We start from the raw sequence: 127,933 nt of genomic DNA on the forward strand, positions 1-127,933 counted from the left end.
GAATGTGGGACAGGTAGGTGGGATGGTGACAGGTGGAGGCAGGTAGAGGGTTATTATGATTCCTCAATGGGAAGCATGGAACGGATAGGTGCGAAGGAAGATGGACAGGTTATATCAGGTCAAGGACTTGGGGAGGAGAGGGTGGGGATGGGGAGATTTTGAAGCACGGATTGTGCAGTGGTCATTCTTACCTATACTATCATGGACAGACGCATTTGTGGCAGGTAGATTTTTGAGGATGAGACCAAGTTTTTAATTTCCTTCTTGTTGGTTCCTCCATCATCTGCTACGGACTCAATCTAACAGTTTTGCCCTGATATGACTCAACCAGCACAGTCAGTAATGGTGCTGCCGAGAAGCTCTTGGTGATAGACATTGTAGTCCACACCTTGAGAACATTCTGCTTCCTTGCAACCCTCATGTTTCTAATAGTGGTGTATAAAATTCATCAGCCCAGAAGGGTGTGGGGGCATGTGATAATCTGCAGTACATTTTCTGGCATTTTTTTCATGCTTGATCTGATACAAAATGAGGACTGCAGATGCTGGAGATTAGAGTCGAGTGTGGTGCTGGAAAAGCACAGCAGTTCAGGCAGCATCTGAGAAGCAGGAGATTCAGTGTTTCAGGCAAAAGCCCTTCATTAGGCTTTTGCCTGAAATGTCAATTCTCCTGCTTCTCGGTTGCTGCCTGACCTGCTGTGTTTTTCTAGCGCTACACTCTCAACCTGGGTCATTGGGTGCAGGGTCAATGTTGATGGCTTGAAGGGCAACTGCCTCCTAAATGTATAACATTGTGCCACCATCTCTGCTGGTTATGGTACCATATCCAGGGATGGTAGTAGTGTTATCTGGTACATTGTCTGAAACGTATGGTTCCATGAGTATGACTATGCTTGGTGAGTGTCAGTTCACTTCACCTTTGACACGAGGGGAGGAGGATTTTTGCAGGGTCGTTTCTGGTGCCTCAGTGAATGCCAATTGGCCATTTGGTTTCATTCTTTTTGTTTTCATCGAACAGTTGATACAACTGAATGGTTTTCTTGGCCATTTCAAAGGGCAGTTAAGTCAACGACAGTGCAGTCGGTCTGGAGTCACATACAGACCAAACCAGGTAAGAACAGCAATTTTCTTTCCTAAAGGACATTAGTCAACCAGATGGGCTTTTACAGGTTCATCATCAAACTTTTAATTTATTAGACTCAAATTCCACCATCACCGTGAATATTACCCGGGCCTCTGGATTACTGTGTCAATACCATGAGGCTATTCCTCCCCTTTCTGACCTAGATCCGAGGTTGGCCAACAAGAACCCAAGTGACAAGGTACCCAGCACATTCAATAGAAATATGATCAGAGTGAGGGAAATGCATTGAGATTGGAAGCAAAAACAGAAGTTGCTGGAAAGGTTCAGCAGGTCTGGCAGCATCTGTGCAGAGAAATCAGATTTATTGTTTCAGGTCCGGTGACCCTTCCTCAGAACTGGTGGTAGCCAGTTGGTTTTTTTTTTCTTTTTTTCTTTCTTTTTTTTGTTTAACCCTCACATTACCGTCTAACTGCGCTAGTGCTTATTTTTTCCCCAGCACCCATGGTGTGTGTGTGCAGGTGTGAGCCACAGTGAGGGACACAAATTGCACAAATCTTTATTTAATTTCCACCACCAGGAAGATAGGAAAACACCCGGGTGGCCAGTGACAAGCAGTGCCCTTCACATCAAAGGGCAATGCTGTGTGATCAAAGCCAGTTGGTTTATATGCAGAATATAGAGTGGGGGAGGGGATAAGGATTAAACGATAGGTGGGGAAGGAGCTCAAAGAGAGAGAAGAAGAATTGGACAGACAAAGGAGTGGATAACGATCTGGCTAGGAGGGTGAACAGCTGTTAATAAAGACTGTTAGCGGCTAACAATAGGGAGTGTTTAATGGCAGACTGTGTGATAACAAGACCTGGTGTGTGGGTTTGGGGGCTAGGTCATGGCAGAGTTCAGGCCTGAAATTATTGAACTCAGTATTGAGTCCGAAAGGCTGCAGGGTGATCAAGCAGAAAATTAGGTGTTGGTCTTCCAGCTTGTGCTTTGCTGGACCACTGCAACAAGCCTGACACAGAGATGTTGGCCAAGGAACTTGGATGGTGTGTTAAAGTGGCAGGCAACTGGAAGCTCAGAGTCATTTTTACAGGCAGATGTAGGAGTTCAGTTAAACGATCACCCAGTCTACACTTCATTTCCCCAATGCAGAAGAGACCACATTGTGAGCAGCAAATGCAGTAGACTCGATTGTGCGAAGTACACGTAGAGTGCTAATTCATGTTAAAGGTATGTTTGGGCCCTTGGATACTGAGGAGGGAGGAGGTGTGTGGGCTGGTGTTACATCTTCAGTGATTGCAGTGGGGCTGTGGGGGAATGTTGGGATTGAAGCAAGAGTGGTCCAGGGTGTCTGGAGGGAACAGTTCCTGTGGAAGGGAGGGAGTAGATTGGAAACAAAACGGACTCTTTGAATATCTGGCAGGCCACTCAATAAAGAGTTCCAGGCATTCCCTGAAAACCTCCTCTTCATCAGTAAACAATTGGTAAGGGAAACATATAGACTCATAGAGATGTACAGCATGGAAACAGACCCTTTGGTCCAATTCGCCCACGCCGACCAGATATCCTAATCTAATCTAGTCCCATTTGCCAGCATTTGACCCATATCCCTCTCAACCCTTCCTATTCATATACCCATCCAGATGCATTTCAAATGCTGTAATTGTACCAGCCTCCATCCCCTCCTCTGGCAGCTTATTCCATACACGCAACACCCTCTACATGAAAAAGTTGCCCCTGACGTGCCTTTTAAATTTTTCCCCCCTTACCCTAAATCTATGCCGTCTAGTTTTGGACTCTCCCACCCCAGGGAAAAGGCCTTGTCTATTTACCCCATCCATGCCTCTCATGATTTTATAAACCTTGATAAAGTCATCCCCCAAATGTTCCAGGGAAAACAGCCCCAGCCTATTTAGCCTTTTTCTGTAGCTCAAATCCTCTCACCCTGGCAACATCCTTGTAAATCTTTCCTGAACCATTTCAAGTTTCACAACATCCTTCCGATAGGAGGGAGACCAAATTGCACATAATATTCCAAAAGTGGCCTAACCAATGTCCTGTATGGGTGCAACATGACCTCCCAACTCCAATATTCAATGCTCAGAAAGGAAAGCATACCAAATGCCTTCTTCACGATACTATCTACCTGCAACTCCACTTTCAAGGAACAATGAACCTGTACTCCAAGGTCTCTTTGTTCAGCAGCACTCGCCAGGACCTTACCATTAGATGGAAAGTCCTGCCCTGATTAGCCTTTCCAAAATGCAGCACCTTATATTTATCTAAATTAAACTCTGTGTGCCACTCCTCAGCCCATTGGCCATCTGATCAAGTTGTACTCTGAGGTAACCTTCGCTGTCCACTACACCTTCAATTTTGGTATCATCTGCAAGCTTACTAACTATACCTCCTATGTTCACATCCAAGTCATTTATATAAATACCAAAATGTAGTGGACCCAACACCGATCCTTGTGGCACTCCATTGGCCACAGGCCTCCAGTCTGAAAATCAACCCTCCACCACCACCCTCTGTCTTCTACCTTCAAGCCAGTTCTGTATCCAAATGGCTAGTTCTCCCTGTATTCCATGAGATCTAACCTCACTAACCAGTCTACCATAAGGAACCTTGTCGAATGCCTACCGAAGTCCATATAAATCACGTCCACCACTCTGCCCTCCTCAATCCTTTTCGTTACCTCTTCAAAAAACTCAATTAAGTTTATATGCTCCATTGCAACATTCTTTTTGAACGAGCAAAGTTTTTGAAGTGTTAACCTCTGTTGATAAGAATTGTCTGCTGCAACTTGTGTTCTCAGATGGCCTTGCAACCAAATGCTAATCTACCCTGACCCTTGTTTATCACTAGCAGAGAACTTGTCTTTTCCTCATTTTTCAATGGTGAACAAAGAAAGAAGAGCAGCCACCTGGTGCTTGAGTGTGATTGCCAGGGGGAGGAATTAGAGCCTCAGACAAATGTTACATTTCATAAGCAAGATTTGCGATTTTCCACAACATGGAATAGTTGATCACCAACGCAAAAGTGTTTATTTGAAGGTTTATGAAATAGAAATTTCAGTTAACCAATATATTACAGCTGCCATTTATGGTTTACTTGCACAGTCTTCCTTTCAATTCTGAATTCATTTATGAATTGTAATTTGTTGTCAGAAGTAAACTGTATACTGGCTTGAAAAGCTTGATATGTTGATAATGAATCATGCTGATTGCGCCATTAAACATAAACAATAACATTAAATGACAAAATCAGTGTCTGGACCATGATTTATTTAATCAATTTTTATAGTGGTAGGATTTCCAAATTTTCTCCCCTCTTCAGGGTGTGGTAAATTAACTTGCAGTAACTCGTCTTTAGCCCTGGGGGTTATATTTGACAACCAGTGCAACTCTCTTCAGGTGGAACAACTGACAGATCTGGAAGGTATCCTGTTGCAAACGTCAAGGAGTCTTTGTCTGCTGAGCTCTGTTTCCTTAAGGAGAACTTTGAGACGTCAGCCAGTTGTAGAAGCTTCTTTTCTGTGCCCTGCTGTGATGTTTGACTATAGTCTAATGATAGACGAGGATTAATGGAGATGTGTAATCAAATTAGCTGATAATCAACAAGGAGGCCAAGTAAAGCTGTTTATTGCTCAAACCCAAGTCCTTTGCTGCTGTGTTCAGTCAGAACTGGCATTTTAAAAGCTGCACTTTAACTGTGAAACAGCCAAATACACACCAGTTATTTTGGACAAGATTTTCACCAATGCTGCAACGTGTATCTAAATTAGATGTCTCTGAGAAAGTCTCAGGTAAATATACACCTGATCATCGACAAGAAGAAATTTACCTCATTGAAAATTGCTTCAACTGTCTGCCTGGAAATATTCTCCTGGCTGTCTCACTGGACACTCTGTGCAGTTAAATCTGGTGCTTCCCAGAAATACTTGTAAGCTATTTCAAAACGGCCTACTTAATTGAAAAGGAACTTATTTTTCTGTTCAGCAAGCTCTGTCTCCTCACATATGAACTGAACAATAGTGCATTGGCTGAAGCCTTCACAACTGATTTCTCAAATTATTTACCTGCTGGTGACCCATTTTTGAAACCTCACAAACGAAATGTAAGTAAATAGAGTTAGGTCATTATTCACATTACATTATGTTTCCTCAATTTCAACTCTGTGATATAAGTTTTGGCTTTACATTGGATATAGACAGGATGAGTGCCGTCAATCTTTCCTGTAAGCAAATGCCATCTCCTTATGATTAGGAATTTATCTTTCCTGCCCAGTACATATTTATTTGTGCCTGATCCAATAGTTGTGCTATGTAACATGTTCCATGAACTTTTTTTCCGCAATCGTCCATACATCTTTACGTACCTATCTTGGCAAGGTTGACTCTTCGAATACATGTCCACCAGTACCTTTGAGTCTTTCTGCAATGGGTGGGCACCAAAGACACTGGAGTAATATTGTCGATATTGAAGATAATTAATCTTAGTTAATTTCATAGTTTCCTTTGAATAAGTTGGGTCTTAATTATTTTTAAAAGGAACACATTTCATTCTTTCAATTTGTGTAACTAGTTCCCATCACATCTAAGACATTAAATATTGCCAGATGGCATGCTATTTTAAGATTTTGGTGATTTTTGTTTTCACACTTTCTCCTTTGAGGTTTACAAACTGAATTGCCACACTCCACTCTTCTTTTCCATGGCACATCATTTTCCCCTCGAGCTCGTTCTATTTCTGAAATGTAATTTACCAAAACAATTCACACTGCTTTTTCTAATATTCAATCTCTCTGTCTTGAAAAGATCTGATAAGATCTCACCAACAATCCTGACTATACCTTCAACTTTTCATTCATGCATTTTCCTACCAACTTGTCAAGATAATGAATGAATCAATATTTTCCTCTGGTCTGTGTTTCCTTGTACTGAATATGGCCCCTTCAAAAATTAAATTTTGATGCACACGGAAGTGATTGTTGAAATACCAAAATATCAATTCATACAATGTTTCTTGCCCATCATTGCTCTGTCTTGTTAATACATTGTTAATAAGGGTTCCCACAGCATGTGTAGTAATGTACTTACAGGTCCTTACTTGTCCTTTCTTATCGAATGCTGAAGCAGTTTTGCACCTGGTGAACACCTACTTACCATTCTGTCATTTCTGGGCCTGATGTTGTCCCTTTGCCTGGATTGTCTCCAAAAGTGAATGGTTGACTTCCATGTTTTTCTGAATTCGGAGTTGTTCCTGTGCTTGCTATTGTGGATGTCCCACTGCCTTTCTGTGTCTGCTTGACGGCCTTCTTGTGGTGATTGGAAGCAGGACCAGATGGATCTCATTGGCTATGACAAGGAGTCGTTAACCTGGGACATTCAGAGGGCACTGGCTGACAGATATAAACAGGAGATTCAGTAGGTCTCCTCTGTCTAGGGACCAGCTTTGATCTGGCTGGTCAGAGTCCATGTCGTATGCACATATATATGAGGGGTAATGGGATACTGCCCACTGAGCAATTATTTCACTTCTGCTATTCCCTTGATGTCCTAACATCATAATAGTTCTCTGAAAAAACTTCTTCTGTTCTTCTTGATCCAAGGTTCATTTAAGTTGCTGACTTTAATATTTCTGTTTGCCTTTTCTGCCTCTGTGTTTTGCTGTGTTCATGGTCCAACCCTGTTTTGTCTCCCAAAGTAACGCTGTTAGAGTCCATGGAACTATCTGCAAAAATTCTTTATTTTCAGAGTTGTATAACAAGCACTGTAATTGTATTATATTTGTATTTGTGTTTGTATAACTCGGACTGTGGATCTATGCACAGATTATCTTCACAAAAGGTTAGAGCTTCTGTTCCTTTCTGGTACACTGAATCATGTGATTCTTTTGATGTTAACCTCATTGGACTGCAGATGCATTTACATTCACACAGGGTAGAATGAGGGTAATTAGCCAGGATTGCATTGGAATAGTGCTGTCTGGAAATAACAAAGGCACAAATTAGGTTGGCAGCTGTAGATGAGCTAAACCAGGAACAAAGTTGGGTGATATTACCAAAGTAGAAATCAGTAGCCAATGATAGCAGCATTATAAAGTCAGGAACTCATTTCATATTCAAATGTGACACTAAGTTTGCGAACACACTGGCTTCATTTCAAACAGCTGCCACAATAATTCTTCAGTTGGAAGGTGATGTTGCACTGAGTTATTCTGTTGAAAGAAAAACTTGCTACTGGCTTCATGAGTACTGAAATCTTCCTCAAAATCCTTGCAGTGCTATTTACGAAATGATACAGATTGGCTCATTGCACCTTGTGCTATGTCTCGAGAAAAAGCTGTCTAATTAGTTTTCATTTCCCTGCATTCTCAACACAGTCCTGTGAAAAACAAATCCCTTGCAAATATTTTTCAACTTCCAGTCCTGCCAGTCAAAAGAGTTTTCCCTTATGACTTTTATCCATAATTTTGAACACCTTATTAAATCTCCCCTTAATACAGCAATAGTCTAACTGAGTTCCAAGCAGTATTTTATATTCTTTGACTTGGTTTTGGAATTTATATCTGACAACACCAGTTATAATTCAACAGGTTTATTTGAGACTTTTGGAGTGCTCCTCCTCATCAAGTAGCTAGTGTAGCTGGACATTGGACACAGAATTCAAAGTAAAAGATCAAAGTGTCATATAACTGATGCAATGTATTAAACAAACCTCAATTGTTGTTTCGTCACTTAGAAAGGGGATGCAGGTTTTGATTGATTAATATGTGTGATTTTTAACTTTGTCCACCCCAGTCCAACAATGGCACCTCTATTTCTGTTCAGAAAGGCAAGGATGTCGTGTTTTGTTTGAAACAATCTTCTTAACTTGCCCAAACACCTTGAAAGTCTCGTGTGTACACACATCCATGACACCTGTTCCCACATCCACTTTATATTTGTACCATTTAGTATTTAAAAAACAGAAAACGTTGTGAACAGTCAACGGGGCTTGCAGCATTTGTGGAGAGAGAGAGAGAGACGCAGATTTGATAATTGAGGGTAGTGACTGATAAAATGTTCATTCTGTTTTTCTCTCTTTGTCAGACCTACTGTGTCTTTCCAGCATCCTCTGCTTTTATTTTGACTGCCAGTATACACAATATTTTGCTTTCTTGGCTTTAGACTTTATAGTGCTCACTGATGAGTGACAAATGGGTGGCACAGTGGTTAGCACTGCTGCCTCACAGTGCCAGAGACCGAGGTTCAATTCCTGCCTCAGGCAACTGTCTGTGTGGAGTTTGCACATTCTCCCCGTGTCTGCGTGGGTTTCCTCTGGGTGCTCTGGTTTCCTCCCACAGTCCAAAAATGTGCAGGTTAGGTGAATTGGCCAGGCTAAATTGCCCATAGTGTTAGGTGAAGAGGGGAATGGGTCTGGGTGGATTGCTCTTTGGAGGGTCGGTCTGGACTTGTTGGGCTGAAGGGCCTGTTTCCACACTGGAAGTAATCTAATCTATTCTGTTGGAATAAGCTCCACTTGAACTGTGCCAGGACCATTGTTTTGGCCAGTTGTATAACTAGAGATGTGGATAGGGTTTTAAATTAATGTTTTGGGGGATGAGGGGATTTGCAAACGGTGGGGAATGAGGTTTCATATGAAGGGAGGTTTCAGAATCCAAAGAGAAACTAGCTTGAAGAACTGGTGCAATCTAGCATTGTGAAGAAGGAGGTGGCATGAGACATGAAAAGAGAAAGAATTCACCAAAACTTGTGCAAACCTTTTAACAGAAGTACATGATCGGTTTTGAGAAGATTTGTAGCTCAGGTTGAGGTTCTGGATGTAGGTTTCCTCGCTGAGCTGAAAACGTTTCGTCACCATACTAGGCAACATCATCAGTGAGCCTCCGGATGAAGCACTAGTTGTATGACCTGCTTTTTATTTATGTGTTTAGGTTTCCTTGGGTTGGTGATGTCATTTCCTGTTCTTTTTCTCAGGGGATGGTAAATGGGATTCAAGTCAATGTGTTTGTTGATAGAGTTCCGGTTGGAATGCCATGCTTCTGGGAATTCTCATGCATGTCTCCGCTTGGCTTGTCCTAGGATGGATGTGTTGTCCCAGTCAAAGTGGTGTCCTCCCTCATCTGTGTGTAAAGTTACTCGTGAGAGTGGGTCATGTCATTTTGCTGGCTAGTTGATGTTCATGTATCCTGATGGCTAGTTTTCTGCCTGTTTGTCCAATGTATGGTTTGTTATAGTTCTTGCAAGGTATTTTGTAAATTACATTAGTTTTGCTTGTTGCCTGTACAGGGTCCTTCAAGTTCATTAGGTGCCATTTTAGTGTGTTAGTGGGTTTGTGGGCTACCATGATGCCAACAGGTCTGAGTAGTCTGGCAGTCATTTCCAAGATGTCTTTGATGTAGGGGAGAGTGGTTACGGTTTCTGGATGCATTTTGTCTGCTTGTTTAGGTTTGTTGCTGAGAAACTGGCAGACTATGTTCATTGGGTACCAGTTTTTTTTTAATGCACTGTAAAGGTGATTTTCCTCTGCTCTTCATACTTCCTCAGTGCTGCAATATGTGATGGCTCATTGAAATAATGCAGCTTCATTTGTGGACATTGGGATGATTGCTTCTGGAGTTCAGTATTGGTCTGTATGTGTTGGTTTTCTGGAGATGCTGGTTTGAAGTTCCCCATTGCCTGTTCGCTCTACTGTGACATCTAGGAATGGCAGTTTGATGTTGTTTTCCTCCTCTTTAGTTAATTTTATTGAGGGTCTTGAAGGTTTCCTCTAATTTGTTTTGTTTAGTGATGACAAAGTGTCATCAACGTAGCGGACCCAAAGTTTGGGTTGGATGGTTGGCAGGCTGTTTGTTCAAGTCTCTGCGTTACTGCCTCTGCTAAGAGCCCTGATATTGGAGAATCCACGGGTGGTCCATTGGTTTGTCTGTAGGTTTTGTTGTTGAAGGTGAAGTGGGTGGTAAGGCATAGGTCCACTAGCTTGACGATACTGTCCTTGATGAAGTTGGTGGTGTTTGGTGTATGTGTCTTTAGCTCTTCCAATAGTGTAGTCAGTGTTTCTTTGACTAGGTTGATGTTGATGGATGTGAACAGGGCTGTTATGTCAAAGGAGACCATTATTTCATCCTCTTCTATCTTGGTGTCATTGATGGTCTTCAGGAATTCTTGGGTGGAGTGGATGGAGTGGTGTGAGTTTTCTATGAAGTCTTTTAGTCTTTGGTGTAGTTCCTTGGTCAGTCTGTAAGTTGGTGTTCCAGATAGCGAGAGTATGGGTCTGAGGGGCCTCCTGGTTTGTGAATTTTGGGTAATCCTGTTGGATCCATCTGGTTTCATTTTTTGGAAGTCAATCTGTTTTATTTCTCCAGATTTCTGAAGTTTTTGGAGTAGGGATGTGATTTGGCTTTCTCTCGTTGTAGGGCTGGGTCTATCGCCATTTGTTGGTACATGTTGGTATCTGCATGTGTTGATGTTGGCACATATAAATGAGGAAGGACACCACTTCGACTGGGACAACACATCCATCCTAGGACAAGCCAAACAGAGACACCCACTCTACCCAAGAATTCCTGAAGATCATCAATGACACCAAGATAGAAGAGGATGAAATAATGGTCTCCTTTGACATGTCTTTTTGTGGCTAGTTGGTGCTAGTTTTAAATCAAAGAGACAACATTGAGAAAGTGAATGCACTGCTTGCAAATGACCAACACTTACTAACAAGTGGCAATAGACCCAACACCACAATGAGAGAACCGAATCACATTCCTACTCAAAAGACTTAAGGAACCTGGAGAAATAAATAAGACTGACTTCCAAAAAATGAAACCAGAAGCATGGCATTCCAACTGGAACTCTATCAACAAACAAATTGACTTGAATCCCATTTACCATCCCCTGAGAAAAGACCAGGAAATGACATCACCACAGGAAATGGCATCACCAACCCAAAGAAACCTAAATACATAAATAAAAAGCAGTCCATACCACCAGTGCTTTATTCGAAGGCTCACTGATGACGTTACCTCGTATGGTGACGCAACGTCTGAAACCGAACCTTCCAGTTCATCAAGCAAATGTACATCCAGAAGTACATTAAATTAGCAAGAAAGACTCATCTGTGGCTCATTCAGGAAGTTAAAAAGTGTATTAGATTAAACAAAAAGGCTGACCGAATTTACCGAAGGAAATCCTGTCTGATAAATTCATTGGAGTTTTTTACGGACATAACCAATGTGGTAAATAGAAGGGAAAGTAGGTACAGGATACCTGCATTTTGAAAAGGTATTCACTGAAGTAGTGCACAAAAGGTTCATCGGCAAGATATAAACTCATGGAGTTGAGGGTAACATACTAGTAGTGACAGATGATTGTTTAAAGGACAGGGAGCAGAGAGTGGACATAAATGGGCACCCTCAATTTAGTAGGTAATGAATTGTGGAGTTCTCCAGGAATCTGTTTTTTGTTATTTGCAATCTATGCTCTTACAGTCCGTGCTGTTTGCAATCTGCATACAAGTCTTCAATGAAGAGATAAAAAGAAGAGACTTATAATATTGTGAAGGACAGCCGGGGATTGTGCTTGTTTTTAAGACCGGCTGCCTAAAAACTGTCAAAAAGGAAAAGAATAAAATATGACAATACACTGGCCAGAAATTAAAATAGCAGGTTGAAAGAAATTTTATAAGTATAGAAAGTGTAAGAGAATAGCTGAAGTAAATACTAATCCCTTTGCAACAGAGACTGGAGAAATAATCGTGGGACTGAGGAAATGGCAGAAGAATTGAATGAATGTTTTATGTCTGACTTTGCAGCAGAAGATATGTTTAATTTGATAAATATAGAAGAATCAAGGGGGCCAAAAAACCAGACAACAGTACAGCACAGTACAGGCCCTTTGGCCCTCGATGTTGTGCTGACCTTTTATCCTACTCTAAGATCAAATTAACCGACATACCCTTCATTTTACTATCATCCATGTGCCTATCCAAAAAGAGTGAGGAAATTAAGTACAGAAGAAGTAGCCAAGAAAATACACTGGAGAAATTTAATCCCTGTGATTTTAACACTCCATAAGATGTCACTGCAGATGGAGTGAATATACGAGATAGGCATTTCCAAAGTTTCTTAGACTCAGGACTGGCCCAATTGTTTGGCAAAGTTACCTTGTTTTTCAAAAAAAAAGCAAGAGAGAAAACAGGGAAAAACAAACCAATTAACCAAACATTGATGCTGGTATCTATCACAGTAGCATGGTATGATTTGAACAAGGTTTTTTTTAATTCACCCATAGGATGTGGGCATCAGTGGCTGGACCAGCATTTATTGCTCAGAGGACAGGTTAAGAATCAACCACATTGCTGTTGGTCTTGAGTCACATGTAGGCTAAACCTGGTAAGGATGGCAAATTTCTTTCCCTAAAGGACATCAGATGGGGCTTTCCCTGACAATCAACAATGGTTTCATGGTTGTCATTCAACTCTTACTTCCAGGTCATTGTTGAATTCAAATTCCACCATCTGTCGTGATGTGATTTGAACCCAGGTCCCCAAAACATTACCTGGATCTCCAGATTATTAGGTTATTGACAATGCCACTCGGCCGAAACCTAACCAAAGGAAATTTGATAAATTAATTGGGGATTTTTGAGGACATAGCTAGTAGGGTAAATAAAGTACATATTGGATACCTGGATTTCAAAAAGGCATTCACTGATATAGTGCACAAAAGGATGTTAGGTAAGATGCAGCCTCATGGAGTTGAGGTTAACATATCAGCGGGGATAAAAGATTGCTTAAAGGACAGGAAGCAGGGAGTGAGCATAAATGGGCATCCTCACTTTAGTTTATAATGAATCATGGAGTTCCCCAAGAATCTGTTTTTTGCTATTTACAACCTATGTTCCTGCAATGAGTGCTATTTACAATCTCGCGATGAAGAGACAGAGTAATGTGTTGAAGTTTGCTGATGAGTGGAAAATAAGATGTGGAGAGGATATAAATTAGCTGCAGTTTAAGAGAGTGGCCAAAAAGATGACAGATTATAATGTAGACAAGTGCTCACCAATGTCATCAGAATTGAAAAGCAGAATTTTTTTTTGAAAAGGTGAACAATTTGTAAATGTTGATGTTCAAAGAAAGTGAGGTATGCTTGTGGAAAGTAGGCAGAAGGTTAGCATCCAGGTAATAGCAGGCAATTGGCAATGGTATGTTAGTCTTTCTTGGGATTGGAGTCGAGGAATAAAGGAATTTCACAGAGTTTTAGTGAGATCATATCTGAAGTATTGTGTGCAGTTCTAGTCTCCACGTTTAAGAAAAGATATACTAGCTTGAAGGTGAATATTCACTAAATTTTCAACAAATATTTACTAAATTATTCCTGGATTGAGGAGATTGTTCTAAGATAAGAGGGTGATCAGATTGGGTGTATATTTTCTGGAGTTTAGAAAAATGAGTGGTGATCTCATTGCAACAAGTGAGATTCTGAAGAGATTCTTGACAGACTGGAATCGGAGAGCTTGTTCCTCTTCATCGGGGTACCTCAAATGTAGGGATATAGTCTGATGATATGAGACTGAAATTTTTGGACTGAAATGGAGAGAGATTTCTTCCCTCTGGATAACCATTCTTGAGGAGACTTTGAGCACCAAAAACCACTTTATGAGCATCACACCTGGGCAGATTTCTTACAGTCCCCACATATTTCTACCTGAGAGATGGCGACAACCTGTTTACTATCCTCCCAAAATCTTGGTGTTTGTGGGGTGATCACCTCTTAAAATATGTGATCCAGTGAACTTTGAGCCTGCTGTATCCTCTGCAGTAATTCCAACAGCATCTGAAACTCAGACTCAATTTACATAGACCGTAGCATCATTTTACCTGAATTATTTGTCCCAAATTTTTATTTAAACTAATTGTTGAATATAAATGTTGTCTACTTATTTATTTTATCCTCTTAGATTTAAATAATTATGTTGAATATTTATATATTTATTTTACTGTTATCCCTTGGCTTAAATTGCTACACACCACCTCCCCCTTGTGCACCTAATTCCCATCCTCATCAAATTCCCATTTTAAATTTTAACATTAGGTAAACTTCAAAACCAGCAGATGATAACTAAAATAAAATGAGGAGGGACAAGATGAAGTATGAGAATAAGCTAGCTTGTAATATAAAAGAAGATTGCAAGATGTTTTTCAGATATCTAAAAGTAAGAGAGACGTAAGAATGGGCATTAGTCCACTGGAAATTGAGGATGGAGAAGTAGTAATTGGGAACAAAGAAATAGTGGAGGAGCTGAACAGATACTTTGCATCAGTTTTCACAGTGGATGACACAAGCAACGGGCCATTCAAGAGAGTCAGGGACAAAGGTGAGGGTAGTGGTCATCACTAAAGAGAAAATGCTGGGAAAGTTGAAAAGGTTGAATGTAGATAAATCACCCAGACCAGATGGGCTACACCCTAGAATTCTGAAGGAGATAGCTGAGAGATTGTAGAGGTGTTAGTAATGACTTTCAGGAATTGCTGGAGGGAGAGAACATCCCAGAGGATGGGAAAATGGTGAAAGTAACACCCTTTTTAAGAAGGAAAGGAGACAAAAGCTTGGAAACTATCGGCCAGTTAGCCTGACCTTGGTTGTTGGTAAGATTTTAGAGTCCATTATTAAGGATGAGATTGCTAAGTATTTGGAAGTACATGTTAAAATAGAGCTGATTCAGCATACCTTCGTCATGAGAGCCAGTGGACGTGATCTGTTTGGATTTCCAGAATGCCTTTGACAAGGTGTCACATGAGCCGATAGTGTTAGGGACCTAAGGTACTGGCCTCGACTGATTGACCAGCAGAAAGCAGAGAGTAGAGATAAAGTGGGGTTTTTTTCTGGATGGCAGCTGGTGACAATTGGAGTTCCACAGGTGTCCGTGTTGGGAGCTTAACAATTTCCGTTACATATTAATGATCTGAACAGAAGAACAGAGGATATTATTGTTAAGTTTGCAGTTGGCACAAAGATAGGTGGGGGGACAGGCAAGGGGGGAGGCTGCAGAAGGACTTGAACATGGTAGGTGATTGGGCAAAGTGACAGATGGAATACAATGTGGGAAGGTGTGACATTATGCACTTTGGTAGGAAGAATAGAGGCTCAGACTATTTTATAAACAAGCCAAGGCCTCAGAAATCTGAAGCACAAAGGGACTTGGGAATCTTAGTTCAGGATTCCCTTCAGGTTGACATGCAAATTCAGTTGACAGTTAGGAAGGCAACTGCAATATTGGCATTCATTTCAAGAGTGCTAAAATACCAGAGCAGATATTAACTACTGAGGTTTCATAAGGTCTGGTCAGACCCTATTTGTAATATTGTGAGCAGTTTTGAGCCACGTATTTGGGAAGGACGTCCTGGCATTGGAAGGGGTTGACAAGAATGATCCTGGGGATGGCGCGCTAGTCTTATAAGGAGCGGTTGAGGACTCTGGATCTGTACTTGATAGAGTTTAGAAGAATGAGGGGGGATCTAATTGAAACTCACAGAATACTTGGTTAGAGGAGATGTGGAGAAGATGTTTTAATTAATAGGAGAGATTAGAACCCAAGGGTGCAGCCTCAGAGTTAAGGTACACCCCTTTAGAACAAAGATGAGGAGGAATTTATTCAGCCATAGGGTGGTTAATCTGTGGAACTCATTGCCACAGAAGGCTGTGGAGGACAAGTAATTGAGTGTATTTAAGACAGAGGTAGAAAGGCTCTAGATTACTCAGGAGATCAAAGGTTTTATGAGGCATATAGGGTTGAGAAACATATCATCCATACTTGAATAGCAGCACAGACTTAATGGGCTGAATGGCCTAATTCTGCTCTGATATCTTATGGATTAGTGGTGCTGGAAGAGCACAGCAGTTCAGGCAGCATCCGAGGAGCAGTAAAATCGACGTTTAGGGGAAAAGCCCCTCATGGTCTAAAATTCTCACTGTTCTGCAATTTATTTCATCAAGGTGTTCAGTCTCTCCCTTTTCTGAGGAATTTTTAAACCATTCTCCTGAAAAATGAAGTTCAGTATTTTTTTTATCAGTTGCCTGTTCCTTTCACAATGTGATTCTTATGATTGCATAACCACTGGGTAGCCAAGACCCACTCTCACGCTCCAGAAAAACATGTGGCTGGGATTGACTAAATTTTTTTTTCTCCCCTATATTATGTTCAATATTTATCCCTCAACAAACATTATTACAACAAATTGTCTAGTCATTCCATTGTTACTGTTTAATGGACTTTGTTATTGTGCATGAATTGGCTGCCATGTTTCTTTCCTGCATTACAACAATTGTTCCATGTTAAAAAATATTCAATTCACTACAAAGCTCTTTTGAACAAGTGATTGTGAAAGGTGCAATTGAATTGTTGTTTTTTTCTCTATGCACAGGTTAACTGCTTAACTGCCATGAGATTCATCCAATAAAATATTAGTCTGCTTCTGAAATTATGTAATATTTTGCATGCTAAAGTTCAGTAATCAAGAAAGTGCTTCCTGTGGTATCCATAAGGTGGCAGCATTACACGCAGCAAATGCATTAGACTCATATCATTACGAATAACTGATAAAGTGAATTCAGATGGTCACAGCGTACAGTAATTCCAGGATTGTGGTTGATCTGACAGCACCCTCTAGTGAATTATTATTAGAAATACTTAGAATCTGTGACAATTATCAGAAGTATCACAGAAAGGTTAGTAAAAGGATATAAAATCTGCCATTCAGGATTGTATTTGGGAAGGATGTCCTGGCATTGTTGACGCACAGAATGCTGAGCCTGTGGAATTCACTGACACAGAAAGAGATTCACATCAAAACATTGAGAGAGTCTCCAGGAAGGTGTTAGCTGTAGTTCTTAGGACTAAAGGGAAGAAAGGGTTTGGGGCGAAACAGAAAAAGGGTACTGAGTTGGATGATTAGTCATAGAGATGTACAGAAACAGACCCTTCGGTCCAACTCGTCCAAGCTAAGATATCCCAACCCAATCTGGTTCCACCTGCCAGCCCCTGGCCCATATCGCTCCAAACCCTTCCTATTCATATACCCCAGATGCCTTTTAAATGTTGCAATTGTACTAGCCTCCACCACTTCCTCTGGCAGCTCATTCCATACACGCACCATCCTCTGTGTGAAAAAGTTGCCCTTTAGGTCTCTTTTATATCTTTCCCCTCTCACCCTAAACCTATGCCCTCTAGTTCTGGACTCCCCCACCCCAGGGAAAAAAAATTGTCTATTTATCTTATCCATGCCCCTCATGATTTTATAAACCTCTGTTAGGTCACTCCTCACCTCCAGGAATACAGCCCTGGCCTTTTCAACCTCTCCCTATAGCTCAAATCCTCCAACTCTGGCAACATCCTTGTAAATCTTTTCTGAACCCTTTCAAGTTTCACAACTACTTTCTGATAGGAAGGAGACCAGAATTTCATGCAATATTCCAACAGTGGTCTAACCAATGTCCTGTACAGCTGCAACATGACCTCCCAACCCCTGTACTCAATACTCTGCCATGATCATATTGAACTGCAAAATGGCTTGAAGGGCTGAATGGCCAACTCCTGCTCCTAATTTCTATGTTTAACGAAGGTGGACAAACAACCACTGAATCTGGAAGCAGAAACAACAGAGAAATTGGTGGAGAAACTCAGTAGGTCTGGCAGCATCTCAGGAAAGAAAACAGAGTCAACAATTTGGGTCCACTGACCCTTCATTAGAATCTGGAAGCAGACCTACTCAGTCTTACATTTACAACAATGAACTAACAGAAACATTGGAGGAATTTTACCTGGAAGACAACATCGGATTGGGTTTAGGCAGCTTAATTGTGGGAAGAAAGAGCATGTTAGGGAGCTGACTGCAACCCACCAATTCCAGCACATTATATTGGGATAGCCTACTCCCCTCAGGAGCAGTTGTCAATTTCAGCATGTCAGTTACTCCATTACAGCAATATTGACACAGAATTTCTACTTTAACTTTGGGTCTCCAGATTTCCCAAGCTTCCTGGAATAAGCCAATGAAAACAAGGTGAGAATGCAGCAACAGATTAGGGTGTCAAACCATAATGGGGGAAACTGGTAACATTGCTCAGAATTAACTTTGCTAAATGGGTTTGTTCAGCTTGTCAACTAAAGAAACCTTGTAGGTGGATGGTTGACCCTGCCTGAACTGAAAATAAATTGAGAAGAATAAGTAGGGATGGTGCATCACAGTCACAATCAAGGATCATGTCATTTGTGTTGTTGATCTAGGCCTTTTTGATGCTTTATGAGGTAGGGGTGAAATTTGATTGGAGAGTTTCAAATACGGAGTGCAAGATAAAATGGGTATTAGATGTGAAAGGCAGCGACACTGCATTCAGTGACTTAAAATGGAAGAAAGATTGAATATTGGCATGAAGCGGGGGCAGTATTTGAGGAGAGATTTGAAGGGTAGGTAATTTTTAGAAGTGCAGAGAAATTGGTTTTGCTGAATATTGGGATTGACATAAATTTGATACAAATCTGCAAGAGTCCTGATGTCAGATTGGGTAGATTTTTCTAGTGTTCGGTTGCAATTACTGTTAAAAGATCCCTTTCAAAGGAATATGAACAAATGTTATTGTGAATCACAGCGTGGTCTGTTTTATGGTGAGAGAAGCACTGTACCATTTAATAAAAAATACCACAATGTAGCTAATCTCCTGTGAGAAAAATTAAGTACATTTTTGGGAAGTCTTTCTGTAGGTACTTAAGAGATGCTAAAGAAAAGCATTTACAGTACTATAATTTTAAATTTGCTTATCTCTGCTCCTCCTGATTTGTTTGGAGATATATAAACTGTAGTTCACAGTAGAAAAAGATGCCTTAAAGCTGACTTTTCTTTTGCCTTCCTCACAAATATCCATTCTTGTTGATAAATATTAAAATCCAGCTGATTCAAATGAGCTCATCCAAAAAAATCTTCTCTCGACTCTTCTGGTTAAAAATACTGATTAAACGCAAAAAGGTCACAATCGCTTGTACTCATTCCGTTTACCTTTGCTACCTTTACTTGCTGTGGCTCAGCTGATCACACTCTCACCTTAGAGTTACAAGGCTCATGGTTCAAGTCATACTTGAGAGGTTGAGCAAAAAATTCAAGTTTGGCATTACTGAAGGAGTACTTCCACTGTTGGAGGTCAAATCTCTCAGGCCAGTACTGAAACTGAGATCCATTTTTCAGAGGAAGGGTCACCGGATTTCTCTTCACAGATTCTACCAGCAACTTCTGTTTTTGTTTCCACTTTTCTGCTTGCATAGAAGTAAATGATCCTTTGGTACCACAGTACTTGGAAGAAGACCAGGAATGTTACTCGTGATATCTTGGCCAATAAACTTTGATCAGTCAACATCATGATATCAGGTTACTGTGTCGTTATCACTGCTGGTTGGAGAAGTTTGCTCTGTACAACACAATGCCACATTTCCAACATTACAATGGGACAAATACTTTAAAAAGTACTTAATTGATTATGAAGTGTTTACAGTAGCCTGTGGTTGTGAAAAGCACAGTATAAATGTGATCTCAAAATCTTCTAATTCTCAGTCACTCTTGATTTTCTTTGTTCAGTTTCACTGCCCTGCTTCAACTCTCAGATAACCACAAACACATGAGGAGGAAAAGCAGGCGGACAAAAGTGCACAAGCGGAAAGGTTCGGAACTTGACCAAGAGTTTGGCAATTTATTTGAGTAATTCCCCTTGCATGTTTCTGTGAATTGTTTGTTCAGAGATTATATTCTTTTGAGAAAAAATATAGAACTTATCATTGTCTAGTGATTAAATCTAATGATATTTCAAAGTTGTGGAGTTGACACAAGCTTCATTTTAGCCAATCACAATTTTTTTTCTGGCCTCCTCAGCCATATAGGTCACACTTTGGAAATCACACTTTCAGGTGCTTTTTAAATGTACGTTGCAGTACCAAATCTTTGGACACAAGACTTCACTATCGTTTCTTTCTTCTTCCATGGGATATGGATTTCACTGGTAAGGCCAGCATTTGTAGCTCATTCATAATTACCCTTGAACTGAATGGCATGCTGGGCTATTTCCAAGTGAAATAACTCTACAGAGGCCGACATCCCGTCTCCAGGTCACCCTTTATTTCCACGTGGAAAGTACTTGAAACTGATTCAGCTCCCTTTATCTTCAGAGTAAACTGAACCTCTGACATTTCTGTTTATATCTGTCAGCCAGGGCTCCCTGTTTGGGGCTGTTAATCTGGTCCAGTCAGGAAACCCATATTCTATGATGTCAACATGGTTGACCTCATTACAATCACTATACCTTCCCTTCTTAGAAACGCTATGCTGCTTCAGGAGCAGCTTTTCTCTCGTTGCCATTGTAATAACTCCATAGAGGCTGATGACCCGCCACAAACTCACCATTTATTGACACGTGTAAAGTCCTTGACACTGATCCAGCTTCCTCAGAGCCAGCTCTCAGAGTGAACAGAATCTCTGACACTCCTGTTTATATCTGTCAGCTAGGGCTCCCTGGTGGGGCTGTTAATCTGGTCCAATCAGGGAACTCATATTGTGGACCTCATTAAAACCATTACACCAAGGGGAGAGTTAAAAATCAACCACATTACTGTGGATCATGACCACAACCCAGAACAAGTAAGGTCATTTGTGGCCAGGTGGGATAGCCAGACAATTGATGACAGTTGCCATGGTCACCATTGGTGAAACTAGATTTCATTTCCACCTTTATGAACTGAATGGAATTTCTGCAGCTGTCATTGTGAAATTTAAACCCAGAGCACTTCTGGACTACACCACTTCCTTCCTAGTTTTATGGATGTATCCAAACATCCCATGGAAATAGAACTTATAGTGTCGGTAATTAAACTAAATAGGATCAGTTTTTATTCAATATAATAACTTGTATTTTCTTTCAACCAATCTACCTTCTTCCCCATTCGTATCCAAACAGCATCTCAAAAAAGTGCACGTTCCAAGCATTAGAAAACCAACTTTCATTTTAAATTGTGCCATGCTAACTTTTATATGAGATTAAATTATTACAAAAGCAGGTGAATTGAGATTCACCTGCAGGATTTGGTATCAGTTCTCCATTTCTGAAAAGTTGCATTTGCTTTCGGAAATTGGTATCCTAGGAAGGGATGTTGTGTGTCTCTGTTCATAGAATAATTATCTTTTGAATTCAGTGATTAACATAAATATCTTTTGAGTTTGCCATGTTCCCACAATGCTTAATTTGGAAAACCCTTGAGATCTTCCAGAATTGGCTAACTTTGTTATAAAGTTTAAAGTATTCCATTTTAATTTTTATTTACTCCACAAAGGAATATATCTTGCATATGGTGATATTATTTCTTATTCTTTCACAGGATATGTGTATCACTGGCTCAGCCAGAATTTAGAGCCCATGTCTATGCAATGGAAGTAGATCCTCAGTGCTGTTAATATAGAGTTCCAGGATTTAGACCCAGTGATAGTGAAGAAGCAGTGATATAATTCCAACTCAGAATGGTGTGAAGCTGAAGATATTCGTGTTGCGGTGCTGCCCTGCTCTTCTAGTTGGTAAAGGTTGTGGGTTCAGAAGTTTCTGGTGAAGGAGCCTGAGTGAGTTGCCACTGCATCTTATTTCTAGTGCACATTCTATCTGCTGTGCTTCAGTAGTGGAGAGAGTGAATGTTGAAGATGCTGGAATGGTGCCAGTCAGGCAAGCTGCTTTGTCCTGGATATGGTGTGGCACATCTTGAGTGTCGTTGAAGTCACAATAATACAAGCCAGTGAAGAATATTCCATCATATTCACGACTTGTGTCTTTTAGCTGCTGGACATGCTTTGTGGTGGTAGCACGTGAATTTGTCATCACACAATTTTTAGACAGCTCTTGTAGCCAGTTTTACATGGCTAGTACAGTTCAGTGTCACACCCACAGTGTTGACAATGGGGGAGTTCAGCAATAGTAATGCTATTGCTTATCAAGGGGAGATATTTGGATTCTCTCTTGTTAGAGACAGTAAATGCCAAGCACTTTGGTGGCACAAATGGAATTGAATAATGAGAGACTTTTTAAAAAATTTAAATTGCTATTCTTTCAACAGTACACAGTTGGGTAATGCTTAACTCTTCCTTATTATAAAAAGAAGTGGAAAAAAAAATTCTTGCAGCTCTCACACTGACCATCTCTCCGCATTATTGAAACGTTCCTGTCAGTTGCTTTCTGTGAAGAAATAGAGATCTCACCCCTGAGAGGATGCAAATCTACAAATAATTGTGATTCTTTCTTTTCCAATGTGAATTCATTTTTCTGTTGGATCTAAACTGCATTCTGACCTGACCTTATTTCTCTTTTGCAGTTAAACAAGAATTAGCTCTGATTGTGTTCTATTTTCATCACACTCCCAGTAGTTGATTTAATTAGGTTTCTGAAATGAATTATTTGACTTCTTCATTGCAGTACACTCATTAAGACTTGTTAATCTCAAACTGTCTTCTTAACATGCCACTTCTTTAGCTGATGGTTGCATTGTAATCCTCTCTCAAACAGCAGGATATGAGTCTACAATTTGTGCCTGGAACACACAAGGCTCTTTTGATCCAAAGTACAACCAATGTAGCCATAAACAGAAATGTTAAAATGTACTCATACACGAATCAAATTCCTCTTACAGTGATGCTACTTAAAGACTAAGCTAACTTTTCCCACCAGGAGGTCTGTTGTTTGAAAGCACCATTTGTCTGGAATGTTTTTGAGCAGACCCAAGCATTATTTTGGTACAATATTTGAAGTAGAAACAAGATAATATTTGAAGAAGTAAAACCATTTCTGTTTTCTATTATCTAATCACTGTTTCAGAAATCACTATTACCATTGCATTCGTAAATACTTTTATCTGCATTGCTGTCTGGCAGAGCTTTGTGATGTCATTCTATGATCTAAAAATGTTGAAATCCATAAATGACTGGTCCTAAGTATTCCAAACCAAAGAGATGACAGTCTACTCCTTCATGTGGTCAGTATTAGGAAACATTTGAAATCTTTTTTTAGCCGGTAAGAATATTCTACTTGATAGAGAATTATTGTGGACTATACCTCAAACATTTGTTTCAGAACAAAAATAACGGACTACAGATTTTATATTTTTGTCCCCCATGCTTTCTACAAAACACAGCTACTTTTGAGGCTCCAATTTCTGATCATTCTTTTCAATAAAGAATTGTCACGAGATGGTCGACTTCAAATAGAATATCTCCATGTTTCTTTCCAAAGGTAAAAACATCCCCAACAGTCAGAGGGAAATTGAGAAACAAATTTGTAAGCTATCTGTAAGAATAAATAGGGTAGTTATGGTAGGGGATTTTAACTTTCCAAACATCGACGGGGACTGCCATAGTGTTAAAGGTTCAGATGGAGAGGAATTTCTTAAGTGTGTACAAGATAATTTTCTGATCCAGTATGTGGATGTACCTACTAGAGAAGGTGTAAAACTTGACCTACTCTTGGGAAATAAGGCAGGGCAGGTGACTGAGGTGTCAGTGGGGGAGCACTTTGGGGCCAGCGACCATAATTCCATTAGATTTAAAATAATGATGGAAAAGGATAAACCAGATCTAAAAGTTGAAGTTCTAAATTGGAGAAAGACCAATTTTGACGGTTTTAGGCAAGAACTTTCAAAAGCTGATTGGAAGCAGATGTTCGCAGGTAAAGGAATGGCTGGAAAATGGGAAGCCTTCAGAAATGAGATAGCAAGAATCCAGAGAAAGTATATTCCTGTTAGGGTGAAAGGGAAGGCGGGTAGGTATAGGGAATGCTGGATGACTAAAGAAATTGAGGGTTTGGTTAAGAAAAAGAAGGAAGCATATGTAAGGTATAGACAGGATAGATCGAGTGAATCCTTAGAAGAGTGTGAAGGAAGTAGGAGTATACTTAAGAGGGAAATCAGGAGGGCAAAACGGGGACATGTGATAGCTTTGGGAAATAGAATTAAGGAGAATCCCAAGGGTTTTTACAAATATTTAAAGAAAAAAGGGTAACTAGGGAGAGAATAGGGCCCCTCAAAGATCAGCAAGGTGGCCTTTGTGTGGAGCCACAGAAAATGGGGGAGATTGTAAATGAATATTTTGCATCAGTATTTACTGTGGAAAAGGATATGGAAGATATAGACTGTAGGGAAATAGATGGTGACATCTTGCAAAATGTCCAGATTACAGAGGAGGAAGTGCTGGGTGTCTTGAAACGGTTAAAGGTGGATAAATCCCCAGGACCTGTTCAGGTGTACCCGAGAACTCTGTGGGAAGCTAGAGAAGTGATTGCTGGGCCTCTTGCTGAGATATTTGTATCATTGATAGTCACAGGTGAGGTGCCGGAAGACTGGAGGTTAGCAAACGTGGTGCCACTGTTCAAGAAGGGTGGTAAAGACAAGCCAGGGAACTATAGACCAGTGAGCCTGTACTCAGTGGTGGGCAAGTTGTTGGAGGGAATCCTGAGGGACAGGATGTACATGTATTTGGAAAGGCAAGGACTGATTCTGGATAGTCAACTTGTGCATGGGAAGTCATGTCTCACAAACTTGATTGAGTTTTTTGAAGAAATAACAAAGAAGATTGATGAGGGCAGAGCAGTAGATGTGATCTACATGGACTTCAGTAAGGCATTCGATAAGGTTCCCCATGGGAGACTGATTAGCAAGGTTAGATCTCATGGAATACAGGGAGAAGTAGCCACTTGGATACAGAACTGGCTCAATGGTAGAAGACAGAGGGTGGTGGTGGAGGGTTGTTTTTCAGACTGGAGGCCTGTGACCAGTGGAGTGCCACAAGGATCAGTGCTGGGCCCACTACTTTTTGTCATTTACATAAATGACTTGGATGCGAGCATAAGAGGTACAGTTAGTAAGTTTGCAGATGACACCAAAATTGGAGGTGTAGTGGACAGCAAAGAGGGTTACCTCAGATTACGACAGGATCCAGACCAGATGGGCCAATGGGCTGAGAAGGGGCAGATGGAGTTTAATTCAGATAAATGCAAGGTTCTGCATTTTTGGAAAGCAAATCTTAGCAGGACTTATACGCTTAATGGTAAGGTCCTATGGAGTGTTGCTGAACAAAGAGACCTTGGAGTGCAGGTTCATAGCTCCTTGAAAGTGGAGTCGCAGGTAGATAGGATAGTGAAGAAGGCATTTGGTATGCTTTCCTTTATTGATCAGAGTATTGAGTACAGGAGTTAGGAGGTCATGTTGTAGCTGTACAGGACATTAGTTAGGCCACTGTTGGAATATTGCGTGCAATTCTGGTCTCCTTCCTATCAGAAAGATGTTGTGAAACATGGAAGGGTTCAGAAAAGATTTGCAAGGATGTTGCCAGGGTTAGAGAACTTGAGCTTCAGGGAGAGGCTGAACAGGCTGGAACTGTTTTCCCTGGAGCAGTGGCGGCTGAGGCGAGACCTTATAGAGGTTTACAAAATTATGAGGGGCATGGATAGGATAAATAGACAAAGTCTTTTCCCTGGGGTCAGGGAGTCCAGAACTAGAGGGCATAGGTTTAGGGTGAGAGGGGAAAGATATAGAAGAGACCTAAGGGGCAACTTTTTCACGCAGAGGGTGGTACGTGTATGGAATGAGCTGCCAGAGGATGTGGTGGAGGCTGGTACATTTGCAACATTTAAGAGGCATTTGGATGGGTATATGAATAGGTTTGGAGGGATATGGGCCGGGTGCTGGCAGGTTGGACTAGATTGGGTTGGGATATCTGGTCAGCATGGACGGTTTGGACCGAAGGGTCTGTTGCCATGCTGTACATCTCTATGACTCTATCTCTTTTCCATTGCTCTTACGAAATTTAGAAATCTGCATTGGGTTCTGTGTTTACAGAATTATTTCTTAGTTCTGTTTCAAATCAATAAACATTGAAAATAGCACCAGAAAAGATGGCAATCAATTACAATTTTTTTTAATTCAGGACAAAACTGAGTTACAATCTATTAACATCTTTTGTTTTCCTTCAAAAAATTAGTTCATTTTATAAAGACAAAATATTTTTATCACTATGATACATTAAACAAAAATTTTAAAGCTGGCAATGATTCATTCAATAACAAAATTAAGTTCTCAAAGCTCTTGCCATTTTTCATACTGTTTTTTGACTAGTTTCTCTGTGACTGTAAATCTCCAAACCTCTCTACTATGGTTATTATTTCTCAGTCCTTCGCAACAGTATCTCATTCACACTGGCAAATATCACATTGTCTTAACGAGTCTCTCCTTTCGTTGACTGCATCATAGTCCACTCACAAACAAGCAGGGTATGAGTCCACAATTTGTGCATGGAATAAAGCTTAATATGCTGAGCAAAAGGTGCAATGTTTACTTGCCCAATGGCATACTGAAAACTTCTATTTAGCACATTTTAGATAAAATATTCAATTTCAGTCACAGTTAGAGTTTATCCAATTTTCAGTGCAGATGCTGAAATGTTAAATTTATCAATTACAATGGAATCTGTTCTTCAATATCTTGAGAATTACCTTCAACAGAAGTGGTGGAAAAGCAATGTTTCTATTTTTTCCAATCCCTTTTCGGGAAGATTCAGTTTACCTTATTTCTGGAGATTTCCATGATCGAGAGCAGTCACTTTATGGTCACAACACTCAATGTGGTCAGCAAATAGTCAGTTTTTTTTTCTCAAGTGTTAAGTTTGGCAGAGACTTTTATTATAATTCACTTTCAAGAATTCACTTTCAGTACTTGCCTCTGCCAAATGCAAAACAGTTTACCTTTTCAGCAATTCAAAGAATGGCTGCCACCATTTTCATAAATGGCTAGAAGAAAACTTGAGGAACTGCAACAAAACATTTGCTTGTCACGCAGGAGCACTATAACTTTCAGTTATATTTGTGTACCTTTAACATGGAAACACGTCAAGGTCCATACAAAACCATGAGGGGAAAAAGAAATGAAAATCCAAAGGGTTAGGAAATATTGCCAAATAAGGATCTTGGAAAAGAGGCAGTAGCAAAAGTACTTCAGGAGTTTAATCTAGCTGGTTGAAGTCATAGCCACCAAAGATGTGGAGAATGAAGTGGGGAATTTACCTGAAGTTGGAATTGAGAAGAATGGTGAGTTTGGACTACTCCAATAAGAAGTTGAAGAGATGGGAGAAATGGTATTAATCAGAGGATAATCATTTTATATTTCAGGTTTTTTGGTACTGGAATCTCCGAGACCATAAAACATAAGATCCATCAAGTCAACTCAAACGTTCAAGAGTTTACAGTTGATCTAACCAACCGCAATTCCACTTTCCTGCTTTGATCCCGAGATTCCCTCAGTGATTAGAAATTAAAGTACTTTAGCTTTGAATATACTTAATGACCCAGTCTCAACAGTCCTCTGCTCTAACAAACTCTACAGTATCAGAAAACATTTATCCTTATCTCTGTCCCAAATGGGTAACCTTATGCTCTGGGAGAGTTGATTGGATTAGAGGAAAAGAGCTGCATAATTTTGTTTGGGAAAAGAAAACAGCAGCAACGTTTTAGATAAACTTTAATTTATGAAGTGTGAAGGGTCATAAGGACAATATGGTATAATAGGGGAGGAGAGGTATTTGATTGTCCATCAAGCAAACAAACTAAAATCATGATATGGAGGCTGAAGCAGGATATTTTTCCATCAGAGGAGTCAGATATATACTGGAATTGAATAAGACACCATACTGTCAAAAGTGTGATTAAGCCTGTGCCAGTATGAAGTCAATGGATATAGTCAGTGATGATTGAATGGGGATTTTCTTTTCTGTTCTGAACCTCTTCTAGCAGTTAATGCATCAAGGAAGGGAGCAGAGGAAGCATGCCTCGGTTAACATGTTTAAACAGGGCTGTCTCTGCTATGAATTCTGTACAACAGTCATCAGGAGAAATTTTATATAATCCAATACTCACACACATGCTTCTGTACAAAAGTGCAATTGTAAACTTCCCAATGGATAGGCTAAATTACTACATCTACTCATCATGTATCCAATTTCTGCACTGATTACATGTCAACATCAACTCATACAATTCTGAGGACTTGCCTCATATAATATCTCAATTTCATAATTTAAAACTTTGATCCAGATTACCTTGAGTGGATCTACTTAGCTGAGAATCTCTTAAAACATTTGCAACCAATAAATTGCTCCTGAACTCCTGAAAGTTGAACAGCAGTTGTTTTGAAACCAAGAGTTGCATTGTCTCTTCGACACTTATGCATTGGATTGCAAGTTGCATTTCTGAGTGCAAGTTTTGTACCATATTCTGAATTGTACCAATGGAAGCAGTTTTATGGCACTGACAACTGATCACTTCCTGCACTTAATCTGCAACTGTTTGCATGCAAATGTTAATCTTAAAAGAAAAGTAAAAAGAAATGAAATAAAATTGCTGTCACCTGTGTAAAGGTGCACTTGATGATATACATGAACTGAGACAGTTGTATTTCTGTGGTTGATGAAACTCTTCAAAAAAAATCAGACTGAATACTTTATGATTTGAACACAAATAATAGTCACTCTAATTGTCACTACTAATATTAACAAAACCAAGGTGAGTTGTTAATTCACTCACCAGGGAGATATTTTGATAATGAAAAGGACCATAGATGGAACTACCAGACAAGAGATAGAAATCTTTGAAGCCCTTATTTTTCATGAATCTACTTAATGATGTATATCAGGACTGTTATTTTTCAACCATCTTCATTTGATTGATTTATAATTTATCATAAAATATCCATCAAGCTATGAGAAAATAATAAAATTTTCATAAAATTTCCAGTTTCCAACATAGCAATGACAATGTTAAAAATAAGCTCTCAAGCAATTACTCAGACATTTGAATCAGTCACAAGCAGCTAAACGGGGAATGGAAAGCTGGCATTGGCATTTGAGACAGATATTGATGCTTTGAAACTGAGTACTTACGTATTGGTATTAGCAACTGATACAAATGCTGTCAATTTACAATTCATGTCTGGTAATCAATACTTACACATATGGTATTGGCACAAACATTAATAGTTATCAATCAAAAATCGAGTGCTAGCCTGGGTTTCAAATTGAATAGTAATTTTAATTGTTTGAACTTTGCTCTAATTTTTTATATTAAGCCTCCTCCCTTCAACCTGTTACTACAGGCTGAAAATGGCAATAATGAACCAACCATCATACAGTGCACCTTCAGAAGAACAGTTTTCATCGACTGTTCAGATTTATTGGATTGGCTATTAATTTGGTGGCAGGGAAAATGCAGGAATGTTCTTGGTTTGAAATCAGCAATCAAAGAAGGAACACATTTTCTGAAGGTTCTGCTGAAATTAATGACAATTACTTTTCATCTCCATATCTTGGCCACAGCTGGCAAGATTGAGAGACTGGCCACCTGTGGGCCATCAGCACCATACTGCAACCCTGAAGAAAAGCCAAAAAAGTTAAGGGAGGCCAGGAATTGAGAGAGAAAAATTAGAGTGGAGAATCCGGGAAAAGTTTGAGGGTTGAAACCCCTTCCATTGCTTCTTCTGCTGAGTTATGAATTATAATCAAATGACCTTCACAGTTTGCAAAGAATACATAAAATAAGCAGGAAAATTAGTTCTCTTAAAACACGGACTTTGTTGAAGCAAAACCCATGAAATCATTTCTTGCTCCATTCAAATCTTCAGTCTTCATTGAAGTTGGGATTCAAAACAGTGGTGGTTGCCTTCTTAAACAATGGATTGTCAGCCTAGTAGGGACACACAACATAGCAAAAATCAAGTTTTGAAATGTGGCTTAACTAACATGACTTCGAACTACAGATTTGGAGGACACAAACAAGCCATTTCACCCAAGCATATGCAGCATTTGAAGTCTATTATCAGACCCAGCAAACTAATTTGGGAAACCAAGACAAAGCTAATCTGGCATTTTCATCCAACCCTTGTCTCTACTGGATCAGTAGAGATCCTAGGTCTGGAAAAGTTGTTCCATCCACCTTTCCGTTCATTTTGGACCAACCTGACTCCCTTCTAATTGATCATGAAGACGTATTTTGCTTTCAAAACTAGGAATTTCCCATAGAATCCAATAAGATAGATGGATAATGTTCTAGGAGAAAATGAGCACTGCAGATGCTGGAGAACAGAGTCGAAGAGTGTGGTACTGGAAAAGCACAGATGGTCACTCTAATGAAGATTCCTGATGAAGAGCTTATGCTCAAAACATTGATTTTCCTGCTCCACCGATGCTGCATGACCATCTGTGCTTTTCCATCATCACACTCGTATTATATTCTATATACATCTATTCAGCCCTCACTTTAAAGTCCATATACTTTCAGAATATTAACCATCAAACAGCAAGATGAGTTTAAAATTTGAATGTCTTGTGGTGCTCCCTCCTTTTGTGCTGAATCATTCCAAGAAATCATGATCTTATGATGCTTATTGCCTGAATGAGTAGAAGTTCAGTCAATGGGATTTTATTGAAGCCCACAGTTTCAATTGCCCAGGCCTCATTTCCAGTGCACCAGGTGGATTCCTAATTCATACTGCTGCCATCGGCCAAACATTAGCTTGGAGTTCAAATCAAAGCCCTCAATATGTGCTCACTTGATTAAAAGTGAACAGAAACTTCGACATTTTAGTCTGAAAAATATAGCTGCTTTCACAGCAAACAAAAACAACAGGATGAGAAAATTTAAATTGTTGTCCAAGTTCTGCCATTCGGAAGATCACTACTCATGTTAATTCCAATAAGCTCCCAGGTTCCATATCCTTATTCAACAAAAGCACATAATTCGACTAATTATGAAATAGAATAAGTCTCTTTTTTTTGATGGAAGAGAGCTCCACATTTCCACAATCCTTTCGTTGATGATGTCTTTTCTAACTTCCCTTCTGAAGTTTAAAATTTTGTTTATACATGCACATAGCCATCAACAACACAGAAAAGCTTAAATTCTCAATCTCTATTTTTAGGGAACACAAGACCTCTCTTTATGCAACCTCTCTTAAAAATCTAAACCGAGAAGCCTTTTCTTACATTCTGGTGAGGATGTGCAATACTCCTTCAAAAGGCCATTTTTTTCCCCCATTTTAAGGTTCAGTGCCCAAAACTGTATCCTGCACTCCAGATAAATTGAAATTTATGCAGCTGCAACAAAGGCTGTTTTTTTAATCTTCTGGTCTTCCAGTTAAAATGTTGAAAAATCCATGAACCTCAGTTTTTTTTTTCTGGACCTGACGATGACGTTTTAAGAGGTCTTCTATGTGAACCCTGAAATCTCATAGATCCTTCCCTATTTAAGTATGACTCAGCCTGAAACCTTTTCGTCAAAATTGGCAATCTCTGCACTGCCATTCCTCTGTAACTCCATTTTATCAATATTCCTCTAATGTTATGCCCTGCCTGAACTTATGGCCATGCCACCAATCTTTATGTTATCAGCAAACTTGAATACATATTCTCTATTGTATTGTATAAAATTAATAAATCATTTGAATAACTGAACTCTGAGCCTGATTTTTCTTGTGGAGCATCATCTGTCAATTCATTCCAATTTCAGTAGATACCTATTTTCACTCTCCTCGTGTGCTGAGCTAATTTGACTTTGATTCCTTGCACTCTAATTTTAGTAATAAGTCTCTTAGCTGGAGCCTGTTGAAAGTTTTCTGAAAATAAAACTGACATCAAAATTACCTATGATACTATTTTAGTGACTTAAGCAAAAACATGCTATTTTATTAATCAGACATGATTCACCCACCACAAATTCATGTTGGTTCTCTATCACTCAAAAGGAATCCAACTGTTCATTCATTCAATATAAATTCAAATAACTTGCCCATAACTGATAAACTAACAGGTCTGTTGCTTCCCTTTCCCATTTAATTAAACTATTTTCAACAATAAATGTAGGTCTAAAATTTGTGGAACCAGCATGGAACACAATAGTCCAACCAGAGCGAGGGCCTAATGAGCATGTGTTGATCAATCTGCTGTTTTGGAACCAATTGGGAATCAGCCAGTAGAGTGAAAGGTGCACGGTTGTTCAGAAGGGTCTTGTGCAGTGTCTCTACCTTTGGGGCAGAAGACCCAGGTTCAAATCTCACCTGTTTGAGGTGTGTCATAACATGTCTGAACAGGATGATTGAAAAATATCAGAGTGGCTCGTTGGTCACACTTTTGGCTATGAGCTAGAAACCTGTGGGTTCACTTCTCCCAGTGAAAACTTCAGCACAATCTAGATTGGCAATTGGAGTGTTGAATGGTTGGAGGTGCTGTGTCTTGCATTAAATGTTAAACCAAGGTGTTATCTGTGCCCTCAGTTGGATCTATGAAAGATCCCCCAACAATATTCCAAAGTGAAGCATGGGTGCCCTCTCCAATTACACTGGACAATAATCTCTCAAATGACATGGCGAAAACAGGCAACTAGGGACTGGCAATAAATACTCACCAGCCAGCAATATCTACATCCCACAAATGAGTTACAAAAAAACATGATTTGGTAAGGAAAACGTGGCTCTGTAGGATGTTGCTTTGCAAAAACTGTCTTTCAGTTACAACAAGCAATTCATTGTCTATAAAAGCTAGTTCAAAATCCTGCAGTCTTTTTATTATGTGAAAAAGTATGTTTCTGTTAAATCCGTCGTATATTTATAGTTCTTTTCAGACAAATTAAAAGTATTCCAAATTTATTGCAGTTTTCAAAATACTTGTGGCTGGTTGAAGTGAGAAGTGAGATGAGAAGAAAGGATCATAGAATTTGAGTGTATGAAACTATTTGACTCTACCTGCATCAGCACAATACTTGATACCATTCTCTTGCCTTCCCCTCATAAATCTGTGCCCTATTCCTTGTCAAATAACAGTCAATCCTTTTAGAGTGCATTGATTGAACCTGCCTCTCCCACACGTTCAGGCAATGCATTCCATAGCTACTCACGTTGTGAAGCAGCTTTTTCCTCACATTGCATTTGCTTCTTTTATCAGTTGCTTTATATTTGTGGTCTCTTGTTCTTCATCCTTCCATGAGGGAGAACAGTTTCTCCCTATCAACACTATCCAGACCCCTCATGATCTTGAATAGCTGTATCAGATCTCCTCTCAGCCTTCCTTTCTCCAAGGAAAACTGTTCTAATTTCTCCAATCCATCTTCATAACCCTGGCACGACACTTGGAATTTTTTTCCACCCTTCCCAAAACCTTCAAATCGTGGTGCCCAGAATTAATTGGAATATTCCAGAGTCAAACTAGTTTCTAATATGAATTCAGCATCATCTCCTTGTCCTTTGACCCCACGCCACTTCTCAATGTTTATATTTTCCCTTGACACCAAGAACTCAGTCATTACTGTACTATATATCAGGAAAAGCAAGGGTCCTCACATTGACCTCTGATCTTCTCCAACTGAAGGCCATCCAATAACCACTCGTGTTTCCTGCCACACATCCATTTCCATACCCATGTTGCTTATTCCTTTTTTAATGAGATATAAATTTGCTGTCAGGTCTGTCATGTGGCACATCAGTAGTCCATGTGCATCAACAGCATTGCCCTCACTGACACTCACTCAAACTCGAGCAACTCAGTTAAACATGATGTTTCCTGAAGACCAACATGCTGATTTTCCTGAATTAACCAACACTTACCAATGTAGCTATTAATTCTATTCCAGCATATTGTTTCTGTAAATTGTCCCACCAGTGAGTTTGATTTGACTGATATGTAATTGCTGAGTTTACATTTACACTCCTCACACTCACAAAATCTGCATTGTCCATAAGTAGCATGACTAAACAAATATTTTTATGCAGGCTTTACACTCAAGCAGTTGTTCTCATGCATTCTGCAGTCACATGATCTGAGATCTCCAAAGAAATGAGATATGTGTTGCAGAAAAAAAATTACCTACAAATACAATGCCTTAAAAGGTGTGGAGACGTTTAACAGGCAAAAGTCCAAACATAATGTTGATATAGGATGGTTTCAATGGAAGATTGGTATTGCAGTTTCAACAATGTATTGATTTATCATAAAGAACAAAAAAATCATTTCTACGTACGTCATTCCACTTTGATTTTGCTCGCTCCTTTTCAAACTTTCTATATTCTCTTCTGTCATAGAGTTCAGTCACCAGCTTCCAGGTCAAGAGAATCAACAGTCCAATCAAAAGCACACCAGCCACTCCACCAGCAACAATAGCAATAACATTTGGAGGCTCAGGACATTCTGAAATTATGAAGTCAAAATAGATGGGTCAAATGTTTGGGGCATCATTTGTATATGCCAATGGAATCTATGATTGATCACAATTCCATCCAGTGCAGTTCTTCCAAGTGCCTACCTAAGAAACCCATGAGTGCACTGGTGAAACAAGTGAGCACCTTATAATTTCTGCAGTATCAGTAAATCAAATGGTTACAACAGTAGGTGGCCATTCAACTGACTGAGTCTGTGCTGGCTCTCTGAAGAAGCAATTTGCATCATGCAACTTCCAAGTCTGTCTCCTGTTCCCAGTGGAGCTTGGATTGACATGGCGGTCTTTGCTAACACATGACACACAATTCAACCTCATTGAGGGCATGGGACGCCATTGGGATGAATGTGGGATCATGTTTTGGCATGGATGGGCATGGGAAGTAGGTGGAAGGAATTTGAAAGGGTGTAAAGAGTGAGAGTCAGGGCCTAATGGTTACGAAAATAAGTGGGCTAAAAGTTGGACAGAACTAAGGCAGGCCTTTAAATGCTAGTCTGCATCTCAAGACAGCAGGCCAGGTTGCAAACCACTTACCAGCCCACAAAATGAAAATCAAGTCATTCAGGGACTTTCCTGAGGCATGGATGCAAAGCCAGGTAACTTCCCGACTTGTGCTAGTCCCCTCACAAGTGAAAAATCCATCCCAATAAATGAGACAAGGAAAAAAAATTAATGGTTTTGGTATTGCGAAAGTTAATTCCATTTTCAAATTTATGCATTTGGAATTTCAAAGACAATGTTACAATTGTTGGGGAAAGCACAGATTTATGTAAGAATTTCCACTCATGAAAAGGATGATGCACATTTGTCTTCCACTGCCATTATTGTTATTTGCTCAGATTGTAACAAAAGGAGCAATAAAAGCAGAAACTCAATGAGCCTTACATAATTTCAGAGAAAACAAAATGGAATACTCACGAGCGTTTAACCTAAGGTTGGTTTTTTATATATAGAATCCCTACAGACCCTTCAGCCCAACAAGTCCACACCAACCCTCTGAAGAGTTACCCACCCAGACCCATTCCCCCACCCTTTTACTCTGCACTTACCCCAGACTAATGCACCTAACCTATACACACTTGCACACCATGGGTAATATAGCATGGCCAGTTCACCTAACCTGTACATCTTGGGACTGTGGGAGGAAACTGGAGCACCCGGAGGAAACCCACACAGACACGGGGAGAATGTGCAGATTCCACACAGACAGTCACCCAAGGCTGGAAACAAATCCAGGTCCCTGGCACTGTGAGGCAGCAGTGCTAACCACCGTCACTGTTCCACCCCTCATTGTATTCCGATCCACTGACATCAACCACATGGATATATTCACCGATCCAATAGAGATCAAGATTCCTTCATGGCCCAGTGAAGTATTGGTTTAACAAAAGAACAAAAACTGCTACATTGAGCATATGTCTGTCCATTTGTGCGCTTGTTACCCTTAAGGTTTACAAGGAAGGACAGTTACACGAACCTGTTTTCTTCTTGATAAGCACGTGATACTGTGATACCCCATCTAACTCTACCATCACAAAATTCATCCAGCAGTTCTTGGAGTCCTTCTCTTTACATGCATTCTTGTCGTCCAGTTCTTCCTTTAAGTTATGTTTTATGTTTTTACATGCTAAAGAGCAATTTTCCTTGAATGGACCACTCGAAAATCCAAGACACTCAATGCAATGTCTGTCTCAAATAAAAAGAGAAATGCTGAGGTCACAAACTGTACTCTCATTACTCCATTACAGTCTAAGATAGGTCATTGATCTGTATCTGTAAACAAATAGGTTTTAATGAATTTCATTATTTTGGTTTCAGCAAATATCATAACAGCAAGGCTGTGATAGGGTCAGAAAATCCAAAAATATGGAACTGTAATGTTGCGATTTACAAAACTGTCAATTCCTATTATGTTCTATCACTAAGAAGTGATTGGAGGAATGAGCTGTTGATTCAGTTGCACAGAAACAGCCTGCTATCTTCCACCTTTTTAAAAAAAAGTTTCTCTCTGCTGCCCACATTATTATGAACAAGTCCCACCTATCACTCTGTACTTAGTCATCTACATTGGAGAACAGTCCAGCCATGCCTCAATTTTATAATTCTATATCTTCATCTTCAAATCCATCCATGGCATCATATCTTTCCTCCCTCTACATTCTCCTACATATCTAATTGTAGCTTTTTGAGCAGCCCTGATTAAGTTGATGGTGATGCCATAACAGTGCAGACCCCAAGCTCCAGAATTCCCTCCAACTGCTTTGCATCTTTAGCTCTCTCTTCTCCTTTAAGACACCCCTTAAAACCAACCTGTTTGATCCAGTTTTTGTCCACCTCCCCTAATGTCCCCTTCAAATAAGAAACAGAATCAAGAGTAGGCCAGTTGGCACCTTGAGATAGTTCAATAAAACTATCTGGTTGTGGCCTTAACTCCACTTACTTGATATTCAGAAGGAATCAAGGGTTAAAATATCTATCTAGTCCTTGTACATAGTCAGTGACCTGGCTTCTAACTGCACTTTTGTGGAAGAGAATTCCAAAGATTAATGACCACTCGAGAGTAGAAATTCCTCTCCATCTGTCTTAAATTAGAGAGATTCCTTATTTTGAAGCAATGGCTCTGAGAGCACCATCTTCCCAATTTTAGAATAAAAGAATGAAAGCAGGAGAAATTAGAGCAGGGAAACTCACAGCTTATGAAGATGCAAAACTCTACTGGATCTTGGAGCAAACAGACAGCTGATTGCCTGTTGGAATTAAGATTCAGGACGATGAATTTACCAAAAGCTGTCAAGAAATTAGAGCTGCCTCCATAACTCAGCAGAGGCTTTGGCTACATTTAGGACGTGACAATCCAGACTTCCAAAATGAGGGGACAGCCACAACAGCAGCCTTAGTTCTGAGTGGTCTTGCCTTTTCCCTGGATCCATTGTCAGAACTGTATACAGATTAGTTGAGTCTACTTGACTATATTAAGATTTTCTACGTGTCTTTCTACAACACCCTTTATAATGAATTCCACTATTTTCCCAAAGACAAATGTTAAGCTACTGAACCTATCATTTCCTGCTTACAGTCTCCCTTCTTTCTTGCTTACGGAAGTGACCTTAGGAGTTTGTCAACTCATTAGCATCTTTACTGATTCAATGGATTTTGGAAGATTACATGAATATTTGGAATATAACAAGCCATGAATCCACAAGTTTTCCACCACATTCTTTGAAGATGCAGGCCATCAAGTCCAGCTTATATGTTTGTTGAAGCTCTTAAGCTGCCTTTTTTCATGTTTCCTCCTAATTTACTATCAATCAAATTTCTCTTTTCTTTGGTCATCCTTGGCTGGTTCCTGAAATTTTCTTCAAATACTGCTAATTTTCACCACATCACAGACTATTTTTTTTCAATTTGACACCATCCGTAACTTCCTTAACCATGGCTGATGCAACCTTCTCCTTTATTAGTGCAATATTTTATTCAGAGTTTTGAAACATCTCCTGAAATCTATTACTCTCTTTGCCTTATCTTCCCTTATAATCTATTTTAACAACCCACCAAGATTATGAATTAAATATGTATGAGTGTCAGACCAAGGTTGCTCATCCTCAGCCTAAACAGTGGAATTTTATTGTTTTATGACTTTCCTTGCCAAAGAATCCCTCACTATAAGATAATGAATTAGTTCTGTCTCATTCTGTTTGACAGTTCTTTAGAACAATGTGCTCTGGAACCAAACTAGAAAGCAATGATTTATCAAATCATGTAGAAGCTGGATCAGATAAAAATGGCAGATTATTTCCTCCCCTAAAGGGCAAGAGAGTGTACTAAGGTGAATTTTTAACAACCATGACAGCTAATGGCACCTTTACTGAGACTGAGACTATTTATTAACTGAATTCAAATTTCTGTCCAAAAAGCTATCATGTGGGATTTGAACCCATACCCTGCAGCATTAGCCCGGTCTCTGTCTTACTTATTGAAAGATATCACCTCGACTGTACTGTCTCACAGCCTCCATTATTTCTTGATTTATACTCTATTCTAATGACTTCCTTCCATTGCTATTTTTAGCTGCATCGAAATGCTTTTCCGTCTTGCTCCTCTGAACAAGGATAATTTTTTTACGATTGTCCTGATCTTCTCATTTATTTCCCACCTCTGCATTGTTTCTTCCCATTCTTCCAGTTACACCCTGTGACATGCCTGCAATGTTTTATTGCATTAAAGTAGTGTCTTTTTTTTAAATTGCAAATAGAGCAAAGGGCAATGGATACTAGAGATCAGAACTAAAGACAAAAAATGATACTGAAGTTGAGCAAATCTGGCATGTGAAGAAAGAAAGAAATCTTCCTGGGAATTGAAGGGGGCTGGGCAAGTGTTTGTTTTACATTGGAGAAAAAGGGGTAATGAGGAACAAGTGAAAATGATTGGGAATGTGACTCAGAGCAAAAACGCGTTGTGTTAATAACAGGAATTAAGTCAGCTCTATCTGTAAGTGCATGAAAAAAGATAGAGTCAGCGAGGGGTGTAATCAAAATGAAGGTTAAAGTTCATGGTTTGAAATGCTTGAACTTAATGCTGAATCCTCAAGGCTGGAAGTGTGGTGGCAATATGTAATGAGAGATTTAAAATTGCTCCTTGTGCCTGTGTTCAGCTTTGCTAGATTACCACAAGCAGGCCTAGGATTGAAATGTTCGCATGTGAGCAAGATGCTTTATTCAAATCGTAAGTAACAAGCAGTTCAGGGTCATTCTTGTGACCAGAGCAGAGGTGTTCCATAAAGCAGTCATCCAGTCTGCACTCAGCCTCAAGGTAACAGGAGGCCATGTTGTGAGCAGTGAATACATTAGATTAGATTGAAAGGAGGACAAGTAAATCAATGCTTCATCTGCAAGGTGTGTTTGTGCCTTTGACGAGTGAGAAAGGAGGTAAAAGGGCAAATGTTACCTGCAATTGTGTGCAATGATGCCATGGCGGACGAAAAGGTATTTGGAGAGGACGAATGTGGTGCAGATGGAACACGCGATCAGGAGTGCGAATGAAGGGGAAGATCTATTTGACTATGGCATCTTGCTTAAAGTTGCAGAAATGATAGGAGGATGATCCTTTGAATGTGGAGTCTGGTGGGGTGACAAGTGAGGACAAGGAGAACCCCCATCATTTTTAGAAGGAGGGGAAGGGTGAGGATAAGAATTGTATGAAATGGCTAAAGGCCCTGTCAACTATGGTGGGGATATCCTTGCCTGAGGAAAAAGACAGACATATTGGGAGCATCCCAGGAGAAAAGGGTAACACTAAAACAGATGCAATTGCAACAGAAACTGGGAGCATGGAATGGAGTCCTTACAGGAAGCAGGATGTGAACAAGTGTAGTGGTGTTAACTGTGGGAGTCAGTGGATATTGGAAATGGAAACAGTAAAGTCAGTGAAGGGGAGAGAAGAGTCTGAGATGGATCAGATGAAGGTGAGTGAATGATCGAAACTGGAAGCAAAACTGATTAACTTTTCCAATTCCAGATGAGTGCAGGAGGCAGCACCAATGGCATAAATCGGTGCATTGGAGAAAGAGTTGCGGGACAAAGTTCAAAGAAATTAGACCACGCTTTCATTTACTTGACTCAGCATCAATATTAGAGACAGCTTCAGTGTTTGTCCTGGACTGAAGATTTATGCTATAGCCTCACTGAACTATCTTCAGCTGGTTGTTTAATTTTGGTTTGAAATGCTAAAAATGCATCTTCCCAAAATGGATGCAGATAAGCCAAATACATTTTCATTTGGAGTTTGCAAAACAATGTCAGATTTACCCCAAGTTAGTGACATACAGCAGGATTTCATGCCTTGAATTAAAACTTTGATCAGCTGTTTGGTATTTCTTCTTCAGTAAGTATTTTTGTATTGCTCCAATTTAAAAAAAAGCACTTAAAGTAGAAATGCTCTGAGTGCACCAAAGTCGCCTCATAAAATGTTCTCAATGAAAGACAAGTAAAATCTTCACCTCCAAAAAGGGTTTCAATCTGAAAGATTAACATTTTCTTTCAAATCTGCAGTAAAGTGACACGATTTTTCAGGTTATTTTTAAGCTGTCAAACATTTGCAGAAGCAGTGAATATTTTTTTCAGAAATTCCCCAGTTCTGAGATTTAATGCAAAGTAAATTGTAGCTTCTTGTTTTAAAAACTTGGCTTCTGACCAGAGTCAGTTAAAACCTCCAGGATCAGCAACTGCCAACTCATTTTTTTTTCAACTGCCTTCATCTCCATGCTGGAGGCTGTACGATTAAAGTAAACTTTGCTTTCTCACAGACCATGTCTTCACTGACCCATTTGGTTGAGTACTTACACATAGGCCGGACATGGAGATGGACAGCCAGGGCATTCTTTGCAATATGGGGGCTGATAACCTGCAGAACATTTACACTCATTACATATGCATTGTCCTCTTCCACTGCAGGTACTACTGTTTCTGCTCTGCTTGCATTGATCATCAGCATCTGCACACTCACAGGCAGTTCCGCCAAAGCCTTTATCACAGAGACATTTCCCACAATCACATTTACCATGACCTGGAGGATAATGTAAGAGATAAAAATGAATAGTCACTTCAGCCTCCTTCACAACTGTATCCATTTCATTTACGGTGACAGCACATTCTTTTCCACGCTGCACAAGCACCAGCCACTGGTAAACATAACCCACAAAGTGCGCCATCACATCCCGATGATGCTCCAGGTAACAATCACTGTTTCCAAACAGTCCCTGCATTATCTGTCAGTCAAATGCAGAATTGCACTAACATTTCTTTCACCAGTGACTAAACATTCTCTGTGCCTTAGTACCCCCATTCAGCAGATCTGAGAAAGAAAAGGCAGAAAAGGCATGGTCCATATCGTGACACTAGCTGCATGTTAGCACCACAAAAGAAAATTTAAATGTTTTTGTATTTTTGTAAAAAAAGTCGATACATCAGTGAATTAGACAAGATGAGACCATCCCGTCGTCTGAAAAAGTAGAAAATTAAAATTGCAGAAACATTAAAGAATAAAAATCAATAGGTTCATTAAAATAAGAAACTAAAATATATTTCTAAGAGAATACCCACCAGCACACAATTTACCCAGGTTTCGCTCACAGTTCTGGTCATCACACTGACAGTACTGGCCATATATTTTCTTATTGGGGTTAGTATGGCAAATGCAAGTACCACATACACAGTCTCCCTGGTTACTGCAGGTTGCTGAGGAGTTGTCCTTACGGCAAGCTGCGTCCAGTTCTTGAGTGGAACGCTTACCAGGGTCACACTCACAAAACTTGCCAATTCGATCTTCTGTGCAGCTATAAGGAGAAACTGGAATTAGGCTCACTTCTCCCAATGAGATATATAATTGGCAAAGTGCGAACATAACAATCAAGTTAAGAAAAAGAAAAAAACGTTCAAGTCCTCACACCTGTTCCTTCATTGCCTATGTAACAGAAGTGACAAGGTTTCAAAAGCAAAAGACTGCAGATGCTGAAATAACAAACAAAGGCTGGAAACCCTTGTGAGTCATGCATATCGAGAGATAAATCGCTTCAGGTAAAGGAGACCTTGCCTCAGAAATGAAGAAGGATAGAAATGTAATTGGTTCTGAGTCAGAGGAAGAATAAAAGAGAAAATATATAACAGGAAAGATTAAATGGCAAAACTGGTACAAAAGCCTTAAAGGTTACTATAGTTAATGGATGTAATAAAGACACAAGTTGGGCCAAATGAGGGGTGAATGTCTACATAGCAGCCATCTGAATACATAATGAAGGGATAAAGAAAGAAATAAAAGACTGGTCCTGCAAAAAAAAGAACAAGATGGAAGCAAAGTTGTTGAACTCCAAAGAGATACTACAAATACATTGAGGATCAGGGAGAGAATAGGGCCTCTTAAAGATCACCCAGGAGTTGAACCAGAGGGGAGGGGGGAGATACTAAACAAGTATTTTGTATCAGCATTCACCGTGGAGAAGGATATGGAGAATAGAGAATGTGGGGAAATAAATAGCAACATCTTGAAAAATGTCCATATTTTAGAGGAGATGGTGCTGGATGTCTTAAACACAAAGGTGGATAAATCCCCAAGACCTGATCAGGTGTACCCTAGATTTCTGTGGGAAGCTGGGCAAGTGATTGCTGGGCCCCTTGCTGAGCTATTTGCATCATCAGTAGTCACGGGTAATGTGCCAGAAGACTGCAGGTTGGCTGACAATGGTGCCACCAGTTAAGAAAGGTGATAAGGAAAAACCATGGAACTATAGACTGGTGAGCCTGGCATCAGTGGTGGGCAAGTTGTTGGATAGAATCCTGAAGGACAGGATTTGCATGTATATGGAAAGACAAGGACTGATTAGGGATTGTCAACATGGCTTTGTGCATGGGAATTGTGTCTCATGAACTTGACTGAGTTTTTTTGAAGAAGTAACAAAAAGGATTGATGAGGGCAGAGCGGTCGATGTGATCTATGGACTTCAGTAAGGCATTCAACAAGGTTCCTCATAGTAGATTGGTTAAATCACGCAGAATACAGAGAGAACTAGCTATGTGGATAGAGAACTGGCTCAAGGGTAAAATCAGATGGTGGTGATAGAGAGTTGCTCTTCAGAGGCCTGGGACCAGCAGTGTGCCACAAGCATTGGTATGGTGGAAAATTAAGACGACAAGTGTTGGGAAGCTCAGGGTCACTGTCAGCAGAATGAGGCATTTTCCACAGCTACGAATGAAATACTTGAAGGGAACATGGATTGTAGGACGGTGCCTGATCTTGGGATAAACTTCATGACTCATTTTGGTCTTGCATAATAGATAGGTAGATAGGCAATGGCAGACAGTAAATGCTGGCCAGCCAGCAGGGCCCACATCCGAGAGTGAATCAAAAGTAGTCTTTGCCACCATCAAGACAGACAGGGAGAGGGGTGCAAAACAAGATGGCATAGGGGTTTAAGGAGAGAGAGGGGAAAGACTTAATGGGAACTTAAACAGGCAACCTGTCATGCGGAGTGGTGCAACACATAACATTGCCACAAAAAGGATGTATAGAAAAGAAGAAAATATCAATGTATTTTGGACTTGAGAGTGAGATACAGAGGAGCAAAACTATGGCAGAACAATGCAACAAGAAGAGAAAGATTGCAAAGAAAAATTGGAGTCATGAAGTGACAGAGACTTTGAGACATCAAACATTTGCTTGTTCTGAGTTATTCAGGACCTGAAAGGATATGAAGTATTCCTTGAGAGTTGAAACAGACTTAAGGAGCTTGGGTAGTATTAATTTACCTGCAGACACCACACTTGACTCGACCCTTGTTGCTGCAATGATCAGACAAGTCAGGTTTGTCATCACATTTACAGTCACACCGCATTTGCAGTGAAACTTCCAACTTCTCAGTGAAGCCCAAAGGTCGAATCTCAAAGGACTGTTTTTTGGTCAGGCATTTTTTTGCAGTAACTGTAATTGTGAAACTTATCTGAAAAGAAAAACATCAGTTGTCAAGTGACATAAAGGTTTTTTCTATACTACATTTCTTCCATGCAAAAATCCATACATAGGTTTTTCCAACTATCACTTGCATCTCCATAGCGTGCCGGTTAAATAATTCTCCCCCATCCAGTAAGTTGACTATCTCTGTTTCATTTCATATTGGTTGTTTGTTCATTGCAGCTTCTTTTCTCTTCTGAATGAAGAACACATTTTTTAACAAATTGGTATTGCTGTCCTGCCAATGAACAAGGACTGCCAAGGTCAGTTAATCCCCAGCCTTACAATACAATAGTGACAATGAGCTGAGGTTCGGACTTCACCCCTCAATCGGGAGGAGTTCCAGTGCCAAATAACTGATGGCTAGCCTGAGCAGTAGCCAATGCTCAGTCTGGACTTAGACCCATGAGTTAAAGTGACGAAGGACAAAGCAATTTACTGGTGGCATGGTCACACAAGGGGGATACAGCAGAGATGGGGAGGGGACGGGCTGGTGGTGGAACAGTGAGTTGGGTGGAGGCCATATGGAAGGTTCTTGCAACGGGGCTGCTCTGATCAGGAAAATGGACCATGGATGGATGTGTTCATCTTTTCCACCAGAGTTTGACTTGACCTATATGCTGGGCGTCCAACCATTATTGATTGAAAATATTCTTAAATAGATAATAATTGGTCACTTAAGGAGCTCAACTGGATAGTACCAGACAGGTTTCTCTTCACAAACCCCTCCCCAAATAAAATTCCTCCCCTAATCAGGAGTGAACAGGTTAGCAGTGGAAAAGCCATCTTGTTGAATTTTCCAAGCTTCCCTTCCCTGCCATAGCCAGTTGAGGGACAGAGTGTGCTGTTCCTATTTTGGCTTCGACATCTAGAATTTGTTTTTCTGGTGGTGAAATTCAATGCGGTCTTACAAAGGTCTGATCACTGCATTGGAGAGCAGTCCCACAGTATTTTACATGAAAAATGTACAATTCTTCACCCTCCGTGTCAATTGAGGTCATTAATTACAGATTCCTCCAATAGCCATGTGGATATAGACCCCAGCCAATCCTAAAACATATGAGTTATTTGGTTGTATTTACAATCTTGGATTGAGACTAGATTCCCTCCAGTGTGGAAACTAGCCCTTCAGCCCAACAAGTCCACACCGACCCTCTGAAGAGCAACCCACCCAGACCCATTTCCCTCTGACTAATGCACCTAACACTATGGGCGATTTAGCACAGCCAATCCACCTAACCTGCACATCTTTGGACTGTGGGAGGAAACCGGAGCACCCGGAGGAAACCCATGCAGACACGGGGAGAATGTGCAAACTCCACACAGACAGTCGCCTGAGGCCGAAATCGAACCTGGGTCACTGGCGCTGTGAGGCTGCAGTGCTAACCACCGAACAACCGTGCCACTGTGAATTGATGATCTGTGTTGCATCACCTCTTCCAACCTGGAATTCAATAAGACTCTCGCTGTGCAGGCAACCGTGAGAATCTCAATGTGAACTCACCTCCTCATTAATCTTCACATTTGAACAAGTTCCCTCTTTTTCACTCTTAGTATCTCCATCACTACAATGTGATACATAGGAGATGTGGACTCCATCTGGCAGGGTTTTGTGTGCTAATATCACCGTCGAAGACAGATTCTGAAAAAGATCAATAAACTGTGAATATGGTAGGAAGGCCAATTGACATAATTCACTGGTTTATTAATATGCTCACGAACAGTCTATTAGAATATTGGTTCTCTCCCATCCTTTTCCCAGGAGCAAGCAAAACTGAAATGGATTGAACTCATTCCTGAGCAGCACCTACATTATAGGCAGCTGTGATCAGCTGAACCACATTACTGGAATCCTCCTTCAGTTCACCGACTGCAGACTTTGGAATCATTTTGCTCAGCTCCTGGAATGAAACAGAAAAAGCTAATCTTTATTCCTTCAATAGTGTCACAACATAACTGAACAAAAGCTCAGCAATAACAGGACGAATGATGCTTTATGTGGGAAGCTGAAATATTTAAATTCAACAGGTGTGCTTTGAATAGCATTTGAAGATAGTAAAATCCAATTAGTCACTCATACCCAATGTGTGAAATTCAATCGTTCACTAATCACAGTAAAGGACAAACGCCTGGGAGTTGCACAGATTGAAGTTCAGGAGTTTGGTTTGACATTGCCCTGGCCCCATCATTAATACTGGGGTCTTTTACAAGCTAGTGACCAGAGTTACATAGGGCTGGGTTTAGCACAGCTCACCGTGCAAGAACCATTGTGTGTGGGCCAAGTTAATCAAGGGAGGCGCCCCATGTCAGTCTCCTAACAGCAGGAGAACCGCCTTGATAAAACTGGGGGCTTGAAGGGCTGTTAGCAAGTCATACAGCATGGAAACAGACCCTTCGGTCCAAATTAAACTAGTCCCACCTGCCTGTGCTTGGTCCATATCCCTTCAGACCTTTTCTATTCATGCACTTGTCTGACTGCCTTTTAAACACTGCAACTATGGCCATATCCATCACTTACTCTGAAAATTCATTCTACACATGAACCATTGTGTAAAAAAGTTGCCCATCGTATCTTTTTTAAATCTCTCTCCTCTCACCTTAAAAATATGCCCCTAGCCTTGGGATTCCCCCACCCTTGGGAAAAGACGCCTGTCATTCACCTTATCTATAACCCCTCATTATTTTAGAAGCCTCTATAAGGTCACCTCTCAATCTCCTACACTCAGTGCCTGCATATCCAGCTGTTATGGGATTCCCAGCCAGCAGAGGTGGAGTTGATTTTTTTCTCCCCCATTTATTTGTTTTATTAAACTTTGCAAAAAGTACAAAGTCAACAGTAGACAAGAAACAGCAGTTCACAATAAACAGCAATTTAGAGGAAAGGACCAGCAAGGCCAAACTCCAAACCCCACCATACAACCAATTCACAGGGAAAGGCAGGCAAACCCCCAAATCCCACCTTAAATTATCAAAGAGGAAACAGTAGACACAAAGACATACAAAACAGTCTAAACAATAAAAGCTTTTATTTCACAGGCACCCCGATAAACCAGCAAACAGCCTGCCCCTTCCATCTTCCAGCCATTGACAAAGACAGCTCACCCCTTCCAGCTCTTCGTCCACCCTGACATACCTCACATGTGGATTTTATTGGGCTGATTCATGAATTAAGCAGCCTCCTGAAATGGGAGTGGTGTGATAGGGGGCCACGATCAGGTACTCTGTGCCCGATCAAAGGTCTAAGAACAGGAAAGGCTGCTGAAAGCCAACTCATGGCCTTGCCTTCAATTCTGCCCTTCCCCAGTGATCCCCAACCCATCCTCCCATCCTCACTCGCCTCTGGTTTGAAGTTCCATAATGGCCAACTCTGGTGGGTGCAATGCTAGTTTACCATGGCAAATGATAAGTAGTGAATAAGTAGCTGCCGGCTCCTGATTGGCTAACTATTATTGGTGGGCAGGATTTCTGCAGCTGGGTCTTCAATGGCAGAAGAGGCCTGGCAGTGACCACCTAAGTATCTGATGAACACTTGATTTGGTTGGACCCCCAATGTGGAACTAAAAGGGGTTGCCTGATGGCCCTGTGACCAATGAGTATGACTCTCTATCTCCAAAAGATACAGACCTGAAACTATGCAGCTCAGAAGCAATGTGCTCCATTTATTGTATGCTGATGTTTGTGTTCTACACAAGCCCCGTCCATTCTCTTTACCTAGCCCCGTCAACGTTTATGTTTGTTCTCCTTCATATGTTTATCCAGCTTCCCCTTAAATGCATCAATGTTATTCACCATGCAAAGTGTCGGAAGACTGAATTGGCCTTAAATTTCTCTGTACGCCTGTAAATCCCCTCAAAAAGGACAAATTATCTTTTCGACTGGAATATTACACATTTAAGTGTAAAGCACAATATAAATAAGATAATCTCAGACAAAAGCATGATAATGAACTTTAACAAGAAGTCAATTCAGTTTTGGATATGAACTGGGCAGAAGAATTAAATTAAAATTAGGATTTTCTGCAATAAAGGTATAACTTAAAGCAGATCGAAATAAGTTAGTTTTCAAAGAATTGTGATGACCTGGCAAAGGATATCAGATCTCGTCATGCTCTGAATGAAATCATGGAATGCATGATGTCATAAGTACCAAACCTTTACAATCATATTGTGCCTGTAAACTCAGAGTGTTTGTGCCTTAATATCTCATGTTAACATGCCTTCCCTTATTAGAAATGCAATGCTGCTTCAGCTCACATCACAGATAAAGTTCAAATGTAAAAATTGTGGCCAATTTTAAAATATTGCTTCATGTTTTTCTCACCTACAATTCTGCAAATAACTTGCTGGCCAATTGGCATTATTTTATGAATGATGAACAGAGAGTTACGGTTTTATAAATGATTGGCATGTTGTCTCGCTTCTGCGAAATGGTGAAGCAAAGGTAAAACCTCCATATTCCCAGAGGACCACGGGGCTGCTCTTTCATCAGACTGGTGGAGGTTTGATCTGAGGATCATCACGCCTTAGGCAAGAGGAGGGGTTGAGAAGCAGAGTCTTTCATGGTAACCTCAGCCAGTGCAGGAATTCAATCCCTTGTATTGGCATCACTCTGCATTGCAAAGCAGCCATCCAGCCAACTGAACTAACCAACCCCATGTGAAATGGTATAATTTAGTGCACAGCGAGATAGTTCTGTGAATATGTAGTTGGCTGATTCTTTGACTAGTTTCTGGCACACTGGCCTCATTTCGAGAATAGTTATTAGACATATTGACATTAGCCATAATAATTACCTGGTACACCGGCATTATTTTTCTCGTGACTGCAAAAATTGGTTGAATGTTATTTTCAGCCAACTTCAAAGCTAACTCAGCAACAGAGGGATAGTCCTGAAAAAGAGACAACAGAAAAAGTAAGCAAAATGTTACATCTAATAAGGACAAATTAACATCAATTCCTCCAGCACTCTCATGAGTGATACTGCTACCGAAATAAATCATGGAACTTTTCACTGTTACCAAATGAATCCACGCTGAAGTCGTTTTTCAACTTGCCATTCAGCTATAAAACCAGTATTGGGGAACATCAGATTTTTATCACCATCGATTTCAAGTTGAAAACTTAAGTTTTAAATATCAGGACCCTCCAGCAAAGATGCTGCAACGGCACTAGACACTGATTAACTGATTCACAGCTCAACACGACTGTCCATCATTCTAACTACCTTGAATCACGTGGACAACAAATATACTGCCAGGAACATTGTTTTCCTCCCTGTCTAATGGAAGTGTAAAATAAAAGTCATGAAAATTCACCCCCCACAATCCTATCAGCAACATCAATTTCTTCGTTGGTGAGAAAAAAAATGCTTTAAAATTAATGATATGTCACTGACACAAGAACAAATTTTAACCTGATTTTAAAAACTTCAGCTCCATTCGGACCAGAAATAGAAAGGTCTTTGCTGTGATTATAGAAATAAAGCATGGTTTTCTCTGACATGTAGTCCCTGAGCGTATTGAGCGCATCTTTGTCCCACTTTCTCATGTTTGTGGCTGCACCAGCTGCTTGAATCATGGGAAATGTTGATTGATTCCCCAGCATCAGTAGCCATTTCTGGTTTTCCATATTTTGGCTCAAAAGCCCTCGTGTTGACATAACTGCATTTACTGAGGGTTCCAATCTTACTTCCTAATCGGAGAAGGCAAACCATATAACTTCTCTTCCTGCTCCCGCACCATCATCTCTGGTATTCCCAAAGGATTAATGTTTGTTCTCTCCTCGTTCTAATCCAAATGCTGCCCTTCAGCAACATCACCTGAAGGCACAGTGTATGTTTTCACATGAATGTTGATGACCCAGCAGGACATCACAACCACTTCTCTTGCCTCCTCCATTCTTTCTAAGTTATCTGTCTCTTTCCTGACATTCACTACTGGATGAACAGAATTTTCCTCCATTTAATCATTAGGAAGAGTGAAGCCATTGTTTCTAGTCTCTGCTCCGAATTCCATTTTCTAGATACCAATTCCATTCTACTTTTTGGCTGTGAGACTAAGTCAGTCTTTTCATAAGCTCTGGGTCGCACTTGGCCTTGAGATTCGAGACATTGCTAAAATGACCCAGTTGCATCTTTAAAACATCACCTGACTTCTGCCCTGTCCCTGTCTTAGCTCATCTGCTGCTGAAACTCTCAGTGGTGACGTTGATGCTACCTTGAGGCTTGTTTATTCCAATATACTGTTGGCTGGTCGCAAACATTTTACCCCCTGTATACTAAAAGTCATCCAAAACCCAGCTCCTGTGACTTAACTCAAAGCAAGTTCTGTTCTCTTATCACTCCTGTGTTTGTTGACCTACACTGGCTCTCACTTATGCAAAATGTTGAGTTTAAAATTATCATCTTTGTTTTCAACTCCTTCCATGACCTCAACCCTCCCTCTCTGTAATATCACCCCTCAACCCACAAACCATATCTCCCATCTAGCTAACTCTGGTCTCCCCAGTGGGGGCTCTGTCTTCAGTTGCTTAGGTCCTAAGGTGTGGAATTTCCATACTACATTTTTCTAGCTCATTTTGCCTTGATAAGACTCCTTAAAACTTACCTATTTGGTCAAGCTTTTCATGTAATTGATTTGGCCTGATTCTCCTGCTGTGGCCCAGTGACATACTTTATTTTATAATGCTTTTGTTTACTGTGAAATCCTTCCTCTGTCAGTATATTCCTGGTATCCAGTGTGGCCCAAGCAATGGAGGGGATCATTATGAATTGGAAAAGACCACATTATTTATACCCGTATGTACCCAGCATAGCAGCAGGTTTGGAAAAAAGGTATAGTTCTTTAACTGGAACCATTGTTTATGCTGCTGTGTAGTGGGATCAAGGCTATTTTTGCTCCTTGCCCTGTTCTACCCCCCGCTCTGATGCATAATTGGGTTGGCCAAAGCATCGACCGTAGAAATACAAACAAAAACCAGACAGCAGCTTCTTGATGAACCCTTCCTCTCAAAAAGTCCACGTGAAGCAAACAGAAACGGAGCAGTACGGATCTCACTCTGCTGTCAATCTGGTAAAAATATTTACGCCACAGTTCTGTTGAGTTAGGAGATTTTGTTTATGCAAGCAACAAATAGGACAGTTATACTCACGTATTTAGTGTTATCTGCATAAAAGCCCTGACTATCAAGGTGACATTTGCCATCATTAGGGGTCAGAATTGCTCCAAGTTTCCCATCTCCAGCAAAATGAAATCCATCATCTGAAGTATATACAAGAAGGCGTGTAACGTTGCGCCATCCTATCTCGTCCTGTGAGAAACAACATCCCTACTTTTAAGTAGTTGCACGTGAAATATATAAAGCTGTAACGTCATCAAAGTCTTTCAAAGATTTGTAAGTTCTATTAAATTGTATGCACATTTTCACAATCTATGTTTCAAGTAAGGTTTTCTTCAAATGCACAACATTTAGCTCAAACTGTCAGATAAGTAGAGGAAGAGTGGCCAGGGACAGAATAAGAGATGTTCCTTTTGTAAGTATTTCAGTGAATAGACAGCCAGTGAAGTAAAACATTCCTACTGACAAGTCCACTTTCACCAAACTCTCCTTCCCATTTTCCAGTGATGCACCCAGTGGCCTAAATAAATATCTCTGCCAACATCTCACCCAATAATGTTTGGCTTAGCGGTTACCACTGCTGCCTCGAAGTGAGAGGAACCTGGGTTCGATTCCAGCTGTGGGTGACTGTCTGTGCAGAGTTTGCACGTTCTTCCCTTGTCTGCATGGATTTTGTCCAGGTGTTTGAGTTTTCTCCCACTGTTCAAAGATGCGCAAGTTAGGTGGATTGGCTATGCTACATTGTCCTGATATGTGCAAGCTAGGTGGGTTAGCCATAGTTAGTGAGGAGTCATTGGGATAGGATGGGGCGGAGCTGAGTCTGTGTGGAATGCTGTTTGGAAGGTTGGTGCTGACTTGACAGGCTGAATAAACTCTTTCTGCACAGTAGGGATTCCATGATTCTAATGTGACTGCAACACGAGAACTGCACTTTTTTACAGACTGAGAATGGATACAGAAGTCATCTTCTAAGCCCAGATTCTAAAGGAGTCATACTGGACTCAAAACATTAACGCTGTTTTTGTCTCCACTGATGCTACCAGACCTGCTGAGTTTCTCCAGCAATTTCTGTTCTCATTGCAGATTTCCAGCCTGTGCAGTATCTTACTTTTAATCAAGCTTTTTACATCTTATAAAGGTGTCTTGGGAGTCATTTCCAAGAGGGACTTGTTCGTGGACCACCACGCAGGAAGAAAGTGAGGACTGCAGATGCTGGAGATCAGAGTTGAAAATTGTAGCACTGGAAAAGCACAGCAGGTCAGGCAGCATCCAAGGAGCAGGTGAGTTGACATTTTGGGCATAAGCCCATCATCAGGAATACACTCTATTTTGCATGTTGTATTTTTGTAGTATGTGCATTTTTGCGCAGAAACAGTGGATGGAAATTCCAATTACTAGCAAAAAGAATATTGTTTTGTCTTTAAAGCCCAGTCTCTGAAAGAAGCAGTCATTATTTCAAGTGAGAGAAAGGGATTGGTCCAGTATGTTTGCTCGTGGTGTTGCCAATAAGAGAGACAGGGACTATTGTAGGAAAACTGACTGGAGACGCTGATGCATGTGGAAACCTTTGCACATTCTACGATCCACATAAATCATAATTCTGTCAAATACAACCTCACCACACACACTGCTGCCTGCATCATGGCATCCAGTCCAGCCTCGGGAGGATCCAGGTTTCCGGAAATAGACTGCTTCCCAACTTCGGAAGTGAATACATTCGAATTATCTGTTAACTTCAGGACATGCCTAAAATTAAAGGGTCGCTGACACGCCTCAGTTTTAGAAGGACATGGATTTTTCATTTTCTCTGGATGCGTGTTAACAAATGGTAGGACTGTCTTGTCCACAAATGAACCAAATCCTGCAAGGAAAATAAATATAGTTTGAGTGATTTACTATTTGCAATGAGTTGGATAGTGATTGTTAGTCAATGATTCCACTGGGCAAGTAACTAGAAGCAGTCACTCTAGACTTTTCTTCGCTAATACAGGAATGCTGAAATTAGATATTAAGAATTTTGCAGCACAGAATAGGCCATTTGGCTGATCTGGGCTAAGCCAATAAATCTGCTTCAGGCAATTCTCCTCCCATCACACTTCATTTAATCCTATCAAATTATTCTTTGATTCCTTTCTCCCTCATGTACTCACATAAAAATACAAGTAAATAGAAACAGGATAAGGCCATTTTGCCCCTTGAACCTGCTCCACCAGCCAATAAGGTAATTTAATGTGGTCTAAACTCCACTCTCCTGCCTGTTCCCCAGACTCCTTTACTCACTTTTCAACCAAAAACCTTCTAACTCAGTGACCCAGCTTCCACTACTCTCTGGAGGAGAAAATACCCAGCACTGACTCCCCTCTGAGAGATGAAATTCCTCATCACCATCTGAAAAGAGAGAACCCTTATCTTGAAAATGTGCCCCCACCCCATTCCAGAGGAATCCTGTCCAGCTTCCTGACAAATGTATCTGTGCTATTTGCTTCAACTACTCCCAGCAAAAGCAAATTCCACATCCTCATTGCTATTCTCCATAACTACCAAGTGCTATTGAACGCCTCAAGTGAATCTTTCTCCACCACATTTTCAGGCAGTGCAGTTCAAAGTTATTTGCTGCATAAAAATCTTTTTCATTTTGTCGCTGCTGATGCTGCTTTTGACAAGCATCATGGTTCTGGTTCCTCTGGTTTTTCAATGTACCACCAACCAGAATAATTTCTTCTCTTTGTCCTTTCTCTACACCTCCCGTGATTGTGAGTTGCTCCTCAAATCTCCTCGTAATCTTCTCAGCAAAGAACAACCTGTTTCTTCAATCTATCTACCTAACTCATGCTTCTCATTCCGAGGACCATTCTCACGCATCTTTTCTTCATCCTTTCTAACGTCTTAAAGAAAATGTTGAGTCCAGAACTGGACCCAGTATTCCAGATGAGAACAATTAACTGGTGTGTTGCACAGATTTATCATGATTTCCTAGCTTTTGTACTCCATGTCACCACTTTATAAAATCTCAAGTCATATAACATTTGTTAACCAACTTCTCAATCTACTCGCCACCTGTACACACATATACCACCAGGTACCTCAGCTTCTCCCCTCCTTTAGATTTGTATTGTCTAACAATCATAGGCTGACATTGAACTACATTTTACCTTCAAGCTCCTCGATTGCTTTCTTGAGTATTGAGTAATATTGCATGTAAAAGCTGTGTTTTATGTTTGAGTCCACTGTTGCTATCATTGTCTCTTCTTTTCTTACACTAAGCACTAATCTCCTTTCTAAACATAGGAGAAGGCACACTTATTATGTGTCAAGAAGCTGATCTTGCGTGTGCTAAGTTTCAAGGTCAGAATGTCAATATATATTTAAGAAATATGGTATATCAGTATACCTTCAAGTAACTTGCTCATGACATCATCACTGTGTCATAGCTTGTGCCCTAAGGGTGTAAAGATCTCATACTCTCTTATCGCAGTCCACCTGAAACATGACACTCGACAGGACATATATTCTTCTATTGAACTTAAAATTCACCAGACACTTATGTGTCTGAGAGGTGTAATGTTGTTACATAATAGTTTTGGAGTCATAGAGATGTTAAGACGGAAACAGACCCTTCGGTCTAACTCACCCATTCCAAACAGATATCCTAACCTAATCTAGTCCCACTTGCCAGCACATGGCCCACATCCCTCCAAACCCTTCCTATTCATATACCCATCCAGATGCCTTTTAAATGTTGCATTTATACCAGCCTCCTCCACTTCCTCTGGCAGCTCATTCCATACACGTACCATGTTAGTTGTTATAATTTCAGTTAGATTCCTTAATAGCATGATATCCAGGCCCAGTATCTTATATTACTCTAACTAACAGAAGTATTCCAGTATCAGTTAAGATAACCTACTGGATACAAACTCACACCATTATTATACCTGAAAACAGGTCTCAATGGACATTTACTCTTCTTTTACAATTGCAGCTCTCCCCTATGTCCTCAGGGAGTAAACCACAATTTTTCACTACTATAGTAAACTGACTGACTACATCTAGATTATGAGAAAAAATTTCCAGATGTTGAAGTTACGTGTTTGCACAAGTCGCGAGCCTTGTTCATCGACCTTATAGAAAACAGTTGGCTCACCAATTTTACTAGACTTTGTGATACTCTTCAGTGCTTGCAGAAGTTTTCCTCCCAGGTTCTTCACATTCTCCAGATCATCTTTCATGGAGTAGGACAGGTCCATGAGGTAGTATAAGTCTACAGGGTAACCTTCAGCACGCTTAAACTTCACTTCGATTTTCTGTGGACTGTCTAAATTGCAAGGCAATCAGTTATTAAGGAATCAAAAACAAATAACTACAACTTAATAATTCCATTCAAATATTTTCCCTCCACTTCATGTCCAAAGGTTTTCACTCTATTTCAATACCATAGTTAATAGTGACACTTTTAAAAAAGAATATATGCGTTATTCACTTTATTGATCATGATAAACTGAACTCTACCCCATAGGGAAGATCAACTGCTCATTAGCAAAAACATCCTTCTTGTGACATTGGAGCAAATTACTGCAAATGCTGGAATCTGTACTGAAAACAAAAAATGCTGGCGATCACAAGGGACAGGCAGCATCCATGGGCAGAAAGCAAGCTCCTTGTTAGGTTGCTGGCAGTTATTTTTTTGTAATACGATGCTTTGCAACTTTGCAGTCAACTCTGTGTTAAATATCACCTCGAGACAAACAATAGGCTGAAAAGGTTCAGGATTCACGAGGCTCTGTTTACCCTGGGCTCTCTTCTCAGTCAGTTGAGGTTCCTTGTCTCTTCCAGTGCCCTGCCAAACGATCAGCCTCGGAAGCCATTGGTATTTGTCTCACAGTTGTCTGCGCTGTTTGCCATCCTCATACCTCATTTGCTTGTGTCCTTGCAACAGATGAGTGGATGTCCAACAGGTTGTGACCCAGTGGCCAGTCAGCATCCAGAAAATCTTTGGATTTGTGGCCATCACTTTTTTTTCATTTGTTCATGGGATGTAGCTGCTTCTGACGAGGCCACCATTTCTTATCTACCTTGAATTGTCTTTGAGAAGGTGGTGAGCCACCTTTTTGAACTGCTGCAATTCTTAGGGCAGAATTTCCCAAAGTGGGTGGAGGAGCGGGTGGGCGTGCTTTGGGACACCAACTGGAGTTGCTCCCTGAGATTTTGAGGTTTTGAGCTCAGGTGCACCAATAGCTGGTCACTACTGCCTGCCCTCTTCGGTCTTCTACTCCACCCTACAGCACCTCCATTGCTTAACAAGGGATCACAGCAGTTTTCAAGCTTCAAAATGGGATAGGAGTGGCGAAAAAGTTTGGAATACACTGGCTTATGGTGTTGGCACATCCACAGAACTATTAGAGAGGGAGATCCAAGGTGTTATCCTGTACGAGGGTGACTGTAGTGATTGCAAGAGCTATCAAGACATCCAAACACGAAGCACCAAAAGAAAAACATTTGCTCGTAATGTGTTTGGCAAACTGCAGATCTTAGCTGAATGTATCTATTCCAAATCTCAGTGTAGTCTTTGAATGGAACATCTACAATTGACATGATCTTCTCAGTCCAGTAGCTTCAAGAGAAATACCAAGTACAAAGAAGGCCATGACATATTACATTCATTGATCTAATTGAAAGCATTCAACCATTTGAGCACAGCAAGTCCATATAAGCTTCTGGAGAAAAGGGCAGCCTGCTGAAGCTGTTCATTATGACCTCTTTCTGTGACACCATGATAGGTAAGGTCAGCAATGATGCAACATCAAAGGCTTCAAAATACCCACTGGGATCAAACAGACTTGTACCCTAGCACCAATACCCTGAAGTATTCTTCTATGATCTTGCAGTTCATCAACATGCCCTTGTATATCCAAACTGATAGAAGGCTGATCCTCCCCTCAAGTAGAATCTATTTAATTTTGGTATGGTTGGTTTGACCACTTCCCATGGGAATTTGTTGAGCTGGATTAAGTGCAGTTCTGATGCAGCAAAGAGCTTCAGTGTATGTTCCAGATCTTGATTTTTGAGGATCTAGAGGAAATTAGTTAGTCTCTTATACTTCTCCCCATCTATTTACTGACCGGAGAGTAGGCAGGCTTGAGAAATAAGTGTATGATCTATACGCAATGTAAATATGATGAATTCATAATAGAAATTCTAGTAGCAGAATCATGTGTGCATAATACCAGGAGAAGCTATTCTGATCAAAGATAAATATGGTTATCCAGATTAAATAAATGGATTCTTTACTCAGGCTGACTGCAAGTTTGCACATTAATTAATTAACACAATTGCGAGCGGTGAGTAAGCTTAATCATGACAGCAAGACATATTATGTGCAATGAGAAACAGCAAACTCAATTCAATGCAGTCTGAAGTAAAGCAAGCTGATACAGGAAAATACAAATATGTCTACTTTATTAATTTATTAGTTTAATTAAGTTCAGCTTGATCTATTTTCCTTTTCGGCTTCCTCATCAATATAACACAAGCGATTCAAATTTCCTTGTCAAAAAGTATGGGTCCAATTTTTATTCTGAGTATGTGAATGCATTCTGAGCAAATTAAAGTTTCGCTCCTTTTTTACAAATATTACAAAAAAGCAAAGAACTGAGAACCAGCCATTGTTCTCTATTTTTCTTTGTATTTCTTAGTGTTACCCAGAGTGCACAGAATTATTGAAGAATACTGAATTGCAATACGTTTCCTTGAACTGTTGGGCAATGTAATTTTCATTGCATACATATATATGATAACCATAACATATATGTTAAATATAAACATTTGCAAGTTATTGGTAACTCTCAGGACTATGATGTTCCAAGTATCTTGAGATTTTACCTCGTCGCAGAAAGAGTTTAACTTTCTGTGGTTTTATCTGTATCACATTACTTCCAGAATTTACAAGTTCTTTGTTCAATTGCAATTCTATGTCATTTTGTGGGTTGATAATCTCTGCTTTTTTGCAACCTCTGTTCTCAAGGGACTTCACAGAATCACAACGTGCAGAATTTGGTTCTCCAGCCTTGGTGAAATTCTGGATGGAAGTAAAGTTGGAAAACAACAATTAAGTATAGTTTGACAACGTTTTCTACCAATGTTTGAACATTGGAAGGCAGTTCAATTGTACATGTACAAAAGAGTGCACATGATGAATATGTGAGATTGAAAGATTGGTGAGAATTTTAGCATTGCTCAAACTTCATATGTTTTCAAAGACTAGCATGTGGTGCCATGCTTTAGCTGAAATGCTCTGTTCTGTAAAATTAACTGACATGACCATTGTGCAAACTCCAACAACATATTTCAGCAATAGTTACATCCCAACATAAACAGATTGGAGAAGGAGAATCCTCAATTTAATAAAATGGGACACATGTCTTGTTTTTTTTAAATACAAAAAATAACTTAAACTGCTTTTGATTTTCATTTTTATTTCAAACTAATGACCTCATTATGCAAACAGTCCAGCTCCATACTGTATGAAAGATTCTTACCTAATTTCTGGATTACTTTTCCTTGTAGGTACAGTGGCCAAATCTCCCCCATGCAAGGAATAATGTGAAGGAATTTAAAATTAATGAATGCCTCCCTTAATGGGAATTATCCTTGTAAAATTGGTCTGTGGGAGTTGCATTGAAGAAAATTAGGCAAAGCTCCACAAAATGAATTTGTGATGGATCATCTAGGTGGAAATGGGGAGATCCTGGAATCCTAGTTCTTATGAAGTTTTATTTACCCAGAACTGACTCACACTCTGCAATATCACTGGATAACTGTTTGGCTGCAAATTCTCAACTAATATGCTGTAATTGAGAAATCTTCACCATTATTTACTTAGATTTCGCAGTATCAAAATAGCATGACTTTCAAAAAAAAGCCAATCCTCAAAAATTTCTGAAATGGCTCAAACTTCTGGTTAGCAGTGAACAAACAGTACCACACTTAGCTTGATCTTTTGCACCAAGATTTTCTGTGATTACAGGCCATTTGTGACTGATATGTTGAGGATGACCAACTGTGGATCTCCTTGACCAATTGGGTTAAAGATTCTTCAGCAGTCTGAACCAGGAAATGTCAATTGGAATAGTCAATTCAATGTAAAATCATGTACAGAAAGCAAAATAAGGAGACAGAAAGAAAGGGAGGTGAAAGAGGCTCAAATAATTTTAAAATGAAATCTCCAACAATAGTTAAAAGAGGAAAGAATGAGATTCCACAATTATAAACGTTACTTTTCTCAGTGCCAGTGAAGTTGCTCCAGGCAAAGGACTCCACCATTGGTTTGGGTTCCACAGACTGCCAATTCCATTGCTTACTGGCCAGAGATATTGTCATGAGGTGGAGGTGCTGTTGTTGAACTCGGGTGGGCAAAGTTAAAAATCACACAACACTAGGTTGCAGTCCAACAGATTTATTTGGAAGTACAAGCTTTTGGAGCGCTGCTCCTTCATCAGGTAGCTAGTGGGACAGGATCATAGACATAAGATTTATAGTAAAAGATCAACGTGTCATACAATTGAAGCGATGTTTTGAACAACCTTTAATCACTCGGAATGGCGATGCAGGTTTCGATCGATTAGTATGTAAATCCCAGAACCTCTTTTAGGGTGGCACAGTGGTTAGCACCGCTGCCTCACAGCGCCAGAGACCCGGGTTCAATTCCCGCTTCGGGCAACTACCTGTGTGGAGTTTGCTCATTCACCCTTTGACTGTGTGGGTTTCCTCCGGGTGCTCCAGTTTCCTCCCACAGTCCAAAGATGTGTAGGTTAGGTGAATTAGCCATGTTAAATTGCCCGTAGTGTTAGGTGTAGGGGAATGGGGCTGGGTGGGTTGCTCTTCGGAGGGTTGGTGTGGACTTGTGGGCTGAAGGGCCTGTTTCCACACTGTAAATAATCTAATCTAATCTAAAAAAAGTCACAGTCTGAGCTAAGGTTTTATAAAAGAAAGATGATATCTTAGCTCAGACCACGCATTAAAAGTGTGAGGTTAGAGTCTATGTCTATATCAAACTGGAATCTATTTCCAAAGTTGGAATTTACAAAATGTCACATGACTAATTGCCTGCAGATTGTGTGCTTTTTGAACAAAATAGAATGTATCTGCAAATGCAAACCTGTAAATGCAAATTCACCCGGGCGGCACGGTGGCACAGTGGTTAGCACTGCTGCCTCACAGCACCAGAGACCTGGGTTCAATTCCTGCCTCAGGCGACTGACTGTGTGGAGTTTGCACATTCTCCCCGTGTCTGCGTGGGTTTCCTCCGGGTGCTCCGGTTTCCTCCCACAGTCCAAAAATGTGCAGGTCAGGTGAATTGGCCACACTAAATTGCCCGTAGTGTTAGGTGCAAGGGTAAATGTAGGGCAATGGGTCTGGGTGGGTTGCGCTTTGGCGGGTAGGTGTGGACTTGTTGGGCTGAAGGGCCTGTTTCCACACTGTAAGTAATCTAATCTAATCACCCCATAGACTGTTGTGTGTCCATGTGTTTGTGTGTGTGTGGGGGGGGGGGGAGCGCGGAGAGGGGGAGGGGGGGGAGGGAGAATGTGTGTGTGTGTGTGTGTGTGTGTGTGTGTGTGTGTGTGTGTGATGGAGTACATGCTTTTGAGAGGGTGTGCGCGTGTGTGTGTGTCTGAGAGAATGTGTATATGAGAGAGGGTCTGTGTGAGTGTATGAGTGTATAAGAGTATGTGTGCTTGTGTGTGAGTGTATAGTGTAGTGGGGTCACCTGTAGTGTGACATGAACCCAAGATCCTGATTGAGGCTGTCCTCATGGGTGTCGAACTTGGCTATCAGCCTCTGTATGGTCACTCAGCGTTGTTGCGTATCCTGAAGTCCATCTTCGAGGATGGTCACCCGAAGATCCAATACTGAATGTCCATGACAGATGAAGTGTTCCCCTGGGAGGGAACATCCCTGTCTTACGATTGTTGTGTGGTATTCATTCATTCGTTACTGTAGCGTCTGCTTTGTCTCACCAATGTACCATGCCTCAGGCATCCTTGCCTGCAATGTATGAGATAAGCAACGCTGGCCGAGTCACATGAGGACCTGCCTCACGAGTGATGGGTGGTGTCCCCATGTGTAATGCTGGTATCCATGTCCACTCTGATATGTCTTACTGTGGTTGCCATGACAGAGTTGTACAGTGTTGTGGTCCATGTTCTCCTGAAGGCTGGGCAGTATGCTGTGAACAATGGTCTGTTTAAGGTTCGGCAGTTGTTTAAAGTCAAGAAGTGGAGGTGTAGGGAAGATCTTGATGATGTGCTCATCCCTTTCAACAATGTGTTGCAGGCTGCAAGTGATATTGTCATTTTAGTCTAAAATCTGAGGATAGCTTCCAAATTATAGGGTTCTTGGAACTTTCAATGCTTATAACAATCTCAGTTAATATTAAAAGTTAATAATTTAAATGCAGATCAGCCAATAATAGCCATGAATAAAACATACTACAGTCATATAATCCAACATAACAGCTTGTGTCCTCTGAAATTATTTACTTAATCACATGTATAATGTTACACATCACTCGGGTAGCAAGCTGGAAATTAAGCCCCAAAAATTCCCAGTGTCATCCGAGGAGTTAAAAATTTGAAGTCTGCAAAATTCCCCAACTTGCCTGTCTTTTCGACCCAGGTTGACTGAAAGCACGGGCTATGTTTCTGTACTTACTTCTTACAAATGAATGGATGCGAGCTGGAGAGAAATGGCAATGAACCATTGCCGTACAGTTTTCCTACTTCAAACTCAACTCCTCCTTCCAAACTCCCCCTACAGACACATACAGACAGACAAAAAGCATTCTTGGTTTGGGTGGAGGGCAAAACTGGGGAAGGCAGTTTCTGTAAACAGTCTCTGCATGTGGTTCACTGAGATGCTCCTTTTCACTTGCCTGTACTTGCAGCTTCTCAAGCTGTCTTCTTGAGGTATTTCACATCGTTTGCAGAATACACAGACTGACTTTCAAGTGTCTGACATAGTGATTAAAATTGACAGTCTACAGCAACTGGTGAGGGAAAATAAACAGGCTCCCTTTTGGCTTCAGGTATTTTTTTACAGCAAAGACAACACCACTACGTCCCTTTCCAGAGGTCTCAAGACTTCTGGATGCACTGTTCACTCACACTGGGATCTAGTCACATAGTTGTTGCCAGACAGAAGGTCTTTGTCATCATCAGTGGGTCACTAGCACACAAGTAATCAACTACTTGTTGCTGGCCAAATCTCCTCACTTTGTGCATACCCTGGTGCTCATTAACATTCCCCCATTGGTTGAACAAACAACATGTCAACAGCACAAGGTTGCTTTTTAAAAAGTGCAAGAATCCCTTGCACATCCTTAACTTTCAAAATAGTACTTTCCCCATTTAGCCCACAATCAAAATAGAGAAAAACAAAAAGATATGGTCTTTACAATAGAATCCCTACAGTGTGGAAACAGACCCTTCGGCCCAACAAGTCCAGACCAACTCTTTGAAGAGAAACCCACCCAGATCTATTCCTCCTACCCAATATTTACCCCTGACTAACGCACCTAACCTACACATCCCTGAACACCATGGGCAATTTAGCGTGGCCAATTCACCCTGACCTGCTGATCTTTGGACTGTGGGAGGAAACCGGAGGAAGCCAACGCAGACATAGGGAGAATGTGCAGACTTCACACAGACAATCATCAGAGGGTGGAATTGGACCTGGTGTTTGTGGTACTGTGAGGCAGCAGTGTTAACCACTGAGCCACCATGCTGCCCCAAATAGTTAGTCCATCTCAGACGATTTCACTTTAAATTAGTGACCAATTAATCACTAATGTAGTCGAAATAATTTTTAAACCCTGGCTCCCTCAGTTCTGATATAAGCAAAATAATCTCAAATATTTGGTTTCCTTGCTGGTAAAGCATATCCTACTTTAGATGTGGGTACTGTACCGAACAATGAGAATATGCACCATTTACCCAATTAGGCTTACCAGTGCCTTACACCAGGCACAACCTGGTCCTAAGTTGATGCATTCCTGGCAAGTTGATCCCGCATTTGTAGGATTGCAGGTAGAATCTGAAAGATAAAATAAAAATAATTCTCTGTTATTCCAGTTACATTTACAAGAGGTGACATGGAAAATTACGGAACTGTCATTCCAAAGCTACATAGTGCCCATAAATACAATTCTGCAGTGGACAATAACGATCAAAAGGCAGAGGTGGGTACTGCGGATGCTGGAGCTTAGAGTCAAGGTTAGAGTGGTGCTGGAAAAGCACAGCAGGTCAGGCAGCATCCGAGGAGCAGGAAACTCTTCCTGTCTATCTTCCTTCCCACCTATCCGCTCCACCCTCTTCTCTGCCTTAGCACCTTTACCCCCACCTCCATCCACCTATTGGACTCTCAGCTACCTTCTCCCCAGCCCCACCTCCTTCAATTTATCTCTCCACCCCCTGTGGCTCCCAGCCTCATTCCCGATGAAGAGTTTTTTCCTGAAATGCCGATTTTCCTGCTCCTCGGATGCTGCCCGACCTGCTGTGCTTTTCCAGCACCACACTAGACATAACAACCAAAAGAACAAGAAAGTGTCTATTTGTCTTTATTGAGGTTGACACTTCTGCACTAACAATATCTGGTCCAATGCCAGGCTGACTGAAAAAACATTCAAATTTTCTGGGATCAAAGCAAGTGACACTATAACAAGTATAAGGGGGGGGGGGCCTTGTGGTCTTATGTCTAACACACCTCTGCCTCTGAGTCAGAAGCTTTAGGTTTCAGCCATGATCTCATTCAGTGGCAAAGAAAACTCAAGAGACTCAACAATCCATTTCCGATCCTATTTCGTCTGTTTGTATTTCCAGTGGAATAAGGAAGGAGCATCACATTATGAGTTTCAAATAGAATTGCATGGATTTAATTAGAGTTGATAAGCAAACATAACTGCCTTTGCAGGATGGCGATTGTGTGACAGTAATAGTAGATGTATTGATTGGTTGACCAGAGGATGTGGCAGTGGTTGAAGCAACTGGAATAAACACAAGCACAGTGAAGCACATGACAAGATAAAAATATGTGTAGTCTGAATCATCAGGGAATGGTAATACTACAGTTTTTCTGACTTACAAAAGAAAGAAGGCAATGTGCGCTGTTTATTCCATCAAATCTGAGAAACATATTCATGACATCTGAATTCTGCAACTCACTTTAAGGCATTTTTTGAAAGTTACTGAGGCCTCTCATTTGTTTCATTCTCAGGATGTGAGGATGACTGGCAAGATCCTACTCTCCTTTGAGGAGGTGATGCTTAGCCTTCTTAAACTGCTGCAGTTCGACTCCAACAGTGATATTAGATAAGGATTTTATGCATCCTAACCAAGCAAGTGTGAAGTAACATCAATACATGTTCAGCCAGAAGGAAAAAAATAAGTAAAACTTGGAAATATTTTGCACTGTTGTGATCTGATCTTGTATACCTTAAAATAGAACACCAATTCAGACCAGCCATTTCCAGGTTTCACCAACTTTTCCTTTTTGTCAAAATGGTGTAATACTGAATTGTGGTATTTTCATGCACAGGGCTGTCCTTGTCCTTCTCAGTGTCAGAGGTTTAAGAGGTGCTGCTTGGTGATTTTTCACAGTGGATTCTATAAATAGGTCACACTCAGCCACAGTAACTTTGGAGGGAGCAGCTTTTTAAGGTAATAGTTTGTGAGACTTTTCAGTGTTATTGGATACACACTTACTCAAGGTTAATCCATCACATTCCTGATGTGTCTTGCATGTTGTGGAGAGGTTTTAGCAAATCAGGAGAAATTTTACATAACCATGACTTCTTAAAATTTCTTACAACCAGAATCAAAATGGTTTAATGAAAAGGGAATCATGTTTGGCAAATGCTGTTTGAGTGCTCTAAGAATGCAACAAGCAAGGTCAATAAAAGGGAACTGGCAGATGTTGGGTCTTTGGACTTCCAAAATGCATTTCATAAGATGTCACATAACCTTTAAATTTGCTCAGGAGATATGAACATTGCTGGTTAGGACAACATTTATTACTCATCCCTAATTGTCAAGAAGACAGTTAAGACACATTGCTGTGTGTCTGGAGTCACATGTAATCCAGAGTGGGTAAGGATGGCAAATTTTCTTCTCTAAAGGACATTAGTGAACCAATGGTTTGTGTGAAAGGTTACGACACAGGATGAGATTTCATCGTATTGGAGTGACATATTAACATAGATAGAGTATTAGCTAATGAACAGGAAACAGATTTGAGATAACTGCGGAATTTTCAACTTCGCAAATTGTAACCATTAGTGTGGCCTGAATTATTTTCAATTTATATTAATGACTTGAATGAAGTTTTTTTCTTATAAATTCGCTGACAATGCAAAAACATGTCAGGAAGCAAAGTTGACAATGGTCTGAAGAGTCTAGAATCTATAGATAGGTGAAATAAGTCAGCAAAAAATATGGAGGATAATGTCAGAAAATTAGAGGTTGGTATTTGAGTGGAGGCAGATTGAAGTATGCTGCAGTTCAGAGGGAGCTAGTCATCCTTGTTCATGAATCACAAGAAGTTAGGAGATTGGTGCAACAAGTCATCAGGAAGGCAAATGAAGTGTTGACTTTGATTTCAAGGTGAATGGAATATACAAGTTGGAAACTTGGTAAGAAAGCAAGGTATGTGACCACATCTAAATTGCAGAAGTTTTGGTTCCCTCATGCAAGGAAGAATGTACTTACATTGAAATTGGTTCAGAGAGATTTCTGATTTGAAGATGTTGTCTCATAAGGCAAGGAGACTGGATCTGTAGTATAATATATATTATTTAAAATATTATGTATCACATTAATATGATTTTTGGGAAGAGAATTTTATCAAAGAAGTAGATGAAGCTTTTCTTTAAAATAAAATCACAGTCTGTTCAGCATCGTTCAGAAAGCAAGTGGCTGTGAATGTCTGGGGTGTGTTTATGAGGAATTGTTTCAACTGTTGTGGTTTACAACAAGAAGACTAAACATCAGAGGTTATTGATTTGTTTTCAGTTCAGAATAAACAGGGATTGATTTTAGTTTAGAAAAGCCAGAAATCTGAAACTTTTTGAGACAGTTCAGAGGAGACCTGACTGGGGTCAGGGCTCAACTTAACAAAGTTGAGGACCGTTCATTGAAAACACAGTCACCGCAAAAGAAAAGTTTAATTTCTCCAGCTTCAAATGGTCAGAATTTGCAAGTTATCATAAGCTGACAATGTTTAAGTTTTCAGTTTTATGTGAGAAGACTTCATGGTTCATAGAAAAGAAAATGGAGCGAATCAGTTAAGTAGAACTTAAAGATTTGATCTCGAAGGGTAATTTCTCTGGACTTACATTTCTGTAAATAGGTAGTTTTGTGAAGTAGGTTGAGAACCTTGTGCTGCTGTGTGTTTTAAGATTTTTTTTAAAATCTGTCTTATATCTAAACAATTTATTTTTTGATTTTTGTGTAATAAACCTCTGTTTTATTATTGAAGTAACTTCACATTCTCGTGAAACTATGTTTCAGTATCTGACCTCCATGTTCACCGAAATTTAAAAGAAATGATCCATCAAAATAGATTTCATTCTGGGATCTGACTTGTTCATCAACTGGGAATATAACAGAGTCAAATAGGGATTTTTCTACATGAGACTGAGATCAGTGGAAATTCATTCTGTCAGAGAGTCATAAGTCTTTGGTATTTTACTGCACAGGAAGTAGCAGAGGCAGGGTCATTGAAGATATTTAAGGCTGAGTTAGAGAGATGTTTAATTTACAGTAGTGTTAAGGGCTTTGGGCAAAAGTCACAAAAGTGGAGTTAAGGGTGTAGGTTTGCTCGCTGAGCTGTTGGTTTGATATCCAGATGTTTCATTACCTGGCTAGGTAACATCATCAGTGGTGACCTCCAAGTGAAGCGAAGCTGTTGTCTCCTGCTTTCTATTTATATCCTCCTCCTGGATGGGGTTCCTGGGGTTTGTGGTGATGTCATTTCCTGTTCGTTTTTCACCACAAACCCCAGGAACCCCATCCAGGAGAAAGATATAAATAGAAAGCAGGAGACAACAGCTTCGCTTCACTTGGAGGTCGCCACTGATGATGTTCCCTAGCCAGGTAATGAAATGTCTGGATATCAAACCTACAGCTCAGCGAGCAAACCTACACCCTATACCTCAACCTGAGCTACAAACCTTCACAAACCTTGCGAGTGGAGTTAAGGCCAGAATCAAATCAGTCAGCCATGATTTTACTGAATGGCATAGCAAGCTAGAGAAGCTGAATGGCTTACACCTGCTGCTGTTTCTTATGTTCCTCAGTTATGAAAGTATGGACAAAACAATCAAGATTGCATATTGTGCTTGTTCTCAGTTACCCTGAAAAGGTGCTGCTGGCTCGCTATCTCACTGAATCACTGCCATTCTAGTGGTGATGCTGTTTGAATAATTGTGCTAAGCAATGTTCCCTGTAAGTGCTTTCACGGCTGGTGACGATTTATGACTCCTGAAGAGGGGCCCCTTGGTTCGAGATCAATCAAAAGAATCAACGGAATGCGGTGTGTACAAGAGCAAGGGTCATTAGTTTATTGAATTAAGGTACCTTGACACAATTCTATCCAGCAACACAGAGGTTAAAGCTTCAGTGTTCCGTGGTGAAGTTGCGCAATTACATTTGATAATTACACATTGTTTATATGTTTTTTAAGAGATAGTACAGACTTAATTACGAGAAAGACCAATCACATCTAAGAAGGTGACATGACTTACAGCAAGTTAATCCAATGATATATCCTTGGAAAGGGTTCTTATTTACATAAATCATCACGCCATTGTAGCGGTTTAAGGTTAGTTCGAATTGTCAATTAATGTGTCAGTATTCATTTGATGAAAACTCTATTGTCCTCTTGTCTTTGGATTTCAGCTTAATTTTGCAAAACAGCATTTCAGGTTCACAGGGTTCAATCACTATTCTCAGCCATTTTCTTGTATTATTTTAAATTGAAAAGCCATTTTGTGGTTAGTAAAAATCTACATATACTTGTTGCTTCTAATAATAACCGAAATTCAATATTCCGATCCTCAATGGGAGGTTCCACATACACACCAGCCTGACTCACTGACTTCCACTTTTGGGAAGCTGCTGCCCTGCATGGACCTTGGAGGTCCACCCAGTCGAAAAATAAATTGGAAGGAATATTAGTACTGGATGGAAAATTCAGGAATCAACTGGTAGACTGTGACTTTGCAGAGGATTATCACAGAGAATTGAATGTCCTTGAAGCTAACTCGATATAAAATATATCTATTCTTTCTCCCGATTTCTTTCTCCGAAAACCAGTTCTGTCTTCTGCGTTGTCACTGACCTGATTTCTCGCAGTTAATTTGATCAAGCATTTGAGATGCTACTGACGCAGCGAAACAAAAGCCCTATCAACGTCTTTGTGCTCCAAATACAGATCCTAACTTTGAATATTGTTAAATAAAGAAATGCTTTGTCAAAGCTTTTCATTATGCATCAATCTGGGCAATTCACAGGAAATACTAAAATAAAGGGAAAGCAACTTTATGTTCCTCAGTTACCAATTTCTTTATTGGTGGGGAAGTGAACACTTTCACAATTAAATGTGAACACTTACTGTATTCCTTTTGGCTTTCTGTGCTCCAACCAATACAATCTTGATTTCAAACCCCTTTATTAGAACTACATCTTCTCGTTGTTCATATCATTTCTGTAATTCCAGCGCACTTTTGAGTGGGTCCAATGCCCTCATTAATAAATGAGGTGTCCAGATACAGACAGGAATGAATTAGCATTTCTCCAACTTTCACAGCAATTACCTTTCACAGCCTCAGGATGCCCTACTTAATCCAGCCAATTAAATACTTTTTTGGAGTATAGTCACTGTTAGAAACATGCAACCAATTTCCACCCTACATAGTACCTCAAATGAGATAATTATCAAGTAATCAGCTTCTGTGATTTTGAATGACGGCAAGACACCAGCAGGGACACTCAAAAGAGCTCCCTTTCCTTCCAAAATCCTGCCATGGCTTATTTTATGTTTAACTCTAATGTGTAACCAAATTGATGTTTTAATAAAACCAATTAGAATATTGACAGAAATCATTGGAATCTTACTGTAAAAGTGAACTCTAAAAATGACTCATGGACAGCATATTATGAAATGGTAGTTATAATTTTGGGATTCCTCAATTTTACACAGTATGTAGTACAAAACCTGTATAACGAAAAACGCATTGGAAAATGTGCAAATGAATTTTACAAGATTATTTACAAGTAATTGTACCAAAATTGAGGACACAACTATCAGGAGAAACTAAACAGGTTAGTTTTTTTGCTCGAAAAGGGAAGACAAAGGGGTGACCTGAAACAAATTTCAGAATGATTAAATTTTAGGAGGGTTATCTGAGAGAAAATATTTCCCCTTAACTGGAAAACTGAAGACTGTAAAACTAAAGTCATGATTAATCAAAATGAACTTGGGAAAAAAAAAGTTCCCCCAAGAGTGGTTAAAACGTCAACTCCAGATGGAATAGTTGAGATGAACAGTTTAGATGAGTATCTAAGAGGAAGCGAACTAAGAATGAGGAAGGAAGGATTAGAAAGTCATCTTAAGAAGTTTACCCATGAGGTTTGGGGGAGGTTCTTGTGCAACATAATCACCAGCATTGACACATTGTCGTAAATGGCCAGTTTCTCTGTAGTATGTTTGCTGTTTGTAACATGCAGCACATTGTAAAGCGCAGCAGAAACAAAGAACAAAGAAAGTGATTGCCCAGTAGCTGAAAGAGAGCAAGTACAAAATAGTAATCGTTCCATCAGAAGACAATGAGTAAAGCACTCAAAGAGACAGATGTTGGGAAAAAAAAAGTTAGTAACGGGAGGAAGCTGAGGAAATAGAAGAGAGAAAAAGCAAGACAAAACGGAAGAGAACAGAGAATAGTCATATGACCAAATACAAATTACATTGGAAGAACCACAGATGATAAAGTGTGAACCAAGTGATGAGGCAAGAGATTGTACAATGTGATCTCGAGGCAGTGGGATAGTGATCATGTCTCTGGTCTAATTATCCAAAGGCCTAGGTTAATGTTTTGACCACTGTAGTGAGACACAGATTTAAATCCACAACGTGAGTTGGTGGAATTTAAATTCAGTTAATGTATCTGGAATTATTCTCAAAAAAGAAGCCATCACTAATTCTCATTAAAATCTAGCTGGTTCATGAATTTTTGGGAAGTAAACCAGCCATTCTTACCTGGTCACAGAGTCATAGAGTCCCACAGCACGGCGACAGGCCCTTTGGGCCCAAACTGCTCTATGCTGACCAAAATGTCCGTTCATGCTAACCTCTGCACTTGGCCCATATCCTTCTAAACCTTTCTCATCCATGTATTTGTCCAAATGTCTTTTAAATGTTGTTAATGTACCCGCCTCAACCACTTCCACCAGAAGCTCATTCTATATGTATATTACCCTCTATGTCAAAAAGTTGCCCCTCAGGTTCCCTTTTATTCTTTCCTCTCTAACCTTAAACTGATGTCCTCTAGTCCTCGAAAAAAGTCCTACCTTGTTCAACCTCTCCCTCTAACTCAGACGTTTGAGTCCGGCAATATGTTTGTAACTTTATACAATTTCTTGTAAACTTTTTCCAGTTGAATAACATCCTTCCTTTCATAAGGTGACCAAAACTGAACACAATACTTCAAGTGTGGCCTCACCAAGTTCCTGTATAACTGCAATATAACTTCCTAATCTCTATACTTAATGCTCTGATTGATGAAGGCCAGTGTGCCAAAAGCCTTCTTCACTGCCCTGTCTACCTGTGACTCCACTTTCAGAGAACCATGCACCTGAACTCCAAGGTCCCTCTGTTCCACAACACTCCTTAAGGCCCTACCATTTACCATGAAACTCCGACTTTGAATTGACTTTCCAAAATGCAAGACCTCACACTTATCTATATTAAACTCCATTTGCCATTTCTCAGCCAACTCCCCCAGCTGATCAAAGTCCTGCTGCAATTTCTGATAACCTTCCACAGTGTCCACGATATCATCTATTTTAGTGTCATCTGCGAACTTACTAATCATTCCTTGGACATTCTCATCCAAATCATTGACATAGGTAACAAACAGTAGCGGGCCCAACACTGACCCTGTTGAGGCACTCCACTGGTCACAGGTCTCCAGTCTGATAAGCATCCTTCCAATATTACCCTCTGCTTCCTCTCATCAAGCCAATTTTGTATCCACTTTGCCAGCTCCCCATGAATTCCAAGTGATTGAACCTTCCGGAGCAGCTCACCACGTGGAACCTTATCAAAGCCCTTACTGAAATCCATATAGACTATGCCTACTGCCCTGCCCTCATCAACCTTCCGGGACAGTTCATCAAAGAACTCGAACAAATTTGTGAGGCATGATCTCCCACTCGCAAAGTCATGCTATTTCTCATCAAACCCTGTCTTTCCAAATGCATGTATATCTTATCCCTCAGAATCTTCTCAAGTAATTACCTATTACAGATATTAAGCTTACTGGTCTATAGTTCCCAGGCTTTTTTTTTTGCTGTGCTTCTTGAATAATGGCACAACAATCACTGCCCTCCATTCTTCCGGGACCTCACCTGTGGCTAACAATGATGCAAAAATATCAGCCTGGGCCCCTACAATTTCTTTTCTAGCCTCTTGTTGTGTTCTTGGATATACCTGGTCAGGACCAGGAGATTTATCCACCTTCATACATTCTAATACATTCAGCACCTCCTCAACAGTGATATGGATTGTCCCCAACACATGACCACTAACTTCCCCAAGTTCTCAAGTCTTCATGTCTTTCTCCATGGTAAACACAGGAGAAATATTCATTGATGAGCTTGCCCATTTCCTGAGATTCTACACATACACGTCCACTTTGGTCCTTGAGGGGTCTTATTCTCTCTCTAGTTATTCTTTTTCCTTCAATATACTGAAGGAACCTCTTTGGATTCACCCTAATCTTCTCAGCCAAGCCTATCTCGTGCCCCCTTTTCGCTCTCCTGATTTCCTTCTTCAGTAAACTCCTGTACTCCCTGTATACCTCCAGCGAGTCCCTTGATCCCAGTTGCCTGTACCTGAGATATGCCTCCTTTTTTCGGGTCAAAGCCTCACTATCTCTTGTTATCCAGGGCTGCCTATTCCTGCCAATCTTGCCCTTCACCCTCACAGGAACATATAGACCTTGAACTCTAGCTATCTCACTTTTAAAGCCCTCCCACACGCCAGAGGTCCCTTTCCCTGCAAACAAACTACTCCAACCTACTCCTGCAAGCTCCTGTCTAATTCCATCAAAATTTGCCATGCCCCAGTTTAGAACTTGTGGACTAGTTTTTTTCCCCCCTCCATAACTATTTTAAAATTAATGGAACTATGGTCACTGGTCCCAAAGTGCTCCCCCACTGTCACCTCAGTGACCTGTCCTGCCCTAATTCCCAAGAGCAGGTCACGTTTGGCCCCTCCCCAAGTAGGACCCCCCCATATACTGCTTGAGGAAACTTTCCTGAATGCACTTAACAAATTCCACCCTATCTAAGCCCTTAACTCTATGGCAGTCCCAGACTATGTTCGGAAAATTAAAATCTCCTAATAGGACAACTCTACTTTGTAATCAGCAATGAGAATTCCATATGGCAATTTGTCTTCCTGGTGCCACGCTGAGGGACACCTCAAGATTATGAACAACTTGGATGATGGGAGAGAAAGCCACGTACTCAAGTTTGCCAATGACACAATGACACAATGACTAATGGGAACTGTAAGCAGTGTGGACCAAAGCTGTTTCCAAACTATGGGCTGTATCCCCAGTGAGATTTTGAGATGTGCAATCAGGGTCACGAGCTCTGACCATGCAGTGGCAGCTATGGAGCAGTGACTCAGATTTGCCAGTCCTGGGATCAGCTGCCAGGTCCCTTTAAATATGCTTTATTCTCCTGTCCACATGACCTAATGGCATGACCCCTGACCCCGTTACAGCTTGTGAATGGAATTCTCCGAACCCTTGAATGAGCTGGGCAACGGTAAGTTGCTGAAGAAGGGCTTATGCCCGAAACGTCGATTCTCCTGTTCCTTGAATGCTGCCTGACTTGCTGTGCTTTTCCAGCAACACATTTTTCAACTGTAAGTCATGGGAAAGTATGGCAAGATTGGAAAAATTGGATTCTCAATGTCCAGAAAATAAAGTCTGATTTCCCATCCTCGGTTTAAATGACAAGCTGAGAATCTTTGGAGTGGTGAGGGACCTATTTGCATGCTTTAACATCTTATTATTACCTATTCTTGCCTCATTTATGTGCAGTTTCCTAATCTCCCAAGTGGCAGTGAGAAACTAGATGGTGATAATTCCTGACACACAAGTCTGAATGGGAACCTCGCAGCTCCCAGGATGCTCTTCTGGGCCTCCATCTTGGACAGGAGTCATCTCAGGGTATGTTCCACTGACATTGGCTTCAGATATCAGACATGCACCAGCCTCACCACATCATCATGATGCGGTTCCAATTCATTTTGAATACAATTCGCCACTTAAACACAACACTTCAGAGCACACTGACAGCTTTCTATGCTGTGTTGTTGCGAGACCACTTTGTCCACAAGGGCTGGGATCCTTAGAACAGGACATTTTTCAGGGCATTTAGCTTGCCCTTTTATTGCTTATTCATTGCATGCTTACTTGGATGCTTACAGCGTCTCTGCCTTGCCTTGCTTTTTTGCACAAGACAACCTCATTCAAAACTTACACTATCCCTGATCTTCTCCCTTGACTTGCCTTTTAGCACAGACACAAAGCCAGGCAGCTTGTCATGGCTGCCAACTGTGATCAAGAAGGGGTTGGATGTGTTGCTGTGCAATGTCAATCTCACATCTACAGCATGTAACATAGAACAATACAGCACAGACAGGCCCTTCGGCCCTTGATGTTGCGTCGACCTGTGAACTAATCTAAGTCCATTCCCCTACACTATCCCATTATCATCCATGCGCTTATCCAAGGATTGTTTAAATCTCCCTAATGTGGCTGAGTTAACTACATTGGCAGACAGGGCATTCCACGGCCTTATCACTCTCTGGGTAAAGAAACTGCCTCTGACATCTGTCTTAAATCTATCACCCCTCCATTTGTAGCTATGCCCCTCATACAAGCTGATGTCATCATTCCAGGAAAAACACTCTCACTGTCGACCCTATCTAATCCTCTGATCATCTTGTATGTCTCTATCAAATCCCCTCTTAGCCATCTTCTTTCCTAAGAGAACAGACCCAAGTCTCTCAGCCTTTCCTCATAAGACCTTCCCTCCAGACCAGGCAACATCCTGGTTAATCTCCTCGGCACCTTTTCAATGCTTCCACATCCTTCCCAAAATATGACGGCCAAAACTGTACACAATATTCCAACTGCGGCCGCACTAGTGTTTTGTGTCCTTGCAGCATGACATTATAACTCCCCAACTCAGTCCCTCTTCCAATAAAACCAAACACAGCATTTGCCTTCTTAACAGCACTATCAACCTGGGTGGCAGCTTTCAGGGATCTAGGTACATGGACTCCAAAACCCCTCTGCACATCCACACTACCAAGAATCTTTCCATTGACCCATGTATTCTGCCTTCCTGTTATTCTTCCTAAAGTGAATCACCTCACATTTATCTGCATTGAACTTCATTTGCCAACTCTCAGCCGAATTCTGCAGTTTCTCCAAGTTCCCCTGCAACCTGCAACATTCTTCCACACTGTCCAGAACTCCACAGTCTTTAGTGTCATCTGCAAACTTACTAACCCATCCACCTATGCCTGCGTCTAAGTCATTTATAAAAATGACAAACAGCAGTGATCCCAAAACACCACTAGTAACCAGACTCCAAGCTGAATATTTTCCATCGACCACCACTCGCTGCCTTCTTATAGAATGCCAATTTCTAATCCAAACTGCGAAATCACCCTCAATCCCACACCTCTGCAATTTTTCCAATAGCCTACCATGTGGAACCTTATCAAAGGCTTTATTGAGGTCATGTACACCATGTCAACTACCCTACCCTCATCTACATGCTTGGTCACCTTCTGAAAATACTCAATGAGGTTTGTGAGACATGACCTGCCCTTGACAAAACCACGTTGACTATTTCCAATCAAATTATTGCTTGCTAGATGATTATAAATCCTACCTCTTATAATCCTTTCCATAACTTTTCCTACAACAGACGTAAGGCTCACTGGTCTATAATTACCTGGGTCATCTCTCCTGCCCTTCTTAAACAAGGACACAACACTTGCAATCCTCCAGTCCTCTGGTACTAAGCCTGTAGACAATGATGACTCAAAGATCAAGGCCAAAGACTCCAACACCTCCTCCCTAGCTTCCCAGAGAATCCTCAGATAAATCCCATCCAGCCAAGGGGACTTGTCTACGTTCTCCCCTTCTAGAACCTCTTCCTTACTAACTTCAATCATTTCTAATCTAATATCTCATATCTCATTCTTCTCCTCTACAATATTCGCCTTTTCTGAGGGAAATATTCATTTAGCACCTCTCCGGCCTCCACAGGATTCACACACAACTTCCCACTTTTGCCTTTGACTGGCCCTATTCCTACCCTTGTCATCCTTTTATTCCTCACATACCTATAGAAAGCTTTAGGGTTCTCCTTTATTCTACCTGCTAAAGACTGCTCATGTCCCCACTTTGCTCTTCTTATCTGTTTAAATTCTTCCTAACTAATCTGTAACTCTCATTCACCTCATCTGAACCATCTCATCTCACTGTCGTGTAAGCCTCCTTCTTCCGCTTAACAAGAGATGCAATTCCTGTAGTAAACCACGATTCCCTCTCTGCCTGACAGGGACATACCTATCAAGGACACGCAATATCTGTTCCTTAAACCAGCTCCAGATTTTGATTGTCCCCATCCCCTGCATTTTGCTACCCCATTCTATGCATCCTAAGTCTTGCCTAATCACATGATAATTGCCCTTGCCTCATCAATAACTTTTGCCCTATGGCATGTACCTATCCCTTTCCATCGCTAAATTAAATGTAACTGAATTATGGTCACTCTCTCCAAAGTGCTCACCTACCACTAAATCAAACACCTGGCGTGGTTCATGACCAAGCACCAGGTCCAGTGTGGCCTCCCCTCTTGTTGGCCCTTCGACATACTGCGTCAGGAAACCCTCCTGTATATTGGACAAAAACACTGATCCATCTGTACTAGAGTTATAGCATTTCCAGTCAATGTTGGGGAAGTTAAAGTCCCCCATAATGACCTCTCTGTTCCTTTCACTCCTACCCAGAATTCTTTTTCTGATCCTCTCCTCCACATCCCTGGAGCTCTGTGAAGGCCTACAAAAAACTCCCAGCAGTGTGACCTCTCCTCTCCTGTTTCTAACTCAACCCTTACTACCTCAGTAGACAAGTCCTTGTCAAAAGTTCTTTCAGCCACCATTGTACTGTCCTTGACTAACAAGGCCACACCTCCCCCTATTTTACTGCCTTTCCTGTGCTTAATGAAAGATCTAAACCCTGAAACCTGCACCATCCATTCCTGACCCTGCTCTATCCATGTCTCTGAAATGGCCACAACATCGAAGTCCCAGGTATCTATCCATGCTGCAAGCTCACCTACCTTATTTCAGATACTTTTGGCATTAAAGGAGACACACTTCAAGCCAATTTGCTGTCTGCTGTGACCATGAAATCCTGTCCATGCCTTCCCTACTCTCATCCTCCTGTGCACTGTAACTACACTTCAGGTTCCCATTCCCCTGCTGAGCTAGTTTAAACCCACCCGAATAACACCAGCAAATTTCCCACCCAGGATATTAGTACCCCTCTAGTTCAAGTGAAGACCATCTTGTTTGTAGAGATCCCACCTTCCCTAGAATGAGCCCCAATTATCCAAGTATCTGAAACTGTTCCTCCTGCACCATCCCTGTAGCCATGTGTTCAGCTGATATCGCTCCCTATTCCTTGCCTCGCTACCACGTGGCACGGGTAACAAACTAGAGATAACAACTATTTATTTTAGGTGTCAGCATCCACCCTAGTTCCCTGAAATCCTGCCTTCCATCCCTATCCCTCTTTCTACCTATGTTGTTGGTACCTACGTAGACCACAACTTGCGGCTGGTTACCCTCTCCCTTCAGGACCCTAAAGACACGACCCGAGACATCATGGACCCTGGCACCTGGGAGGTGACACACCAATCATGTTAACGGTTATCAGCCATGAAACATAGAAAACATAGACGTTGTTGGTGTGAGATTGATCAACCAGAGTCCCAACAAAATAACAGTTTAGGAAGCGTAGGCTTAGATGGAAGCATAAAATCGGAAAGATAGGTTAATAGATCAAGTGAACGTGCAAAGCTGTGGTAAATGGATTTCAGCATCAGAAAATGTGACTTTGGACCTAAGAAGATGAGGACAGGATATGTTCGAAATGATGAAAATCTAGAAAAAGTGAAGGTCTAAAGACATTTGGCGTCCAAGTATGCAATCATTAGAATGTGCTGGGAAGATTGATTAACTAACTATAAAGATTAATAGGATGGTGAAGAAGAATACAAGGGGGCAGAAGTTGATGCAAACAAAGCCCTCGTTCTACTTCACCTGGAAGACAATGGGCAATTCTGGCCACCACACATTTGGAAGGGTGTTTTGGCTTCAGAGGGATTGCCCATCCCTAATTGCCCTTGAGAAGGTGGTGGTGAGCAGCCTTCTTGAACTGCTGCAGTCCATGAGACATAACTAGACCCATAAGCCCTTAGGGAGGGAATTCCAGGGCTATGACCCAGCAACACTGAAAGAACGGCGATATATTTCCAAGTCAGGACGGTGAGTGTCTTGGAGGGGAACTTGCAGATGGTCGTGTTTTCATGTATTTGTTGCCCTTATACTTCTGGATGGAAGTGGTCATGGGTTTGGAAGGTGTATCTAAGAATCTTTGGTGCATTTCTGTAGTGCATCTTGTAGGTCGTAAACACTGCTGCTACTCAACATCGTAAATGCAGAGACTTGATGCTTGTGGATATGGTCCCAATCAAGCAAGCTGCTTTGTCCTGGATAATGTCAAGTTTCTTGATGTTTGTCACAGCTGCAACCATCCAGACAACAGGGCCATCACAATCCCGACTTGTGCCTTACTGGTGATGGCCAGGTTTTGGGGAGTCAGGAGGTGCGTTCTTTGCTGCAGTATTCCTAGCCTCTAATCTGCTTTGATTGCCAATGTATTTATATGGCGAGTGTATTTCAGTTTCTGGTCAATAGTAACCCTGAGAATATTGATAGCAGGGGTTTCACTGATGGTAACATCTCTGAATGTCAAAGGGTGTTAGATGTCTCTCATTGGAGATGGTCATTCATTTGGCCCTCTGTGGCAAGATGGTGTTAGATATGGTCGACTCCTTGCGAGCTCCTGCGTGCAGATCTCAGTTTCCTATTTCCTACAATCATTGTACACTCTTTAAACTTAAAAGCATACTTTTAAAAATTACTAATAACTATGTTTTATCTAAACTCACAGGCTGGAAGCCCCTCGATCCTCAAAGCCAGCTTACTGGATGAAGGCAGAACATTCACCTGTACCTGTGTTTTTGTTTTTGCCACTGTTTACCTATTATTTAATATTCTATGCGACTTAACTGTGATCTGCCTGTATTGCTCGCAAGACAAAGCTTTTCACTGTGCCTCGGTACACGTGACAATAAGTTCATTTCAATTCAATTCATTGACGAGCATCTCTGCAGTGTGAATGTTACTTGCCACTTGTCAGAATATTATCCAGACATTGTTGCATTTGAATATGGACTGCTTCAGTATCTGAGGAGTCGCGAATGTTGCTGAATATTTTGTAATCGTCAGTGAATATGCCCACTTCTGACCTTGTGATGGATGGATGATCATTGGCGAACCATCTGAAGATGGGTTGGCCAGGGACATCACCCTGAGGAACTCTTGCAGAGATGTCCTGGAGCTGAGATAACTGATCCCTAACAACCATAAGCATCCTCCCAAGTGTCAGGTATGAATCAACCAGTGGTGAGTTTTCCCCATGTTTCCATTGGTTCCAGTTTTGCTGTGGTTACTTGATGACACATTTGATTGAATGCAGCCTTGATATCAAGGGCTGTCACTCTTACTTCACCTCTGGAATTCAGCTATTTTCTGCATGTTTGAAACAAGTCTGTAATGAGATCAGAAGCTGAGTGGCCCTGACAGAACCCAAAGTGGGCATCAGTGAATAGGTTATTGCTGAGCAAGTCCTGCTTCATAGCACTGTTGATGGCACCTTCTATAATGTTACTGATGATTGAGAATGGACTGATGCATAGTAATTGGCTGGAATATTTTGTCCGACTTTTCATGTACAGGACGGACCTGTTTAATTTTCCACATTGTTAAGTAGCTGGACTGGAACAGCTATAGGAATGGCAACATACTACTGGAGAACAAGTCTTCAGTCCAATTGCCAAGATGTTGTCAGGTCCATAACCTTTGCAGTAGCCATTGCCTTCAATCATTTCTTCATATCATGTGGAGCAAATCAAACTGGCTCAATAAATCATCGTTTGTTTTATACTATTCAGTGGGTTGCCTTTCATTGAAACATGCTTGCAATACTGCAGATTTGGTTGATCAGTAAAACTGATGGCTTCAATGGCTTCACGGTCATTATTAGACTCTTAATTCTCAATTAAAGAGAAGTGAAGAATGCACAAGAGCAAGGGCAGAGTGGTCATAGTTCAAGTAGAATGAAGACATTAGCTTGGAAGCAATCTCAAGATCATCTAAGTGGAGATGTTCAGCAAGGTAAGAACCAAATCTGTGCTGCAGTGTGGAGGAAATTGAATTATGTGTAGAAAGTACAGGGTTCAAAATTGAAGAGAGTGTTAGTAAATCACGGTTTCATCTGGAAGTAGTATTTGGAGGCCCACATGGTTGCAAGGAAGGAGATGAATAGGCAATGTCACATTGAAAATTATTACAATGTATTATCATTTGGATCATTCGTTTTCCTCATCAAAAAGACAGTTCGCAAACAAAAAGTACACAATCAAATTGTTTCCAAAATAAAATCAAAACTGATGCAAAATACATAGAAGTTATGTTGGTAAATACAGAATATAGGGAAAAACATGATCATTAATGAACTCTGTATTACTTTTGAAATCTGAAATAAAACGTAGAAATTGCTGGAGAAATTCAGAAGGTTTCTGTTTCTCTCTACAGATACCACGAGACCTGCTGGGTTTCTCCAGCAATTTCTGTTTTTGTTTCTGCTTAATGCAACAGAAACTAAATGGGACAGCCAAATTGTTCTGGTGAAAGGTCATCAACCTGAAACATAGATACTGTCTGATCTGATTGAGGATTTATAGCATTGTCTCTTTTTATTTCAGCCAAGTAGTTGGATTTTCTCACATAAAGCATATTCTGTGCAAAACCTGGCCACTTGTAATATTGAGTTCTTAAACACAGTTATCTCAGTTATGCTCTCACCCACGTTAGAAATACATGTGTTCAAGTTCCCTCCAAAAATTTGAGTACAAGATCTAGGCTGATGCATCTGAGCCACATCGAGGACCAGGAAACTGAGGTCCATTCTGCCCTCTCAGACAGATGACAAAAACATCCATAGCACCTTTTAGTAGCAAGTAGGGGAGATCTCCTTGGTATCTGAGATAATACTTGGCCTTCAATCTAGACAACTAAAGTGGATTGTGTGATCATTTCTGGGTTTTTTTTGGCATGGAACCTTGCAGTGTGCAAATTGGTTTCCATCGTTCATCCATTACACTTCAGAAATATTTCATTAGTTGGAAGGTATTCGAGGATGCCCTGCGGTTCTGAAAGATGCTCTATAAATGCAAGACTTCAATTCTTCTTTACTTGTAATCTCACCAAATGTATTTAAATTTCCCACTCACTCACCAGCTTGTCCTGTTCCCAGCACCAAGGCAAACACCAGTTGGAAGAGGAACCACTTGACCATCTCCTGTTTTGAGAAAAGGAAAGACCCAGATCACATTCTCCATTTGACTCTGAACATTTGCTTTGGATTGCATTTATAAAACAGTCAACCTTCAAATTTATTCAGTATTATTCATTTAAATGCACCCCAGACCTGCAGTCTCTGCCCTGAGCTGTGTTGACCCTTAAATGCTGACTAGCAACATTGCGTGAATTTGACAGTTTGCAGTGAATATGAAAAGTTTTGTTTAACATTACAATATCATTTCGACATTTCCTCTTTAGCATTATACTCCCTCTTTAAGATGATTCCAAGCCCATCTGTTTACTGGACGATGACCTCTGATAGTTTTGGCAGTCTCCCTTCGCAATGAACCCTGGTAGGACACACTTCAGATTCTTCAGCAGCTCTTCAATCCCACAAATTTCAGAATTAGAACAAACCTCTCCCGAGCATGACTCGGAATTACAGGGACATGGAACTTACAGCATTGAAATGGGTCATTCAGCCTCAACAGTTCGTTCCAGGATTTAAGCTGTTCCCATCGAACATGATCAGCAAAGTACTCCTCTTCCTTCCCCCTCATGGACTTGTTTAGCTCCCCTTAAGTTCATTTGCACTGCAGACCACAGTTGCAAGTTCCAAACTCGCAGCATTTTCTGGGCAGAGATGTTTCTTTGGAATTCTCAAGTTGAGATCTCAATGATTATCTTAAATCAATGGTGTCTCATTTTGCTATTCCTCAAAAATGAATTTCTTCCACTTGTGTCAATTCTATCTAACTATGAGTTTACATTTCATATATATTTTATAAATTATCATTTAAAAGTCTTCTATTCAGACACCCCTCAACCCTCTCCTTTCCTAATAACTACAACTTTGGAATTCTAATATGATTTTTGTAAATCATTTTTCACCTCTGCAGTTCCTCTTTATCACTTTTAGAACAGAGTATCCAGAACAGGATTTAAACGTGCTCTGATCATGGTTCAATATGTGGTGTATAAAACTTCTCTAATTTTTAGTCATATTTCTCTCAAAATAAATCCTTGCGTCATTACTTCGTCTTTGGAATGACCTTACTGACCTGAATCACAACTTTAAGTGATTGGTGGATTTGTCCCATTGTCCCACAACCCAATTCATCTTCTTATTTCCAAATAATATGTGTTCCTTATGTTTGTTAGCAAATCAAGACACCTGACAGTTATCCATGTTGAAATTCATTTGCCAATCATATGCCTGTTCTGTAAATTCTTCTAATTTATTGCAACCACACTCAGGTTGGCCATTCTTTGTTCTCAGTTGGTCATGAATTAAGACATTGTGGTTTTGATTAGAAAATCTGAACCATTAACAATACTGTTAAGAAGAAATGGTTCCTGTGAGGATTCCAATGGGAGCTCACATCCCACCTTCTGGGACTCAGACGAACTATCCCCTTCTTTCTGCTTTCTGGCCTTCTGTGAGCCGACTAATCTTTCTGCTGAAATTCATTTGAATAAAACTCACCCTTTTAATTGAAAAACATGAACTACCCTATCTGTTCAGTCAAGCACCACAGACAGCATCTTCAACATAAACCAAGGAACTGCTGATTCCTGAGGTAAACAAATATACCCTGGATCATTCCTGAAAATTTGAAATTTTCCATTGCTCAGGAACTAACACTTCCTGTTGCAGGACCTTTTGGGATTATATTTTTAAAAATATTGTCAAACCCATTATTATCCATGGTATGTCCAAAGGATCAGAAGAGCTTTTCATGCCCATCTGTAGATGGCGGGACAGCAAGACAAGATGGTCAAGAAGGCATATAGAATACTTGTCTTTATTAATCATGGTATCAGCTGTAAGATCAGGCAGGCTGTACTGACAGTGTAAAAAGCACTGGGTAAACCACATTTCAAGTACTGCATTCAATTCTGGTCTCCGCATTAAGGAAAGAGGTAATTGCATTTGAAATCTGTATCGAGCTGATTGGAAACATTGACAGATTGGATTCAATTATTTTTGTTGGAACAGAGCAGGCTGAGGGGAGACCTAAATAAAGTGTTTGAAGTTATAAGATGTCTGGATAGAGAGGATAGGAAATCCTTGGTTGAGGGGTCACTAAACAGGAGGACTGAATTAAGGGTAAGAGCTATGAAAGTTAGATGGGATTTGAAAGGAAATTATCCACCCAGAGGTTGTGAGGGTATGGGACACACACCCTATAAAGGTGGCAGAAGCAGAAACCCTCATCACATTTTAAAACTATGTGGTACTCACTTGAAGAGCATGAACCTACAAGGCTACAGACCAAGAGCGGAGAAGTTAGGTTCGGCTGGATTCCTATCAACCAAACCGCCCCATGGCCCAACATTTCAACTCCCCCTCCCACTCTGCCGAGGACATGGAGGTCCTGGGCCTCTTTCACCGCCGCTCCCTCACCACCAGACGCCTGGAGGAAGAACACCTCATCTTCCGCCTTGGAACACTTCAACCCCAGGGCATCAATGTGGACTTCAACAGCTTCCTCATTTCCCCTTCCCCCACCTCATCCTAGTTTCAAACTTCCAGCTCAGCACTGTCTGCTTGACTTGTCCGGACTTGTCCGACCTGCCTATCTTCTTTTCCACCTATCCACTCCACCCTCTCCTCCTTGACCTATCACCTTCATCTCCTCCCCCACTCACCCATTGTACTCTATGCTACTCTCTCCCCACCCCCACCCTCCTCTAGCTTATCTCTCCACGCTTCAGGCTCACTGCCTTTATTCCTGATGAAGGGCTTTTGCCCGAAATGTCGATTTCGCTGCTCGTTAGATGCTGCCTGAACTGCTGTGCTCTTCCAGCACCACTAATCCAGTATTTGGTTTGCAGCATCTGCAGTCATTGTTTTTACCTTGGATTCCTCTCGTCGTCTAGCGCTGACTGAGGCTGAATGAGCCCCGTCCATGCTGTACAGTACTATGTTTCATGCATCATCAGCTAAAATATGATTCATTTATTCCATGTTATGATATTGAGATGCAAGACAGTCATGCAAAGCGCAGGGACAATTTTTGTTTCAGTGGGTTTATATGGGGTGAGGTTTCCTGCTGCTACTTCCTCATATACTCAATCCTTACAGCCGGGCCTCATCAGTAATGAACTGGTGAGGAGCTAGAACAAAGCACTTGTCTTGTTGGAGAGCCAGTAGTTGGGATGACAGAAACCCAACAGAGCAGCTACTACTTACAAACAGTGCTTGACTTTGTGCAATACCGCAAAATTCCTCCTCTTGTTTTTATTTCCATTGGTTTCGCTCGTTAGAAAAGAAGAGCTGCTGACTCACTGTCACCTTACATGATCACACAGAAATTGAATGCATTTCAGTGGAAGAGCATGCCAATTCACTGTGTGTTGAAGTGTTGTGACTGTCCGGGAGACAACAGATAGGTTTCCCTGTCAGTTTTAAAAGAAGTGGAAGTTGTATTTATTGTACATGACACCTGATATCTAAAACTGTTTAAATAATGCTTCAGATCTCTCTCTCTCTCTTTCAGGCACATACAAGTCATTGAAAGAGAGAGTACAGTAAACTGTTTGTTGTCCTAAAAGAAAGTCATTCATATATGTATCCTGTAGATTGGACTTGGATGACGTTGGGATGGACTTCGTGAATTTTCTGGATTCTGCACCAAGAAAAGTTGAAAAATGTTGATGGGACAATTGATGTCTTTGCCGTTGGAGTCAGCAGCTCCTTAGTTTATGTTAAAGATGCTGCCTATAATGTTTGCCTGGTCGGAACAGGCGGGGTACGTGCATGCAGAAATAGCTTGTGAGGAAAAAAAGGAACCATTCCTCTTGCTATTCAATGGTGACAGTGTCTGCAGTTACAAAAATGGCATTAGGGCCTTGACAATGTCATTAATGTAAACAGATTCTGTGCCATCCTCCAGCTGACATGAGATCCATCTGCCTAACCTAGTCATGAACCACGGGTTTGTTCAGTCAGATTACAATAGCAGCAACAAACGTCATCAACCACTGGAATATGAATTGCCTTTTGGTGCCTTCTTCCTACTGGTTCAGAGGCACACTGCCTAATTTTGACAGTACTCCCAAAACCTTCCCATTGAATGTGAGTCTAATGTTTCAGACTCAGTGTGAATCTGGAGGTTGCAAAAGGTGTCGAGTGGGGTCATTAGGGATGGGGGAGTAGCTGGGTGGAGAAAGGTTTCTGTTCTGAATGGAAAGGTGAAGCTTCAGTTGCTGAGGACAAAGGAGTTTCATTTGCTGAGGGATAGGAGTGTAGTTCTGACTGGGTTACAGGAGGGATGGGGGTTGTTGTTGAAACAGGAGTTGAGTTTAAGAAAATTGATGAAAAGGCAGGGTTTCCTCAAAATAAAAACGAACACCTTGCTTTTCACAGGCTGTCTTTGCAACTCAGTGAGCAATCCATTAGATCATGGTCTCAGAAATTAGTCTGAGCTTTACAGATGTTACTGCTCCTGTGGAGCTCACAGTCTCAAAACCACGTCTCACAACTCCATGTCTGGGAGCTCCAGTAGCATATGTCGCCATTAGCCCTGCTGTCCTGTGACTTTGATCCTTTGAGAATCTAAGCTCAGTTCCTGCAATACAGTACCAGGATTCCACTGTGTGGCAGCCTAACCTGAAACCCTAAACGTACATGAGTCTTTCACTGAGACACACAGGAGAGACCCATTCACTGTCCACAGAAAGTAACATCTACCAAATATGCTGATGATCTGGATCAGGCAAGCTATGTGCGTACTTTCAACAGTAGCTAGATTTCTTCTGCACAAACTAGATAATTTCTTCATGCTACATCCTCATGCCAGACTGACAGGATATGGTGTAACACCATAATTCCATTGCTGAAACAACTTGAAAAATTCAGCATTTCCCAGACCAATGACGCTGAAAGCCACATCCGTTCAATGTTGCAAAACCAGTGCTGAACTTCACTTGGGCTCTGCTTAAATTAATTTGAACCAAACGTTTTTTTTTAAGAATCTCGACAAACTGCATAATGTGCGACTTGTCTACCTCAGACAATTCAGATAAAATTGAACTTGAAGAATAAATACCTCTGGTTCCAAACAGTTTGAGATTTCAGTAGATCTTTCAAAAATGTTCTATTGATCTGAGGAACGACATCGAACATTTCAACTGCTGAGCGTTTTGTTATCCCAAAGCGCAGAATTGGTCAACGCAGAAAGTGGCCATGTCTGCAATGGCTCTCAAATGTATGATTCACTCGCGCCATTCTCCTGGCATTTCCCTGTAACCCTGGAATTCAAAACCGATTCCCTTCCCTGCTTCAAGTGAAACTGCCTCCCCCACATTCTCAGACATTGCATTGCAGCCCATAACCACTCACTGTGTGGAAGAGTTTTCTCTCATCTCACTTTTGCTTCTTTTGCTAATTATTTTAAGTCTGAGCCTTCTTTCCCCATCCTCTTTTATGCGGGAGCAGTATCTAGAGTCCTCTTAGTTTAGACTAAGTGCTGTCCCAAATGAAGCTGCCAACAGTCAGAAGCTAGCAGTGACTGTGAGTAACCCTTCATAGGCTGGTCTTTCTAACCCCTCTGTAACAGTAAACGTCCGGAACAGTGGGTGAGGATAAGTGACTTTCTGGACGTCTGGGGGTATGGCAGGCTGGAGGTTGTGGGGATACGAGAGCTCAGAAATGAGGACTAACAGGTGGTTTTCAGTGGTCAACCCCCTCCCCCCACCCCTTGCAATTTGGAGCGAACGGAGGCCCTCACACCGAGTCAATATGGTGAGTAAGTCACTCTGTTTTACTCAGTTGGCTGCGTGCCACTTTTCTTCTGGGAATATAGTTAATCTGAAACACTTGTGAGAAGCAGACCATAAGACCACAGACCATAAAATATAGAAGTAGATGAGGGCATTTGGCCCATCGAGTCTGCTCTACCACTCGATGATGGATAATATGTTTCTCAATCCCACTCTCCTGCCTTGTCCCCATATGCTTTGATATCCTCACTGATCAGGAACCCATTTTCTATGATTCTATCTCAGTCTTAAATACACTCAATGAGTTGGCCTCCATAGCCCTCTATGGCAATGACTTCCACAGATTAACCATCCTTTGGCTGAAGAAATTCTTCCTCATCTCAGTCCTAGAGGATCCTCTCTTTTCCCTGAGGCTGTGCCATTGAGTCCCAGTCTCTCCTACTCATGGAATCATCATCTTCATATCCACAGTATCCAGGCCTTTCATTTTTCTATAAGTTTCCAACAGATTCCCCCCTTATCCCTCTAAATTCCATTGAGTATAGACCCAGAGTCCTCAGTCGCTCCTGATATGACAAGCCCTTCATTGCTGGCATCATTCTTGTAAACCTCCTCTGAACTCCCTTCAATGCTAGCACATCCTCCCTTAGATAGGGGGCCCAAAACTGCTCACAATATTCCAAATGCAGTCTGACAAGAGCCTTGTACAACTCCAACAGTACATCTCTGCTCTTGTATTCTAGCCGTCTCGGAATTATTGCTAACATAGAATGGCAAATACAATCTGCCAATGGAAGCTTCTTGTTAACCTTGAGAGAATTCTGAACTAAGACTCCCAAGTCCCCTTATGCTTCTGATTTCCAAAACCTTTCCCCATTTCAAAAATAGTCAATGCCTCTATTCTTCCTATCAAAGTGCATAACCTCACACTTTCCTACATTACATTCCAAATGCCACTTCTTTGTCCACTTTCTCAGCCTTTAAGACCTTCTGTAGCCTCCCTACTTCCTCAACACTCCCTGTCCTTGCACCTATTTTTGTATTACCTGCAAACTTAGCAACAATGTTCTCAGTTCCTTTGTTCAGATCATTAATCTATAACATGAATAGTTGTGGTTCCATCATGGACCCCTGCCATTCTGAAAAAAAAACCCTTTATCCTCAGTCTGTGCCTTCTGCCAGTCAGACAATCTCTATTCATGCCAGTATCTTGCCCCTAAGACCATCGGCTCTTAACTCGCAGCTTCTTGGGTGGCACCTTGTCAAAGGCCTTCTGGAAATCCAAATAGATCACGTCCATTGTTTCTCCTTTGTCTAACTTGCTCATTACTTGATCACTTAAGGGCCTTAATTAGCAAACCAAGCATACACTATAAATATTTGTGCCACCCGTGGACAGAAATCCAATAATGCCAAAATTTTCTTTGTAGGTTTTAATACAGAAACTTTATTTTTTCTTTATTAATTCATGGGACAAGGACATCGCTGACCAGGTCAGTATTCATTGCCCATCCTAACTGCCCTTGAGAAAGTGGTCGGCAACTTCCTCAAGTTTATTTATTCTTTGCATGTGTGTTCATTTGCATTCTTAGTCTTCACTTTTTTCTCTAATAATCCTCCTGCAATCTCCAAGACCATTTTGTTCATTGACTCCTTTATATTGCCAGTTCAACTGTTGTGTTGCTTGTTCTAATCCCAATCTCCAAGATTGCCTTGTTTCCTGTGCCCCATTGTTCTCTACTGCTGTGAGTGCCCTATTGCGGGGTACATTCACATCTCCTGGACGCTTGACGAAGACAGGCCAGATTTTTAATCAATCAAGGCTGGGACCTTTTCCCCTGGAGTGTAGGTAGTTAAGGGGTGACCTTATAGAGGTTTTTAAAATGATGCAGGGTACAGATAAGGTGAATGGCAGGTGTCCTTCCCCTATGGCGGGGGACAGGGGGGCATATTTTTAAGGTGAAAGGAGAAAGATTTGAAAAGGGCAGGAGAGGCAACGTTTTTGCACAGAGTTGTTCATACGTGGAATGAATCTTTAGAGGAAGTGGTGGATGCGAGTACAATTGCAACATTTAAAAGACATTTGAATAAGTTCACCAGTAAGAAATGTTTGAAAGGATATGGGCCGATGGCAGGCAAGTGGAACAAGTTTAGTTTGGGATTATGGTCGTAATGGACTGGTTGGATCGAAGGGTCTGTTTCTGAGCTGCATGACTCTTTGACTCCATAAGAAGTCATTACCAAGCACTACCCTGCATTTGAATGGAAACACTGGTGTTCAAAAGGCTATCTATTATAACACATTGTGTTGTGCATCTGTTGACCATCTGTAACTGCCAATGAACTGAGTGGCTTTCTCGGCAATTTTAGAGTCAATCCCAATTTTGTGGGTGAGAGTCACAGGTTGGCCAGACCAAGTAAAGATTGCACATTTTCTTCCCGAAAGGATATTACAGAAACAGATAGGTTTTTACAAAGATTGTTTTATAGTTACCATTATACTAATTTTTCATGTTCCTGTATTTATTCACTGCACTTACATTCCACCAGCAGTTATGATGGGATTTAAACCCATATCCCTGGAATATTGGTCAGGCGTTCTGGATTACTTGTCACATTTCCACATCCCTTAAAATGTCACATTCTTTGGTCAAAACTGAGGCAGATACCAAAAGAGTTGTTTGGCTATTAGTTTTTGCCAGAACAATTCTCTTTTCTAACTTAAAGCATTGACTGACTGTGAAGTAGAGTTCTATCAGGATATGCAGTCTATTAATCATGCGGACATTCATGCAGGCAGAGAGAGTTGCCATGTGTTTCAATGGCCACGTCATCAACTAATCTTTTCCACAAATACGCATTGCTGTCCACTGATCCATGTTACAATCATGACAGGAAGCAACAACGATTGTTTTTTGATGCAGGAAACAGCCCAGTTATGATTCTCCACAACAGAAACCAGTTCAACACACGGCAGGAATAAAATCCCTGATTGTCTCGGAATAAGTGGATCAGTTCTAGTTCATTTACTCTCAGAAGATGGCTACTGATTTAACAGAGGATATTATCTTTTCTGAATCAGAATGTTGTGAGTTCCAGTTCTGTTCCAAAGAGCACAATGTCCAGGATGACACAGCAGACAACGTCACTAATTATTAACCCAACCTGTGTGGTTCTTCAGGATGTGTTGGTGATCTGTCCCTTCAGACTGCTTTGGTCCATCTGATGCAGGTACTCATGTAATGCTGCTTGGAATAGAATTCCTGGATTTTGACCCAATAACAATGAAGAGCTGGCAATGTATTCTAAATCTGATGCGTGGCTTGTTTCCATGTGCCTGGCGCCCATGTTCTGCTGGATGTTGGAGATTGCAGAATTGACTGAAGCAGCCTATGCCAATATGCAGCAAGACTGAGACAACATGTAGCATTAGGCTGCTAAGTAGAAGTTGCCAGGCAAAATGGTGAAGTTGTCCGAAGTCATTGACTTGTAATCAAGAGCCAAAGGAAACAGCCATACAAATTCTGTGGTCACAAGAGCAGACCAGAGGCTAGGAATTCTGCAGCCAGCAACTCAGTTCATAATTCCCAAAGTCAGTCCACTATCTACATGACACAATTCAGGAATGCGATGGAAACTCCCCACTTGTCTCAATGAATATAATTGCAAGAATATTCGAGAAGCTCAATACCATTCAGGAGAAAGCAGCCTGCTTGACTGTCACATCGTCCATCAAGGTAAACATCCATTCCCTCCACCACCATCACAGGGTAGTAGAGTGTACCCTCAACAAGACCCAATGCAGCAATGAGACAAACTTGTGACATCAAACCTGGACAAAGGCACTGGATGCACGGGACCACCACCACCTGCAAATCTCCTTCCAAACCGCACACCATGTTTTCACGGTCACTGGGTCAAATTCTTGGAAATCACATCCTAATAGTATTGGCATGCCTGCTCCAAATGGGCTGCAGCATTTCACAAAGGCAGCTCACCAGCACTTTCTCAAGGACAATTACAGCCATGGCCTACCTCTCATGAAGGAATAGAAAACTTTCCAATCATGTTGTTAATGGAGACTCACTGAGATGCTGCAGTATATCTGCAGGAGATGGTATTATACACGAGTAGTGAAGGGAATGAATGTTTGAAGTCGTGGATCAGGTCTCAATCCAGCAAGCTGCTTTGTCTTGAGTCGTGTCAAACTTATTGACTGAAACTCGAGTTGTATACATCCTGAACCATGCCTTGCAGGTGACAGAAGGACTTTGGAAAGTGAGGAGGCGAGCCGATCCCTGCAGAATCCCCAGTCTCTGACCTGTATTTATCATCACAGGACTGCATTTACATGACTAATTGATTTTGTTTTTGTCAATGGTAATCCCCAGGATGTTGATTGTGGCTTTTAAGTGACGGTAATGTCAGTTAATGTTGAGAGGAAGTTGTTAGATTTTATTCCATTGGCACCAACCAATCCCTTGCCTTTGGGTTGCATGATTGATCCTTGTCACTTATCATTCCAAGCCTGAGTCACATCCAGGTTTAGATCCCTGCCAGAATGAACGACTTTGCTACCTAAGACTGTAGAGTAATGAATGAATCTTCTCTCTTATGATGAAGGGGAAGTGTTTGATAAAGCAGGTTGGGTCCAAGATACCCCTGAGAAATTCCTGCAACAATGTCCTGGCACTGACATGATTGGCCCCCAATAATCACAGCAGTATGACTCCAAACAATAGAAAGATTTCCCCCGATTTCATGTCGGCTTATTGCTATGTACATTCTGACACATGCTGCCTTGATGTCAGGGTCAATCACTCACCTCATCTCGAGAATTTAACTCAATAGTCTCTGTTTAGACCAAGAATACAATGAAATCAGAGTTGGATGACCTTGGAAGGAACCCAAACTGAGCAAAAGCTCATATCAACTGCACCCTCTATCACTTTGTAACTGATTGAAAGTGTTGAAAGTGTAACTGATAGTTACATCCTGTCCAAAAAAAAACAAAGAAATGTCCATTTTGTCAGGTTGGTTTTGTTTATTGATAATATATTAAACTGAGTTCATGTCTGCCCTTCCTGCTGTAAAATACATCATATACCATTATTTCAAACAAAAGCAGGCGAACTCTATCACTAAAATCCCTGAAATAACTGGTTATTATTTTATTCCTGTTTGTGGACCTCGCTGTATGTCAATTCGCTGCTGCATATTCCATGTTATAACATTTTTCAAAGTATTTTTTGAAGTTCTCAATTCATTGGAAACGTCTTTACACCTTCTTTAGGTTTTGAAAGGCACAATATAAATGAAACCTATCCTTCCTTCTTCTGAGGCTCTAGTGGCACAATGGTAGTGACCTTGTCTCTGGGCTGGGTTCAAGTGTCACATGCTCCAGAGGTGTGCAATAACATCTCTGAACAGCTTAATAAAGAAAGTCTTTCTTTCTGGTGGGCAGCACGGTGGCACAGTGGTTAGCACTGCTGCCTCACAGCGCCGGAGACCCGGGTTCAATTCCCGCCTCAGGCGACTGACTGTGTGGAGTTTGCACGTTCGCCCCGTGTCTGCATGGGTTTCCTCCGGGTGCTCTGGTTTCCTCCCACAGTCCAAAGATGTGCAGGTCAGGTGAATTGGCCATGCTAAATTGCCCCTAGTGTTAGGTAAGGGGTAGATGTAGGGGTATGGGTGGGTACGCTACGGCGGGGTGGTGTGGACTTGTTGGGCCGAAGGGCCTGTTTCCACACTGTAAGTAATATATATAATATAATTTTTGTGCCATGCACCCAAAAAAGCACTACCATTTCTTATGGACTGCAATTTAATTTCAAAAATAGCACATTGTATGCAGCGTCTCGTATATATGAGGGTGTTGCTATGAGCTGCTGCAGAAACACATCACAAACTTCTCATTTCCTGTTTTCAGTTAAAATGTGCATGAGTCATTTGATTTGCAGCTCAAGTTCACACATTTTGAATTGATTACTAATTGATATGTAAACCAACAATACTCGAGTAAACCACAACATTATAACATTTTCACTAAGGCATTAATAAGGCGAACTTTCCTTTATGGAGACATAGAATTTTACACCCAGAAAGAGGTCATTCACCATATGCCAGTATTGCATTAGTGAGTCCTCATCCTTGTCCTTCCCAAAATTTATTTTTAAAATATTCAGTCCCTTATCATTTATAAGCTATTTACTCTTGAAATGTTCACTTCCATCATGATGGCTGGTAAGTGTGACTCAACATGTCCTTGGAATTAATCTTCCAACCTGAGCCCAGAAGTGATGTGTAACATTCATATACATATGAATTCAGAGCAATAGAACACCATGAGACCCCTTGAACCTTTTTTTGCTATTAAGTACGATCACAGCTGACCTGATTGTCATCTGCATTTTCCTGTTTACCTCTGATATTCAGTTTCAAAGTCGAGTCATATTGGCCTTGAAATGTCAACTCCTCTTTCTCCCTCCACAGATACTGCTAGAGGTGCCAGGTTGCTCCTTGCACTTGCTGTTTTTCTTTCAGACCTATGGCATTCATTGTACCATTTTAATATTTATAATCATGCCACAGATGAACAGGTCACCTGACCTAACACATCTGCGCCAACCATGATGCCAAAAAGTGTTCCTTTCTTCAGTCACAATCATGTAGACTAGGCTATATTAAAACAGGACATGAAAGACATATGAAACTAAATTTGATAATCAGAATATTGTGAGGTGATGAGTAAAATAACAGAGATTAAGGAGTAACTTGATTAGAATGTTAAAGATGTTAAGGAGACCACATAGAGCAGATATTTGAACTATTTGAACTGGCTGGAGGATTAAGGACTAGAGAACAAGGTGGAATGATCAGAGCTCGACCTTTGAAATAATATTAATAAAATGCTTTAGATGGTATAACAGGTTTAGGCCTCTATCCCATTGTTTCTTTTAAATCTAAGATATTTCTTATCCAAAGGCAGTTGTATGGATAAGGTTGGTGATTGGAAGACTTGAGGAAGAGGCTCAAGGGGCTAAATGGCCTATTCCCACAATCTGACACAGCTATTCAGAATTGCATTAGGTTAGGCAATATCTCATGGTTTCTTACTTTGCATTTCTTCCACGAACTGTGTAAATCAAACTGGGATGGAAATGCCGCGGACTCTTACCACAAATATGGTACTATCTTTCAACTTAATCATTGTCTCACCAGGTTCACTGGAAGTGTTAAGGGGGGATATAGCACATGGTGCAATCAGATGCTTCACAACTCTCAGGTTACATCATTGGAAACGTCGAAAATAGGACTAAGTAGGCCATTCAGCCTTTCAAGCCTGCTGCACCACTCAATGTGCAGCCAATCAGTATCCTGTTCCCACTTTTGCCTTATACCCTTTGATCCCTTTAATCCTAAGAACTATATCTCACCCCTTAAAAACATTCAATACTTTGGTCTCAAATCACTTCCCGTGGCAGAGAATTTCACAGAATCACCATTCTCTGGATGAAAACATTTTTCATCTCAGTCCTACCCCATAGCCTTATACAGTTACCATGGTTCTGGACTCTCTAGATTGGGAATATGCTTGCTACATTTACCCTGTCAAGTCCTGTTAGAATTTTACAGGGTCCTATGAAATACCTCCTAATTCGTTTAAACTCAGGTGAATACAGTCCTAATCAATCCAGTCTCTCTTCATATATCACTCCTGCCATCCCAGGAATCAGTCTGGTACACCTTCATTGCACTGCTTCCATCTTTCCTCAGGTAAGGAGATCAAAATTGCACACTGTACTCCAGATGTGGTCTCACCATGGCCCTGTCCAATTGCTCCAAGCCATCCCTGTACTGTATTCAAATCCTCTCACTAAAAAGGCCAATATACCATTTGATTTCTTCAAAACATGCTATACCTTGCATGCTTACTTTCAGTGACTGATATACAAGGACACCCAGGTCTTGTTTCAGCTTTCCTTTTCTCAATCTATCACCATTCAGATAATAATCCGCCTGTCTGATTTTGTTACCAAAGTGGATTACCTCAGATTTATCCACATTATAGTTCACCTGCCATCCATTTTAACTTGTCCAAATCATACTGAAGCATCTCTGCATCTTCCTCAAAATTCTTATCCCACTTTGTGCCAACTGCATACTTGGAGATATGGTACGTAGATCCTTCATCTAAATCATTGACATATATTGTGTGCTAAACACTGCAGTACCCCACTAGTCACTGGCTGTCACACAGACATTTCAGTACATGACCCTCAATCCCACGTCCTTTAATTGTATATGCTAACCTCTTATGTGAGACCTTATTGCACACCTTCTGGAAGTCCAAGTAAACCACAACCACTGGTTCACCCTTATCAAGTCTATTAGTTACAGCCTTGAAAAACTCACAATAAATTTGTCAAGCATGATTTCCATTTTGGAACTCCATCCTGACTCTGTCCAACCCTGTCACTGTTTTAAGCGCTGTGCTATTAGATCCTTTAAAATGCAGTCTTTCACATTTTCCCCATGACTGATGTTGGGTTAACCAGTCTATATTCCCTTTTTTCTCTCCACCTCCTTTTTAAATAGTTGGGTTAAATTAACAACCCTCCAATCCATAGGAATTGTTCCAGAGTCTACAGAATCTTGAAAGATGACTACTAATGCATCCATGTTTCTAGGCCTATTTCCTTAAATACTCTGGGATTATCAGATCCAGGAGATTTTTTTGGCCTTTAATCCCACAAATTACCTCAACATCATTTCCCCACTAATATGGATTTCCTTCAGTTCCTCTCTCCCACTAGACCATATATTCTCCAACATTTTTGGACATTATTTATATCCTTTGTGAAGGCAGAAGCAATAATATGTATTTAAGTGCTCTGTCATCTCTTTGTTCCCAATTGTAACTTTTCCTGTTTCTGAATGTGAGGCATCTGCATTTGTCTTTACGAATCTTTTTCTCTTCACATACCCATAGAAGTTTTAGACAATCAATTTGCATGTTTCCTGCAAGCTTTTTCTTGTATTTTATTGCTCCTCTCTTCACCTACCCCTTTGTCCTCATTTACTGAAATGCAAACTGCTCCCAGTCCTCAAGTCTGCTCCTCTTTTTGGCCAATTTGCGTGTCCCTTCCTTGGCTCTAATATTATCCCTAAGTTCCCTTGTTAACCATGGCCGAGCCATCTTTACCTTTGTGTCAGACAGGAATGAACAAATTGTTTGAGTTCCTCCATGCACTCTATGTTTGCCATTGACTATCCACTGGCATCCCTTTAAGTAATGCTCCTTGATTTATCATAGTCAGCTTGCACTTCATACCATTATAATTTCCTCTATTTGGGTTCAGGACGCTCATCTCAGAATCAACTACATTACACTCCATCTTCATGAAGATTTTTATCATACCACGGTCACTCTTCCCCAAAGTGCCTCACACAGTTAGCTTGCCAATTATTCCTTTCTCATTACACAATACCCAGTCTAGGACAGCTTGTTCGTTGGTGGTTCCTCAATATATCGATCCAGAAAAACCATCTCGTGCACACTCCAGGAATTTCTCTTCTTTGGTATTGCTACTGATTTGATTTGTCCAATTTACATGCAAATTAAAGTTGCCCATAACCAAGCTGCTCATCGTTCTGACTCGGAAATAGATCACTGTTCCTTCATTGTCACTGGGTCAAAATCTTGCAACTCTCTCCCTAAGGGCATTGTGGGTTAACCCATAGCAGTTCAAGAAGGGAGCTCATCACCACCTTCTCAAACACAACTAGGGACGGGCAATAAATGCTGGCCAGCCAGAGATACCCATGTCCCACGAGAATGAATAATTACAGATGCTGCTTGCATCTCTAATTTCATGTTTAATGACTTTCCCAACATTACCACTCTGGTTTGTGTGTCTATTTACAACAACCACTGTTGTTTTCTGTCCCTTGATGTTTCTAAGCTGGACCCATGTATATACCCCTTCATCACAGCTAATATCCTTTCTCGTTATTGTGTTCATGTCCTTTTTAACCAGCAATGCTACTCCACCTCCTTTTCTTCTTTGTCTGTCCTTCTGAAAAACTGAATAACCCTGGATATTCAGTTCCTATCCCTTGGCACGCTGCAGCATGTCTCTGTAATCCCAACAATATCATATCCATTCATATCTACTTGCATGAATAATTCTTCACTTTAATGTGAATATTCCGTGCATTAAGACACAAGGCCTTAAGTGTTGCACTAATTTTGCACTAATGCTTGAATTCTTCACTGATCACTTCTTATTTCAACTTCTGTCTTTTGTTTTTGCCCTTGTTTCTACGTCCATTGACTCCAAGTACAAATTCCCATCCGCTTGCCATGTTAGTTGATACCCTTCCCAACCACAAGCAAATACTCTTCCTCGGACATCAGTTCCAGTCCCTCCCAGGTGCAACCTGACCAGCCTGCAATGATCCTATCTCCAAAGAAACAGTTCCACTGTCCCAGGAATCTGTGACAGTCTCCTTTGCATTTTCTCTCTCATCTGATATATCCTGCACTTCCTACTCTGACGAACATGTGACCTACTAGAAATCCTGAGATCACTACTTTGATGTCCTATTTTTTAATTTGTTTCCTACCTCCGTATATTCCACTTCAAGGACCTCATTCCTTTTCTTACCTATGTCATGGGTACTGTTATGTACTACGACCACTAGCTATTCACCATCCCAGATCAGAATGTCTTGCAGCCATTCCAAGGCATCCTTGACCCTAGCACCCAGGAGGCAATATGCTATCTTTGGAATCTCAATTGTGGACAGACAGAAGTGTCAATCTGTTCCCTTACTATTGAAACCAAATATTATCCCTCTCCGGTGCAACACAGCCAACCATGGTGCAAAATATCTGGCTTTTACGACTTTCCTCTGAGAGGCCATTCCCTCCAACAGTATCCAAAATGCTAAATCCATCTTGCAAGGGAATGGTCACAAGGAATTTCTGCACTGCTCTGTGTTGATCCAGGTTAGGGCACTGATTGGAACATTACAATTCAGATGTATTGTACTGGTGTTAGGCCAGTGTGGTCATTCATATCAGCTTTGCCTTAGGAATAATACCCTCACCTCGGAGTCAAATGGCTGTGGGTTTGGTCCCACCTCTGAGATCTGAAACATATAACCTCCGCTGAAGGTTCAGTCCCATAGCGAGAGAGTGTGGTACAGTCAAAGATGCTGTCTTTCCGAGTAGATGTTAAACTGAAGTTGTGTCTGCTCTGACACTATTTGAAGAGGCATTCACACTGTTTCCAACCCAATAATTTATCCCTTTACCAAGACTGCTTTCGAGAAACACAGTAGCTGGTCCTTTTCATTTCATCACAGTTTGTACCAACCTGCTGTGCGCAAATTGGCTTCTGTGTTTCTTGCCATTTAAAAGTACAAGTTTTTAATTCATTCAAACAATGCACATTTGATGCTCATTCCTAATTACCCTTGTAGGCTGTGATGTACTTTGGCACATCTTGGATCAAGGAGGATGCTGTGTAAAGGCAAGACATTCTTTCTTTCCTGATAATTATTCAGTGAGATCTACTTGATGGTACATATCAAGTATAATTGTCAATAAAGGACAGAATTGAGTCCTAAACTGACATGCACTTCAGTCATGACACATACTGCCTTGAAATTTGCAAACTGACGCTTAGGTCGGATTACCAGAAGCATGCTGAGTATTTGTGAAATTATAACTAACCGTACATTGTACAAAGATTTTCAATTAGCATAAGGAGGGAACCAAAAGGAATCATGCAACACAGTGCCACGTAGTAACATTTATTAATTCAATAAGTCCAAGATTAAATGCAACAATTAACTCCATCATCTTCTTGCCTGAAACTGTAATCCAGTTTGTTGGCGCAATGTCCCCTCATCAGATGCATAATCACATCATATGTATTTCACCACTTACCAACAAAATTCTTATTGCTGGGAATGTGGCAATCATTCTCATTCATCCCGTGTTGTTGCTGCAACCTGCTACAAGCATAAGACTAATCCCTCAGGACATGAAAAAAGCAACTGTTGAGTCTAACAGGATTCAGAAATAGAATACAATGGTGTGAGTCAGACAATTAATTCGCCTTCAAACAACTGCAGGAATTCACAAGTATCTTCTCTCCACTGAAGGTATGGAAACTGCAACTTGTACGGTTAAGTATGGCACAGTGAGAGAGAAAAACCCCTGTAAAGATTATCTAATATTGACATCTAAAAGCCTAAAGCGTATATCCGATAATTGTTTTTTTGAGGTTATTTTGAGGTCAGGGATAAGTTCTTGTATGGTTTGATGAATGTAAAGGATTGTTCCCCATGGAAAATATGAATTAAAAAATGTGGCACAACTTATCTGGTCAATCAGGGGAAGGTAAGTACTGGAATTAAATAAAACCAGCAATTTGTGATCGCTGGCATTTATACTCATTGTTAATGCCCACAGCCTCCTCCCCCGTGTGAACAACTTTAATCTGTTCACACATACATCACAGGATTTAACAATTTAAAAAGCCATTTTCTGTTGTTTTATGAATTATGGCAGACATTTTGTGCAGTACAGGTCTCACACAATGATCATAAAAACAAAGCTGTGGCATAATGGGAACTATTAGAAGATTTATCTAATATAATTTAATTGTTAGGTCTGACGTTGATGGTTATTTAATTTATTAAGATGATGAATAGATCAAACTCACCAGTGGCACAGAAATTTGTACACAGCAGGTTGGTACAAACTGTGATGAAACAAAAAGGGCCAGCGACTGTGTTTTTCTTAGGTAATGATCACTGATAATATTTGCCTGCAAGACCTGTTTACACTCAAGAGGCAGCAATTCAAAGAATATGTTCAGTCAGTGATCTGAAATCCCACTGAGGCTCTGTGCAGACCTGCAGCTGGGATAGGGATAAACCAGAATGATATTCCCCACTCTTAAAATCTAAGCTGCTCATCAGTGGATGGGAGATTGTCTTTAAATTGCTGAGTATGGGGTTTCAGCAGGAAGCCTTCATTATAAAAGAATTCTTCTGTGTAAAAGAAGGTACATTTGGGAGCTTTCTTGATTCAGAGGTGACAACTTAAGTCTTGGAATTGGTTGTTTAATTCAGAAGTTAAGGACACTCTTGGCTGAAGTGTTTGACTTCAGGAAGGTCAATTTCAGGAATTCAGGTTTGATTCACAAAGGCCAGGAAGTGAATACTGGAAATGTTTAATAGGGAGAAAAAAGTAGTGTGAAAGTCAATGTTAAAGAATTAAATGCCTCAGAATAAAAGAAAAGACTATAATAAGGCATTGAGTAACAATGCTGAAAACCTAATTTTGCTCATCCCCTTTTGGACTAATTGGCATGCTTTAAGTAACTTTTGCAACCAATACAAAAAATTTTTAAAAAGTACTAAAAGCCAAAATTTCCAAAAGAATTAAATAATAAAGTAACCAACATCTTTAATCATCAATGTGAAAGGGAACATCAGCATTCATGCAATATATATCCTTTCTCTGTTAGAATCAGAATCAGAATTAGCCTTTACTCAATGAATATCATGGAAAGTTTATACATGCTACTTCCAGCACCGATTTAGGTACCGAAGTACAGCGTCTTTTGTTACAAGATTTTTAACCATACAGTAGCATTGCAGAAATATAAGTTCAGAACAACAGACCACGCTGGCACCTACCTTCCAGTCCGCACTGAGCCCTGGGTTCAGACCATGCCGAGCTTCACCTTTAGGATCATGATGCTGGGAGATCACTTCCAGGCTGGGCCAAGGATACCACGATAGGAGGCCACTACGCCAGGCCGACAGATCGCTATACCACACCGGGAGGCCACTACACCAGGTCAACAGGTCACTATATACCACACTGGGAGGCCACTACACCAGGTCAACAGGTCACTATACCACACTGGGAGGCCACTACGCCAGGTCGACAGGTCACTATACCACACTGGGAGGCCACTACACCAGGTCAACAGGTCACTATACCACACTGGGAGGCCACTACGCCAGGTCGACAGGTCACTATACCACACTGGGAGGCCACTACACCAGGTCAATAGGTCACTATCCCACACCGGAAGGCCACTACGCCAGGCCGATAGGTCACTATCCCACACCGGGAGGCCACTACGCCAGGCCGCTGGGTTGCCACACCGCGCCGGGAGGCTGCTGCACCAAGCTGGAAGTTGTCACTGGAGGCCGGAAATCATTACTCACCGGAGACTGGAAATTGTTGCTGGAGACCAGGAATTGTTGGAGAGTAGAAGATAAAGCATGAAGATGAAGAAAAGAGAAGAAAAGAAGAAGACAAATAATTGGAGCAGATGAGATCCACTGGGAGTTATTCTCCTATTTCCAAAAAGAAAGTGGTATTTCATCAAAAAAAAAGCAGGAGAGGGCAAATTTATGACTTTTTCAGACAACGTTTCCCTGAGTGTTCCACTGATTTTCCATCTCCCCAGGCAAGTGCCCTTCCTCTTTCAGAAAATGGCATCAACCTGTTCCAAGCTACGCATATGTGGCTCAGATTTGTCAGAGTTTCATTTAGTTGTTAGCTAAGCTCACAGTTGGTCATATTGATAGACCATAACTGATTAGAGTAGATTACAGTGTAGGTTAGATGATCCAAATCTGGGTTGGACTTCCTTTCAAGATTATGCCTGAGATCAGCAGTGTAACAACCTGATTTAGATATGAATTTATGCTTCCTTTTTAAAATCAATCCAAACGATGTGAAGAGGAGGTTTTGTACATAGGAACACAGGACCAGGAGTGGACCATTCAACCCCTCAAGCCTATTCTGCTATCCAGTTAGGTCATGGCTCATCTGTGGCCTCACTCCAAATGCCTGCCTTGGGGCAATATGCCTTGATGCCCTTGCTTCATAAAAAATTGTCAATGTCAGACTTAAATTTTGGAATTGAAATAGTATCCACCACCATTTGAGGAAGAGAGTTTCAAACCTCCAATATTCATTATGCGTAAAAGTGCTTTCTAACATCTCTCCTGAATCTCTCCCTAATTCTGTCATCTTCAACCAGCGGAAATAGTTTATCTTTATCTACCCTGTCCTCCTGTATTAATATCCTGAAGATCTCAATTAGATCACCCCTTAACCTTCCAAATTAGAGAATAAAGGTCCAATTTGTCTCATCTCTCCTCAAAACTTAACCTATGATGTCCAGGCGTATCCCTGTAAACCTGCGTTGAACTCCCACCATGGCCAAAAACATAATTCCTAGTGTGTGGTGCTCAGATGTGCTTACAGTCGTCTGGGATCAACCTAAGGTGTGTATAACTGTGGTATAATGTCTGCATCCCTGTGCTCCAGCCCTTTCGGATTTGAAGGCCAGCATTCCATTCACCTGCTTGATTATTTTCTGCACTTGTTTGTGCCATTTTAAAGAACTTTGTACCTGCAGCCCAAACCTCGTTGGCCATCCACTGTGTTTAACTTTGTGCTTTCTCAAAAATACCCTGGTCTATCGTTTTAGATCTGAAATGGATAACCTTACACTTGCTTATATTCATCTGCCACAGTTTCGCCCATTCATCTAATCTATCAGTATCCTGTTGTAATCTTATACTGTCATCAACATTGCCTGCAATGCTGCCCAATTTTGTGTTGTCAACAAATTTGGATATTTGACCTTTTTATGTCATTATCCCAAGTTGTTAATGAATATTATCAAGATTTGTAGCACAATAGGTAATCTTCAACCCAGAATCTCTAGACTCTTCTCTCACTAATGGCAATGGCAAGTGCATTTATAATGCAGCCAAAGAGATGATTTTTCAGCTATCAAGCCTTTGCAGTGCACCAAGGGTAGTTAGTAAGAGTGGGAGAGATTCCTGGTGGGCCATGCTTGATTTGGAGAGGCACCACTCAGAATAGTTACCTGTTCCAGGAAAAGCAAGCTATTGAAAACAGATGTTATCATGAGCTTTGTCTGCTTCATGCATCACTATGACATCTTCTCAGTCTCAGCAACGTTGATATCTTGCAGTTATTATCAGTAGGTACAAGGTAAGTAAAACAATTACTCCGAACTAGTGCTGGAGAAGCACCTTCTTGAAAAATTGGGTTCTGTTCCCACTCTGGTTTAGAAGACATTAAATGTGTACATACTTGTAAACCCCTGTTAGCAGGAGCCATTATCTCTATTTCATGGAGTCATTTTGACATTCAAAAAAGTACTCTTGCAAAGTAACCTTGCATACTTAATTACCAGAAGCAAGACTAGCTAAAACACAATGGCTAACATTGTCATGTGTTTCATATGTTACAAGCAATTATTACAATCAACGTTTCTTCCATAGTTTCATGGGTACCTTTCTGTGCACAAAGGCATACAGACCAAGGCAACTTAGTTAGCACAGACGTATGGGTGCTACAATTGGGCTAAGCACCAAAAGGCTGAGGAGGAGGAAAAAATTAACTTGACCCAGAAATACCTGGTGAAGAGCTTGCGTGTGTGTGAATAGCAAACAAATGCTGGATCAGATTCAGCAAGATATCCTGCACAATAAAATACTCGCATTTCCAGCTGAGATTCACACATAAGTGACCATTTCCGTTCAATATCAAAGAACAGCCGGTGAATGTAGAAGCAACAACATTCATCGAATCATAGAATAATGTAGCTCCTCCAACCCATGCCAGATTTGTAGAACAATGCAAACAATCCCAATCTCTTACTCAGTCTGTCTAAGATTGCAAGTTGATTTCCCTAAATTGCGTCTCCAATTTTCTGTTAAAATCATTGGTCCTGTCCTCTTCCATTCTTTCTATGCTGTGGACTCCAAAACATTCGTGCTGAGCCAATCAGTTCTTCCTCCCATCTCCCAATCATCTTTTGCCTCAAACTTTACCATGGTGGCTCAGTGGTTAGCTCTGCTGCCTCACAGCACCAGGGTCCCAGGTTTGATTCTAGCCTTGGGCGACTGTCTGTGTGGAGTTTGCACATTCTCCCAGTGTCTGAGTGTGTTTCCTCCTGGTGCTCTGGTTTCCTCCCACAGTCCAAAGATGTGCAGTTCAGGTGAACTGGCCATGCTAAATTGCCTGTAGTGTTAGGTGCTTTAGTCAGAGGGAAATGGGTCTGGATGGGTTACTCTTCGGAGGGTCAATGTGGACTTGTTGGGCCGATGGGCCTGTTTCCACACTGTAGGTAATCTAACCATATCCAGGGTCATTGTATCATCAGCAAATGAGAACAGATTTTACTGCCAATGTTATTTCAACGTATGGTGATGAAGTCTTTCTTCATCCCCCATTACTCCAAGGAGAACAAGCCTCGGTCCTCCAACCTGACCTTGCAGCAAAGTTCTTTCATCTTGGCACCATTTTAGTTAATCAGATCTGAGTTCTCAAGAACCTTTACATAGTTTTGAAATGTGGTGAACTGAACCAGCACAGTTCTCCAATTGTGGCCTCACCAGAGCTTTAGATAGCTTCAACATGAACTTCCCTATCTTGAGTCCAATGCTTTGCTTCTCAGTTCACTTTGCACGAACAATTAGAGAAGGCACATCCAGAATGACATTCAGCCAGAATGAGTCTGTATGACTGGAAGTTTAGTGCCTTGCTGGAATTCAGTGCAAAAGGGAAGAGGTGCTGAATGCTTTGGTTTTGCTTCATAGTTTGTACTTTCAACAGAATAAATTATAGCGCAGGATCAGGGCAGCCCAGCACACAAAGAAAATCACAGGAAAACCATCAGATCATTGATTGGTAATAGCTGCAAATTTGATTATCTATTACAGATTACTTTCAGATTGAAAGTAAATAGGAGAAATATTTTACAGATTATAAACTGAAAGGCCGGTAGGACACTTTTATAAAACAAATTAAGAACTAAGTAATTAAAATGGAGATGTGGTTCATAGTGAGGACATCTGCAAGAAGTGTTGATTGAGTTGAGCAACTTCAGCTCGATTTGATGAGCAAGAAGCTGAGTTTTGAATACTGCAACACACCGGGGAAGGAGCGAGTTACCTGGAGACTGTGTTTCCAGTGGCAGTCACAACCCTTAGATTAACTACCTCGAATTAGGCCAGTCGTCAGGGACAGGAGGGTGTGACTACCAGCAAGGCAGGCAGAGGGAGTTAGCACTGTCGGAGTCTCAGCCCTTATCCTTATCCAATAGATTCAAGATTTTGGCTCCCTGTGTGAACAAGAGCAGAGTCTGTAGGGAGGATTAGCAAATAGTACCATGGCACTGGGAGCCATTCAAGAGGTAGGAGAAATTAGAAAAGTGATTATAAATGGGAATAATATAGTCAGGGGAATAGACACTATTCTCTGTGGCCAGGATCGAGAGTCCCAAAGACTGTGTTGCCCATCTGGTACCCAAGTTCAGGATATCTCATCTGGGCTGCAGACCAACTTGGAATGGAAGGGAGAAGAGCTAGTTGTTGTCGTTGCAACAATATAGGTAGAAAGAGGAAAGAGGTTCTGCTGAGGGAATATGAGGAGCTAGGGGCTAAATTAAAAGCCAAACTTGAAAAGGTAATGATCTCCAGATTACGACCTCAGCCATGAGCTAGTTGGCACAGGGTCAATCAGATTAAAGAGGCAAATCATGGCTTGAAAATTAGTGTGGGAGAAATGGGTTTGAATTCATGGGACATTGGCACCAATACTGCGGAAAGAAGGAGCTTTTCGAATGGGCGAGGTCGCACCTGACTCATGCTTTGACCAGAGTCCTGGTGAATTGCATACCTAGGGCTGTAGATCAGGCTTTAAACTACATAGCTGGGGGAGGGTTCATGGAAAGTTAAACCATCAAAGTTAAAGGAGAAGGTGGGAGTGCAACTTAGTGATGAGTCTGAACGTTACCAGAAAAGGAAAGGAAGGACAGAATGTGTGAACATCATAGTGGCCCAATGACTTGTACAAGAGTAAGGAAATTGGCTAATAAGACCAAATTTAAAGGCCATGTATCTGAATGCATGAAGCATTCAGAACAAGATTAATGTATTCACAGTTCAAATAGAGACAATTAGATATGATTTGATGATATATACAGGGGGACTGAGTGTTTTGGAAGAATCACTTGGAAGGAAGAGGTGGGTTGTTAGTAATGAAAGAAATCCGTGGTGTAGTGAGAAATGATGACAACACTGGAGATCAAGACAGTCTGGGTGGAAATAAGAAATAACAAGGGAAAGCAGTCTCTGGTAGGTGTAATCTATAGGTCCCCAAACAGTAGCCCTGCTTGGAGCACAGTATAAACAAGAAGTACTGGGGGCTTGTAAGAAAAGGTACAGCAATAATTATGGGTGATTCAAATATGCATATAGATTTCAGAGATCAAATTGGCAAAGGTAGCCTCAAGGTCCATTGAATGTATTGGAGATTGTTTCTTGGAGCAATGTGTTTTGGAATCAACCAGACAGCAGGCTATTCTGAATTTGGTACTGTATAATGAGATGGGATTAGTTGGTTGGCGAGGAATTGGAGTCCCACACTAGCACTCTGGAGTTAAACAAAGGGAATTACATAGGATTGAGGACAGATCTGGCCATAGTGGACCGGCAAGAAAACTAAAAGGTAGGATAACTGATGCATAGTGACAGATATTTAAGGATGTACTCAATTGTTCCCAACTAAAAGATATTCCAGAAAGGAAGAAAGATTGGAAAAGGGGAGAAACATCCATGGCTAAGCAAGGAAGTTAAAGATGATGCAAAGATAAAAACTAAGGCATATCATATTGCAAAGTCAAGTGGCAGGCTGGAAGTTTGGGAAACTTTCAAAGATCAACAAAAGATTACTAGAGAAACCATAAAAAGAGCAACAGTAAATTATGAGAGAAAACTTGCTTAAAATATAAAACACGGATAGCAAAAGCTTCCGTAAGAATATAAAAGGGAAGAAAATAGCTAAAGTGACTGTTGGTCCCTTGAAGATGAGACTAGGGAGTAAGTGGTGGGAAACACAGAAATATCAGAACCACTAAATCAATATTTTGCTTCATTTTTAAAGTGGCGGATATGAGTACCATCCCAATAGCAGGAGTTATAGAAAGGGAGGAACTTAGAAAAATCATTATCCAGAGGAAAAAAATACTGAACAAACTATTGGGACTGAAGGTAGACACGTCTCCAGGGACTGACGGTCTACATCTTAGGGTCTCAAAGGAAGTGGCAGTCGAGACAGTGGATCCATTGGTTATAATAACAATTCCTTGGATGTGGGATAAATTCTGGTGGTTTGGACAAATGCTAATATGACACACGTAATCAAAAAGAGAGGATGGCAAAAAGTAGGAAACTACAAACCAGTTAGTTTAACATGTGATATTGAGAAATTATTCAAATCCAGTATTAAGAAAGTCATAAAATGCATTTGGTAAGTCAAAATACAATCCATCAGAGTCAACATAGTTTTACGAAGGATAAACCATTTTTGGTTAATTTGCTAAGCCCTTTGAAGATGTCACAAAAAATATAGATATTGGGAATTTTGCAGGTATAGTACATTTCAGCTTCCAGAAAGCATTTGATAAGGAACCTCACAAAAGGAAATACATAACTTATAATCACATGGGGTTAGCGGTAATAAGCACCGAACACAGGAAGGTAGCACACATATGCAGCAGGTAATCAGGAAAAATAATAAATGTTGGCCTTTATTTCATGGGCATTGGAGTATAAGAGTACAGAAGTCTTCCTGAAACTGTACAAGGTGCTAGTGGGACTATATCTGGAATTTGGTTCCCTTATTTAATGAAATATATCATTTAATTGGAGACAATTCAGAGAAAGTTCATGAGGACGATTCCCCCGTATGGGCAAAGGCTAAACAGATTTGAATTCTACCCACTGGAGTTTCGAAGAATGAGAGGTGATACACTTGAAACCAAAATATTTGACAGGATAATTACTGAGGGAATGTTTCTCCTCTTGGGAGAGAGGATCAGAAAGCAGAATTTCAGACCACAGGGGTGCCTCTTTAAGACTGAGATGAGGAGGAATTTCTTCTCTCAGAGCATTACGAATCTTTGGAACTTTTTGTCATGTGAGCAGTGGGAGCAAAGTCTTTATGTATATTTAAAGCTAAGATAGATAAATAGTTTGATTGGTGGGAATGAAGGGTTATGGGAAATGTAAGAAAGCAGACATGAGGAATGTCAGAGCAGCCATGATCCTTCTGAGTGGTGGAACAGGCTCGAGGGTTCCAAGGGCCTACTCCAGTTCCTAATTTTTATGGTCTTGTGATCTTGGATAGAGGATTGGCTAACCAATGTAGAAACAAAGAGTAGGGATAATGGGTATTTTTTGTTCAGCAAGATGTAACTAGTTGGGTGTCACTGTCTTCAATTCTCAGGCCCCAACTATTTACAATCTGTATGAATGACTTAAACATGGGAAGAGAAAGTACTACAGCCAAATTTGCAGATGGCACGACAATAGGTAGGGTAGCAAGTTACAATTAAGAAATAGGAAATTTTAAAATAGCAATGGATGGGTTCAGTGAATGGACCAAAATTTGGCAAATAAAGTTCAATATGGTTAAGTGTAAGGTTACCTATTTGGTTCAGAGATATAGAGAGACAACTTCTTATTAAATGGAGAGAAACATCAGAGTGCATTGGTGCAGAGGAATCTGGGGGTTCTCGTGTATGTATCACAGAAATCTATTCTGCAGGTAAGGAGGAAGGCAAATGGAATTTTGGCATTTATTGATAAATTTATAAAGTATAAAAGTTGGATAGTATTACTGCAACTGTATAATGCATTCGTTAGATTGCACCTGGAGTACTGAGTACAGTTTTGGTCCCTTTACTTGAGGAGGGATGTAGTTGTATTGGAGACAGTTCAGAGGCAGTTGACGTGGTCGATTCTAATTGTCTTTTGAAGAGAGATTAAGCAGTTTAAACCCATGCTGCCTGGAATTTAGCAGAACGAGAGGAGACCCAATTGAGGTATATATGATGCTCAAGAGGATGTTGGAATGCTGTTTCCAAATGTGGGGCAATCCCATAGATTTAGGATCAGGAATACCAGGTTTAAAACAGAAATGAAGAGAAATTGATTCTCTCAAAAAGAGGTGTGAAGCTGTGGAATTTACTATCCAAGTGTGCGATGGATGCTTGGACATTGAGTAAAGTGAATGAGGAGACTGATAGATTTTTAATTAACAATGGGTTGAAGGGTTGTAAAGACCAAAGAGGGAGGCTGAGATGAGATCAGCCATGATCATATCAAATGGCGGAACAGACTCGGGAGGATGGATTGTCTCCACCTTCTCCTGGTTCTTATGTTTGTTTACATAGCCCAAGATGTACTTTGCCCACAACTCTCTCAATATATTTGACCACCTTCAGAAATCAATACATCCCCAGATCTCTGTGTCTGCAAACCCTTTATAACTTTGCCTTCCTACCCCTTCTGCCAAAATAGATCACCTCATTGTGTTAAGTTCCAACTGCCACTTGTCATCCTTTTTTGGGAGTCTCTCTGTTCTTCATCAGATATTTGTGGTTTTGGAGGCAAAAACAATGTGTGCTATGGGATGTGCATTTGCTGCCTTTAAGAGTTGACTCTGCCCTCAGTTGTGGACTCTGTGTTTGGCAATGGACTCTGCAGTTTGGAGTAGACTCTATTTCTGATAATGCACCTTGTATACTGGAGTGGACTCTGTTATGGGAATGGACTCTACATTTTGAAGAGAACTCTTTATGGTATTGGACTCTGTGTTCTAGAAGTGTCTCCGTTTGTTAATAATTGACTTTGTCTTCTTGTTTGTTGGGGTTATCACCTGCACGGCCTTGTTTCCTTGCGTCTAACAGGCCTCTCTGTGAGCTGGGAGGCTCATAGGTTGTCATGATGGCCGGAGGGTGAGGAAGCTGTCCTGTGAATCTGAAGGTTGGTAGTTTGTCCCGAAAACCGGAGGGTAGGTAGGCCACCCCGATGCCAGTTGCCCCGAGAGTCAGAAGGTGGTTAGGCCATTCTGAATGCTGTCATCCCAAGAAGGGGTAATTGGGACAGGCTGCCCTAGAGGTGGTCAGAAGGTATGTCAGAATGGCCGAGAGCCAGAAGGTGCGTAGGCGCAGACTGAGATCGGAAGGCTTGTGGGCTGCTCTGCACGCTGCCGTCCCTGGGGAAGGGGACGGGCTGTCCTAGAGGTGGCCGGAACGTGTGCTGGGGTAGTCCACAGGCCGGATGGCACATCCGGGTGGGCGAGAGTCAAACGGTACAGAGGGGCAGACTGAGAGCCAGAAGGGTAGGCCTTCCTCAGCGCTGTCACCCTGGGCAGGTACCAGAGCGGGATGTCCTAGAGGTGGCCAGAAGGTTTAGATTAGATTACTTAAAACAGGCCCTTCGGCCCAACAAGTCCACCCCAACCCGCCGAAGCGCAACCCACCCAGACCCATTCCCCTACATTTACCCCTGCACCTAACACTACGGGCAATTTAGCATGGCCAATTCACCTAAGCTGCACATTTTTGGACTGTGGGAGGAAACCGGAGCACTGGGAGGAAACCCACGCAGACACGGGGAGAATGTGCAAACTCCACAAAGTCAGTTGCCTGATGCGGGAATTGAACCCAGGTCTCTGGCACTGTGACGCAACAGTGCTAACCACTGTGCCACCGTGCCACCCTCAGTGTGTCAGGGCAGACTGAGAGCCGGAAGGGGTGTAGAGGCACGTTGCCTTAGAGTGGGTGGGATGGGTGGCTTGCTGGGTGTGTGTATTCTATGCACTGTTTTTTGAGCATGGACTCTGCCTTTGTACTGGAAACTGTATTGAGATTTTGTGAATTCTGTTACTGTTTGTGGGTTTTGTAATTGTGTTTGAATGTGGGTTAGAGTGGACTTGTCAGTATCTGGGGTGGCTGGGAACTGGAGGGTCAATGACTGGCCTGGGGGAAAGCGGGGTGGAGGGGGTCTGTTTAGCACACAGGGTACTTGTAGCAACGCGGGGGGGCGGGCTAGGCAGTCAACAGCATGCTCATAGGAAAACTGGTCAAAGGAGGGGCAGGCAGTACACGGGCTGGAAGGTCGATGACCAGCCTGGAGGAAAGTGGGCCGGGAGGGGCCTATCAGTACATGGGGTGGGCGGGGCCAGGCAGCTGATAGCCTCCTCGCAGGAAAGCTGAGACAGGGCAGGTCAGTCAGTATATGGGGAGGCTGATCAGTACATGATGTGGATGGGTATCAGGTGTCTTTTTTATAGCTATATTGGGTCTGTGTTCAATGCACAGTTTGTGATTTGATTGCACTGTCTTGTCTATGTTTGTTACTGTGATGAAAGGAAGTGGGATTTGAGGTTTGACCTCATCTCCTTAAAAACTGGTTGAACGGTGGTGTTTGGCCTTACTGCCCTTTCCCCTGTATATAAGTGTTTGTTTCTGTGAATGGCCACTTTCTGTTTACTGTTAACTGTATTTTGTAGAGTTTGACAAAAAATAACCAGGCGATTACCAACATCCTCGGTTTTCATAGAGTGGAGTGTTTTATTTCCCCCTCCAACTGTAGTTTGATTTAGTCCCTGCCCTCCCCTTTCACATTTGTGATCATGCAGCATTGCCCTTTGAGAAGGGCACTGCTTGTCACTGGCCACTTGGATGGTGGTGGAAACTGGTCTCTCTCTCCTCTATGGATGCTGGGGAAAATGTAAGCACTACTGCTGCTCGTGGGGAGTGGAAAAATAACCTGTCCCCTCAGTTTAGGCGAGTGACTCTCTACTGGCTGGGCCACAGTCAGTGTGTTACTGCTGCTGTTAGTTTCTGCTTTTTGGGGGAACAATCTAATTCCTGATCTGGCTGAATTATGTAGCCAGTTTGTTAACTGAGGACTGATTTTGAAATTACCTGATTTACACAGTCAATGTGTTTCAGGTGTAATTCAGTTCTCATTAGGGGGTTGTTGTTACACTAGCTGGTTACAGCCTGTGTGTTATTCTTTTCTTTTACCCTTCAAGATAAGGTCAATGTTGGTTTTTGTGTTAGGGTTTAACCCTTGCATTCTTTTTTTTTGTATGTGCTTTTATTTTATTTGGTGTTTTGGACTGAGCCCTTGTGAGAAAATCCATCTTTTCAGATGAGTTGTTCCTGTGTGTAGGCCTGGTCTTTGTCAGTGGATTAGGCCTCTGTAAAGACTAAACACCTGAATACATGCTGGGAGGTGAGCAATTGCTGCATCCTGGAGTTTGGGAGTGGATTCTGCCTTAAGGAGTGGACAAAACACCTGTGAGTTAACTGTACATTCACAATGTACTGTGTTCCTGTGAGTGGGCCTGGTTCTCTGTGCATAAGCCAGACCTCTACAGAGATTGAACACCTGTACATGTGCTATGAGGTGCATATCTGCTGGTTTTAGATGTGGACTCTATCTCTGACAATGCATTCTGCATACTGGAGTGGACTGTGTTCTTGGCCTATTTCTGCATTAGTGGTGCTGGAAAAGCACATCAATTCAGGCAGCATCCGAGGAGCAGATTTTACTGCTCCGCAGATGCTGCCTGAACTACTGTGCTTTTCCAGCATCTGCAGTCATTGTTTTTACTCTCTGTTTTTGCCCTATGCATTTTGAATAGAACTGTTTATGGTAATGGAGCCAGAAGAGGCGTAGAGGTGGGCTACCTAAGAGTGGCTGGAAGGTGGGAGGGATGGGTGGGTTGTTGGGTGGGGTTTGTATTCTACACAACTTGTTTTGTCTAATTGGACTGCCTTACATGTATTTGTTCCTGTTTTGTGATGACAAAGTGGGATTTGAGGTTTGTTCTCGTTTCCCTGAAAACTGGTTGAACCTCGGAGTTTGGGGCCTGGCTTTCCTGCTCCTCTCCCTTTGTAGATTGCTGTTTCTCTGTATACAGCTGTTAATTTTAATTGTTTTCTAAACTGTAATGTTTAATAAAATTAAAAAGCAGGAGAATAGAATCTCAGTTTCGGGACTGACTTGGAGCTGTTTGGCCACTGTCAGTGTACAAGTAAATAAAGGGTGACCTGGCGATGGCCTCTGTGCAGATATTTCACCAACACAATTTTAAAATTCCCTTTTTTTGCCTTCAAATATGATCAGGCAAGAGCCTGAAGGGCTATGAAATCAAACCGGCAAACATACTTAAGTATAGGTCAGCCATGATCTAATGGGAAAGGCCATGCCGAAATGACCTATCCCTCTTTTTTTTTGTTTTGTTCTGAGTTGCACGTCTTACATCCATAAGGGAACAAGCTTGACATCAGGAGAACATTTCATTCAAAGCAGAGTACATCCAAGAGTCCAGTACTCTGTGTATGCCACTAATGTGTCGATCTAGATTACAGGCTCAAGTCCATCTAAGAATAGACGCTGAGGAAGGGTGTGCACTGAAGGTCTATTAAGATTCTCATGTTGAGGGATCCCAGTTTGGCAGATCTTTCTTTGGGAAAAGAATCTGTGAATTGACTTTGAAAGGCCTGACAAGCTGACCAAGATCGACATCTGGTGGGGTCATCTAAGGAACCGGATAAAAAATCCCTCAAGTCCCACGTCATTGAACACACGTTTTTGCATTTGTTCATGATGTTCTTACAGGAACCCAACAGAAAAGCCAACTATTGCTGAAAGCAATGGTGTTGTCAAGAAAATATCAATTAGAGAAAGAATTGCTTCCTTGAGCGTTTGTCCACTTCCTTGCTAGGAATCAAGGAAACCTTTATTTCACTTGATTTGGAATCAAGTATAGGTTCATCATACCAAAGGATGCTCTGTCGTCCCTCCTATCTCTTTCGCCTCTTTGTTCAAGCAATCTAAAGCTCCTCCCAGTGACCTGCTCTATGCCTGTTACAGCGTATCCCCATTTGTGTTAGACATGGATCCATTACTCCTTTAAAGGTGGGCACAGCCTTCCACCCAAATACTCCCTGTGACAAATGCTCCATCAATGTTGAACAAAGGAATTCCCTTTTGCCTCTTTCCTCATTCTTGATGTGAAAATTGTAAATGATCAACTCGGATTTCCCAATCGTAGGAAATATTCTTTCCTGGTTGATCCTTTGAAGGCCGTACACTTTAAAAGCCTCTATTTCCATTCCTCATCGCTGTCACTGCAGCAGTGCGTGTGGTTTGAATTCATGGCTTTGATTTTTCACCCCAGCTTGCATGATTCCCAACAGCCCATTGAAGAAACAGGCCCTCACCACAAACAAAAGGGCAACTGTTTCCAAGACTGTAAAGCATGCATTTCTTTGTGTAATGTTAATAAAACAAAACAGAATTTAATCATAAATAAAAAGTCCTCAAATTTCTCTGTCATGTATTTTGCCGGTTGCTTCCCAGTTCTGTTGTTTTATTTCTCAGTCTTCAGTTAGAGTGTCAGCAATACTGCACTAAAAGAGGAGCAATCTTTCAGATGGCTCAAAACCATAGATACATAGGCCCTTTCAGCCAATTCTAAAAGATCCACTGACACTATGCTGAAGAGGAGAAGTCCTGGTCACTACAATGTCCTGGTCATTATATGGTGACTATCACATTGTTTGTGGAACTTTGCTGTGTATGAATTGGCTATTTTGTATGCAACAGTGCCTGCACTTCACAACAGGTATAAAACGCTTCAGAAAGGTTTGAGAGGAGCTTTTTAAATACATGTTCATCTTGTTTCCTCTCTGTTAATCTCCAGCTCTGTTCTCTTTGCTTTTAATCAATATCTGCATGGTCTCAGTCTGCCCCTAATTGTTCACCACATTTAGAATGAAACCAGACATGGCAACAAATAAGATTGTAAATTGCAGCATAATTCGCCTTGCTTTTCATCAGCAAAAGGAAGGATTATCAAATATAGTAGCGCGAATGGAAATATTTCCTTTTTAGCAGAAATTCCAAGCTTGGAGAAAGTGAAGACTGCAGATGCTGGAGATCAGACTAGTGTGATGCTGGAAAAGCACAGCAGGTCAGGCAGCATCCGAGGAGGAGGAGAGTCGACATTCCGGGCGTATGCCCGAAACATCGATTCTTGTGCTCCTCAGATGCTGCCTGACTTGTTGTGCTTTTCCAGCACGACACACTCTACTCAAATTCCAAGCTTGTACATTTCATACAAAATTCAAAAAATTAGTTTGTTTCCTCACAATTTTCAGCAATAAATGCGGTTAGCTGGTTTTTAACAATCATGAAATAAGCAAATCACTGCCAAGCTGACACAGAATTCAAGTTATCAGTAGTTGTCAGTTTGGCTTATTGGTAGCAGAAAGCAGAGTGTTTCAACTCCTCTCAGATGTGATGACATAATCTGGGTAATTCATTGCTATACCAAGGCAGTACCAACTTCTTGGGGGGTGTTCTCTTTCAGGTGGAATGAGGTTAATCTGAGGGCTCAGCTAACTGTTGCAGAGTTGCGAAAACACGGTCCTTCGCACTTCTTGTAAGAGCCTATAATGAGCCTTTGAACGGTGCACTGTGCAACCTTGCTGTTTCTAAATTGGTTTCTGTGCTCTTGCAATTCAGAAGAATTTCAACTGTGAAATACTTAAACACATCCTGAGAAGTAAAGGTGTTATCACTTCTGCAAATCACCTCAAATTGATTCAATTGATTAGTCATCTTATAGGATCATAAGATAGAGGAGCAGAAGTTTGCCATTCAGTCCATCATTTGATCATGCCTGAAATCTTTCTCTATCACTTTCTCCTGCCTTCTCCCTGTTTCTGTTGACCCCCCCCCCCTTTCCAGTCAATACCAAAAGGTATTCCATTATGAAATACATTCAATGTCACAGAAGCTGAAACAATGAGTTCTACAGATTAACTACCCTCTGGCTGTTGATATTCCTCCTCCTCTCTGTTCTAAAGGGTTGGCCCTTCGCTCGAAGGTGGTGCCCTCTGGTCCGAGTCTCTCCGATCAATCAAAGTAACTTCTCCACATCCACACGATCCAGGCCTCGCCGTACTCTGCAAGTTTGTCAGATAACCCCTCCTCCTCCTCCTCCTCAACTTAATCAAGTATACAACCAGATCCCTCGACCATTCATCATATTACAAGCCCTACATCCATGGCATCGTTCTTGAAAACCTCCTATTACCCCTTCCAAAGCCAGCACACTTTTCGTTAGATACGTGGGCTGTTCACAATAGTCCAAATGCAGTCTGGCCTGAGCCTTCTACAGCCTCAGCAGTACATACTGCTGTTGTCTTACAGCTCTCTTGAAATAAACGCTAACATTGTATTTTACTTCCTCACTGCCAACTGAACCACCATGTTAACCTTAAGAGTCCGAAGCTAGGACTCCCAAGGCCCTCTATGCTTCAGATTTCCAAAATTAGAAAATAATTCATGTTTCTATTCTTCCTACTAAAGTGCATGACCTCACACTTTCCCACATTGTATTCTATGTGCCACTTTTTTGCCCACTTGCCTAGCATATGCAAATCCTTCTGCAGCCTCCTCAGCGCAACCTGTCCCTCCATCTATCTTAGTGTCATTTGCAAATTGAGCAACAATGGCTTCAGTACCTTCATACAGATCACTAAGCTGAGAAACTTGCTTGCCTGTCACATGAAAGTCTCTTCAAGTCATTCTTTTCGCAAGCAAACAAATAAGGTTTTTTTTGAAAAAGTTGAACATTTACAATAAATTATAAAAACCAAAAGCTATTCCAAGCCTAACAAACACATTTCCTGCTGGGCAAAGTAAACATACAAATTCCTAAACTTTCTTGCTTAGTTTAACATCAACTGACATTTGGTCCAAGTGCCAATTTTTAACCAACTTATCCCATCACATCCTTTTTATCTCTAACCACTGCAGCGGGGGGCCTTTGTTCATTTACGTTCAGAGCTTCAACTGTTGCTGTTGCAACTTATCCCCATAAACTGTCATCTTCTGTGGTATTAATGTGTTATAAGCCCTATCACATCCTGAAAATTATCAAACAAGTTAAAATGGTTTCTAATGTTCATTTCAATACAATATTTTTGTGCTTTAGTGGTCAGCATGGTTCATATGATAGCATTTATGTCCTTGAAGCCAAAGTTTTTGGGATTTCAGCTCCATTTGAAGATTTGAATGCTAATCTGGACAAATGCCCTGACACTGCGCTGATTGAGTGCTGCTTTGTTGGAAATGCCATTTTCCTATTAAATTAAGGCCATATCCGCCCGCTCAAGTGAACAAAATAAATCATCCAGCACTTTTCCGAGGAAAACAAATTATCTAGTCTTCTGGCCAGTATCCAACAGAACGAAACGTTGATAGCAATTACTCCTCTTTCCACCATTGTATCACCTCCTGAGTATCATAAGGATACATCCTTGACTCCACCCGTTCCTTTCTCTCTCTTCTACACTTTTTGTCTTTGGGTAATGTCACCAATATACAGAGAACCAGCTTGAACATGTCTGTAGTGAAACCCGACTTGTTCTCTCCATTCCACCACTGAACTCCTCCTTCCACATTCGTCTCTATCAAACTGCTTGACTGATATCCAGTTTTGAATGAGTAATAGTTTCCTGCAGTAAACAAAGTGAGGACTGAAACCCCTGGCATAACCTCCAGCCCCACCATCAATTACCTGGTGAGTGTTTCAGGCTGAATCACTGCACTTACAGCACTGGAGCTATCCTTGAAGCGGAAACTCTTGATTTAAATACTCTCAATTGCTAACTCCCTCTGGAAATACTAGCAGCTACAATCTCTACTTTTTAGCCTTTTTGAAACCTTCATCAAAGCGTTTCTTCAACTCCAGATTCCTCAAATATGTTCTTGACTTCTCTCTCTGATTGTTTCACACACTTCAATATTGATAAACCCAAGTGTATCCAAACTCTGCAGCCCATATCCTATTTCACACCAGTTCACCATTTATATTCATTGTTACAGACATACACTGACTCCCGTCATCACACATCTCAATAAAATAATTCTCGGCCTGATATGAGTACTATTGCTCTATCATTGTTCCCAGTGTGCGTCACCATAAACAGCCCAAAAAAAAACCCTCCCTTGCAGAACTCATTATTTCTCCAACCCCTGCCTATTTGCTGATAGCCTTCCTATGCTTGACCTGGTGACCTTACCTTCAGCCACATGAACTCTCGCTCCCTGGAATTCCCAACTTAATACCTTTTTTGTCTTTGCACCTTCCCCCTACATTAACAATCTAAACAAAACTCAACTCTTTTTTTTGAGGTAAAAACAATGACTGCAGATGCTGGAAACCAGATTCTGGATTAGTGGTGCTGGAAGAGCACAGCAGTTCAGGCAGCATCCGAGCAGCAGGGTTTTCAGTTACTCATCCTGATAAATCTCAACTCAGGACACTTTTTTTTCTTAGGCTTCCACAAAGCATTTTCGGAATTTGTTTTGAAATATTAAATGCAAGTTAATGAAATGATAAAGGGACAATACAGATGGAGGATGATTGATCTCCGGTTTGGTTTGTTGTGAAGCAATTTCAAGTTCGTAATGTTTAAAACATGAACCAAACAGGATACCCATGAGTGAACTTATAGAGTCAGAGAGATATACAGCACAGAAACAGACCTTTCAGTCCAACTCGTCCATGCCGACCAGATATCCTGAATAATTCTAGTACCACTTGCCAGCATTTCACCCATGTCCCTCCAAACCCTTCCTATTCATATACCCATCCAGATGCTTTTTAAATGTTGCAATTGTACCAGCCTCCTCCACTTCCTCTGGCAGCTCATTCCATATACACACCACCCTCTGTGTGAAAACGTTGCCCCTTTGATCCCTTTTAAATCTTTTTTGCTCTCATCTTCAACCTATGTCCTCTAATTTTAGACTCCCCCCCCCCCCCCCCCCCGCCCCCCATCCCAGGGAAAAGACCTTATCTGTTTACCCTATCCATGCCCCTCATGATTTTCTGGAAAAACGCAGCATCCTTGGATGCTGTCTGACCTGCTGCGCTTTTCCAGCAACACATTTTTCAGCTCTGATCTCCAGCATCTGCAGTCCTCACTTTCCCCTCATGATTTTATAAACCCTCTTTTGAATCAGGTGAGTCTTGCTTAAACATTTAATCATTTAAAAAGTACCCTCAGATTGTTTATCCAATGATATATTTCATTTAATGTTCATAATAACGGCCATGAAAAAATTACAAAACGAACCAGTCCTGAATAAAATCAACTCTAGTTTACTTCGTGCCTTATATGTATAAAATTGCCTGAAGGTGACCAAGTTTTAAAGATTCAAGGAGGAGGGAGAGGCAGCAGAGAAAAACCCAGCAGTTAAGATTGCGAACTTACAAGAGGGCAGAATCAAAAGAGTGCAAAGCTCTCCGAGGTTCTGGGCTGGGGGAGGTTGCAAAGATAGAGAGGGACAGACATGGTTATTGAAATAATTGAATGCAAAGTTGAGAATTTTAAAATTTGAAGCAGGGTTCATCTGGGTGTGGGTTCACAAGCACAAAATGGAACTTGGTAGACGTTAGGTTACAGGCAGCAAGGTGTTGGCTGAGCTCAAGTTTATCCAGGATGCAATGTCATGGGACAGATTAAAAATGGTTTGCGACTTGGGATGTCAGAATAGCTGAGAGCTCAATGGTGCACTGGAACACAGTTCTGCCTAATCACATGGCTCCCCAAACGGAGCCAGTCTGAAACTCGAACTATCTGCATCAAAATTACTCCGAGACTGGCAATGGTATTTTAGCATGCAGCAGAAAGACGAAGTAATGACAACAAAATCGGTGGTTTATTTCCGAGTAAGACAACAAATGGTTACATGAACATTAAATGTGTTGTTGTGCGTCCTCACTGTTTGGCGCCTGTATTAACAGTGCCTTGGCATTTGTTTTAGGGAAAGGCAAAAAAAAACTGGCTGAGGAGGGAGTAAGAAAGATCGAAACCGACCTGACACCAGACATACCGTTGAAAGCTGAAGAGAAGAAACACACGGTGTGCCCTCCAAGAGCTGAAGACCGAGGACTTGCAGCATAAAGAAGCAAGGACAGAGAGCTACCAGGCTCAGTGTGCAAACATTTGGCACTCGGTGCAATGAAGGTTTGGTTACTTACTCTGGTGAAGTCCTTCCCCAAGATCTCGCACTCACTGAGCGGTGTACAGCACGCTGCCACTACCTCCGTTTTCAGTTTGAAGCGAACTGCTTCCCTCTACTGAGGAGAGGAAGTGGATTGTGCGCATTTATATAGAAGCCGTTGCCAAACTAAGCGGAACCTACCAATGGCATCGACCCAACAGAAGCCTCAAGAAGAGAAAATCCAGTGTCGAGGATGCTTCTGCACTATGCTGGATCAGCAAGACTCTGGAATCTGGATCTCTCTACGCTTCAGGATTAAAGAGCTTTTACCCGAAACGTCGATTCTCCTGCTCCTCGGATGCTGCCTGACCTGCTATGCTTTTCCAGCACCACTCTAATCTAGACTCTGATTTCCAGCATCTGCAGTCATTGTTTTTACCCTGGATCAGCAAGAAAGCGAGAGAGACGTTATTTATTTATTTATTTCTGTACATCCCGAGAAGCTATTTATCTTCAGAGGACATTGTTTTGCAGCGTATCTTGGGCACTGTCCAAATGGGTAATGCCCATCAACATCTCCTTCTGAGACAGTTCCTGACAACTGCAGGTCACTTGCTTCCACCCTGGGGTTCAATGGCTTCTGAGAGGGTGCATAAGCTCATTGTGTGAGCTGTGGACACTGCCACATGTGGGGTGGGTGCTGCTTGCTAGTGCCCCTTCAGGAGCTGTCTGGAGATTGGTTTACTGGGTCCACGAGTGAACACAACAATCAATGCATCCTCTTAATGAACCTTCTCTGCTTTCATCAGTCATGGGACTGGTTCTCCATGAGTTGGCGAGGATGCTTGGTCTTGTTGGAGATGTTCTGAGGTTCTCCTGGGAGACCACAGTCTCTCAGATTTGCACATGCTTCAGACCTCTGATGTGAGGCTGACAGGCAACATGTCTTCCCCAACAGACCTGTTTTTATATGGTTAGCAGCTCCATGTTGGGCTTCTGTGGATGCTGTGAAACTGCCTGCCTTGTATTTCTCATGGTTTTCTGCGCAGCTGTGGCCCCGACATTTGTGCACTTTTTGAAAATGGTGCTACCTTCAGCAAGATCCTCCAAATCCAGTGGTTAGCACTGCTGCCTTACAGTGCCAGGGCCATGGTTCAATTCCAGCCTCTGGCGACTGTCTGTGTGGAGTTTGCACATTCTCCTCGTGTTCGTGTGGGTTTCCTCTACGTGCTCTGGTTTCCCCTCTCAATTCAAAGATGTGCAGATTAGATGGATTGACCTTGCTAAAGTGCCTGTAGTGTTCAGAGATGTGTAGGTTAGATGCATTGTTCTGAGGTAAATGTAGAGCAAGGGGGTAGGGGAATGAGTTCATGTGGGTTACCCTTCGGAGGGTCCATATCGACTTGTTGGGCCGAATGGCCTGTTTCCAAACTGGAGGGATTCGATTCATTCTATTCAACCTAAAACAGGGACCTCAAAAGCTGTAGAAATAACACAAGTGCTACCTTTAGCAAAATCCTCCAAAGCATCTCTGTCAATCTGAATGCCAGCAATCCTGTTGCCAACAGCAAAGCAAAATACTGCAGGTGCTAGAAATCTGAAAACAAAAGCCTGGCGACGTGTGGAGAGCCAAAGTGTGGCACTGGCAAAGCACAGCAGGTCTGACAGCATTCGACGAGAGGGAGAGTCGATGTTTCGGGCATGAGCCCTTCTGCTCCTTGGATGTTGCCTGCCCTGTGCTTTTCCAGCACCACACTTTTTGACTCTCCTCTGCGGTCCTCACTTTCTGCTAATATGTGTGGAGAGAGAAACAGAGTTAACATTTTGAGTCCCATGTGACTCGTTCAGTTCTGAAGAAGCATTGTTAGATTTGAATCGTTTCTGTTTCTCTCTCCACAGGTCCTTCCAGAGGTGCTGAGTTTCTCCAGCATTTTCTGTTTTTATTTCAGCAAATTCCAATCCTAGCACTAACCGATTCTTTTTTTTTAAACAAAAAGTCACCATCAGCAGCTACAGCAATATACCAACTCCTGGTTGGCAATCATCAATCCAATCTCGCAGGACTTCCCCACTGCAGTAACAAACTACCATGAGTGCTATTTCCAGCTGAGGTCATAGCCAAAACTAAACTTGATGAACAACAAGCTGCTCCCAGTGGAGAGCCTATAATATGGTTTCTCAAAATTGCAATTTAAGTTACAATGAGGAGAATCATTCTACTGTCTCTTGTCAAGAAGAATAAGGCTTCTGTTCAGATGAGATGTGAAGGCTCAGTTAGGGCACTTGAGAGTTACAAGTTAGCCAGGAAAGACCTAAAGCGAGAGTTAAGAAGAGCCAGGAGGGTACATGAGAAGCTATTGGCAGATGGGATGAAGGAAAACCCTCAGGCTTTCTACAGGTATATCAGGAATAAAAGAATGATTAGATGAAGATTCGGGCCAATCAAGTGTAGTAATGGGAAGTTGTGCGTGGAGTCAGAGGAGGTAGGGAAAGTGCTAAATGAATACTTTTCGTCAGAATTCATGCTAGAAAAGTACAATGTGCTCGAGGGGAATTCTGAGATACAGGCTACTAGACAAGATGGGACTGAAGTGCAGAAGGAGGAGGTGTTAGCAATTCTGGAAAATGTAAAATAGGTAAGTGCCCTGACCAGACGGGACTTATCCCAGGATTTCTGGGAAGTCAGAGATTGCTGAGCCTTTGGCTTTTATCTTTGTCATCATTGTCTACAGGAATAGCGCTGGAAGATAGCAAATGTTGTCCCCTTATTCAAGAAGGGGAGTCGAGACAATCCTGGAAATTATAGACCAGTGAGCCTTACTTTGGTTGTGTGTAAAGTATTGGAAAGGGTTATAAATTGATTAGGGGTAGTCAACATGGTTTTGTGAAGGGTAGGTTGTGCCTCACAAACCTTATTGAATTCCTTGAGAAGGTGACCACACAGATGGATGAGGTTAAAGCAGTTGATGTGGTGTATATGGATTTCAGTAAGGTGTTTGATAAGGTTCCCCACAGAAGGTAATTGCACAAGATACTGAGGCATGGGATTGAGGGTGATTTAGTGGTTTGGATCAGAAATTGGCTAGCTGTAAGAAGACAGAGGGTGGTGGTTGATGGGAAATAATCATCCTGACGTTCAGTGACTAGTGGGGTACCATAGGATCTGTTTTGGGTCCACTGTTGTTTGTCATTTTTATAAATGACCTGGATGAGGGCATAGAAGTAAATTTGCAGATGACACTAAGGTTGGTAAAGTTGTGAATAGTGACGAAGGATGTTGTAGGTTATGGAGAGACATCGATAAGTGGCAGAGCTGAGAGATGGTAAATGGAGTTTAATGTCGAAAAGTGTGAGGAGTAACTTTGGAAGGAGTAATAGGAATGCAGAGTGGGCTAATGGTAAGATTCTTAATTGTGTAGATGAACAGAGAGATCTCGGTGTCCAGAAGCATAGATCCCTGAAAGTTGCTACCCAGGTTGATAGGGTTGTTAAGAAGGCATACGGTGTGTTAGCTTTATTGGTAGAGGGATTAAGTTTTGGAACCATGAGGTCCTGCTGCTGCTGCACAAAACTCTGGTGCAACCACATTTGGAGTATTGCATACAGTTCTGGTCACCACATTTTGGGAAGGATGTGGAAGGTTTGGAAAGGGTTCAGAGGAGATTTACTGGGATGTTGCCTGGTATGGAGGGAAAGTCTTATGGAGAAAGGCTGAGGGACTTGAGGCTGTTTTCATTAGAGAGAAGAAGGGCAAGAGGTGACTTAATTGAGACATGTAAGATATTCAGAGGGTTAGATAGAGTAGATGGTGAGAGCATGAGGGGACATAGATTTAAATTGAGGTGATAGTTTCTTTACTCAGAGTAGTAGAGGCGTGGAACGCACTGCCAACAACAGCAGTAGTAGACTCACCAACTTTAAGGGCATTTAAATGGTCATTGGATAAGCATATGGATGAGAATGAAATAGTGTAGGATAGATGGGCTTCAGATTGGTTCCACAGGTCAGTGTAACATTGAGGGCTGAAGGGCCTCTTCTGTGCTGTAATGTTCTATGTTCTAATCCATGTTTTTTTTTTCAGGTTAAAAATCACACACCACCAGGTTACAGTCCAAAAGGTTTATTTGTAAGCATAGCTTTCAAAGCGCTGCTGAAGGAGTAGGTAGCTACTTGATGAAGGAGCAGTACTCCAAAAGCTAGTGATGCCAAATAAACCTACTGGACTGTAACCTGATGTTGCGTGGTCTTTAACTTCGGCCACCCAGTCCAACGCCCACACCTCCACATCAAATGTTTTAAAGAAGACCTGCAGTCCCAACTATAGCATTCTATAACAGTCCCAACCTCTTAAACCGCACCAAGGTTTTGCCTCCACAAACCTCCCTGGATATCCAATCCAAGAGTCAATGTGAAAAACCTCCTGGTATCAGCCCAGAGTTTACCTTTCTGCCATTTGAACCCATGTCCCTTTGTTTAATTGTCATGGTTTAACTGCAGGAGATTTGCGTGCTCTGGAACACTTATAATCTTACATACTATCTTACGTTTTTAAAAAAAAAATCCCCTCTGAGTCAACACCTTTTATGAATGAAGAGTTTATATTTCTCTGGATTTTGCGCAGTTCTGTAGCATAAAGTACCCTGCACTATTTCTGTGGCTTGAATGTCTTACTGGTCAAGAAGCAGGTTGAGCTGAGCATTGCACGGTTTCAACATTAATTGGTTAATTTAAACAGCGTTATTCAACACTCCATTGTCAAATGAGTCAAAATCACTGTCAGTATTAACATCATTAACACGAACGCATAGAGCACAGAAAAAGTCAGATTCTTAGTGCAGTCAATATCCATAATAGTTTTAATGTTACAAAGAATGCTAACACTAATGCAATTCATGCTCCAAAACTACAAATGTTCAATACTAACTAAGAAGGGACTCTTGAAGTGACGTGGCCGTGTCCTTACCTCTGGGCCAGAAAACTGGAGTTCAAGTCCCATCTGCTTCAGAGATATATCATTGTCGAACCAACAAAGATGGTGATAGCTGAACAAGCTGTTTGTGGTCTTTTCATAAACCCCATTGGAATGACTTTGCTCTTCCCTCGGAAAACTGAATGCAAAATGCTCCAATGCTCAAAACAGTACTGAAAAAACATTGGCCAGTGATGATTATAATAATTTGTCAATTGAAAGTGATAAATAGTTACATTTTCAGGCAGTGTGATCCCTTCAGCCATTGACGACAGAAGGTATGTGGCAACAAATGATCCATTGATAAGGTGCTCAATATAGCAGTTCGAGTCTGCTTTTGGTATTTCCAGTGTGGATGATTGCACCATGTGTAGCTAATAATACAGTGTAAATGAATGCACGAAATCCGTATATATTTCTTATTTGCATGGAAGGCAGGTTTAAGGCTTTGGGCACTGTTAAGGGAAGAAGTAAATGCTCAAGTACTGCACCTGCCTGGGTTGCATTCAAAAATCCAGAGGAAGGGCACCTCCAAGGCAGTTTTGGGGAAAGAAAGAACAATTTTGGAAGCAAAAGGGCAGGAACAATTGGAGGTGGGATGGTGTTGTGCAATTTGGGGAAAATAGTTTGCCCCACATTGAAGGGTGAGCCAGATTTTATTCAGTATGGGTGAAATCATTCCATGCTCTAGAATAACATGAGCCATAGTAAGAAAGTTGAGGAACTCGAGTGAGCTGTCCAGCAAGACCTGTGTTGACATTGTAACCAAAATGTTGTCTTTTCCAATCAAGTCCTGTATGTTGAGGTGAGATTTTCACTTGAGTGCCGAGATGTCTATCAACAGGGATTATTCCTTAGAGGCAGCCTCATTGTTACTGAATCTCACCTCAGTAATGCACATTCCCCCATTCTCCCCCACCCACTGAGGAAGCTAGCCATGGAGAGTTCCTGACATTAAAGTCAGAGGAAGTACCAGGTGACTCCAACTCACCGTTTGCTCCTAAAGACTTGCATCCAGCATCACTGTCTCAGTAAGGCTGTCTCAGGGCACAGTCCATGGGCAGAGACCATCCACAGATGTTGGCATCAGATACCTATGTGCCTCATTGCAACGTCACATTTCCCATCCACTTATAGTCCATTTCTGCCCTGCCGTACTGCAGAGTGTACAGCACCTCTGTGTGATGTTGCTGCAAGGACACTTTGCACCCAGTCACAGGCACCGTGCTTATGGGTTGGACCAGTCTGCATCTTGCAGCTACTAGCTAGCTCTTTCACTTTACACTTTCCTGGATGCTCACTGCATTCCTGCAGTGCATTGTTTTTGCTGCTTGACCTCTCAGTTGCACTTTAAAGGGTCACAATGCTTCTGTCTTGCCTTGCAGGTCAATGCAGGCACAAAGCCAGGCAACTTCCCAGAGTTGTCAGCGGATCAGTTAAAGGAGTGGGCATGCTGCTGTGTGGCACAGGGCTATGTCAATCTCATACTTGCAGCATATTCCATCAACCAAGGTCACTACATGTGTATTATGCAAATGACTGCATCTCTACATAGAGCCTTCCTCAGTCAACTCAAACAAGGGTGTTCATAGTCTGGGCAGCATCCACAATCAGTCCAATAGCTTGTGCAAAGTCAGACATTGAGTCATGGAGACCAACAGCACAGAAAGTGATCCTTCAGCCCAACGTGTCCGTGCCAGTCGTAAACAGCCCCTTAACTATTCTCATTCCATTTTCCAACACTTGCAGGTGTAAAGCTGTCATTTGTGAGTGATGTAAATATTGACTGCTCATGTTAATAAGGATCCGTTCTGCTCCCCGCCCAAATTCATTGCAAACACGATGAATGGATCCAGCCGCAGCAGGGGTTATCCTCACTGTTGCTGTCGTGTAGAGCAATGCAGAAGGATGCAGCTTCACCAGCCAACCACAGAACCAGCAGCAACCTCCAGTAATCTCCATATGAAGTGGGTTCAGCTCAGGTTCCCCTTGGGGTGCAGAGGAGGTACCAGAAGCCCCAAGTCTGTTGGTCTCAGTTCCATTTTCTCCAGACAAGCAAGACCTAGTAATGGAATCGGCTGAGATTGTCCCGGGGACAGTGTCACAGAAATACACCAACTGCTGAAGCAGGACTTGTGACATGAAAGAATGGGTGGTCATGCTATCCCAGTGGCTGTCAAGGTGAGGGCTGCATTGAAGTTTGATGTGACTGGTTCCTTCCACGGAGTCACTGTTTGGAATCTCGCAACTCTAAACCCACAAACATATCAAGGCTGTGACCGATGCTATTTGTGCTTCATCTCATTTCCCCATGGTAGCTTGGGTTGTCGGCTTTGGCACATAGCTGGCATCACCCAGGTGCAGGGTTTGATAAACTGGACACACATCTTGTAGAGAGGGCCGTATCATAACACAGTTGTCTTCTTCAATAGAAAAGGCTTCTATTCCACCAATATGCAAGTCATCCATGATTATCAGTACCACATCATAGAAACCTTTGCCAGCACCCTGGGAGCGGTCATGATGCCAATATCCTTGAGAATTTAAATGTTCCTGCTGTGTCTGAGGGTCCAAATTCCTTTAAAAGGATGACAACTGAGACCAGGACTACCATCAGTGATCATGGCTGATGACTGCAATATGTCACCCCCCTGAATGAGGCCAAGTCTAGTTACAGTGCAGCCCAATTTTCACCCAGGGACGTGGTGGCCAGACGATAAGCGCCCTGAGAAAAGATGTTCTGATGTCTAAGGGCCCATGCAATAGACTCTGAAAGTTCAGGCCACCTAATCCTAGCATGCTGTGTACTGCACAATTGGAGCAGGCAACGAGAGGATGTGAATGGAAGAGAGCTGGGAGAATGGTAATAGTCTTCCAAGGCGGGAGATGAAGATTTGAGTGGGAGACACATCACCTTCTGCATGATCGAGTGCTGCACCATCAGGTGTAACAAGCAAGAATGGGCTTAATTGATCCTGTGTTCCAGTAAATGAAAACTCTGTGTCGTGATCATTCATTGACGATAAAATACTTGATGTTTGCAAGGCAAACTGTTAGTTTCTGTTCCAAGAGGCAACTACAGCTTCTGTTGGTTTGATTTCTGTCCCATTTTTGTAGTGGTGAATAAAACTGAATGTTTTGAACCATTGAAGGCTTTTCAGTATGTGATG

The 127,933-nt window shown here is 41.3% G+C and overlaps 1 protein-coding gene across 3 annotated transcripts; it reads right to left on the minus strand.

The window, feature by feature from the left end:
- Positions 1 to 26,048: 26,048 nt before the first annotated feature.
- On the minus strand, positions 26,049 to 119,920 carry itgb2 (integrin, beta 2). Of its 3 annotated transcripts, XM_072578503.1 has the most exons (16): positions 119,832 to 119,920; positions 81,023 to 81,086; positions 63,012 to 63,097; positions 57,887 to 58,082; positions 55,152 to 55,322; positions 52,627 to 52,868; positions 51,041 to 51,199; positions 48,685 to 48,780; positions 45,704 to 45,793; positions 45,397 to 45,534; positions 43,691 to 43,881; positions 41,492 to 41,724; positions 40,733 to 40,955; positions 35,872 to 36,080; positions 34,200 to 34,366; positions 26,049 to 29,876 (listed from the first exon to the last, which is right to left on the minus strand). In XM_072578503.1, exons 2-16 carry the CDS (start codon positions 81,081 to 81,083, stop codon positions 29,811 to 29,813), a joined length of 2,328 nt encoding a protein of 775 aa, XP_072434604.1. In that variant the 5' UTR covers positions 81,084 to 81,086; positions 119,832 to 119,920; the 3' UTR covers positions 26,049 to 29,810. The 3 variants fall into 3 exon arrangements, with proteins under 3 accessions (XP_072434604.1, XP_072434605.1, XP_072434606.1); XM_072578504.1 differs by lacking the exons at positions 81,023 to 81,086; positions 119,832 to 119,920 and having other exon boundaries at positions 62,998 to 63,098; XM_072578505.1 differs by lacking the exons at positions 63,012 to 63,097; positions 81,023 to 81,086; positions 119,832 to 119,920 and adding an exon at positions 60,162 to 60,275.
- Between the last annotated feature and the right edge of the window lie 8,013 nt (positions 119,921 to 127,933).

The sequence above is a fragment of the Chiloscyllium punctatum genome, chromosome 10 (genome assembly GCF_047496795.1).
Source record: "Chiloscyllium punctatum isolate Juve2018m chromosome 10, sChiPun1.3, whole genome shotgun sequence".
NCBI classification, from domain to species: domain Eukaryota; kingdom Metazoa; phylum Chordata; class Chondrichthyes; order Orectolobiformes; family Hemiscylliidae; genus Chiloscyllium; species Chiloscyllium punctatum.

Coding starts and splice junctions, on each gene's coding strand:
- itgb2 (XM_072578503.1), bottom strand. CDS start 81,083: ATGGTCAAGTGGTTCCTCTTCCAACTGGTGTTTGCCTTGGTGCTGGGA. Junction 36,081..40,732: donor TCTCCATGTCCGGCCTATGT/GTAAGTACTCAA, acceptor TATTTGAGACAG/ACATTGCATTGAGTGTCTTG. Junction 34,367..35,871: donor GCTTATCAAGAAGAAAACAG/GTTCGTGTAACT, acceptor TCATAATTTCAG/AATGTCCTGAGCCTCCAAAT.